This window comes from Rutilus rutilus (genome assembly GCF_951802725.1).
Source record: "Rutilus rutilus genome assembly, chromosome: 22".
Classification (NCBI taxonomy): domain Eukaryota; kingdom Metazoa; phylum Chordata; class Actinopteri; order Cypriniformes; family Leuciscidae; genus Rutilus; species Rutilus rutilus.
This window is the reverse complement of record NC_140227.1, coordinates 7890758-8034936: the sequence shown is the minus strand read 5'-3', so window position 1 is coordinate 8034936 and position 144179 is coordinate 7890758. Positions and strand designations below refer to the sequence as shown.

Here is a 144179-nt window from a genome sequence, read left to right as displayed (position 1 = left end):
ACACCAGGAGCGGTTCACAGCTGAGGAGACCGACGTTCTCGTCCGGGCCGTAAAAGACAGAGAAGTGACATTGTATGGGGATGGGAGAAACACACCCAAATAAGCTTCAGTTAAACAGGCGTATAATAATTTGGGTTAATGTGTAAGCTAGATTTATGCCTATTTTTTCACATCTTCATGGACACCACAATGATTTCCCTCATGTGTAAGATTTGTCCTTGTAATTATATATGGTTTGCAAAAATGTCAACTGCATCTGTGTAGATGAGAGAAGCAAAGTGTATGCGCGTTGTGCACACGCTACATTATGGCCAAGCATGCACCCTTAAAATAGCATCTGAACGCGCCATTGAAAACGCGCCACTGACTTTAGACTAAGTTTTCCTGGTCTGTGGCGGAATTGTTTTCTGGAACTGCAAAATAACACCAGGGAACTTTTGCGCCGGAACACGCCTCCCTTTTCTCGCTGAACCACCCACGGGAGCGCAAGTTCATTCCCTAATTTACCGACGTGCGTCTGCCGAGGGATAAGTCTGCTGTGCGTCGGGTGCAAAATAGAAATGATACATGCGTCGGTGTAAAAAGTCAATTGCGCTGGGTGCAAGATAAAATACATGTGGGGGTCGCCCATGGGGGGAACCATGCACATGGAGGCACCTAGCCAACGCGCATAACTCTGGCGTTGACGTCAACAGCGCTGGAGGAACTCAGGGCTTCTTGGGGAAGCTGGGTGAACTGCAGATTCCCCACAGAGGCAGTGTGTGACACCAGTGCTTAATTTGAGCCGGATCCTACCGGATCCTGTTCCGAAAAATGTCAGATTTTGTATTTTTGTGTTCCGGCATTGGTTTTAAACGATCCGGCATAAACAAATGCATTACATAGTGACGTTGTGTGCACACTGCCGTGAAGCAAGTGTTTTCAGTTCAGTTCTCGTGCGCAAGCGTAAAGCTCAGCTTTCATAGGAATTAATTGAATGGTTAATGGTTAATGCAAATGGATTTGGAGGTTTTGTTTTGCTATCGGCCCTCAGCAAATATATTTTTGATCAGCTTTCTTAAGTTCATAATCACTATCATTGGTTGGTGCTTACTGCTTATTGTTTTGCACGCAGTAAAGTGTAAGTTTGTGAGAGTAGCATCAAGTTTGAAGAGAGTGTTTATACCTGATGAATTATTGTAATATAAATAAGTTCAAATCGCCAAAATGTAAAAAAGACAGTCAAGCATATTTTAATTTTCCATATCCACGAGTAAAGCTGGTAGTGTTTCTGATCAAAATAGATCCCGAAGATGTAACTGCTAGTAATTATCAAGATAGCAGGAGACACGAGCAATGAAATCAATGTAATGGAAAAGACAATGCTGTCGTCCGTAAGAGAATATCACTGATCAACTGAATGATTTTTGGTCTCAAAGTAGCTATATACGTGACAGAATAATACACTAGGCTGTAGTTAGTGCTGTGCAGAAACTTGTGAATGATGCTCTTACAGCTGTGCCATCACTGTTTAGTGACGTCATTGTATGTTCCAGGAAAACTTAAGTTGTATGGTCAGTGTCTGTCAAAGTGCCAAATTTGTATTTACAAACTGAGTGGCACGAGCATGATCAAAAATCACTACGTCATCTGTGAATTAAGTGGAAATCATTACACCAGTTATATCAAATCAAACACACATGATTATCTTTGCTCGAAATGTTATGAACAGCAGCTACGAAAAAAAAAAAATTTGTAGCTTTTTCTGTTTAATCTCGGGATGCCCATCCTGACATAACTAGAGATTACGCCAGCCCCAGATTGGATCCAGCCTCTTATGAAGACTTCTAATGCCCCAACACCTGTCAAGAGATGACTCCAACTCCAGCGACGACTTCAGATGACGCCAACTCTGAATCAACATGCACCACTCCCAAATCTTCTATATGTCGTAATCTTTATGTTTACAACTTGTAATAATTACTTATAACAATAATCAACTCATTGTTTCTTGCTAAAATTAATACATTATGTTAGCTAACTGCATGATTTGTATTATCTTAGAACTATACATGTGCAAGAAACTTCAAAGTTTCTTCCTAAAACAAGACAAGAATGAGGTTTATATTCCAAAGCATTCCAGAATTACATTCATTTAAATATCGAACATTACCTTTGCTGGTCTACACTAAAAAATGGGTGTGATAGCAAACAGTCTACTAAATTTATTTATAGTTAGAAAAATGTCTAAAGTAGATGTCAAGGTATCAGAGGCGAGATGTAAAATGAACATGCAGATTTATTGCGGGTATGATTCACAGACAGAGACACAGATAATAAATGGAAGACTTAACTGAGTGGTAATAGTCTTTTCTTTGCAGATATCAATCAGTGGGTAGAGAGCATGAGACTGTATAGGTTGCTAATGTAACCCCCGTTCCTGCCCATTGCCCCACTTCCAAGTATAGTAGGCAGTGTGCAAATACTCACATTAAGTTCACATTAAGCCAGTTGGTGTGAAAGATTGCACGGAGTTGCACAGAGAATGTCAATCACTGATGTTCCATTTACCCTGTACAGTGAGAATATTGGAAAACACTGTGAAAGCATGTGCATTCCCACTGGAAAATGGACCACATCTTGCCCATTGGGAGGTAACATGTGGAGTTACACATATGGACTGACTGCTAGGGCAGAACTACATATGGATGATCTCTGTGGTAGATCCTGCCTAGCTCAGAGGTCAATACCCTTACAAAGATGGAGGAGTAGACTCTGCCAAGAGAAAGACACCGGCTCGCCAACAGAGAAGCCATACCGTGGACAATACACATATAGGATCACCTGAAAGGGGAATAACAACATATGAGCATCTACTCTAGTACAGGGGCTGACCAACCGGGCATACACACAAGTACTAGACCTGGCGTCAGATGCCTCCGGCGCATCTGACTGCCGAGAATGCTGGAGGAAATCCATCAGGGTTCACCAGTCAGGGAACTCGCCTGAGGAGCATAATAAGCGCTCGTATTCCGTCCTCAAAGGGGAATGGTGCAGCGTGCGAGACACTGGGCCATCCATCCCACATATTACCTGTTTGTAGAGAGCACATGAGAAGACGTCGGCTCCATTCAGAGATTGTAGGTTCTGAAGCTCTGCGCCCGGTCCACGTACAAACGCAAAGTGCGAACAGGACACAGCAACGTGAGGGCTGGGTCTGCCTCCTCCGGGGGGCAGGGCTTGCAAGTTCACCACCTGGTCCCTAAAACGAGTGGTGGGAACTTTGGGCACATATCCAGGCCGGGGTCTCAGGATGACATGAGAGATAACCGGCCCGAACTCCAGGCATGCTTCGTCGACCAAAAATGCCTGCAGGTCCCCAAATCCTCTTAATAGACGTGAGCACAGTCAGGAGTGCTGTCTTAGAAGACAGGATCTTAATCTCCACTGACTGAAAGTGCTCAAAGGTGCTCTCTGTAAGGCCTTCAGGACCAAGGAGAGGTCCCAAGAGGGGATGAGGCATGGACGAAGAGGATTCGACCTCCTGGCGCCTCTCAGGAACCTAATGATCAAGTCGTGTTTCCCCAGAGACTGCCTGCCTCATAGAGGGGGCTCTAGTTGAAGTTATAGTGTCAACTACCACTGGAAGAAGGCCACTTAAGTCCTCTGCGTCCCGTCCAGAGACCATACGTGGAGGTTCCAGAGGTCTGGACACGGGTGCCAGATGGTGCCCCGTCCCTGAGAAAGCAGGTCCTTCCTCAGGGGAATCCACCAGGGAGGGACTGTCGAGAAGAGCATGAGTTCTGTGAACCATGTCCGGGTGGGCCAGTAAGTCGCAATCTAACAAGACCTGCTCCTCATCCGACCACGGGCTGAAAATGACATATGCTCCAGGAGCCTCTGAAATAGTTTCAGTGGAATCGCAGTCCTGCTCTTGAACAAATTCAAGCAGTTCAGCACTGATTGGGCATGTTTGTTCATGAGTCAAACTCTACACAGAGAAAAGATGATCCCTGCACAGGGGAGAGTTTGCTTGTTTCCCAGTTGACCCGAAGGATTTGCCTTTTTCCACAGGGACATAGTGCGAGAGCACTATGTCCCTGTCCACATAACTGATCTCGCAACTGGGCCAGTGTGAGCCAGTAGTTGAGGATGCAAATGCACGCCTCCTTCAACAGGGTGAGAGTGGCCTCCTCTATCTTCGTAAAGATGTGGGGTGATAAGGAAAGGCCGAAGAGGAGGACAATGATAGGGTGCGAAAAAAGTCCTGTGTCAAGGTAGGATCGATAGGCCTCCTTCAGCTTAATAGCTGCAAACCAATCTTGTCTGAGAATGCACATGAGAATTCGTTTCTGCGTCAGAATCTTGAACGGGAGCTTATGAGGGGCCCCTGTTCAAGACGAGCAGGTCCAAGATCGGTCGTATCCCATAGCCTTTCTGTGGCACGATGAAGTATGGGTTGTAAATCCTGCCTTCATGTCGGCTGGAGGGACCGGCTCTATCACGTAATTTGCCAATAGGACTGCAATTTCCACACACAGGACAGTAGCATCCATGTCTGCCACTGAGGTCAACCGGACACTGCTGAACCTGGGAGGATGCCGGACGATTTGAAGCGTATAGCCGAGTCTGATTGTCCGAACGACCCAGCGGGACTGGCTGGTAAGTGCTAGCCAGGCTTCCAGACACCGTGCAAGGGGGACCAGTGGGACAATTGACGTGCTGGAGGTGGGGCAGCGCTGTGGAGCATAGGGGCCCACCTCGGAAGGCACAGCGTCCTGATGTGGGGGCCGTGACTGTGGCTGCACACTTATCTGTCTCCACGATTCCCATGAGGGAGTGGGGCAGTGCATTCACTGTATCCTGAAGAGCAGCTTTCTCCATCTCTGGCCACTTGGAATGTTTGACGGGCGCTGAGACTGGCACCTTCCTACAGTGAGCTCGGCATTGCGGGATGGGTGAAAGCTACTGCTGTGGCCGCGATGGAGCAGATGTGGAGGCCTCAGGGAGATGCCCTCAGTGATGAGCAGGTGGTGGTGGGTTCCACTTGAGCCCGAAACATGTGGCGGCCCGGGAAAGTATGGCTGTCAGGAGAGGAGCGGGGTGGCCACGGGGATTCACCCGGTGGGAGAGCCCCCACTGTGATCCTCAGGTCTCCCTGAGTATTAACCGAAGTGGCCCTCTGCTGTGCAGAAGAAACAGATTGGGAAATAGCAGAGAGGACTCCACCTCTTTTGAGGTATTTTAGTCTCGACCTCAACATCGCGATGGTCATCTTCCCACAGTGGGTGCATGACTTATCAATAAACACCACCTCAGCGTGCTTTCCGCCCAGACATGTGGGGCAGAAATCGTGGCAGTCAGACTGGGCCAGGAAACGACCACATCCAGAAACATATGGGTGGAATGACATCTTTAAAAAGATGCAACATTTACTCTTTTAGGCAAACTGCTCTTTAGATGTTGAAGCGCCCAGGGGAACAGCCGCTGCACTATAGACTGTGCACACTCAGCAACCACGACCTCCGCTGGAACGCGCTATTGCAGCATCACACCAACACATGAACTGGAGCAAGAACCCTCTTGTGCTGCTACACAGGATAGATGATTAAAGATCATCTTGAACTTGACCAACAACGTAATGACGGCAATTGATGCCTCTCGCGGTTCAAACAAACAGGGCTGGGCAACTGCGTTGTACGTTGTGCGTCAAGTTCAAGTGTTACTCTTTTGGCGTAAATCAATGCATATGTCACGGGTGACAGAATGCTTGGAAAAGCGGAACCTTTTTCTATGTTCCCCGAGGGGATTATTTTGGTGTAACACCCGACCTTGCCCGACCTGATTACCGCTGATGCACGGCAGGTGTGAGAGAGAGGGGAGCGGCGCTTGTATAGGCTTTTTGCTTCACAAGAGGAGGATAAAGGAGCCGTTCAGGACAGAAGAGGAGTTGTTTTTGGGTTCAGTCGGTCAAGACGGTTGCTTGTGGTGTAGTTGCTGGTCGGTGTTCCTTGGACTAGTTGTTCGGCTGGGTCTCTGTCGTCGCGTCTGGGGGTAGAAGATCTCCTGTTTGGGCGCTTACATTGAACGCGGTAACCCTGGAAATTCGTGTAAGTGAAGAACTGCCATTGGAGTCTGTTGTTTAGAGCTGTGTGGAGTACTACTGGATTGAACTGCTGCTTGGATCTGTGCTGGAAGAGGAAGAGAGAAAGATAAGTGAATTAATTACATCATTGAATCAAATGTAAAGCTTGAAGAAAAGATTGTGAATGTGAAATTTACTACTGAGGAGAACGTCTGTTTCAGATACACTGGAGAAGAACTGAGAGTTGAATATTCCCAATGAAATGCATGGATGAAGCGAGGCTTTTGATCAGCCCTACTGTGTGAGTGATTTGCAGTTGTTTGCCTTACCTGATGCACGCCAAATTAATGCTGTGGATTTGTAGTGAACACGAGTGCTGTGTGCTATGCTGAGAAAAGTCTCCCAATGCCTGCTTTCCTTCTTGTGAAATGATCTCCTTGTCTCCATCCAAATTCCAGAACAAAACAACTTAACTGGTGAAGTAATGCTTTGTAGTATCTTCTCTTCCATTGAGTACTGTTGTGGAGTATTCCTCATTGAAGGCTCTTGTTAATCCTCTCTTTTCCTCTGAGATTACAAGTCTCGGGAAAAACCGTATGGCTGTGGAGAAGTCCGAACTATTATACTTACCGACTGAGCTCTGAAGAGGTACAACCTCGCTGGTAAAGCCGCCTATTGAGTCTCTCGCGAATGTCTGGTGAAAGTGTTTGATGCTAGGAGAAGAATCCTGAAGACTGCAGCAACGCTGTGAAGTGAGTTTTAAAGTCACAATTTCCCTTTCATGTCCTGATAAGAGGATCTGCTGTTGAGAGAGGAAACATTACCTGTTCCTTACCGTCTGAGTCCTGCAGATGTGCAGCAACGCTGTGAAGTGAGTTTTAAAGTCACAATTTCCCCTTCATGTCATGATAAGAGAATCTGCTGTTGAGAGAAGAAACATTACCTGTTACTTACCGTCTGAGTCCTGCAGATGTGCAGCAACGCTGTGAAGTGAGTTTTAAAGCCACAATTCTCCTTTCATGTCCTGCTAAGAGAATCTGCTTTTGAGAGAGGAAACATTACCTGTTCCTTACCGTCTGAGCCCTGCAGATGTGCAGCAACGCTGTGAAGTGAGTTTTAAAGTCACAATTTCCCTTTCATGTCCTGATAAGAGAATCTGCTGTTGAGAGAGGAAACATTACCTGTTCCTTACCGTCTGAGTCCTGTAGATGTGCAGCAACGCTGTGAAGTGAGTTTTAAAGTCACAATTTCCCTTTCATGTCGTGATACGAGAATCTGCTGTTGAGAGAAGAAACATTACCTGTTACTTACCGTCTGAGTCCTGCAGATGTGCAGCAACGCTGTGAAGTAAGCTTTTAGAGTCACTGTCCCACCATTGTGTCCGACGACGTATCTGATACTGAGAAGAATACATTACCTGTTACTTACCGTCTGAGTCCTGCAGATGTGCAGCAACGCTGTGAAATAAGCTTTTAGAGTCACTGTCCCACCATTGTGCCCGACGACGTATCTGATACTGAGAAGCATACATTACCTGCTACTGACTGTCTGAGTCCTGCAGAGGTGCAGCAACGCTGTGAAGTAAGCTTTTAGAGGCACTATTGCACTATTGTGTCCCGAAGACCGTGAAGAATCGATCCAGCGGCTACCCCGGTCAAATAGCCCTAGAAGAAAAGAGTGCTTATTCCTTTCCCAAGTTGATTGTTATTCAATAAAGATTGTTACTTTGAACTCAATTGTCACGGTGTGACAAATGAGGGTGGAACTAAAGTTCGCCGCAATTGTGTCCCCTCCGGTGCAATAACAAGGAAACACTACCCCCCGCGTAAGTGTATATCTGTTGCCCTGCCAACCGGGATGAGGAAATTGATACCAGGTGTGGGAAATTAATCTAGAGCCATGACGAAGCCATGTGGGCATTGAGAAGGATATAAAAAGCCAGTGAAGAGAGACTGTTGGTGTGGTTCTCTCCCGTGAGAAGTCGTTCTATTTGAGTGTTGCAGAGAAGAATTGTGGTGTGCAAAGGGAAGTGCTGCTGGAGGGGACTCGAGGAGTGTGGAAGAGTTGTGAAAACACACCGTTTGCCTGGAAGGGAGAGAGATAAGTAATCGACCATCGTATCTCGTACCTGCATGTTTCAACACTGAATTTGAGGTGGATTGGAGTGCTTTGATTGTGCTATCTAAACGTCACTGAGTGAATTATACTGATTCATGTTCGATCTCTTACCCTCTTCCCCCGTGTTGGAACGGTGATGTGAATCCGTCTATGTCTGTGGAGGAAAACCCTGAAACATCTTTTTCCCAACATTGGAGCTCGTTGCTTGTGGCACGGAGACCCCTGGGTGAGTGCTGGCCTTATCTGCACTTATTGAAGTGGATTGCAGTGCTTAAATTGACGTTTCCCCCCTCACGTTGCATGTTTGGAGTGAAATTGCCGTGTGTGTGGAAGATTTATTCTCTTTTGCCGTGCACTCCCCACGTGCCATGCTGGTCTACTGTCAGTAACTGGAGCTTAATAATGTCGATCGGCCCCATCTGTTGAAGACTAGAAGAAATAGCATCTGTGAGTGAAACTAACCTCTCTGTTTTGAAGTAGTGATTCTGACTGTCTTAGAAGAAGCTCTGTCCAGCCTGTTGACTTAAGTTCGCTACTTGCCTGTCAACCCACCTGTATGGTGAGAAGGTTTGCCCCCCCTTGCAACACACGTGAGACTGCACACTCTATCTGCAATCTTGATTCTGTTTGTCTTAGCAGGAGCTCCGCTCAGCCTGTTGACTTTGAGTCTGCTGCAGCCCTAAGCCCACCTGCACGGTGTGAAGTTATCTGTCCCCTGCAACACGTGAGAACTGTATACTGTTGTTGAAGTTGATTCTGTCTGTCTTAGAGAAGTTCCGCCCAGCCTGCGACTTTGAGTTGCTACAATCCCAAGCCCATCTGCATGGCGTGAAGTTATCTGTCCCCTGCAACACACGTGAGAATTGTATATTGCTGTTGAAGTTGATTCTGTCTGTCTTAGAGAAGTTCTGCTCAGCCTGCGATTTTGAGTCTGCTACAACCCCAAGCCCATCTGCATGGTGTGAAGTTATCTGTCCCCTGCAACACGTGTGAGAACTGTATATTGCTGTTGAAGTTGATTCTGTTTGTCTTAGAGGAGTTCCGCTCAGCCCGCGACTTGAGCCTGCTACAACCCCAAGTCCATCTGCATGGTGTGAAGTTATCTGTCCCCTGCCACACACGTGAGAACTGTATACTGCTGTTGAAGTTGATTCTGTCTGTCCTAGAGAAGCTCACCTCAGCCTGCGACTTGAGTCTGCTACAACCCCAAGTCCATTCTGCATGGTGTGAAGTCACCTGTCCCCGGCAACACACGTGAGGCCTATATACTGCTGTTGAAGCTGACTCTGTCTGTTCTAACTGTCTGTCCTAGAGAAGCTCCGTTCAGCCTGTTGACTCGAGTCTGCTGTAGCCCTAGAGTCCCAACTGTCTACTCACCTGTGGAAACTTATCTGTCCGTCGTAGGCCTCTGTGAACTTTGCATCAGTGTGGGAAGAGGATTAGCCCTGACTGTATACCCACCTGTGGAAACTCACCTGTCTGTCGTCGGTCCCTGTGAACCCTGCATCAGTGTGGGAAGAGGAAGGGCCCCGACTGTCTACTCACCTGTGGAAACTCACCTGTCTGTCGTCGGTCCCTGTGAACCCTGCATCAGTGTGGGAAGAGGAAGGGCCCCGACTGTCTACTCACCTGTGGAAACTCACCTGTCTGTCGTCGGTCCCCGTGAACCCTGCATCAGCGTGGGAAGAGGAACAGCCCCGACTGTCTACTCACCTGTGGAAACTCACCTGTCCGTCGTAGGTCCCTGCGGACCCTGCATCAGTGTGGGAAGAGGAACAGCCCCGACCGCATACACACCTGTGGAAATCCATCGATCCATCTCAGGCCATTGCGAACCTTGTATCGGCGTGGGAGTGGGCCCCGGAGACTGCTGCATTGCCTCGATTCCGGGGAAGAAGAGGAAAGGAAGATTTTAGCTTAGGTTATTCAAATTACTTTTAACTTTAATAAAAAGAACTGTTATTCCCTTGAATTCTGTTTCTGTCTCGTCTCTGACACGCTCCTCAGGGTGGTCCTGGTTCAGGGGTGGGCGCAGTCCGGCTTGGCCCATCCCGACCTGTGACACAATTACTTGCCGCCTCTTTTGTCCATCTGTTGCGTGCCTGTGGTGTCGGCTCCTCACGGTGGTGCCTGGAGTCAGGGGCGGCTGGTCATCTGAGTCCGCCCCGGCCTGCACCGGTGACACATATACGTCCGTCTGCCGGAAGCTAGTTATTTTAGTCGATAAAGTTTTAAATATAGATATTTTTCTTATACAAACATAAATCTAGCTTCACTTCAGAAGACCTTTCTTATCCCCCGCAGAGCCATGTCGAGCACTTTAATCATGTATAGATGCACTTTAACCCTCTGGGGTCTAAGGTGTTTTTGGGGTCCTTGAGATTTTCTGACATGCCCTGACATTTGTGCTTTTTCAGTTGCTTATAAACATATTAATGGCAAAGGTGTAATTACACTCTATTTAGCACAAACAGGGCTACCATAATATGTGAGCAACATGTATGTACATGTTTGTATTTTTGAGAGAATAATGTTTATGCATGGTTATTGAAAAAACTAAAGTTTCTGAAATAAGGCCACAAAACACATACTAAATATGTGTCAATAAGACTTTTGACTAATGGATGTTGTCGCCTAGAGTTTTTTCTTCAAAATGATGTGAAAATCATCCTCCCTAATCATTCACATAAAACAATACATTGATTTAAATTTTGCAAAACACTTTCTGTTTGGAAAGGCAATATGCGAGTGGGCGTCAACGATCCAACACCATCATGCATATTTAGTGGTTCACACCTGAGGAGACAATGGGGCCCGCATACTTAATGAGCCATTCATTCAGGTGTGTCACTGAGCCACAAGAAAGAATGCAAGAGCAATATATATATATAAATTGGTTCACAGTTGGAAGCATCTCATTTTTTATTTTATTTTATTTTTCACAAATTGTGCTTGCTAATTGTATAATATCCAAGGAAAACATGTCTAATAATTGTGCAGTTAATTCTCATATTTTCAGTTTTGGAATATGTATCCTCTCCCCAAATTTGTCACTAATAAAACACAATATTGACACAATATATAAAATACACAATATAATTATTTAAAGAAAAGGCTTATATTTACCTTTTAATAGTTTGTTTACATCTACCTTGTAAATATATTTTTTTTTATTAAAAAGGTTACAATTACAACAACAATTCAAGTGTAATCTTTCTTTGTAAAAACTAAAGTATACATTTTATCATACATATTTCAAAGTTTTTGATTGATTATTTGATTACTTTATTTTTGACAAAACATACTATATTTAACATATGAGCAAAAATTGGCAAACAAAAGCTTATTTGAGGTGGCAGATATTTTACAGTAATAATGTATAATATATATAAGAAATATAAATGTTAATTTGCAGTTTAATACGTTGCTTATACAAATACATTTTATTTCAACATATTTCAGTCGATTTTTACTCATCTCAGTATAGCAATATAGTTTGCTAAAAGCGGATCATTCATTCACACACAGAAATGCGATTCAAATTTAAACCGTTTTTTTTTTCAGAGTTGTGGTAAACAGCGCGCATCTCTGCCATTCATTCATTCACACACAGAAACGCGATTCACTTGAGAATGAAAAAAACGTACTACAGTATTCTCAGGATCCGTTGCTCCTCGAAATACCAGCACTTCTGAGGTACATTTTCCATTATTATTATTCCTCACAGCGCCGCGAGACGGTGTAAACAAGTACAATGATCTGAATAAACTTGATGTGTTTTCTCGAGCTGATATGGGGGCGTTCACAGTTTGCATGGATGCCTCAGTCATTTGCTTTTGAATATCTCGCGCTCTCCGTGGGCGGGGTCACATTAAAAATAATTAGCTGAGATGCGAACGACTGACATCTCGCTCTTTTCATACAGATTACATAAACTGAGAAGATAAACTTAAAAGAAGAGAATTCAAGCTTCATGCCTGTGTGTCTGTATGCCTGTTTGACTGAGTATTCGCTGAGTTATTGTTCATTTTCGGACGCGTTTCAGAATTGACTTCACTGACAGAGAGAAAGCAAAATGTTTATTTTTCTTTATTTGGTAAAAAGCACAACACTTTGTTTTTATTGTGAGTATACACAAAAATAATACACACTTAACAGGATCGATTGATGTATGAAACTGGTTTGTAAGATCAAAGTCAACAGAGTATTTGGACTCTTGTTTGAACTGATAAGGAAAAACGTGAGCTGGTATCGCCGGCGATACCGCCGACCCCAGGGGGTTAATGGACTTCCAAAGTCAAAAAGCCATTCATTTACATTATCAAGCTTGGAAGAGCCAGGACATTTTTTAATATAACTCCGACTGTATTCGTCTGAAAGAAGAATGTCATATACACCTAGGATGGTTTATCATGGGAGTAAATCATGGGCTAATTTTCATTTTTGGGTGAACTATCCCTTTAAGCTGTATGTGACTGCATTTATTTGTTTAGTGATGTTAAAGGTGAACTAAGTAACTTTTTTACCTTAACTGAACAGCTTCGGAGTCATTGGAATGGTTATAATACTTATTTCGGGTTGAATGGTGGTCGTTTCGCACCCCCCTGGTGCCTGTGAGCGGAAAATACGCACTTGCAACTTTGGGGCGGCGGGCCACCGGCCGCCGCATCAGGAAGTATCGCGTGATATCAGGTCTCGCGATGTAAACAACTGCTTTACGGCCAAAAGAAATCTGCTAAAATGCTGTCATTATTGCGCTCCCTCACGCTGTCCGAACCCGAATGAAGAAGACGTTTTAAAGAATGTCCCATCTGCTTTGATGTCGTTGATCTACTAGCCTCTGGTGTCTGAGAATCACCAACGAGTTTTTACAACAGTGTTGTCAAATATCTATTCCGAAGCTGTGGGGGGAGCTCTAGAGAGAAACCTGCGAGCAAAAAGCGAGAATACAGCGAAGAAATCCTGAAGCTACTGAGTGCTGCTTTAAATGGACCAATGAAATTGGGACTCAACTTTCAAGAGGGCAGCTGAAGCTGGATGCCTCTTGTCAAGAGACAGACCTTCTGCCCAAGGTCGATTGGTGGGGTTTTCAGATCTCTGGATGTCGGCCTGGCTCTTGTTTCTTCTGACTGCCCTCTGCAGTTGTATACGAGCTGAGTCCAACACTCTCTTACTCTCCTTAAACCAGAGGCCCACAGCTGGTATGTCTGATGGTTCCCCTAACAATTGAAACAGGGGACGAGTATGCAATGAAATGGAGTGAGTCCAGAGGAGGGTTGACTGAGTGAATTCTGGGGATACTCGACCCAGGGAATAAAACAACTCCAGCTGTGCAGATGTTCATGGCAGTATTTCCACAGAAAGTGTCTAATATCCCGGATCTTCTGCTTGGTCTACCCATTCCTCTGTGGATAACCAGAAGACAAGCTCACTGACACACCCAGGATGGAGAAAAAGGACCTCTAGATTCTTGATAGGAACTGGGGACCGAGGTTGGATATTATATCTTCCGCTATACCAAAGTTTTGGAAGACATGCTGGAATAGTGGCTGGAATAGGCCATAAAGAAGCCCTTCAACAGCTCCAAATGGCAGGGCTTAGAAAAGCAGTCCACAGCAACCAGGATAAAGGTGAAACTGTCTGATGTCGGTAGGTCTGTGATGAAATCCTAGGTGTAACCAGGGCCGATGGGGAATGGTCTGTGACCTGAGATTACCAGCAGAGAGATGGCATGTAGACATGGCACATTCTTGACATCATTGGATGAATGTTGTGACTTCCTGGGACATACAGGGCCACTAATATCGGTTCTGCAGAAGCGAGAAGGTCTGATGGTTACCAGGATGACCTGAGCTCAGAGAGGAGTGGACAGAATCTATCAGAGTGCGTTGGAGAGGGAATGGTACATAGATGTGTCTGTCCGGGCATACTGTCAGAGCAGATTCAGTTCTGGTGGCCCCTGTATTTTGTTTTCTCAAGGGCCCATTTGATGGGTCTGACAAAGAATGCAGGAGGATGAATCGTTTCAGGACCCGTTTTGGTGTGAACAGTCTGGACAATGCATCAGCCTTGGGTTTTTTCTCACACAGGTGACAAGAGACTAAAAAGTAAAATCTTGCAAAGAACATGGCCAACTGGCCACTAGCGAGGGTTAATGCGAGGTTAAAAAGTGTTATTAAGCAGCACAACAAGCAATGCAAAAGAACTCAATATGGTGCACATGCTGTGCTGCACAAAAAGCCTCTTAGCATGCGATCGCAAATTAATTTATAATTTTGAATACACATGCAATAATTAAAAAAATGGCCATCATGTGGATAATTCCTGTAAACACAGCCGATTATGTCTCAAGTCAAAGCAAACAGTTGGGTGTAAACCGGATGTGTAACAGTACAATGTATCTGTGCCAAACGCAAAGACTAAACGTCTTACAGTGACAGCAGCCTAATCTACCTACCTGCTGCTCTGTTATTAATGCGAATCAAACAAAAGAGAAAATAACTTACTGCTGTTGACTGAATAACTTTTCTAGCTTTAATGAGAATACATTTATATTTAATTCAAACAGTGAAGACTACACAATATTTTAGTTTTACATTTGATTATTACATTTCTGTACTAACTTTACTACTTGTTAAATAAACCTGTTGTACCTGAAAAACTTTAATTCATATTTTTGTTATATTGTAAAAGAAAAGAAAAAATAGATAAAATTACACAAAATAACTATATTGTGATATTTATCATTTTTGTGAAATAAATTTCTCATATCGTGAAATAACAATTTGGTCATATCGCCCACCCCTTCCACCAGCCAGTCGCACCACTCCTCAAGGGTCAGCTTAATGGTTATCAATTAAGTCAGTTGTCAATAGCCCCTTTCACACATATAGGGCCCTATCTTGCACCCAGCGCAATTGACTTTGTACACCGACGCATGTATCATTCCAATTTTGCACCCGCTGCAAACTTTTCCCTCCACAGACGCACGTCGGTAAATTAGGGAATGAACTTGCGCGGTTCAGCGAAAAGAGGAGGCGTGTTCCGGCACAAACATTCCCTGGTGCTATTTTGCGGTTTCAGAAAACACCTCCACCACAGACCAGGAAAAACCTAGTCTAAAGACAGTGGCGCGTTATTCAGATGCTATTTTAAGGGCGCATGCTTGGCCATAATTTAGCGTGTGCACAACACGCATACACTTTGCTTCTCTCATCTACACAGACGCAGGCACGCAGCAGTTCCCATTTTTGCAAGCCATACATAATTACAAGGAAAAATATTACCACACGAAGTAAATCATTGTGGTGTCCATTAAGATGTGAAAAAATAAGCATAAATCTAGCTTACACATTTATCCAAATTATTATACGCCTGTTAAACCGAAGCTAATTTTGGTGTGTTTCTCCAATCCCTATACAATGTTACTTCTCTGTCTTTTATGGCCCTGACGAGAACGTCGGTCTCCTCGGCTGTGAACCACTCCTGGCGTGCGCCTGGCAAATACGCTGTTATAATAGCAATCCACCATGGAACAAGCGCGCCTGCTTTTAAAGGGAATGTGAGATGACGCTCTGATTGGTTTATTGCACATTACGCCCAAACCACACCTATGAGTAATGTAGCTACTTCAGACCAACCCATTTTAGATTTGCGTCGGGCACAAGAGTCATTTATCCCTCCGGTATAATAACAGCGCAACAGCACCCGAGATCCGCCTAAAAAGTAACTTGCACTTAGCGTTTGATACTTGCATTTCAGATCGTTAAAATAGGGCCCATAGTCTTTACTGTTAAATTATTGGTAAGAGATTATGTGTGAACAGGACCTTTTCAAAAATCCCAGTAAATTGGTTCTGGCAATTTACCAGTAAGGGAAGTTGTAACTAGGGGTGGGGGAAAAATTTGATTCTTTGATGCATTGTGATGCGGACGTGGACGATTCTGAATCGATTCACAAAAGTCCAAAATATTTTTTTTTTATCGATATATAAATATATATATATATATATATATATATATATATATATATATATATTAGGGGTGTAACGATTCGTTTTAACAACGATTCGATTCGTATCGCGATTCGTGGTTGTCGATACGATTCAAGGACGATATTGGTTCATTTAGAACGATACGATCCGAAACGATTCAGTGACTTGAAATCGATTCAGTGACTTTTTAGCCAAAAATTCTTGTAAGGGAATCAGGTATTAATTAATTATGGATATAAACAAACAAGTAAACAACAATTAATGTCAAATGCATTCATATTTTATTTGAATTAAGTAGGACTGCACGATTATGACAAAAATCATAATTGTCGATTATTCCCTTGAAATTGTAATTGTGATTATTAATTACAATTATCACAACATTGAATGATGTTTTGAATAGTTTGGCCATGGGACCCACATTTCCCCATGGTCATCAAGCCGTGACCCACCTTTTTAGAAATTCTATAGGCCTATTATAATACATTTGTTTACACAAAAATTGTTGACACACAAGTTCTGTCCCCCTTTACTTAACATACAAATTTTTTTTTAAGAATATGACAAATACTGATAAACAGTAGTCACTGTGAGGTTAAGCTATTAAATAGCAGTCCCAAACTAGTTTTTGTTAATACAATCTTGGTATGAGCCACCACAGTCATATAAAAATATACAAAATGTGGAAACATGGAAACTGCTCCTGATAGCAGTTTCCAATAGCAACACACATGACGTACCAATAACGTAATTTATTGGTATTTTACTTTTATTTCGTAACTTACTAATTTACGACGTTGCATGCTCGTATTTCTTTTGTGCTTTAGTGAAGTGATACAGTGTGCGCCGGCGCATTTGCGCGTGCAATTAATGGGTCTCATTCATGAAACATTCGTAAATATACGAGTAAATATGTGAGTGATTTGCGCGTAAAGAGACATTCCCGAAAATTCTTCTCCTGATTCACAAATACTTCATAAACGTCAGATTTGATAGTGAAATGTGTGTGGGTTAATGAATTCCAATCAGTCGTAAACGTGCACGCTCATTCTCTCAATTACCATAAATCCCGCCCATTAAAACCGACTGACAACTATATATGGGCATCATATTATGACACCAAACGAAGGATTTCAACATGTCTTCTCAAAAGCGAATGAAGAAGAACATTTTATTTTCAAGCGTACATAGTGGCGTATCAGGTCCTAATTTTTTTTATTTTTTAGGTAATAATGCTTTAGGTAAAAATGCTTGGCAGCATATTACAGATGCAGTTAATGGAGTTTCATCTGTTAATCGAACAGTCCCAGAAATAAAAGGAAAATGGTTCGACATGAAACTTGACTGCAACACTTGTGACTTGCGGACTTGTAAAAAAAAAAAAAAAAAAGACTTGCGGACTTGTGTTCCGTTTGCAGATGCTATTACTGGCTATCGTAATAAAAGTAAAATGAAAAACTGTATGTAATTACTATATATAATATTTTTTCAAAATGCTGTGTAAATATGTACCCGATTAAGGTGAATTAAAATGCAGCCTTATTAATGAGCAAAACGTTCGGATGTTAAACGCACTATTTACACGTGGCTGGGAGCAGGTGTAGATTTCTTTCGTACCAACTAACATTTGGACAATACGAACATTTTAATGAATCCGAAAATTTACGCCAGAACCACTTTACACACGATTTACACAAAAATTCGTTCTGCTCGTGTTTCATGAATGAGACCAAAGAGTGCACGCTGCGAGCACAGTATAACGATGACAGGACATGAAATTTCATTTTTCTGAGGTGAGAGACTTTATTTCGTTACAAGTTATGAAAATAATGATAGAATAATGACACGGACATATAGCCTGACAACATCATCCGACCGCAGATACTGAATCTGGACAACACGTTTTTTTTTATTTAATTTTTTTATTTAAAACGTAACGATGTTGCATGCTTGTAGTTTATTTTGTGCTTTATATATAGTGAAGCGATATAGGCCTACAGCGTGCTCCACCGCATTTGCGCGTGCAATTGAAGAGTGCGCGCTACTGTAGTACAGCGGCTGAGAGGACAGGAAAGTCCGTTTTTCTGAGGTGAGAGACTTTGCGCTGCTTGTTGGATTTGCGCTGCTGCTGGCGCGTCACGCATGATAGGCAGACTGAATCGAGTAACGTTTTAACGCCTTTATCATTAAAAGTGCTAAGAAAAAACATCCATATAAAGTCTGATGTGCTTAAATCCAATGCGTTATTTCCTAGTATCGATACAATCGATTCATTACCTTTTAATACGATGTTAAATCGATATATCGTTAGCCTCATAGCATAATTGCCTAAGTCATATAAAAAAAAAAAGACTTAGGCAATTATGCTATGAGGCTAACGATATGTCGTCCGGAAGGCCAACTTGCCGAGCACAGATCGATGTAGTTGGATCATAGGAATATAAATCGATACATCGATGTAGTTGATGAATCGTTACACCCCTAATATATATATATATATATATATATATATATATATATAAATTCTAATAATGTAATATAGCCGGAACGGAAAAGGCGGAACTCTGAAGCGCGGACGTGCAGTTCCTGACAGTCTGTGGCATGCACATAACAGAGACGCATGATGGCTGAGCGTGAAATTCGAACGGCACCCTCTTCGTGGAAAATTGCCAATTTCACTGTGACCTATTTTGTAGAGAGCTGCTTTCTGTATTGTTTTCACATCAATATGCTGTAAACCGATCTGTTATACAGTACATCCATTATACGTAGGTTTACTGTACTGCCCTCCACAGTCACAGTGTGTATCAGTGCAATGCCAGTCACAAAAAGTTACATTTTGACTCTGCAGATGTTCATTTACTTTTTTTGTAAGCTGTTTTTGATTGTGGTATACAGCAAAAATTTCAAGTCATAACTCTTTATTATTTAGTTGTGTATTAGAGCGGCTTTGTATGTTACTAATTATTCAGAATATGCATAAGTCCACAAGCATTATTTTTGTATGAGAGTCGCTCGTACATAATTCTATATTTTTGAACGAAAGCTGTTTATGATTTTGCTACAGCAAAATGTTTTTTTGTTTTTTTGTCTGAAGGATTATATTTCTCACTGCACATAACAGGAGGATGTTGGTTAGAAGTCTATTATTAAATGCTAGAGATTCAGAATATGCTGAAGTTTGTATTAATTTACTACAAGTATGCTGCTAGTACAGGCACACATTTATTTTCCTGTTGGTTCTTTGCAATGTTGGGACATATGCTGGCAAATGTAACATTACAGTTGACTTGCCAAATCACTTCCATTTGTTTTATTAATAATATGTATATAGGAAGTATTGGAAGTTAATTCTTTAAGGGTTATTATAAATACTTTGCTTTAAAAGTACCAAGTAGTCACAAAAAAAAAAGATCCAACGATAATCGGTTTAGCATCGCATCGCAGCCCTCTGAATGGTAATCGAATCGAATCGTGAGGTGCCTAGAGAGTCCCACCCCTAGTTGTAACATTACCAAATTACCAGTAATGTGCTCTGTGTGAACTCGGAATGAAGATTACCGGTATGATCACGTACAAGGTCAGAACGCGCTGACGTAAGATGTCTGCTCCGGGCCAATTAAAGCTCTTATGGAGATGGCGTGATTACTCAGCGTTGTTTACGGTAAGCTTTTTAATAGTTTTTCTATGTAAATATGCGCAAGATGATAATTTTTGACCATTGCGCCATGTCTCGCAGCTTTTTTCAACGTGTCACGCTTGAGACCCAGCCTACTTTTCCATTCATCAGCGTTGCTGCTCTACAGTTGGATACTATTATGCATGTCTCGTGTTTTTAAGAGTGCATCCCATTATGCCTGTCACTCAGAAGTAAAAAAATGCTGTCAAATTGAACAGATATTGAAACTAAAGTGCTTCTCCTCATGCAGGCGGATGAAGACAATGGCAATGACTGACATCACAGCATTTCCCGGTATTTTGGAGCTGATGTGTGAATGGTCTCTTACCGGTAAAAATCCAGAATGCCATTGCTTGTGTTAACAGCATATTTGTGTATTTACCGGAAAAGTAATTCTGGCAATTTTACGGTAATTTCCCGGGTTTGCTGTTTGAAAGGGGCTAATGTCATAGTTCTGCTCCGCCAGGGTAATTTTGTGAGAGATGGCGCATGTATGGAGTTTGGGTGGATTCTCATTGCCGCTAAGAAAGTTATGCCTTAATGCCCGCTGAGGAAGCATCCACTTACTCATTAAAAGGAAGGTTAGGGTCAGGAAGGACAAGTATGGGGGAAGTGGTGAAAAAGTCCTTCAGGTGTTGAAAGGCAGTCAGTGCATCGGTGTTCCAGGACAGAGACTTAGTTTTACCCTTTACAGAGTGGTGAGTGGAGAGGCAATAAGACTGTAGTTGTGGATAAAATGTCTGTAAAAGTTGGCGGAACCAAGGAACCGTTGGAGTTCTTCAACAGTGGTGGGTAGTGGCCAAGAATGAACTGCATCCACTCTATGGTCCATCTGGATACCAGCATTTACCAGGGAGTAAATTAGGATGTCATCTATGTAGATGATCACAAAGCAATAGAGGAACTCCTGGAACACCCCGTTCACAATGCCTTTGGAGATGGAAGGTGTCGGCATAACTTGATAGTGTCCTATAAGAATTCATAGTGGCCTATAAATGTTACGATGGTCTTCCACTTGCCCCCCTTCCATATCTTAAAATGATTGTAGGCACTTTGAAGTTCCAGCTTTGTGAATATCGTTGCCCTTTGCAGCATCTCCAGAGCTGCTGGTACTTGAGGAAGGGGATAACAAAATTTGACAGTCTCTTTGTTGAGAGCTCTATAGTTGATACATAGTCTGAAGTCCCCGTCCTTTTTGGCCATGAAGAAAAAAGAAAAAAGAAAAAAGATTTGGCCATGAAGATTAAGATATTCTACTGGTTATGGCCAGTGCGTTTTGCTGGATTTTCTTCACATAGTAGCACAATAGACTTAAATTACTCCGTCATTTATGGTCATACAGTAAAAAGAAATAGGAAAAAATAATCTGTGAGATGTCTACTTTTGTATGTGTCCACTTACAATCAAAACAAAACATTGTGCTTTTGTAAAATAAAGAAAATAAACACGATGTGCTTTCTGCCTCTCTGTCTCTGTGAACTTTTTTTTCTTGAGCACGTCTATAAACTGAAACAAAACTCAGCGAATACTTGTCACACATTTATGAGCAATATATCTTTATAAACATATAAGTGTGTACTTTTAAATGATCTGATTCAAAACGAAAACAAATATTCTCTGTTGAAGTAATTTGTATAAAACCAACAAGATGTCCAGTTTCTCAAGTGCTTGCTCATTAGTTTTAATGTGACCACACCCACACGCGCAAAAGAGATTGACATGCATATCGTCCACGTGAAGGAACGCGTAATCGGCTTTATCACCTCAAAACAAAGCACCAAACTTCATAATTCCTCTGCTTATCGTCGAGTTTGGAAGACACGCTGTGAGCTTACATTGGATTTACCTCAGAAGAAGAAGAACGCAATTTGAAGACAAGAAAGATTTTAAGGTAAGAAATGTATTCTGAATTATATTAGTTAGAGTGTTATTGTTGCATAAACTTCACATTGTAGTTGAACTGTTGCTAGATTAAAATGTATGAAATAGGCCGCATGCTATAGGCTATTGTTATTATTTTATGCAGCCCTACACGTATTCGCCTACAAGGCACAACAAATCTGGTGTTCATATTATATATATATATACATTATAAACGCAACACTTTTGTTTTTGCTCCCATTTTTCATGAGCTGAACTCTAAGACTTTTTCTTTGAACACAAAAGGCCTATTTCTCTAAAATAGTGTTCACAAATCTATCTAAATCTGTGTAAGTGAGTACTTCTCCTTTGCCGAGATAATCCATCCACCTCACAGGTGTGGCATATCACGATGCTGATTAGACAGCATGATTATTGCACAGGTGTGCCTTAGGCTGGCCACAATAAAAGGCCACTCTAAAATGTGCAGTTTTATCACACAGTACAATGCCACAGATGTCACAAGTTTTGAGGGAGCGTGCAATTGGCATGCTGACTGCAGGAATGTCCACCAGAGCTGTTGCCTGTGAATTGAGTGTTAATTTCTCTACCATGAAAAATGGGGGCAAAAACAAAAGTGTTGTTTTTATAATTTTGTTCAGTGTGTATATATATATATATATATATATATATATATATATATATATAGTCATTTTTAAAGAAAAGAAAAAATCTAAAATGTATTCCCAAAATCATGCAGCCCTATAGGTTCTCTTGATATCAGCATGGTCACAGTTGTTTCAATGTGTATTTTTTTTGTTTGTTTTTTTTTTCACAGGAACCAGATGCCACTTATGAGTCCTGCTGGCTTAAACATTCACATGAGACTCTGTACATGAACTTGGTAAAATGAAAAATCAAACACCATGGAAATGACAGGTATGTACTATGTTTCAGGAATGGCACAAAGTTATGTGACTGTTCTAGTCTCTGTCTTTAGATCAGTGTGTTCAATAATGTGTTTTTTTGTCCTTTGTTGTGTATCTTTGGATTATGTTGTGTTGTAAATAAATCCAAACAATCAAAAAGCCATTATTTTTAAAATCTCTACTCATTCTTTGTTCTGGTTCTCTCACAGTCCCCACCTGATAGGGCTATTATGGAAGGGTCTTTGTCTTTCTCAGGTGTGAAACACATCAATATTAATGATGATTCACGCCTCCTCAAATAAAGCTTTCTTACACAAAACATGTCTTACAAATTTTAAATCAGTATATTGTTTTATCTGAATGCAGGATGATTTTCACATAGTTTTGAAGCAAATATTCTAGGCTACGTGATACAATTTTCAAAAGTCTTGTGAAGAAATAATCAGTATGGGCAAAGTCCTTTTAGGCAAGTCGTGCCACTCGGCCGCCATCTTGGCAACGCCTCCGGGCAGCTATTTCGGACTAACAAGACCAGGCTCCTATCTAAATGAATGGGCAGAGAGTCAGAACTGCACTTTCACTGGTCACCGGGACATAAAAACTGCATGTATAGAAACAGCGGTAAAATATGATAAAAATCGCTGAAAAAGTTTGATGACTTTGCCCCAAAATAAGGTTTAAAACGCCTTTTTCCCCACAGGTTATACTTTTACTATGCATGCGCAAGGGTTCACGACACCAACTTCATTTACGTCTCTATCCAGAATGCCGGTGTTGTGCAATATTCCATGTCAATATTGTTCTCCATTATTTAAATATAAGCAGGTTTGCACTTTATCAGTAATAACAATGTATTGTATAGATCAGTTGTTTTAACTATTCATTAAAATGAATCGGTTCAAAGGAGTCATTAGTTCGCGAATTGGACGTGTCATATGGTTGTGTGATTATCCCATCAGTTAGGACATGGACATCCATGGACAAGGTTAGTGTCAACACAGAAAACATTACATCACTGGATAGGTTTTTTCGTTTATTTAGAGAGTCATTTTATGTCAGCTGAATGTGCGGAACGCATTTCAGAGAAGATAAGGCAACGTATTTTAGCACAATTCACACCCAGCGGTAATTCAGGAAAAAAAAAATCTCCGAATGCTCCACATCAAACTTTGGTCTTCCGACCTTTTACCATCATGTCGTTTTATTTTGATTAATATGCGTGCGGGAGAGAAAGCAAGACAGCGCTTAATTTGGAGACGGTGAAGTCTTGTTTACACTTTCGCCTGGCTCCGAAGAGAGAGAGAGAGAGAGAGAGAGAGAGAATTTTTGAATTTTAACAAAACATTTATTTTACAATTCTTATACATTACAACACAATTCCAATATAAATACAACCACAACAATACATGTCACATTAGTGATACTTATTGTAGCACACAAGAAAAAAATAAAAGATCATCTACAACAAAACAAACTGCATCATTGTAACACCACTGATTTGAAAAAGACGTCAAGTCCTTCATCATTTTATAGAATTTAAAATCAATCCACACTCTTGATCTTATCCTGTTTTTTAAAATAGACACAACTTCACATCCTTCCGACCCTTCAATTTTGTTCTTCCTGCTTAAATATATTGCCATTTTTGCTTCACCTATAATGAAGTTTAAAAGTTGACATTTTATTCTATTTTTTGCTACATACCGGTAACCAAGAATAAAACTCTGAACAGTAAAACATTCATTTAACTTGTTAAACAACAGTTTAAGAAAATCAAAAAAATAACCCAACCTTGAACACTCCATAAAACAATGAAAAATTGTCTCCCTTTTTGTACAAAACGGACACCCATTAGACACATTAGGATTAATAACACTTATAAAAGCATTAACAGCAACTGCCCCGTGTAAAATCCTCCATTGAAGATCCCCCACTCTTTTTCCCAAAGGAGGTTTATACAACACTCTCCACACCGGTTTTATACTCTGATCCAAGCCAAGTTTGTCTCTCCAAACAGTGTCTACTCTTCCATCTAAAACTTTCTTATTTAAAACTTTAACACAGTTTCGATACACTTTCTTACGGTCAGCCTCGTGAATACTTAAATCTTCCAAGTTCTCCAACATCCCCCCATTAGCTCCTTTAAGATCAGGAGTAAAGAAAACTTCAGGAAAAGGATCTTTATTGTTTGGAGAAACTCTCCCTTCCCCATAAATCACAAGTAGAAGCTTTTCTTCCATCGTAAGTGTCTGTTTTAAAACCTCCAACAATTTTCTTGCCAATCTTTCCGATTTTAATTTTAGACCAGATGCTACCCCTTGCGAGTTATTTAACTCAGTACCCCCCTCAGCTATCAGATCACCCAACTTAACCTTTTTTGAAGAACACATTACATTTTCAAATCCACATGCAATTTCATTACATACATCCAACCTAGCTCCAAACACAGTTGGCTCTTCTAATAACCAAAATAAAGATGACTCCGAAACCTCTCTTCTCTTTTTAAAAAGGCTCCACACTCTAAAAAGCCCCTTATAAAAAGGTGTCAGTCCATTCAGTGGAATCTTGTTAGAATCCATTAAAAACAAAGTAAAGTCCAAACCCAGACCTCCAGCTTGTCTTAAAATAGATCCAGCAACGTTTCTCCAAACCAGATCCTCTGGACCTGTTAAAAGTCTTTGAATGAACTGTAAACGAAAGGTTGCTCCTCTGCTGACCAGGTGTATCAGTCCTTGTCCCCCTTCCTCTCTAGGAAGATAGAGTACACTCTGCGGTATCCAGTGAAGTTTAGTCCAGAAAAAGTCCACTATTACAGCCTGCAGTTTTACGAGAAGTCCACCTGGCGGCTCAATACACGCCAAACGATGCCAGAATGTTGAAGCCACCAGATTATTAATAATTGTCACACGTCCTCTAAAGGACATTTTTGGCCACAACCATCTCCATTTTTCCAGACGTCCTTTTGTTTTTTCCAAAACCCCTTCCCAGTTTTTTTGCAACATTGAATCATCTCCGAGATAAACACCCAAATATTTAAAACCACTTTTCTTCCACTCAAGTCCACCAGGTAGTTTAGGAAGGCATCTACCTTCCCATTTTCCGCCTACAATGGCTTCACTCTTACACCAGTTTACTTTAGCTGAAGACAGTTGACCAAACTCATTTAAAATTACCTGTAAAGTGTTTACCTCCTCTTGATTTTTTATCATAACCACAATATCGTCAGCATAAGCTGATAACTTAATCTTACACCCAGATTGCGGTATACTCCACCCATCAATGTTTGCCCTAATCCTTAACAGCAGAGGTTCAATGGCTAAAGCATACAACATGCCAGAAAGTGCACACCCTTGTCTAATACCTCTTGTAATTTTAAAAGGAACACTCAAACCTCCATTTATTTTTAGTATACTCTCAATGTTTGCATACAACACCCCAATCATTTTAATAAAACCCGGGCTGAAACCAAACTCACTCAGAGTCTTCCAGAGGTACTTATGCTCAACCCGGTCAAAGGCTTTTTCCTGGTCTAAGGAAATAAGGCCAAAATCTAAATCCAATGATCCAGAGATGCCCAAAATATCCCTAATTAAATGAATGTTGTCAAAGATCGATCTATTGGGAACACAGTATGTCTGGTCTATATGTATGACCCCACCAATCACTTCTCTCAACCTGACTGCTAAGGCTTTAGATAGGATTTTTATATCAGAGCATAAGAGTGACACAGGTCGCCAGTTCTTTATGTTTCTGAGGTCTCCTTTTTTCGGTAACAGGGTGATCACTGCTCTCCGGCAGCTTGTCGGCAGCGACCCTCTGGTCAAGCTGTCATTAATGACCTCCAGAAGATCATCACCCAAAACTGCCCAGAGTGATTTATAAAACTCAACAGGAATTCCATCGATCCCTGGAGCTTTCCCGCACTCCATACTCTTTAGGGCGTTATACAGCTCACCTTTCGTAAAAGGTTTTTCCAGCTCAGTGTTTGCTTCATCCGGAACTTTAGGCAGACTCACATAAAACTTACTGGCTATATCGTTCACCTCCACGTGACCACTCTTATATAACTCAGAATAAAAACCTACCGCTCTTTTTCTTATTTCCTTAGCCTCTATAATTTCTATGCCTGATTCAGATAACAAGGAATGCATGGTTCTATTTTGGCCATTTTTCTTTTCAAGTCCAAAAAAGAAACTGGTTGGGCCATCCATCTGTGCTACACTCTGAAAACGCGAGCGTACCAGAGCACCCTGTGCTTTAACCCCCAACAAATCATCTAAAATTTTCTTTTTATCCTTTAAAATTTTGACACATTCTCTGTCTCTAACAGATTCCATTAAATTTTGCATTTCAATTATCTCTTTCTCTAGATCTTTCAGGGATCGGGAAATATCTCTCGAAACATTGAACGTATACATACGGCACAGTTGCTGTATCTCTATTTTTGCAATATCCCACCACTGTTGCAAAGAGTCAAAGGATGACTTCTTATTCTTAAACTGTTGCCAAAAATGGCCAAACACCTCACAAAAAAATTTATCTTGCAATAAAGCCGTATTAAAATGCCAATAAGCACTTCTTGGCTTTACATTGGTGATAAAAACACTACAACTGACTAGACCATGATCTGAGAAGCCCACAGGAGAGATTGCACATTGTTTAATAATATTAAAATGATGTTTAAAACAATACCACCTGTCTAGTCTAGCCATTGTCACATAATGTTCCCTCACTTGTGCCCATGTGTACTGCCTCTGAGTTTCATTTAGAACCCTCCAAATGTCATACAATTCACATTCTTTCAGAATTTGTTTTAAAACACACTGCGAAGGCATATGTGGTTCTTTGTGATTTCTATCAATTTTATCATCTTCTGTACAATTAAAATCACCCCCTAGAAATAAAAACTCTTCAGACTTACAACTCTTTACAATATCTCTAACTTTATTTAAAAACATCACTCTTTCACTTCCCAATACTGGAGCATACACATTTATAAATACAACAGAAAAATGTTCAAACTCAAGCCGTAACTTCAGCAACTGTCCCCCGACTACATGCTCTATTTCACATGAGACTGGATTTATATTACTTCTTAGTAAAATTGCTACACCTCCACTAGTGGTAGTCTTGTGACTCACTATCACCTTTCCTTCCCATTCCATCATCCATTCACTTTCATTTTTTATATCACTATGTGTTTCTTGAAGAAACATAACATCAATCTTTTTTTGTCTTATCAACTCATAAAGTATTGCTCTTTTCCTAAAATCCCTTGCACCATTCATGTTCAGGCTGCCCAGTCTTAAATTACTCATAAATAAATGAGAAAAAAAAGAAACTGTGCAAAGCAAAAACAAGAAGTTGACAAAGAAAAAAGAAAAATTAAAACACTTCCTTTTCATCATTTAATCTACTGGATCTCACCTTTTGAACTAGTTTCTTTAACCTATATACTTCCTGTTCTGTGAGACCCCCTAGACCAATTTCCTTCATTGACATTCTTGCAGCCTCTATGAACATTTCAGTATCAGGAAAAAAGTCTTGTACTTGAACTCCCTTCATGCCTTTTGTGTTCTGCAAAAAAGATTTAATTTTTTCAAGGGTGTAAGCACTCCTCCCAGATCTTCTTTGAGAGACTGAGTCAACTGAACTTACAGATTCACACTCACTTCCTGTCACAGAATCATCTGAGTTATTGTGTTCAATGTCAGACATGGTTTCTTGAACCATCTTTTCCTTTGTCTGGTCTTCTTGAACCTGCTCTTTCCTAGCTTTTTTTCCTCTACTTTTTCCACTGGTTTTTCTCTTTAAAGTCGGTGTTTTAAACAGATTGTCATCCTCCGCCATATCAATGTCTCCTGAGACTTCTGCATTCACATAAGGACCAGCAGCATCATCTGCTTTTTCAATTTCCCCTTCTCCTACTTCTTCCTCATTACTCCCATTTACAGTTTCTTCTTGATTAGTTTGTTCACCATTCTCAAGCACTTCCCCTCCTTTTTCCTGATTTCCATTCTCCACATTATCTTTCTGTCCCTCACCTTCAATATTATTCCGTACTGCCTCATGTTCCACATTCTCAGGACACTCACGAGCAAGATGTCCTCCTTGTCCACATTTAAAACACTTCATTGTCTCCGATGTCACGTACACCACATAGTCAAAATCATCAATTCTAAACTTTATTGCGAGATTTAACTCCGCACTCTCATTGTTCAGAATCATATACACCTGCCGCCGGAAAGAAACAACATGCTTCAACTGCGCCGATTTGCAATTTAAGGTGATTTTTTTAAACTGCGAAACAATTTTTCCGTGCCTGACCAGTTCTCTTTGGATCACTTCATCCTTTATAAAAGGTGGAACATTCGACAACAAGATCTTTTTCGCCGGTTGAATCAAAGGCATTACCGGTGTGTGCGAATCATTCAACACAATTCCACTAGCGACTACCTCATTAACCTTGTTCACGTCATCTAGGAACAAAACAAAAGCACTGTTCATCCTAGATGCCGACAAAATACTTCTATATCCCACAACTTGAGCAACTGCTATACTGCAGTCCTCTATAGAGCAGCGCTCCGCGGAGATAACTTTAATGCCATTCCGCCGCGTTAGCTTATCAAACTGCACGCTCTCCGCTGCTGCCATCTCCGACAGCACGCGCTGAGCACTCTCCCTAACTCCAGCAAAACCTCCACAAATACACCAAAAAAAAACTTTGCCAAAGAAAGAAGAAAAGATAGAAAACTCACACAGCCCGCAGGCCAAAGCTCTCGCACTCCACACTCCACACCCGTTCAGCTCAGACGCTCACGCATGCGCACAGAGAGAGAGAGAGAGAGAGAGAGAGAGAGAGAGAGAGAGAGAATATCGGGGCTCTCTCTCTCTCTGCTTGTTCTTTCAGTTAAATATGCGCCCTGTCACAAGCGCAGCAGTTCATCTACATTACTCACCGATCAAATAAGACATATTTTGTGTCTTTTACTTAGAATGTAAGGTAACATATTTGTGGTCGATATAAAATGCTTTAACTACCTTGGTAGTCCGGTGCCTTCGCGTTGTTATAACTCTCTTCCATGTGGATTCCATCTGATCTTGCACACACCACAACTCGCTGTCGCCAAATCGTCTCCGCTGTGCAAAACCTCAACTGTGCGCATGCGTCAGTGGAACCAGACGATAGGCTTAAATGTTTACCGGCTAGACTGTTAAAAGCAGATGATTGGCTTTCCAGCGGGAGGGGCGGGACATGTGCATACAACCGCCATCTTTGTTTATTTATTTTTTACAAACCACGCATAAACGTCATTATCTCAAAACTACAAACTTTTACATACATTCTGCTTACATATTTTTGTAGCAGAGTTTGTGCTGTTATCAGACTTTAGCCATGAAAATGTCACAAGTAACAGAAATAAGCATGAGCATGTCAGAACACCTCCAGGGCCTAGAAAACACCTTAGACCCCAAAGGGTTAACCCCCTGGGGTCGGCGATCAACAAATCCAGCTGAGGATTGTGAATAGTAAGTTCTTTATTCTAAAGTGCTTTGTTCTAATCGCGATATGGAATAGTGTCTGTATACCGCAAAAAGACTGTTTAAATATGAATCGCGCGTCTGTGTGTGAATGACCCAGACAGCTACATAGCGTCAGCCCAGATCTGGCCCACATGTGGTATGCGTTGAATCCAGATGTACCAGATGTGGCCCGGATCTAGGCCGACACTATGTTGCTGTCAGGGGAATGAACTGCACAGATGCGCGCTGTTGTTTACTACAGAACAGCTTGCACCGTGCTGTTGTTTACTATAGAACAGCTTGCATCTGTGCCATTCATTCACACTCGCACTTACATTAGTAAACATGTTATTTTTACATGAACACATCTACTAGTTTAGCTTTTACCAAACTATATTGCTATACTGATGTGACGGCCCGAGTGGTGGCCGCACAAGAGCGGTAATGTGGATGCATACACGCGCACACACATGCACACACACGCCAACATGCATACATTTACACAAAGGATATACATTTAAGAACTCTTTATTTAAACTTATTTTGTTATTCATATTCGTTTGTTTCAGTATAATGATGGATCACAATAACCACACAAAACAAGCAATATTAATTATTTCTTTATTGTTAGGTTTTCATATGTTTACTTTTACAGCACATTTTATATACATTGTTACTGATTTGAAGTGCACACAAATTAGTTACGTTGTATATGTTATTTATATTTGTTTCTATTTTGAGTTTAAGTTTACTGTGATGAACTTCAGACATGGTCCGCTGCAGCCGCATCCTGGCGTGATAAGGATTGGAGTCCGGGCAGGAACAGAGAATTTATGCATTATTGGTTCCGCCCGGACATACCATTTGCTGGAATTGCCCAGGGGAGGAAGAAACGTTAATGTTGTTGTTAATTGATTTATTTAGTTGTACATTTATGATATTTGATTAAATTTAGCTTTCCTTATCTTTATTTACCATATATCTTTGTTTGATTTGATTTTGATGTACTTATGGTTATATGTTGAATTGTTTCCCCTCTTAATTTGTAATGGGCCCATCCTTTCCTTTATAAGCTGTTGCTTTGTTCATTTGAGCAGGTCAGTAGTTTTAGTTTGTTTGTTTGGTTTTTGTCTAATTGTTTTGATCTCATTTTCTGTTTGTTTATTTTTGTTGTAAGAAATTTATGAGTTTGTAAAGTTATTATTTTTTCTTGGGTTCAAATAAAGACCCATTTGTTTTGCAAAGCTTGTGTTCCTTGTGCTTGGCTTCTTGGTCCCTCACATATGGTGGCAGCGGTGGGATAATTCAGTCAGTCAAGGACACAAAGCTGTGTTTTGTTTTTTTTCTGCCCCTCGAGGCTGTTTTTTTTTACCCCTGTATATGAGTCGTACCTTAAAGAAAGGTGGGCCTAAGGCTCCTCCCTTGCAGCAAGAGGAAGAAAGGGGTGAGGAGGACCAGGACATGGTCGAAGGAGGCGAGGCAATGGGAGACAGAGAAGTTTCGGTGACTGAATTGGCAAATCTGCTTCGAGCCCATATGGCCAGGACGGAAGGCCGGGAGACTGTAAGACAGCAGGAGCAGGTGGATCAGGAGCGACGGTTTAAGGCTCTCCAGCACCAGTTTGGTCTTTTGCAAATAGAAGTCCAAGCACGCACCTCTCCGAATCTTCACTTATCTGATGTTGGCCAGGAGTCCCGGGAAAGGCCTAATGAGGATCCTTTAGATTCTGATGGAAGCTCTGTGGCTTCAGCTCATCAGCAGAGTTTTAATCAGGTTGGGAACAATATAGGCCCACCATTATCTCAGATACCTCGATTGGAGAAGCTGAGTGACACTGATGATGTAGAACACTTCCTTGTGACTTTTGAAAGGATTGCTGTTGCTTGTAGGTGGACTAAAACTGATTGGGTTTGGCATTTAATCCCTTTGCTGACGGGTAAAGCAAGAGCAGCTTATGTCAATATGGATGTGAACGAGTCTACTGACTATGACAAAGTGAAGTGTGCTATTCTAAAGAAATATGATGTTAATGCTGAAACTTATCGACAAAAGTTCCGATCCTTGTCAGTAGATCCATCGGAAAGTCCCATAGAGCTTTATAACCGGCTCAAAGAACTCTTTGGAAAGTGGGTCCAGCCTAAGAGGAAACAGGTGGAGGAGGTGAGTGAAATCATCATTCTGGAGCAATATCTTAGAATGCTGTCCCCTGAACTCCAGGTGTGGATTCGAGAGAGAGATCCCAGAACCGCAGCAGAAGCAGCGTCTTTGGTGGATGTGTTTGTTGCAGCCAGAGGAAAGAGTAAGTCATGGGCTTGGAAACCTGTCAATGACCGCCGTTCTCTTGACATGCCTCACTTTCAGCAAAGGAAGGTGGAGGGGTCTGGTAAGCCCTACATGGGGAAACCTACTTCAGCCAAATTACATTTTTCTCCTAAACGACCTCCCATATGTTACCTGTGTGGTCAAGAAGGGCACACTAAACCAAACTGTCCAAAGATCTCAGCTCAGCTTACACAGCTATGTTTTGTACCAAGGAGGGATGTGACCAAATCCCCAAGCTCTTTGAGAACTACAAATGTGGAGATAAATGGTGAGAAATTGACTGCTTTGATTGACACCGGCAGTGATCAGACTCTGGTAAGAAGAAAGTTCATATCACCCTCTTTGATCAGCACAGTCAACAAATTACCTATTTGCTGTGTACATGGAGATGAGAGACTGTTACCTACCGCCAATGTTTATGTCAAAATAGAAGAGCAGACTTACCTGGTGAAGGTGGGGGTGGCTGATAACTTGTCTTTTCCTGTGATTCTGGGCCGAGATATACCAGTGCTGCTGGAGTTGTTGCACCCGACTCGACAGTGTAACGTGGTGGTGACCAGAGCAAAGGCCAACCAGTCAGAGGGGATTGAGCACCAACTAAGTACTTTACCTTTCTTCAATGCAGAGATTGAGACTGGGGTGTCGAAGAGGAGAAAGACTAGAAGAGAAAAAAGACAAGAAAAGGTAAAATATGCTGCTCATACGGTGTCTGAAAATATGGCCTGTGACTTACCTGTGAACTTCCAGGTGCCCACCAACATCGTTCAGATGCAGCAGGAAGATGCTACTCTCACAGAGTGCTTTGTTAGAGCTGCAGAGGTAAGAGAGAAGCCTCTAGATGACAGTACAGCCAGATACGTGATAACGAAGGGAATACTCTATCGAGAGATCGGGGTCCAGAAACAACTTGTGGTTCCACAGTGTGTTCGAGAGATGGTGTTACATCTAAGTCACTCGATTCCTTGGGCTGGCCACCTGGGGAAAAACAAGACTACTGCAAGAATCAAAAAGTGCTTTTTCTGGCCCGGTTTGAAAGTAGATGTGGCCCAATTTTGTAAAAGCTGTCCTGTTTGTCAGAAGGTTTCCCTCAGACGTCCGTCAAGAGCACCACTACAACCACTTCCTATTATTGGTACACCGTTTGAGAGGCTTGGAATGGATGTCGTTGGTCCAGTGGAGAGGAGTCGCTCAGGGAACCGTTTCATGCTGGTAATAACGGATTACTCCACCAGATACCCAGAGGTATTTCCGTTAAGATCTGTGAAGGCGAAACCTGTAGCTACTTCCTTGGTCCAGTTCTTTTCCAGGGTCGGATTTCCAGCAGAAATTCTAACCGACCAGGGCACTAATTTCATGTCTACCTTGTTGAAGCAGGTTTACCAGCTCCTAGGGATTAAGAGTCTGCGTACTACTCCCTATCATCCCCAAACGGATGGGTTGACTGAGCGATTTAACCAGACTTTGAAGCAGATGTTAAGGAAGTTTGTCAGTGAGACTGGTCAAGACTGGGATCAATGGTTGCCCTATCTTCTATTCGCTTATCGGGAAGTCCCTCAAGCTTCCACAGGCTTTTCTCCTTTCGAGCTGTTGTATGGCCGTGATGTCAGGGGCCCATTGGCTCTGCTCCAGGAGATGTGGGAAGGGAGTCCTGAAAAGAAAGAGCCCACCAGTGTTGTCTCCTATGTTCTGCAAATGAGGGAACGGTTGCAGAAGATGACCGTTTTGGCTCAGAATCACTTGGCGGAAGCCAGCGGAAAGCAGAAGACCTGGTATGACCCTCTGGCTCGAGAAAGAGATCTGGAGGTCGGTAAAAAGGTACTTGTCATGTTGCCTAGTCGAGAGAGTAAACTGCTAGCAAAATGGCAGGGTCCTTACGAGATCAAGAAACGCCTGGGTCCTACGACTTATGAAATCAGTATGCCGGGTCAAGATCGATCTAATCGGGTCTTGCACGTCAACCTGTTGAAAGAGTGGGTTCCTCGTCCTGAAAAGTCACAGTCACTGATGGTTCGCTGTATTGAAGAGGAAGAATCCGATGAGCAGTATCTGCCGCAGCCAGTTCCTGGGGACATCGGGTTAGATCATCTAACAGCTTCCCAGCGGTCACAGGTACAAGTTCTCTTCACTTCGAAGGTATTTTCTGAATATCCTGGGTTTACCAACTTGATTGAGCATGGTGTGGTACTGAAACCTGATGCTGTCGTGAAACGCCAGAGCTATAGGATACCTGAAATATTCCAGGTGACCTTGCAGGAAGAGGTAGACCTTATGCTCCGCTTGGGCATTATTGAGCCTTCGAACAGTGAGTGGTGTCACCCCATAGTCCTTGTGCCAAAGAAGGATGGGAGTATAAGGTTCTGCATTGATTTTCGATATCTGAATTCAGTATCACAGTTTGATTCCTACCCTACTCCTCGCATAAGTGACCTAATTGATCGTTTGGGCCAATCCAAATATCTCACAACAATGGACCTTTGCAAAGGCTATTGGCAAATTCCACTGACTCCATCCTCGCGGCCCTTGACTGCATTCAGAACACCAAGGGGCCTTTTCCATTTTAAGGTGTTACCTTTCGGCCTTCATGGGGCCGTGGCGACGTTTCAGAGGTTAATAGATCAAGTATTACGTGGTTTACCTTTTGCTGCTGCATATCTTGACGATATTGTCATTTACAGTAACACCTGGGAGGAACATGTGCAGCATCTCAGAGAAGTCTTGCAGTGTCTTCAGAATGCCGGCCTAACTGTCAACCCCACCAAGTGTGCTATAGCTAAACAAGAGACTGAATACCTGGGCTATATCATTGGCAAGGGTGTTGTGCGACCGCAAGTGAAGAAAGTTCAAGCCTTGGAGAAGTGTGTGGTGCCCCAGACACGTAAGGACTTGCGATCATTTTTGGGTATGGCTGGATTTTACCATCGCTTTGTCTCTAACTTTTCCAGCAGGGCTGCTCCATTAACTGACATGGTGGGGGCACGTTGCCCAAACCAATTACAGTGGACTGAGGAGAGATTGAAAGCCTTCCGGGACATCCAGGGAGCTTTGACAACAAGTGCTGTGCTACACAATCCTGATTTTAGTCGTCCTTTCATTGTACAGACCGATGCCTCTGAGAGGGGAGTAGGAGCCGTCCTATTGCAAGGACCACCAGAGAGCCGACAGCCAGTGGCTTACATCAGTCGTAAACTGTTTCCGAGAGAAGTACGTTATTCCACGGTGGAAAAGGAGTGTTTAGCCATAAAGTGGGCGTTGGATTCCTTACGATACTATCTATTAGGCCGTGAGTTTACCTTGGAGACTGATCATAAAGCATTGCAGTGGTTGGAGAAAATGAAAGATTCTTATGGAAGGATTACAAGATGGTATCTCGCCATGCAGCCCTTCAGATTCAAGATACAACACGTTTCTGGTAAAGTCAACGCTACTGCTGACTATCTCTCCCACTCTACTGGCGAGATTTCTGAAGGGGGGGGAAATGTGACGGCCCGAGTGGTGGCCGCACAAGAGCGGTAATGTGGATGCATACACGCGCACACACATGCACACACACGCCAACATGCATACATTTACACAAAGGATATACATTTAAGAACTCTTTATTTAAACTTATTTTGTTATTCATATTCGTTTGTTTCAGTATAATGATGGATCACAATAACCACACAAAACAAGCAATATTAATTATTTCTTTATTGTTAGGTTTTCATATGTTTACTTTTACAGCACATTTTATATACATTGTTACTGATTTGAAGTGCACACAAATTAGTTACGTTGTATATGTTATTTATATTTATTTCTATTTTGAGTTTAAGTTTACCGTGATGAACTTCAGACAGTGTTCAGAATACGAAGTTCAGGCATTATTCAGAGTAGCATAAGCATGATAGGTGGGATTTTAAGGGAAAGGTTTTTTTTTATTTTTTTTATGAGTTTAGGTGCTCATGGAAGAGATGGGTTTTCAGCTGTTTTTTGAATGTTGTCAGGGATTCAGCATTCCGGATAAGGGTGGGGAGAGTGTTCCACCAGCATGGAACTGTGAATGAGAATGATCTGGAAAGTGATTTTGTGGCTTTCTGTGATGGAACCACGAGACGTCGCTTGTTGATTGATCGTAGGCGTCTGGTGGGGATGTAGGCTCGTAGGAGTGAGTGAAGGTAGGAGGGAGCTGAGCCTGTGATAGATCTGTAAGCAAGCGTCAATGCCTTGAACTTGATGCGAGCAGCGAGAGGTAGCCAGTGCAGAGAGATTAACAGAGGGGTGACGTGGGCCCTCTTGGGCTCGTTGAAGACAAGACGAGCTGCAGCATTCTGGATCATCTGAAGAGGTTTGGTAGCACATGCTGGAAGTCCGGCCAGAAGAGCATTGCAGTAGTCAAGCCTAGAAATGACCAGGGCCTGGACGAGGAGTTGTGTTGCGTGCTCAGTTAGGAAAGGCCTGATCTTCCTGATGTTGTGCAATGCAAACCTGCATGATCGAGCTGTCTTTGAAATGTGATCTGTGAAGGTCAGCTGGTCATCAAACGTTACTCCCAGATTTCTGACCGACCTTGATGGGGTGATTGATGATGAATCAAGCTGGATGGTGAAGTCGTGCTGTAGAGACGGATTGGCAGGGAGGACGAGCAGCTCAGTCTTTGCCAGGTTGAGCTGCAGGTGATGTTCCTTCATCCATGTGGAGATGTCTGCCAGACAGCTCGAGACCCGTGCAGCTACTGTGGGATCATCTGGTCGAAATGAGAGGAAGAGTTGTGTGTCATCAGCATAGCAGTGGTAGGAGAAACCGTGTGCCTGTATGATGTGTCCCAGTGATGTAGTGTAGATGGAGAAGAGGAGGGGACCAAGAACTGAACCCTGGGGAACCCCTGTGGTCAGTTGATGTGCTCTGGATACCTCGCCTCTCCATGCGACTTTGAAGGACCTACCTGTGAGATAGGATTCAAACCAGTCGAGTGAAGTTCCTGTGATGCCCAGTGATGAGAGGCTGGACATAAGGATCTGATGGTTCACGGTGTCGAAGGCAGCAGACAGATCAAGGAGAATGAGGAGTGAAGATTTGGAAGCAGCTTTTGCAATCCGTAGGGCTTCTGTGACCGACAGTAATGCAGTCTCAGTTGAATGCCCTTTCTTGAAGCCAGATTGGTTGACATCCAGCTGGTTGTTTAGAGACAAGAAGGATGTTACTTGGTTGAAAACAGCTCTTTCAAGTGTTTTTGCAATGAATGGTAGGAGAGAGATGGGTCTGTAATTCTCTACAAAAGATGTGTTTAGCGTTGTTTTTTTAAGCAGTGGAGTGACCCGAGCCTGCTTGAATGCTGTAGGGAAGGTGCCAGTATGGAGGGATGAGTTGATGATGTGTGTGAGTGCTGGTAGAAGTGTGGGAGAGATGGCTTGTAGAAGGTAGAAGCTTGTAGAAGATGGCTTGTGAAAACACAATTATCAACTAAGATGTTATTATAGTGTTTGTTCCAATATTCAAACTAATGAATCCTTGACTTTTACACTTGAAATATTGTTAATATTGTAATTGTTGTTGATTTACATGTGAAAACTTTTTAATAAAATAGCAAAACATATATTTACAAGGTAGATGTAAGCAACATCTTAATAGGGCAATATAAGCCTTCTCATTAAATTATTTATTATAGTTTTTTTTTTTTTTATTAGTGACACATTTGGGGAGAGGATACATATTCCAAAACTTTCTGAAAATACAGTATGAGAATTAACTGCATAGTTACTAGAAATGTTTACCTTGGATATTATACAATTTGCATGCATACAAAATATGTCCTCACATTCTTTCTTGTGGTACCCTCTCAGTGACACACCTGAATGAAAGGCTCATTATGCAGCTCATTATGCAGGTCACTGTCTTCTCAGGTGTGAACCACAGCATTATTCATGATCATTCACGCCCCGACGCATATTGCTTCTCCAAACAAAACATGTCTTACACAATTTAAATCAATGTATTGTTTTATGTGACTGATTAGGCAGGATAATTTTCAGATCATTTTCAGATCTAGGCGACAACATCCATTAGTCAAAAGTCTTGTGGACACATATTTAGTATGTGTTTTGTGGCCTTATTTCAACTTTAATTTTTAGTTTTTTTTCAATAACCATGCATAAACATTATTCTCTCAAAAATACAAACATGTACACACATGTTGCTCACATATTATGGTAGCCCTGTTTGTGCTAAATTGAGTGTACTTACACCTTTGCCATTAATATGTTTATAAGCAACTGAAAAAAGCACAAATGCCAGGGCATGTCAAAACATCTCAAGGACCCCAAAAACACCTTAGACCCCAGAGGGTTAAGCAACAAGCATGTTACCGATACACTAGATAAGCTTTAAGAAATTAGCATGTTGCTGACTTAAACACAAGATGTTGGCAATAATAATCAGATAAGCAAAATGAAACGAGCATGTTTCCAATAATGAGATGAGCCTTAAGCAACAAGCATGTTTCAAATAATATACAGATAAGCCTTAAACAACAGCTTTAAGAACAAGCTGTTTGCTGGTACCTGGATAAAATTACCACAGCATGTCGCAATAATAACCAAATAACCCTAAAGCAAAAAGCATGTTTCCAATAACAACTAGTTAGCATGTTCCTGATACCTAATTGTGGCAAGGGGGCATGGTTTAGCAAAGTCTGTGACAGGACCAGGAGACAGGTGCAGCATTAGTGGGTTAAGTGTGAATGACAAACACCTGTGTCTTGTTTCAGTAATTGGCGTGGAGAGACCGGATAAAAGCCGCTGGGAAACTAGACCAAGAGGAGAGAGACGCTGAGATTGTGTGGGTGAACGTGTGGGTCCAGAGAAACGCCAAGAGAGTGTGTACAAAGAGACTGTGCCAAGGAGAAACCTCAGAGAGGGTGCCATAACGAATTGGAGCCGCACTGATTGTACTGGACCGAGTTTTATGCCTCAGCGCCGTGGGCGTGATTGTTTGTTGTTTGTTTTTCTTTGAGTTTCAATAAAACACCCACCGACTCCATAAGCCGACCCTGTCCCCTCCTTCCCTACATCTTGAACTCTGTTACACTGGTGCCGAAACCCGGGAAGGAAGACGGAAGCCGCCGCCAGCATGCAAAACCTGCCAGCTTCGCCACTTGCGGACGTCATCGCATCCCTCGCGGTCCTCCATCAGGAGCATCACCAAGCTCTAATGGAGATGAGGATCGACCAAGAAAAGGCATTTCCAGGTGCTTGTCCACGGCCAGCAAGAGGACTGCGAGAGGTTTCGGAACTGGATGGACCAGGAGGTTCGGACAGAAGCCACGCCTCCACCGGTCGAGCTTCCCCACCTGTCAATGAACAAAATGGGTCCCCAGGACGACCCGGAGGTCTTCCTGGACCTTTTCGAAAAGTCAGCAGAGGCAGGTGGGTGGTCGAAAGAGCAATGGCCGGTGCGCCTCATCCCACTGCTGTCCGGGGAGGCGCAGGCGGCCGCCCAACAACTACCTGTCCAGAACCTCCTGGTCGGCCGGAGTCCAGAGCAACACCGCCAGTGGTTTCGATCGCTGGATGTGGATCTGAACGGCCGGCCCTTTGTGATGACTCAACAGCACCGGGACTCCAGCCGCAAGTGGCTGCTGGCTGAGGGAAGCAGCGTCGAGAAGATCATCGATCTTGTGGTGCTGGAACAATTCATCGCCCATCTGCCGAAGAAGGCGGCGGAGTGGGTCCAGTGCCACCGACCGACGTCGCTGGACTCGGCCATCCAACTAGCGGAGGATCAGCTGGTGGCGTGCTCCATGGTCAGGCGAAACCCTCCCTAATGTCTCTCTCGCTTCCTCTTTTTCTTTTCCCTATTGCTCTGCTTCAACCTTCTCCCATTCGACCTATCCCGCTCCCTAGGTCCCGTCCGCCAGGCCCATTCAGAGGCCGGGGTGGGACAGCGCCGGACCAGTCAGGGGGCCCACGTGTTCAGCCCAGGGGCACAGGGTTCTCCACCGCTAGGGCTGAGGCTACCCCTCCATTTCCCCTGACAGAACAGGGCGTAATCGAGAAACAGGTTCTCTCGGAGCGTGATGATTTTCCCCTGCAGCAGTCTCAGGATGAGTCGTTAAAACATGCGTATCAACGGTCAGTCTCTCCAACCCGACTGTCCGCTCACCTATCCCTATTTTGCAATTATTAAAGACAGGTTGTATTGAGTGACACGACACTCAGACAAAGCAAATTACAACCCATTTGTTAGTACCAAAAAGCCACCGGGAAATGCTTTTCCAGGCGGCTCATTCTAATCCCAAGGCAGGACATTTAGGGCAAATAATGACACTTAATCGTGTCATGGCCCGATTCTTTTGGGCCATGAATCATGTCATGGTCTAAATTCGTTCACAAAGACAGCAAAAATTTGGATAAGTGATTGGAATCCCTTTTGTTTGCTGTGCATGAGGTCCCACAAGCCTCCACGGGTTTTTCCCCCTTCAAGCTCCTTTATGGACGTCAGCCCCGCAGCGTGCTGGACGTTCTAAAGGAAACTTGGGAGGAAGGATTCTGCCCCAAAAGCGCCATTGCGCCCGCTTCCTCTAATGCAGGTCCCCTTCAAAAGAATTGGGATGGACCTCATCGGGCCATTAGAACAATTGGCACGTGGACATCGTTTTGCATTAGTAATAGTGGACTCCACAGCATCTCAGCTAAGAGTGTTGCGGACACCCTGTTTCGCTTAATCTCCAGGGTGGGGGTCCCGAAAGAGATCCTCACTGATCAGGGCACGGCGATTATGTCACGTACATTACGCAAACTTTATGAGTTATTGGGCATTAACCCTCTGAGGTCGACAATCGCGCCGGCGCGATAGGCTCGCTTTTTTTATCAGTTCAAAAGAGATTAATTTTGCTCTGTTGACTTTGATATTACAAACAAGTTTCATACATCAATCGATTCTGTTAAATGTGTATTATTTTTGTGTATACTCACAATAAAAACAAAGTGTTGTGCTTTTTGCCAAATAAAGAAAAATAAACACGAAGCGAGTTCTGCCTTCTCTCTGTCAGTGTAGTCCATTCTGAAACGCGTCCGAAAATGAACAATAACTCAGCGAATACTCAGTCAAACAGACATACAGACACACAGGCATGAAGCTTGAATTCTCTTCTTTTAAATGAAGTAATTTATATAAAAAACAAATATTCTCATCTTGTGAAATCTGTATTAAAAGAGAGCGATTCCAGTCGAGCTCATTAGAGCTCATTCAAATGTAATGTGACCACGCCCCGGAGAGCGCGCGCTATTCAAACGCAAATGACTGAGGCAATCCACGCAAACCTGTGAACGTCCCCATATCAGCTCGAGAAAACACAAGTTTAATCAGACCATTGTAGCCTACTTGTTTACACCGTCTCGCAGCGCTGTGAGGAATAATAATAATGGAAAATGTACCTCAGAAGTGCAGGTATTTCGAGGAGCAAGGATCCGACTGAGCTGAGGAATACTGTAGTAAGTTTTTTTTCCTTCTCAAGTGAATCACGTTCCTGTGTATGAATGAATGAACGGCAGAGATGCGCACTGTTTACCACAGCTCGCAAAAAGACAGTTTAAATTTAAATCGCGTTTCTGTGTGTGAATGAATGATGATGTTTTAGCAAACTGTATTGCTATACTGAGATGAGTAAAAATCGACTGAAATATGTTGAAATAAAATGTAGGCTATTTGTATAAGCAACGTATTAAACTGCAAATTAACATTTATATGCCCTAATATTTCATAAAAACAACGTTACAGTCAGGCGAAATATGAAAGACAACATTTTGTTGACTAGATTTGGGTACAGTTTTTACTGTAGAATATACTGCCATATCAAATAAGCTTTTGTTTTGCAATTTCTGCTCATATGTTATATATATATATATATATATATATATATATATATATATATATATATATATATATATATATACAGTACCAGTCGAAAGTTTGGAAACATTACTATTTTTAATGTTTTTGAAAGAAGTCTCTCATGCTCATCAAGCCTGCAGTTAAAAAAAAAACAACAACAAAAAAAAAAACAGTAAAATTATGAAATATTATTACAATTTAAAATAATGGTTCTCTTTTTTAATATACTTTAAAATGTAATTTATTTTTGTGATGCAAAGCTGAATTTTCATCAGCAAGTACTCCAGTCTTTGGTGTCTTATGATCCTTCAGAAATCATTCTAATATGATGATTTGATACTCAGTTATTATCAATGATGGAAACAGTTGTGCTGTTTAATATATTTTTTTGGAATACTTTTTTCAGGATTCATTGATGAGTAAAACGTTAACAGCATTTATTCATAAAAACAGCATTTATTCAAAATAAAAACATTTCTAACAATATAAATCGTTACCATCACCTTTTATCAATTTAACGCATCCTTGTTGAATTAAAGTACTAATTTCTTAAAAAAATAAATAGTTATTGTTCCCAAATTTTTGAACGGTAGTGTATATTGTTACAAAAGATTTCTATTCTAAATAAATACAGTTCTTTTTTACTTTTTATTCATCAAATAATCCTGAAAAAAGTATCTCAGGTTATAAAAAAAATATTAAGCAGCACAACTGTTTCCAACATTGATCATAAATCATCATATTAGAATGATTTCTGAAGGATCATAAGACACCAAAGACTGGAGTACTTGCTGATGAAAATTCAGCTTTGCATCACAAAAATAAATTACATTTTAAAGTATATTAAAAAAGAGAACCATTATTTTAAATTGTAATAATATTTCATAATATTACTGTTGTTTTTTTTGTTTGTTTTTTTTTTGTTTTTTTTAACTGCAGGCTTGATGAGCATAAGAGACTTCTTTCAAAAACATAAAAAATAGTAATGTTTCCAAACTTTTGACTGGTACTGTATATATATATATATATATATATATATATATATATATATATATATATATATATATATATATATATATATAATACTATTTTTGTCAAAAATAAACTAAGATGTTAGCTGTTCCAATGTTGGCTATATTCAAACTAATGAATAAATATGATAATAGGCCTATAATCACTTTTTTCAAGTACACTTGAAATATTGTTGAAATTGTAATTATTGTTGTAATTGTAACCTTTTTAATAAAATAGCAAAACATATTTACAAGATAGATGTAAGCAAAATCTTAAATGGTCAATATAAGTCTTCTTCTAAATATATCTTTTGTCCTTGCATTCATTCTTGGCTCAGTCAGTGTCACACCTGAATGAATGGCTCATTATGCAGAGTGGGTGGGACATTGTATTCTCAGGTGTAAACTACTCCCCCTTTACACCCCCCTCGCATATTGGCTTTCCAAGCAAAACCTGTCTTACACAATTTAAATCAATGTATTGTTTTATGTGAACGATAAAGCAAGACTATTTTCACATAATTTTGAAGCCAGAGCTCGAAGCGACAACATCCATTAGTCAAAAGTCTTGTGGACACATATTTAGTATGAGTTTTGTGGTCTTATTTCAGCAACTTTCATTTTTATTTTTTTCAATAACCACGCATAAACATTATTCTCTTAAAAATACAAACATCTACATACATGTTGTTCGCATATTATGGTAGCCCTGTTTGTGCTATATAGAGTGAATTTACACCTTTGCCATTATCATGTTTATAAATAACTGAAAAAAGCACAAATGTCAGGGCATGTCAAAACATCCCAAGGGCCCCAAAAACACCTTAGACCCCAGAGGGTTAAATCGATTCGCACCAGCGTCCATCACCCACAAACGAACGGTCTGGTCGAACGATTTAATTGCACATTAAAAACCATGATTCGTAAATTCGTTCACGAAGACGCCACAAATTGTGGTTGGAACCCCTTTTGTTTGCTGTGCGTGAGGTCCCACAAGCCTCCACAGGGTTTTCCCCCTTCGAGCTCCTTTATGGACGTCAGCCCCGCAGCGTGCTGAACGTTTTAAAGGAAACTTGGGAGGAAGGATCTTCGGAGAGTCGTAATGAAATTCAGCACGTCCTGGACCTGAGAACAAAACTCCACACTTTGGGGCGGCTCTCAATGGAGAATTTGTTACAGGCTCAGAACAGACAGACCCAGTTATTCAATAGGGGAACCAGACTGAGAGAATTTTCAGTGGGAGATATGGTCCTTGTATTGCTCCCTACATCGAGTTCCAAATTACTCGTGAAGTGGCAAGGGCCCTTTAAGGTCACACAGCGAAATGGGGATCTGGAGTGAGGCAGAGTCAGTGATGCTGGCGACGGTGATTAGTGCAGAAGAAGATCTCGGGCCAGAGGCGAATATTAAAACTCAATCACTCACGCTGGCCCCGGGAGGAGAGCATCTTTCACCATCCCAGATCACTGACATAGCTAGGTTGCAGGCAGAATTTGCCGACGTGTTCTCGCCCCTACCCGGTACTAAAACTAATCTTATTCAGCACCATGTTGAGACCGAGCCGGGTCACCAAATTGATAAGACCGCAGCCGTTGCAACTTGCCCGAGACCCAAGACCAAAACGGAGGTGAGACAGCCCGCTGACTAATCTCACTAAAAAGGAAGCACCAGATCTGGTCCAGTGGACGGAGCAGTGTCAGCAGGCCTTCACCCATGTAAAGGCTGCTCTATGTGGTGGCCCACTATTGCATTCTCCATCTTGTTACAGACTGACGCATACATTCGGTACATCAGACTGTACCGAATGTACTGGACCGAGTTTTATACCTCAGCGCCGTGGGCGTGATTGTTTGTTTGTTTTTCTTTGAGTTTCAATAAAACACCCACTGACTCTGTAAGCCGACCCTGTCCTCTTCTTTCCCTACATCTTAAACTCTGTTACACTAATCTAAAGCACAGCATGTTGATAATGATAACCAGGTAAGACTATGCAATAAGTAGGATTACAATGACAAACAGACAACCCTGAGCAATAAGAGTTTTACAATATAACCAGAAAAAAAACGTAATTTACTAATACACTATTAGCTTATGGAACAAGCATGAAGCTGATACCCAGATAAGCTTAGTACAGTATGTTGGCAATAATACTAGAAACCCTAAAGTAACAAGTATGGTCCGATAACAATTGCCTTGAGCAACAGGTATGGTACCAATAACAACGTTATTGTTACTGATACCTGGATAGCCTTAAGCAACAAAGCACGTTGCCAATAACCTGATAGCTTTTAAGCAATGAGCATAAAAGGTAACTTGGCTTAGCTATGCGAAGACATTCAGAGATAAATGGATGAGTGAAATATAGCCAGCTGTGATGTGGATGCATGATATCCTTCTTCATGCGTGGAGCGCAAATCTCATCTAAACTTTGTTCTTGAGGCAGTCACATTAGTATAACTTCAGCGAGTCCATGTCAATAATGCATCATTGCCAGAAACAATGCTAACTCGGGTCAGTTCCAAATCAAGCAGCTTATGATCAATGCAGCAAATTTATGTGTTCAAGTTCACATACTTGAAATTGAGGTGAAATCCATGTGGGCAACGAATTCCTCTCGCTAAATTACAGATTGCACAAATTTCTAGTTATATGATGTGGTTTTGCCTGCCAAATTTGTCATTTAATTAGGTCCGGAGCAACGCAAAAGAAAGCTGTTGATAGTACCAAATGGTCCTTATATATAGGGATGCTGTGATAGACGTCTTATTCCTGTAGGTAGACGGGGATCATCTGAGAGTCAGCTGATACAAACTTGACTGACGTGACCTGCCAGAACTAACGCCACGCTTGATTTGTATAATATATATAAAAATAATGCATTAATATTATTGGGAATTTATATCAGTAACTGATAACTCAAAGCAAAGTCAAATAATTAGTCCCTGTTTTACTCGAAGGAACTCTCAACCCCAAATACAGAACAGAGCTTTAAAATTCATCAAAAACAATTCCTTTGCTCTCCAACAATTCGCCTATCTTTTCATCAGAATTTGCTGTCTGTCTCATACGTATGGGCACATTGGCAAGTGGAACACATCCTCTTGTGGGCTCAAAAAGTGTCTTCCTCGCTCCTTGCTTTCAGGTTTAAAATGAGCTACACGTCACAGGAGAGCAAATGATGCATTTGTCCATACTTGCTGCCCATGAGGCATGTGCAAATTCGCAAGAAAAGTGGTTCTCAAAATGGAAATACTGCCCTTAAACTGTAGGGAATATGGATTAGTTCAGTCAACTGTGGTGAATCTCAGGCAAAGACCGGCAAGACAAATATATTTATGAGCTTTTGAGGCAGGAGGGGCAGTGCTTTATAAGGACTGGTCTTTGAGTGCTTACTCATCTTGAAACTTCAGTCCCAGAGAAAATCGCAATATACATTTTAATTTGTTTAGAGTTTCACAACCATCTATTTTATCTTCAAAGATGGGTCCAGACTTCACTACAGCGCCAGCAGACTGTTTCACCGTGATTGTATAATGTAGGCTCAAGTGCCAAAGTTAAAAGTATCTAGATGCAGCTTTATTTGTGAAGGCAAGATAGAAGACAGCCATGAATACTGACTTACCAAACGACACTGCCATAAAGGACAAAACATTGAAATGGTTTGTTTATTTTACTCTTTCTTCTTCTTCTTTTTTTTTATGTTAAACATGTAACAAACATATTTTGTGATGTATTTTCCTATTTTAATATTTGAAGTCCAGTTTTGGGATAAGGGAAAACACTAAAGGCAACATGCAAAAATGACAAATCATTGTTTTGTCAGCTGTGACAGCCTGCCTGAATAAAAATGTCACAAATTGCTCCACCCTCAAAAAGTGTCTTGACAACCAGTTTCTACCTTCAATTCTTGCCTGATTGTATGCCAGCGTGGCCTAATTGTTCACTTGTAACCCAGTTGCAAAAATATGTTTATATATATGGTGATAATTTTAGTTTAAAGGGGAAAACTTGTTTTTGTTTTGAAAAAAGTTTGGACATTTGACTTAACTCAGGGTGTCCATACATACAGTGCAATACCAATAGGCTACATTGATTTGATCAAAATACAGTAAGACTGTAATATTGTGAAATATTATTACAATTTTATAATAATAACAATAATAATAATAATAGTTTTCTACTTTTATTTATATATATATATATATAAATATATATGCCATTGCTGCAGCCTTTAGTGTCACACAATCATTCAGAAATCATTCTGAAATACTGATTTGGATCTCAAGAAATATAGAGTATTATTATCAATGTAGTTGACAAAGTTGTGCTGCTTAATATTTTTGAGGAAACCATTACATATTTGTTTAGGATTTTTGGATGAATAGAAAGAACAGCATTTATTTGTAAAAGTGTTTTATTTATTTATTTATTTATTTATTTATTTATTTATTTTATGAATGTCTATCTTTTGTGAGTATGCCTATAGGTTGTGTCATGTTTTTTGTTTGTTTTTTAAGAAAGAGCAAATTCTTGAACTACAGGTTTTAACCAGTTTTAACAAAGTGTGTTGGCTTATTCATTATTAGCCACAAGAGGGCAGTCAAGATAAATTGCGTGACAACTTATTCAGTGCTTACAGTAAACACCATCCCAGTACAGAGCGGAAGTGTGGGGGCAGAAGGTCCCGTCTTATTGTTTGAAGGCAGAAGGAAAAGCCGCACCCTCTGTTATGCTGTCAAGGGTCACACTAGGATAAAAGTTACAATCAGACTGAGAACACTGTAATGGATCTGTGTTCATGTTACAGTCATCTTTATTTATTCTATCTATCTATTTTAATAAGTGGCAGGCACTTCAAAGAACTCAGCTGTCAGAACTTAAAAATCTGGGACGGGGGGGGGACATCCAGGCCAGTTGGTAAAAAAAAAAAAAAAAAAAAAAAAAAACAAGCCAATTGCTCTAACGTGATGCATATAGTGAGAGAAAATCTTTAGTCATTTGTTTGCAGATGCCGCTTGGTTTGACATTTTGTTATCTAATGCAATAATATTCCGACTGTTTAAGTGTCAACAATACTTTTTGAGACCGCTGACATCTAGTGTCCAATAAATAAAGGGACAGTATTAAGCAATCCTGAAACAAAGGTCAAAGTTTGTCTTCAGCTTCAGCTGGCTAGTGAAGTAATCTAGTGGGTGTTGTGGTTCAGCCAGTCCTCAGTGGTTTTGTTTCTTATCTTCAAACACACATTTCTTGCAGACGTCTACAACAAAGAGGTCTGTGGTTAAAAATATACCTCCACCCAACTCTGATACCTAGACTCTGTTGATAGAAATTTGTATAAAGTGTAAAGTTTTTGGCTGCAAGAAATGTGAGCTATTTTGTAACCAAATCACAAGCAATAGCACTTCAATGACAATCACATAAGCAAATGTGTGACACTGACCACTTTGATAAACTTGCTTTCATTGAAGTACACAGATTAGAACATTCTCAAATCATACTGGGTGACATATGAATCTTCAGGTTTTGTACAAACTCATTGGAGATTATGCCAAAGCATTTTCAAAACATTTAGACTTCAGATATGCTTGAATCATCAGTGAATTGTTTGTATAATTGTGTACAATAGTGTTGTGTGCGTGAGGATGAGCTGTCTTGTCCCTCTATATTTTTGTGAGTTGCCGGACAGGAAGGGTCAGGATTAGAGAAACAGGAAGCTGACATAAGGAAGTATTGTGCGTCACACAGATATTCACTGCTTAAAGACATTCCAGCCTCACCTCTGAAATGAAGTTTTTCCACAGTTCTCCAATGAAACTCTTGCTTTTCGCTGGTAAGTCACTTTGATCAGATCCTATGATCTATTTTTCTAATAATTATACATATATAATATTCGTCAGTAATTCTTTCACTTTTTACTCAAGTTAATACTATTTTTTCAAGATATATTTATTTTTGACAGTAAGTTTCTGTTGCTACATACCTATATACATGCTATAGCTTTCTGTATATAAAAATATACAGTATATTGATCATATGTTGACGCCTGTAGTGGAGCATGACGGCATGTTGCGTAATTTGTCAAAATGGGGACCTGCTGTTTATTGACAAGTTTTAATAAAATGAAATAAAGTACAAACTATACATATTTATGTATTAAATGTATTATAGGGTATTTATTTGCTTTTCAGCTAAATTTAAACAATAAAACAATTATGAACACACACACACAAATGTCAGCATTAATGTGACAACATGCCCAATGTGTTTTTTTTTTTTTTTTTTTGACACTTATGAAATTTACCCTTGTACTGAGAACACAATCGTTCAATCTTTCAATAAAAATATTCATTATACAGGTATTCCTTAAGCTAATGTCAGTGTGATTTTATTGTGTTTATTTGTTGTTCAATTGGTTACACAACAGCTATTGCAGAAACATGGTGGTAAAGATATTTTTGTGATCTAGATGACAGATTTCTTTAAAAAAAAAATTTTTTCTAATTTTCTAATTTAAGAAAGTATCAGACTTGGTGTTTGAAACCAAGGTACAAAACCACAGGTAGGGAAAGCAAGCATTTGTGTAACAGGCCATTTTATGCTAAATTGTATTAACCATGTGACAAATAACATGTCTCAAACATACTCATGAAGGGCTGTAATTCATGTGCATCCATCTTTGAAAATAATTGTATTTCTATTATATATTTCTATTGATATATATCTTTTTTTTTATTTTTATTTTTTTATAGCTTGGTTTACAAGTGTGCTGGATCCATGCAGATTTGATGACATTTGCCAGTCCTGTCACGAGAATGCCACCTGCAAGTCTATTGATTCCAAAAATCAATGCCAGTGCAAACATGGGTTCACTGGTAATGGACGCGACAATTGCCAGGGTTTGCAATTTATTTTATTACATTAAAGCAAACTGATAAACTTATTAGTGTAAGACCAACAAAGCAACAAGTTCAAACAGAAAAGACTGTAGTCAGACTGTACTGTATGAGTAAAACATGTGGGTCCCACTTTATATTAGGTGTCTTTAACGACTATATACTAACATTTAAATTAAGAATTTTTATACAATGCACTTATTGTGTATGTCCATGTTTACATTGTACATTGTACTAAAAAAAAAAATCCTGCATGTAATTACAGCTTAATTTCAGTAATAACATTTATAATTACAGTGTTGACCATTCTCTTGCACTTTTCATTCCATTCTTTTTGCACATTTTCTTGGATAATACTCTGGGCTGGGTTTCCCGATAACGTTGTCTCTTACCGCGCTACGAAGACTCTTAAGGTATAACTTAACTGAAGGTATACCATTTCTAGGCGTGTTCCCCGAACCATACCTTAGGAAGCTGCTTAAGATATACCTTCTTACGTGTGACGTTACCCGGTGCTGTCCATGGCGATGGTGCTGAATTGGTCGATATCGATGGATCGAGAATCAATTATTCTCTCGTGCAGGGGCTGTTTATGTGAGAAAGCGGTGTTCTTTATAAAAGAAGGACTTCAGAAATAGTTGAAATTGCATTTATTAGGACTCATGGGATATTATAAAAAATAATCCAAACTATAATAGCCTATAATAGCCTAGCCTACATATTTTTAAATTGCATCATATATTGCTGCCATAATAACCATTTCAAGTTTTTATGTGCTTTCTTCTCTTTCCCATTTTTGTTCACTGAGGTAGAGCTGCAATGAAATATTGTTCTTGTAAATACTTTCCAGCATTTCAGTAATAAAAGTGTATATCTTACGTACGGTGCTCGGCAGTGATCAAAAAGGATTTAAACAGTGGATTTTTAATCTCTTCTTGTAAACTCAGAGATGTGGATTCAGACGGCAATTAAATTACCACACGACCTGTTTGTCAAAAAGCAGAAGGTACTAATTTGGCCAGGGATTTTTATGCGGGTTGGGTGAGAAAAAAACACTGATATTATGGATTCGGATGGCACTAAAATCACCGACTTACCCCTGTAAATGTGTAAAATACTGGACGAGCCCATGAGAAACAATATTAGCGTCCGAATAGGACTTAACTGACAGTAGCCTATGCTTTCACTGGCCTTTAAAAGCGCTCTTTAATTAAATTAATAATAATTGTAGGCTAATATAATTAAAAATCTAACAACAATCAGTGTAATGACAATTTTATTCTTTGCATGAAAACACTTGAATTAGCCTAATTGAACACTGCCTGGGTGTATCAAAACTTCAGAATTATATTCGTATATACCTGCAACAGTGATAAGGTAAAGCTAAGAGTGGTCCAGACCAACCTTCCGAACGTTTCGGGAAACACGTATTGACGATAAGGTACAGCTTAAGGTGTAACTTAAAGGGTTACTTCAGGATTTAGCATTAAGCTTTGTATTAGTAGAAAACCTGTAGTATTTTCGAATTACCGTGCTTTCCACCCTCATATCCCCCTGAGACAAGAGATTTATGTATTTTTTGTCTGGAAAAAATCCTCCGATGACGCAAAAATCGTCATTTTGCGTCATCGGAGGATTTTCTGTCCTGAGGCTAAAGACTACAGCCAGTAGATGGCATTGTTCCGCATGTTTTTAGCCCGCCCATACAGGGTGGGATCTCACTCACAGAATGTACACACAGTCAGCCGTCTTTCTGTGGAAGCTAAGCTAGCAGGCTCTTGTTCTGTGGAGAAAGCTGAATAGTAGGAGAAAGCTGAGTAAGTAACCATCCTCCTTTTCCCGGACTTGTCCGGCGGGCGAGATCGTTCAAAATGTCCGGGATTCAGTAAGCATTTTAAAATCTTTGCAGTAATTGAGAGAGAGAGACAATAGTTAATGATTGCTTAAAAGATCCAGTTGATGTCACCCCTTAAGTGTCACCGGCCCACCGGGCCCACAGGCATTACATATTTAAACAACTATCCTATACTAAACCTAACTAATATTGACAAACTATATATCATTTGAAAGCTTACAATCTCTAGTTTTCATATTTGGTGACTGATTTTAAATAAATTACATTACAGAGAAATAAATTACAGAGGAGCTATAATTTATCAGTTTGCAACAAGAGTATTTTCATACTCCTAAGGTGTGTTCAGACCTTTATTTTGAAATAGTAATGAGCATGAAAAATCATGAAAGAATGGTAGAAACCTCAGTTTGTTTTCATGCCAAGAGTTCAAAAGATAGCACCCATTATTTTTTTTTATTTTTTTTTAACCCTCTGATGGTCCGCGGGGTCTTTTTGACCCGCAAATGACTTTTGCTCAAATAAAAAAAAATGTTCCCTTTGTCCAAATGGTATGAAACCTTCTACAGCTCTTAACACTTTCTAGATCTACAAAAAAAAAAATAAAGTGGAATGATATCTGTTTTTATGTTAGCGTGACAAAAATTGTGACACTCGAGAGACCCCGCAATCAAAATAGACCAAATTCATCATCAAAATCAGAAACAACGCAGAACACATCGACAGAAATGGCACAAATAAAGTGGCACACTTCCACCAATTCAAAAAGCATCCACAATGCTGAATTATTTTGCTCACAACAAGCGCACACACACACACACACACACACACACATATAGAGGAATACATTTTTGAGACTATAAAAACTGTTCTCTTATCATTTGTAAAATAAAATCATCCAAAATGCAGTACCACCACAAAAATAAATTGGTGACACTGACACATTGAAAAATGTGCACACACACACACACACACACACACACGAACATTTGTAATGCTATAATTTGTCAAATAAAATCATCCAAAATGCAGTACCACCACAAAACTAAATTGGTGACACTGACACATTGAAAAATGTGCACACACACACACACAGACACACACACACACAGACACACACAGACACACACACACACACATTTGTAAGGCTATAATTTGTCACATAAAATCATCCAAAATGCAGTACCACCACAAAAATAAATTGGTGATACTGACACATTGAAAATGTAAACACACACACACACACACACACACACACACACACACACACACACACACACACACACACACACACACACACACACAGGAACATTTGTAAGGCTATAATTTGTCAAATAAAATCATCCAAAATGCAGTACCACCACAAAACTAAATTGGTGACACTGACACATTGAAAAATGTGCACACACACACACACACACACACACACACACACACACACACACACACACACACACACACACACACACACACTCAGACACACACACGCACACACACACACACACACACACACACACACACACACACACACACACACACACAAACATTTGTAAGGCTATAATTTGTCAAATAAAATCATCCAAAATGCAGTACCACCACAAAAATAAATTGGTGATACTGACACATTGAAAATGTAAACACACACACACACACACACACACACACACACACACACACACACACGCATACACACACAGGAACATTTGTAAGGCTATAATATATATATATATATATATATATATATATATATATATATATATATATATATATATATATATATATATATATATAATATAAAGTGGTGTGGTGACACTGGCACATCGACAATGTGTACTCACACACTCTCTCTCTCTTTATCTCTCAGACACACACACACACACACACACACACAATTGTGTGTGTCTAGAATCTAGAATTAGATTAAAAATAAATGATTGAAATAAATGATAAAATCTTAAGACTCCAACATTTCTCTTTGTAACATTTTGTTCAGGTTTGATTCTAATCATAATGTAACATTATTGAAAAACTGGGGGGTTTTTTGGTACAAAAAATGCTAAACTTTGACAAAAATATTTTATTTTTGTTATAATTGTTATTTTATAATATTTAGATATGAATCCAACTGAATCCAACTTGTGAAAAGATATCTTTCAGGTAGTCTAATAGCAAATAGCATATACTGGAGTTCTATAGCCATATAGTGGTTAAAATTATTATTTTTTATTTTAAAACTGCATTTTCCAAAAAATGGGCATAAATGTTACATTAAACCATTTAAAATCATCCATGTTATCCCCATGAATGAAAGTTAGAAATCTGGGTCTTTTATAAAGTGAATTTTACATCAAATGCTGTTTTTTTGTAAAAAGGCTATTTAAATATTTATTTATTTATAGAAATTTAAAAAATATCATAAATTCTCCAAAAACTGCACAAATGTTGAGTAAAAACATTAACAAACAGAATAAAATTACATTTGTAAAAAAAAAAACTATTATCTTGTTACAAAATTAAATGTTATTGTCTGGGGTCTCTAGAGACCCCAAAGGACTCGAGTGTAGACATAAATAAAGACCATCAGAGGGTTAAAAAGGTCTAAAAATGTTTTAAATATAAAGAAAAAAAAATAACAGATTCACCATTTGTGATGTGGCAGCGAGCTATAACGCACACACGTGTTCTTTTTTATGTGTTTCTTAGAGGTTGAATTCATATCAGAATCTGCCCATCTTCCAATACTACTTCTGAATAGGATGTCTACTTCATAAATTGTATGAAAATTTTGGAAATAATTGTTCAGATCACTCAAACCACATATGGAAATAGAGGTGCCCTTATATGGGCAGTAATGGAGTCTGGTTGTCACCTAGTGAAAAAGTTTGGTACTGCGCCCAAACAAAATCTTACTGAAAGCTCATTTTCTGAGATATAAACCTAAAATCTGAAACACAACTTGTACACTTAATTAATGGGTTGTTTAAGACACTTTGAATCACAGGATTCATAAAAACATTTAAATAAATAGTAAATTGACTTCTTTACGACAGAAGCATCTTAAAATAAATTACCAATTGAAACTAATTATTTGGACATTAACACATGTAAGTTACAGTTTGATGTGAAATGTAATGAATTTAACTAACCTTTAGTAGTAAATGACAGAGAGAGACAAGAGTTAGTAGCTGCTTAAAATATTCTTCTTTCTTTGTCTGAGGATGTGCCAGTCATCACGGTAACTCTACTCTCTACTGCCACCCAGAATTCGGAAAATGCAGCTGAACAGGGGTGCGTTTCCCAAAAGCATCGTTAGCCAACTATGGTCGCAAGTTCCGCCATTATCAGCATAGTTCAAGGAGTCTGTTTCCCGAAAACATCGTTCTAACGAACATTCGCAAACAGCATCGCAAACTTGAGTGGTTGGAACGACAGCTCTTGACCTGTGGTTGGAAGCATAGTTTCTTGTTTGCATGACATGTGGACTCAATAAATATTTATCCTGAGCCAATTAAGAAAGCATACATTCAATAAAATCTGTATCTTTTATTTAGAATACATACAAATATCATTTAAGTCTTTTAATTTGTCAAGAGATTTAAAGCGTCGTTTTTGAGCGTCATTTTTGAAGAGTACGCATGTGCGAACGTAAGATCGAGCCTATGATTGAATCTGGAAATAGAGCAAAATAACTGAGAAAAATTATAAATAGTCCTCAGATGCCATGTCTGTAATTTATAGCAAAACATCTAGTATTAATTCGATATCAAAGAGATTCATTAAAAGAAGTTATTACTCCAACAGGTGCGTGACATCATTAACCAACGTGGTTGAACGACCAATTTGCGACAATATGGTTTCGGGAAACAGTCGTGACTAGCTAGTTGATTTCTTCAACGATACATCGTACTAGTAGTGAAGCAGTGAGTTACGTCGTTGTACGGGAAACGCACTCCTATTTGGTGCAAACTCACCCAAACACACCAAAGTAATCTAAACAAAACCCATATACATGTAAACAGACAATATGAATTGAAAATAGCTGCTTACTGGCATGGCTGGTGTCCCATAAAACCCTACAGTGTTGACTGCTGTGTGTGTCTGAGCAAGAACAGGCAATATGGTGTCTAAAATGTAAGCCACTTAATATTAACTTCTTGTTTATTAAACTTTTATATGTTTAACATGATAAACACATTTGCTATCATGCTGATATCTGGAGAAAAAAAAAATCACTCTTCTTGTGATATTTATTAACTATATTAAATGATATAAATATAGAGTAAATCACGCAGGTAAAGCCTGCACTCTAAATGTCCACCCACACTAGTCTAATCTACAAGACTACATCACGTAGTGAATGCATGCACTCTCTGGATGTGTGTGAGGGTTATACCCGATAATGTCAAATAAATGTCATCATTAAAACTACAATTACGATATTATCGCAGACGATATATATCGCACACCCCTAATCTGTTTGTTTTTGCAGCTAAGTATTCTTCATCCTTTTGTTTTTCTGTAGGTTGCTCTTTTTGTTTGCTTTGTTTCTTTCCTCTTATATGTTCTCAGAGACTGAGAAGTTTAAGTTCTTCTGTAGATTGTCTGTGATTTGGATCTCTCTCCTTTGAACATGTAGGTTGTAGATTGTAGATCTCGTTTCACTGTACTCTCTAGTATCCTTACCCAGTAATTTGTATTTTTTTCATCATTTTTCAATCATCATGAAGATGCTTCAGAACCTTCTTCTTAACCCTCTGGGTTTTTTTGTGCTTTTTTGTGCATTTGTGCTTATTTCTGTTACTTGTAACATTTTCATGGCTAAAGTCTGATTACACTGTATTCCGCAAAAACTCTGCTACAATAATATGTGAGCAGCATGTATGTAAAAGTTTGTAGTTTTTTAAGAAACTGACTTTTATGCATGTGAACTATGTATTATGTATTGTATACTTTCACAAAACTATGTGAAAATCATCCTTCCCACTCATTCAGATAAAACAATATATTGCTTTGAAAATTTTGTAAGACATGATTTGTGTAAGAAAGCTGTATGCAAGAAGGGTGTGAATCATCATGAATATTAATGTGTTTCACACCTAGGAAGACAAAGACCCTCCTCTAATGGCCCTATCTGATGGGACTGTGAGGTAACTTGCACAAAGAATGCAACTTTACAGAAAACACATTTTTGGGGGGAAGAAATGCAGGCGGCCTATAACTTTAAATCATTAGAAAGGAACACTACACTAGAGAAAAATATATGGATCATCATATGTTACTTCAAATGTTTTCAGACTTTATGAAATGAGATTGGAGTAAAAATGTGTAGCCTAATGTTTGGCGCATTTTGCTTTTCAAATGCGAGTGACCCAAACTCACAGCGCGTGAAGAGACCATTAACTGAAGCGATCGAGCTGCTCCTCAATATGAAACATTATTCTTACCACATTATAAACATCTACGTTTTAACAGATCCACAAACATAGTATTTAACAGTAAACACGGGTCTAAACATTATAATATTCATCATGTTAGTGTAAACACTCATACTAGCCTACATTTATACCATGCTGTGTTTTATAGGGCATAAAAACATCCTTATGTCATACATGTATATTTATTTAGCATTTAAAGGTAGCTTACCTGTCTATATTTCATATTTCAACGTTTCATCGATTTCATATATTTTAGTCTAGCAACAGTTCAACTAGTACAATGTGAAGTTTATGCAACAATATCATGCTAAAGTGAGGATACATTTCTTACCTTAAAATCTTTATTTTCTTCACATCCCGTTCTTCTTCTGAGGTAAATCCAAGGTAAACTTACAGCGTGTCTGCCAAACTCGATGAAAAGTAGAGGAATGATGCAGTTTGATTCTTTGTTTTGAGGTGATGGGAGGCGTTTACAGGTTCGCGCTCCTTCACGTGGACGATTAGCATTTGAATTGTTATGTACGGGTGGGTGTGGTCACATTAGAAATAATGAGTACGCGCTTGAGAAACTGGACCTCTTGTTGGTACAGAGAATATTTGTTTTCGTTTTGAATTAGATAATATAAAAGTAGACACTTAAAGGTTTATAAAGTTTCATATTTCTTCCATCTGTATGATCACTGGTTGTTCCTCTGCAGTGGTCGATCAGCATCGATCCCCACCGTGGTCCCTCTTCACCGCATATAAAACAATGGCTGCAAGTGGTCAAATTTTTATCTGTACATTCGTGGCATCGTGACTGTCGTTGTCTTTGAATAGGACATCTCCTTTAAGAGAATTGTGGTTGGGGTCTTAACCTGTATTGATGTTGTGGTTGAGACTGTGTCTGAGACTGCACCTGTGTGTCCGGCTTATATAGTGGGATGGCAGATGATGGAAACAATCTCGGATGTTGAAAGTCAAATGTGGGCTGTTGGGGTGGTTGCTGTAATTGCTGATGTCTTTGAAGTTGTGGCTCACTGTACTCATGTCATGAATTAGGAGGTTTTGGCATTCCAGACTGTTTCAAGGAATCCACTGCAGTAGTTAAAGCTTCGATTTGTACTGCTGAATGGTCTTATGTTTTGTCGTCTGCAGCTGAATTGTTCAGTGCAAAATCACCAAAACACACCAAAGTAAACAAAACAAAACCCATACACGTGTAAACAGAAATAGATATATGTAGGTTAAAAATAAATAAATAACAAAAAAAAAATATATATATATATATATATATATACATTTTTCACTCTTTGTTATATTGCAGCCATTTGCTAAAATCATTTAAGTTCTTTTTTTTTCTCATTATTGTACACACAGCACCCCACATTGACAGAAAAACACAGAATTGTTGACATTTTTGCACATTTATTAAAAAAGAAAAACTGAAATATCACATGGTCCTAAGTATTCAGACCCTTTGCTGTGACACTCATATATTTAACTCAGGTGCTGTCCATTTCTTCTGATCATCCTTGAGATGGTTCTACACCTTCATTTGAGTCCAGCTGTGTTTGATTATACTGATTGGACTTGATTAGGAAAGCCACACACCTGTCTATATAAGACCTTACAGCTCACAGTGCATGTCAGAGCAAATGAGAATCATGAGGTCAAAGGAACTGCCTGAAGAGCTCAGAGACAGAATTGTGGCAAGGCACAGATCTGGCCAAGGTTACAAAAAAATGTCTGCTGCACTTAAGGTTCCTAAGAGCACAGTGGCCTCCATAATCCTTAAATGGAAGACGTTTGGGACGACCAGAACTCTTCCTAGAGCTGGCCGTCCGGCCAAACTGAGCTATCGGGGGAGAAGAGCCTTGGTGAGAGAGGTAAAGAAGAACCCAAAGATCACTGTGGCTGAGCTCCAGAGATGCAGTAGGGAGATGGGAGAAAGTTGTAGTAAGTCAACCATCACTGCAGCCATCCACCAGTCGGGGCTTTATGGCAGAGTGGCCCTACGGAAGCCTCTCCTCAGTGCAAGACACATGAAAGCACACCTGAAGGACTCCAAGGCCCCGTTTACACTGCCAGTGAAATGTGACCCAATTCCGATTTTTTGCTCACATGTGACACAGATCGGATGTGTTCTATGACAGTGTAAACAGGAAAAAAACGCATGCATTCGGATATTTCCAGATCGGTTTCAGGCCTCATTCATATGTGGAAATAAATCGGATATGTGCCAATGCGACTGTCATGTAAACAGGCAGATCGGATTTTCTGAGGCATTAGGCAACGTCTCCGCGGTTTAATGACGAGAGAAACCCCGACGCACATCTACAAAGGAACGGATGGCCCGACGAAACGTTGTGTCATTGTAGGAGAGGAATGTGGAGAGGGGCACGGGAAGTGTTTTCACATGATTGTAAATTTAACGAAAATTTTTGTTCATTTACATTTAGCCTATTCATTTTAAGCAATTAATAATTTATTTGTAATAAACACTTTAAGTGGGCTATTTAAATTTAAAAAGTGCTAGGACTATTTACATGTTCAATTATATTTTTAAAACATGCGCGCAGATTGTGATGTAATATTGTGTGTGCATAGAAAGAATTTGTCCGCAGCCGCTCAAAAAAGAAAAAGAAAATTGTCCATAGCTGCTCTACTCCTGAGCGCAACTCCACTGTCAGTGTTGTGTAAGTAAAGGCTCTAGACAGTTTTTTTGTGTTAATTTCTATTTCTTGTCGCTGTGCAGGCTCTTTATTGTATAACAGTGAACAGCCCTTAATTTATGTGCCGTAGATCGGTCCGTTGCATTACGAATGAAAGCAGTATCAGTAATCTCAAATATGTGATGTGCAGTCAAGTTCGGGTGTGTGTATGTTGTTTTAACGAGTGTTCTCACCGATACGCTTGTGATTCGTGGATAACGAGTTTTATAGACATTGTTTCTTATTCAAAAGTGGTGTTTGGCAACTTTGCATATCGCAGAGCATGAAACATATTTTGTGTTCGTCCATTTGTGCAAGAGAATTTAACCCTTTAAGCATGCGCGATATGTTTCAGATAGTAGGCTACTAGCCATGGCAAGTGTAAACATATGAATCGGATATGGGTCACAATTTAAAGAACGTGTAAACAGACAGTCAAAAAAATCGGATTTAGGCAACAAATCAGAATTGGGCATCAAGACCTGCAGTGTAAACGAGGCCCAAGATGGTGATAAATAAGATTCTCTGGTCTGATGAGACCAAGATAGAACTTTTTGGCCTTAATTCTAAGCGGTATGTGTGGAGAAAACCAGGCACTGCTCATCACCTGTCCAATACAGTCTCAACAGTGAAGCATGGTGGTGGCAGCATCATGCTGTGGGGGTGTTTTTCAGCTGCAGGGACAGGACGACTGGTTGTAATCGAGGGAAAGATGAATGTGGCCAAGTACAGGGATATCCTGGACGAAAACCTTCTCCAGAGTGCTCTGGACCTCAGACTGGGCCGAAGGTTCACCATCCAACAAGACAATGACCCTAAGCACACAGCTAAAATAACGAAGGAGTGGCTTCACAACAACTCCGTGACTGTTCTTCTCGCTAAGCGCTATGCTTAGTCATGCTCTCCTGGATACCCCGTCTCTGAGATCCGGGCCGAGTGGTTTACTGTCAACTTCGCAGTCCCTCGGGTTGGGTGCCTTATCTAAAGGTAAGTGTCCAGAGGATCATTCTTCGGACAGACAGGAATTTGTCCAGACTGAAATGTCCTATGTATATGATGCCAGGTCTTCCTGGTGGCATTTCAGGTGAGTATGTTCCCCTGAATAGTGATTGGCTGGGGCTCCTTCAGGTTCCCTAGCCACATTCCCTTGAAGGGACCCATTCTAAATTTGAAGCTGTGGTCCTAGGCCCTTGAGTAGGCTCAGGTAGGCCTTTCATTAAACAATGTTTATGGAGGTTTTCCTGTGGAATGTACAGCTTGGGCAATGACTGTAGGGAATGCTGTCACTGACAGCCCAGTGTAACCTGAGGGTGAGTGGTTCTGGCATTTCATTTGAATTTTGCTGGATCTGACACTTGTCACTGTCAATTGGCATGCACTCCCCTTAGCATGGCGGCGTGAGTATATCATTCCCCAAATGTATTGTTTGCTGTGCATCTCAGGTTACAGTCTGAGAACAGGGAACGAGACACTGCGTCTTTTCGCCATGCCTCAGGGCCTGCCTACCAAACAGTGCCTTCAGACGAAAAGGGGATTATCATGTTTGCAAGGCACCCGTATATACTTCCAGGTCACACGTTAATGATTAACGGGCTGTCACCAGTCAATAGGATTGCGATTTCAGACACCTGTCACGCCAGAGGCGTTCCCCAAAGCATCAAACGACGCAGTGTCTAATTCCTTGTTCTCTTACGAGAGTCCTCTCGTACTGCGTTTTTGTAAAAACGCTACGGGAAAAACTCTTTTTCACGAAATACTGAAGCAAAAAATTATCCTTAATTTTCATACATGTAAAGCGCGTTGCAGCAGTACTCAGCTATGGCGAGACGGCTTGCTCGCTCATTGGCTGCTCTGCAGCAACTGCATAAGCCTATCGAGCGAGGCCTGAGGTGACGTCAGGCCAATGAGGGCGCTTCGCGCCCTCCTAGCCATTTCCCGCCGAGACGGGTGTGGCTAACCTCTATATAAGGAGCTCGAAAAGGCTGATTCACTTGATTTTCATCTCTTCAGCGAAGCTCACACATCGCTGGATCACGAGGAAGCAAGCGTCGTCTGAGGCAAGCACTTCAGCGGGACGAGCCCTCGAAGCCGCTGGCCAACGCCGCCTTCTACAGCCGTACCTGCTGCGCTTTCCGACGCCATATCATTTCTATTATTCTACTGTTCTTGTGTGTGTGTGTGTGTGTTCGCCCCGCGACACTCACCCCCTAAAAGAGCTGCGTCTTTTTAAAGATGCCTTCATGCGGCTCGTGCCGAGCCCCACTCACCGAGGGAGACTGCCATGTCATCTGCGTCTCCTGTTTGGGTGAGGACCATGCAGCGCTTGCGCTCACTGCGAGCTTTTGCCTATGGTGACTCTGCGGACTCGCCTGGCATCCTTCTCAGAGCCTGCATTCCCCGCCGCGCTGCCGCGCCGTAAGAAGCGCCGCTCGCAGCGGGTCCCGGAACCCGCTCCAGCCCGACCAAGCTCGCCGGTTCGCCCGCCTGCTTCACCGGCTTCTCCTGAATCACTTCCTGATGCTCAGCGCCCGCAGTCTGCCGCCGCTTCCGGAGAGCGCGTGCTATTCAAACGCAAATTCTGAGAACGCCCACATCAGCTGTAAACAAAGCGCGTTGCAATCGAGTGAGGCATAATATAGCCTACCTTATGGAGAAAAGTTTCCTCAGAACAGTGCTGATATGAGGAGCAATATCTCCTGATATGAGGAGCAGATCCCGCTGAGGAGTGAGGTAGGCTGTTTTCTTTTCTCAAGTGTTGATGTGGAATAACGTTATGGAATAACGTTAGTGTAGGCCTATGCAAACCGCAAAAAGATGAATCGCATTTCTATAATATGACTCGCCTTTCTGTGAGATGAATGAAGGGTACATATTTGTAAAGACTGTTTAGCCTAAATATGAATCGCGCGTCTGTGTGTGAAAGAATAAACTGCTTTGCTATAGCCTACTGAGATGAGTAAAAATCGACTGGAATATGTTGAAATAAAATGTATTTGTATAAGCAACGTATTAAACTGCAAATTAGCATTTATATGCCCTAATATTTCATAAAAACAACGTTACAGTCAGTCACTTGTTGGCTAGATTTGGGTACAGTTTTTAGGCTACTGTAGAATATACTGCCACATCAAATAGCCTAAGCTTTTGTTTAGCAATTTCTGCTCATATCTAACGTTATATATATATATATATATATATATATATATATATATATATATATATATATATATATATAAAACTATATTATTTATATATATTATATATATATATTTGCTATATTCAAAATAATGAATACATATGATAAAATGTAGGCCTATAATCTTTTTTCTTTTTCTTTTTTACAAAGAAAGAGTACACTTGAAATATTGTTGAAATTGTAATTATTGTTGTAATTGTAACATTTTTAATAAAATAGCAAAACATATTTACAAGATAGATGTAAGCGAAATCTTAAATGGTCAATATAAGTCTTCTTCTAAATACATCTTTTGTCTTTGCATTGTGGCTCAGTCAGTGTCACACCTGAATGAATGGCTAATTATGCAGAGTCATTATGCAGAGTGGGTGGGACATTGTAATCTAAGGTGTAAACTACTCCTCCCCCTCGCATATTGGCTTTCCAAGCAAAACCTGTTTTACACCATTTAAATCAATGTATTTTTTTTTTGTGAACGATAAAGCAAGACTATTTTCACATAATTTTGAAGCTAGAACTCAAAGGGACAACATCCATTAGTCAAAAGTCTTGTGGACACATATTTAATATGTGTTTTGTGGTCTTAATTCAGCAACTTTCATTTAAATTTTTTCCAATAACCACGCATAAACATTATTCTCTTAAAAATACAAACATCTACATACACGTTGCTCGCATATTATGGTAGCCCTGTCTGTGCTATATAGAGTGAATTTACACCTTTGCCATTAACATGTTTATAAATAACTGAAAAAAGCACAAATGTCAGAGCATGTCAGAACATCTCAAGGACCCCAAAAACAGCTTGGTCCCCAGAGGGTTAAGGTCCCCCTCCCTTATTCCCAGACTCTTTGTGAGTCTATCTGGTGATTATGCACTGTACACCTGGTTTAGCTTCCAGTGATCGGTGTCTTTATCGAGGACTCTCGTAAGAGAACATACTCGGTTACTAACGTAACCTCGGTTCTCTCTAGAAGAGGGAACGAGTACTGCGTTCTCTGCCGTGCGTACGGTTCACTCTGGTTCGCTTCGGCGATGAAAATCAAGTGAATCAGCCTTTTCGAGCTCCTTATATAGAGGTTAGCCACACCCGTCTCGGCGGGAAATGGCTAGGAGGGCGCGATCTTATGCAGTTGCTACAGAGCAGCCAATGAGCGAGCAAGCCGTCTCGCCATAGCTGAGTACTGCTGCAACGCGCTTTACATGTATGAAAATTAAGGATAATTTTTTGCTTCAGTATTTCGTGAAAAATAGTTTTTCCCGTAGCGTTTTTACAAAAACGCAGTACTCGTTCCCTCTTCTAGAGAGAACCGAGGTTACGTTAGTAACCGAGTATGTTCTCAGGGAACAGAGGTTACAGTCGTAACCTGAGACGGTTTCACTATTGAGTGGCAACAAGTCTTGTTTTATGTTATAAATCAGTCATTGAATTATTCACTTTAACTGAATCATTCAAAAACATGATGCATTCAGGTACGAAACAGCACTACTGTGTGTTCTTAAGACACATTGACCATTTGGACTATTTTTGTTGGCTGCAAATTTAACTTCTTGTTTATTGAGCAGCTGTAAACAAGCAATATCACTCTCAGAAATCAAGGTTTTTTTTTGTTTGCTTGTTTTTATTGCTAACCTGTCTTCCAATACAAAATCTAGCTGCTGCCTTGCAAACTTCATATTCTCAAGTATTCAAATTACATAAGACACTTTCAGAAAAAGCTTTGTGAAGTTAACATTTAAAATGTCCTATCGTTATTCCTAATATATTGGAATTTTTAATTCTTTAACTTACTCTCTTTTGAATATTCTAATAGTCTTGCTGAAACACTCAGGTAAAACACTTGGTTTATCAGATGCATATAACTGCTGCTTCTTGGTTTAATTAATCTGTTTATATGACCCCTCACAGATGACAATGAGTGTGTGAATGTAACTGGAATATGTGGCCCACATGCCAACTGCACCAACACTATTGGAAATTACTACTGTAAATGCTTGTCTGGATTTAAATCAAACGGAAAGCAGGAATTTCAAACTAATGATGGGACCAACTGCACAGGTATAATGGCTCCAAAATATATTTGGACACTACATAAAAATGTATGAATGGCGAGAAGAGTACACAATTTACTTTATAATGAATATGAGCAAGGATCTTCTTTGAATTGTAGATATTGATGAGTGTGAGGATGATGCTGATAGATGTGGACCCTCTTCTAAATGCCACAACATAAATGGCTCATTCATCTGCTCATGTCTGAGAGGTTATACGTCCCCAGCCGGGCCCTGGTTCAAGCCTAAAAGCGGGATAGACTGCACAGGTGAGAAAAGTTACACTCTGCTCTCAGTATAAAATGGATAATCATTTTATGTTCTCCCACATTTTGACATATTTAAAAACATTTAACTCTGAATAAAATGTAAAAGGTACAACTTTGAATAATATAAATTTTTCATATATATGCATTTCTGTGTTTCTGTGTTTGTGTCAGAAAACCCAGAGAAGCACTGCCATCAGGACCACAAATGTATTAAAGAGGCTGTTAACAACACACTGCAAAAAGTGAGTGACATTTTTACATTAAGTATTGGTTTCACAAAATAATCCCATATTATAAACGTTATTATTATTATTATGATTATGATTATGATTATTATTATTATTATTATTATTATTATTATTATATCGCAATTCACTAGGGAAACAATAAATGTCAGCTACTTGACTAGCTTTTTGCAATAATAGATAAATAATATAAAAAATTGGTTCCCATTTTTCTACTAAATATTAACATTGAAATTAATTATTTGCACGTATTGTGTATATACTCTACCAAGCAAAAGTTTAAGATCAGTAAGATTTTTTTTTTAAATGTTTTTAAAAGAAGTCTCATCTGCTCACTAAGGCTGCATTTATTTGATCCAAAATACAACAAAAACATTGTTATTTTGAAATATTACTTCTATGAGTAATTTTTACCAACTGGCATGAAGGTATTTTGTGATTTTTAAATGTGACATCAGTGTCCAAATATTTTCAAGGTAATGTAACTGGTTACAAAAATGTATAGAAAATATAAAATGGGAACATTAAGAAAACATTTTATTCATTATGTACATTGGCTTCATAGAAAGTGTTTAATATAACAATGTGCAGAATGTGACGGCGCTGCTTTCTGTCTTCATTTTTAAAGTTGTATGTGTGTAATAGCTCAGTGCTTGTACTCTCAGTGATATCTGGAAATCTTGTGACTAGAATTCAGTCACATCTCTCTCAGATTTATCCTCTCACCTTGCTGAGAACAGCTCTAGCTCAGGAAACAGCTGTTCTGGAGGTTTTGTCATGATATTTTTGTCATATAACAATCAGGATGGACAGAGTATTCTAGGAAATGTCATCAATATTTCAGGAGTGGTGTGAGACAGGAACATTCAGAGATTCATTTTCTTTTCTTTTCTTTTAGTAAAAAACGGCAAATAAATGTATACATTGTGCTTCACATTCAAGAAATGAATGGAAATATTAAAACTAACAACTATAATGCTCTAAGACATTATAATACTAACAATATTTTTGTAATATATTAGCTTAGATCCCTTTCAATATGGTTCACTAGCATTGTGTCGGTAACTGACGCTTATATGGAAAACTCAGTTTTTCTCTGAATCCTGAAGCCTAATTGGTTCACGTACAACTGCAAATGGCAAACCAGCCCGGCCAAAACAGACGGGGCCGACTGCCTATTTAAGCTGTGCTGATTGCCATTTTTGTTAGAATTTTTCTCCTTCAAGCGTGAAGATCATATCAAGAAGAAGATAGAAGATCAAGAAGATGATAGAAGCCTTTCTGCTCTCCATTGAAACAAGCCTCATCCAGCGGATTAACAGCACTTTAGTGACTGCAGCTGACTCAGCGCTTCTCCCCTGTAGCTATCCAGTGACTCGCTAAGAGCAAATTCCACTTAAAAGAGCAAATTTTAAGCAAAGTTTGTTGCAAAATGTCACGCCATTAGTGTGGCTCATGCAGGGCTACAGAATTCAGTTTGGATGTTGTCCACCCAGGTTCAGCAGGGTGTTACCTACGGAAGTGGGCCCCGAGCAGACTCGGGTGATGGAACAGGAAGTTCAGTCTCTTTTGGCGAAGAAAGCCATATAATGTATTCCTCCTTTAGAGAGAAATGCCGGGTTCTACAGCCGGTATTTCATTGTACAGAAAATAAGATGATGGGTTGCGTCCCATTATAAATCTCTCTGAGGAGATTGCAGTTCAAGATGCTGACGATTCCTCTTATCGTGACTCAAATCAAGTCCGAGGACAGGTATGTCATGATCGATCTAAAAGACGATCTACTTCCATATTTCCATCCTTCCACAACACAGGAAGTTCATGAGGTTCGCTTTTGGGGACGGACCGCACCAATATCGGGTTCTTCCATTCGGCCTGTTATCCCCTAACACTTTCACAAAATGTATGGATTCAGCTCAGGCTCCTCTGAGACTCCAAGGCATCCTTATTCTTAATTACATAGATAACTTGTTAATATTAGCCCAGTCACAGGAAATGGTGGCTCGGCATCGAGATGCAGCAGTAACCAGAATCAAGCTAGGCCAGCTCATCACTGTGAAAACGTTTCAGAGACTGTTAGGGCTCATGGCAGCTGCATCCAACATCATACATTTTGGCCTGCTGTGTACATGAGACCCTTGCAGTGGTGGCTCAGGACAAGGGGGTTTTCCCCGAGTGGCAACCTGTTTTGCACGATCAAGGTTATGTGTAGATGCCTTTGTTCCTTGGTCTTGTGGAATACATTTTGGAAGAAACCTTTTCCAAATTCTAGTGTTGGGAACATCCTGTCATCGCAAGACTGTGTTGAAAGATGCATCTCGCACAGGGTGGGGAGCGGTCATGGAAGGCTGCTTGACCCAGGATACAAACTGCCTAGAGATGTTAGCTGTATTGCTAGCCCTAAGGCATTTCCTCCTAGACCTCAGAGGCCACCATTTTCTAGTTCGAACAGAAAATATGTTGGTGGTCTTGTATATAAATCATCAGGGTGGTCTGAAGTTGCTGTGATTCCAGGGCAAACTGCCTTCCACATGCCATTAAGTGGGGGACCATTAGGAAAGCACCTCTTGGTAACTCATTTCCTTCATGGCACCTTGAGGATGAGGCCCGCAGCTCAGGTTAGAGTCCAGGCTTGGGACTTAGCAGTAACATTAGAAGGGTTGTCCCTGGCACCCTTCAAGCCCTTGGACTCAGCATCAGATAAATGCATCGCTTTAAAGATGGCATTTCTGCAGCCGATCACATCACTAAAGAGAATAAGACTTATCAATGGAGGAAAACTAATCAACTGCTTGTATGCTTCAGGCCCACCAAAAAAGGCTGCCCGGCCACCGAACAGACAATCAGCAGATGGATTGTGGAAGTGATTTCTTTGGCTAATGAGGCACACGTTGTGTCTTTGCCTCTTCTAATCAAAGCACATTCCACACAAAGTATGGCATCCTCCAAAGCGTTACTGTCGGGGGTATCCCTTCAGGAAGTTTATGATGTGGCGGGGTGGTCCTCCCCACACACATTTATAAAGTTTTATAGCCTGGACCTGCTGGCCACACCGGGATCTCAAGTGATTTCATCTGGAGTTGTGCCTGGACTGCTTCACACCAGGACAGGCAATTTTCAGTATAGTGAAGTGGGTATTTCATTCCCCAAAGTGTCATTGGACGCAGTGCGAGTTCCCTCGAAGGGGAACGTCTCAGGTTATGCATATAACCATTATCCCTGAAAGGGGATTGAGATGCTGGAACGCTGTGTTGCCGGCTTCACTTAGTAGCTTCCGCATTACGCACCTATCAGGATTGAACTAGTGGCACACGTGCTTCAGACACAGTCATGGCGTTCCCCAAAGTATCGTCATTGGACACTGCATCTTGATTCCCCTCTCAGGGAACCATGGTTACATGCGTAGCCTGAGACATTCTTCTGCTGCTTCTAGTCGCCCTAAGTCATCGTAGACTCAGCAGCACACCAAGCCAGCTTCCGCGCCTGCTCTGCCCCAGCCCGAGGTGGAACACATGGTGAAGCATTGCTTCCACCCAGGTAAGCACTTCCCGTTTCCCAGGTGCCAGGGACCCCACTGTAACGCAGATAGATGTTGTGGGAAGAAGGAGGCGGGAACCGGCGAACATTTAAAAACTTTAATGACGAAAAATAAATAAACTACAAAATGAAAGTAAAGACGGCAGCCCCTCACGGTCAACTACCGCCACACATAATAAAACAAAACAGCAAATAAAATAGTCCTGGTCCTCTCTCGTCCTTCACGATCGACGCTCCTCTTTTTATGCTTCCGCTCCTCCGTGAGAGATACGAGACCAGTGCGTCACGCAGGTGTCGCTTATCAGCAATCACTGCATCGGCCTTGCGCCATTCTCCCACGGCCCTCGTCCTGCTTGCCACATACTCCCATCGCCCCTCGCATGCCAGGGGGTACACCCGAGACTGCACTCCTTCGCTCTCTCACGGACAGCAGCCACCCCTCCAGACCCCAGGCGGCCAACAGCAAGTTCGACCGTCCCCCCGGCAACTCACTCAATCTTGGGGGGTGGACTCATTTAAATTAATGCAATTGTCTGGTTTTAGCCAGGTTTCTGTCAAACAACCCAAGCTTTATCATTTGTTCATCTGTATTATATCTGTTTTTTATTTGTTGAACATCAATTAAATGTTTATCCTTGAATGGGTTTGGGAGTTTTTTGTATTTCCTAATACAATTAGGAATTCAGTGAACAGACACAGTCACAATATGATGATATCTTGGTGAAAGAGTCTCTATGTGATGGGATTTATCTGACCTCAATGACGTGAGACAGCTAGCAGACGGCCGGTTTAGCCAGTCTGTCTGCTTCCTGACCTGAGCCCGAATTCATGTTTGAGCTCTAAGAATATGTGTCAAATTACTAGAGAGAAGAGCAGCACCATCCCAGGAGGGATGAATACCATCTCTTTTCAACAGGTCAGGTCTGCCCCAAAAACGTTTCCAATTGTCTATGAATTCTATATTATTCTGCGGACACCCCTTAGACAGCCAGCCATTGAGTGAGGACAGTCTACAAACTATCTCATCACACTGGCGAACAGGAAGGGGGCCAGAGCAAATTACAGTGCCTGACATGGTACTTGTGAGTTCACACACCTCTTTAACGTTAATTCTAGTGATCTCCGACTGACGAAGTTGAACATCATTAGTGCCAACGTGAATTATATACTTAGAGAATTTACGATTAGCATTAGCCAGCACTTTTAAATTTGCTTTGATGTCAGGCGTTCTGGCTCCTGGAAAACATGTGACTATGGTGGCTGGTGTCTCTATTTTCACGTTACGTGTAATAGAATCGCCAGTAATTAGGTCACTTTCAACAGGATTCACAGTGGGTGTTTCACTGAGTGGGGAGAATCTGTTTGCTATTGTTATTGTAATCGGAACGGAAGAGTGGTGTTTTGTTCCGCAACTACAGCGTCTCATGGTCACCCAGATGAGTACAGAGTGAACTACAGAGTTCACTAAGCTAGTTGCATCCAAAGCAGTATCCAAAGCCCTTGCACTCTTACTATCCTTGATTAAAGTTTGGATGCGTGTCTCTAGTTCTGAAATCTCCTTGCATTTATCACATGTAAATCCTTCAACGCTGACAGAGAATGCTATACTATACATGTGCCACGAAGTCCAAGTGACAATAACAGGAGAAGACATTACTCACCGTGTTTGTTGACTGATCCAACTCACCACAGCTGTCTGATAGACTTGTAAAAGGCGCGAAAAGAAAGCGGCAAGCACGGATGGCAGGTTAACAGGCTAGCGATATACTAGCGTGGTGTGCTAGCGATAACGATTTCGTTAAAAGCTAGCGATGTCAGATTAATGTGATAGGCTTTATTAGACAAAATCTAATATATGTTGATGAGTAAGTTCAATTTTTAATGCGAGCTGCCACCTGCGACTTTTCAACCCCTCGCCTCCACGGAGCCAAGCTTAGAAAGCCATTCCCAGCATGTCAGATTGGGTTTGGGAAATAATTAAATGAGGCTACTCGCTCCAGTTCACTTGCAGGCCCCTCCGCTTCAGGGGTGTGATTCACAATTCATTCTCTGACGACGACACATACGTCTTCTGAGATGAATTACAAGCGCTGCTAGCAAAGGCCGCTGTGAGGAAAGTTCCCATGGCCCACAGCAAGTCAGGCTCGTTACGTCCTCGTTCCGAAAAAGTAATGGCGGCCTGGAAATTCTGGCAGTATTTCTGGCTTTGAAGGAGTTCCAGTCAGAATTCAGAGGGCGCCACAACCTAGTCCGTTGGGAGAGTATGACAGTGGTAGCATATATAAATCACCAAGAGGGACTCTGGTCTCATGTGCTAAACAAGCTGGCATACCGCCTCCTTCTGTGGGCACAGCACAATCTTCGCTCAGTGAGAGTGGTGCACCTGCTGGGCTCCATGAATACAGAAGCAGATATGCTGTCCTGAAATGGACCGTCTCATAAAAAATAGCTTGTCATGCTACTAAGCTTACACATGAGTCGACGCTCCTGCTCCTCAGTGGAAAAATTCTGACAAAATAAGCAATCAGCGCAACTTAAATAGGCAGTCAGCCATTGTCTGTGCTGATGCAGGAGTTTTCCCCATAAGAGTCAATTACTGATGCAGTGCTCGTTCCCGTTATCTCAGGCAACCAAGGCTACGTTAATAACTGAAACATTTTATATCTTAGTATTTTTCTTGTTAGTTTTAATATTTTAATACATTTCCTGAATGTGAAATGTGAAGCATGATGTTTACTAAAACAAAATAAAAATAATAATCTCTTAATGTTCCTGTGTGGCCTCTCACACCACTCATGAAGTATTGATTGAACATTTCCTAAAATACTCCATGTCCATCCTGATTGCTATATGACTAAAATCTCATGACAAAACACAGCTGCTGTTTAGGTCCTTGCAGAATTCAGTCTATAATCACAATGTAAGTGTGAGAAAATGGCGTCCTCTGCTGGCAAATTTGCAAATCTGTCCCAAGAAAATTATAATTTAATTTCAACACCCTTTAAACTGATTCCATTTGCTTATTATCTAGTTGGTACTAGCCTTGTTAGAAGTTTTTTTTTTTTTTTTTTTTTTTACTTTATAAAATACTAAAGACTAATCATGCCATAAACAAATTTGTCTGAGGAAGTTTATACATGAAATGTTTGTACGGAAATGTTTGAATATGCTTGAAGGCCTCTGATATAAGCATGTTAGAACACCTGTGTGTTGTCTGATTTTTCCCTGTAATTTATGATCTTTCAAATAATGTGATCTTTAATAACATTGTATATTTGAGTGAATATTAATTCTCTTTTCTTCTCTCTGGGTTGTAGATGATTAATCTGTCAACTGCAGAGCGTCTGAAAGAGATAAGACATCAAACATCAGCTGAACTCTCCCCTATTCTCCTCATATCATACATCGAGGCCATGGCCAGCTATAAACTAGGCGCTGGAGACAAGTCTGAACATCCTGAGGAACACATCAATGAAACCATCATGGTAATTTGTGTACCATTCCACATACAGGACATGATGTAAGACAGAAACACACCAGTCAGTTTTAATAAGCCTGAATGGTTTACACCAAAGTTTAAAATAGAAAACTTAACCCCCAAAAACCTACAAGAAACTATAAATGAGGCCTATAGAGAGAAATGTAACTTTCATACGGGTCACATACGCAGAGAGTATTTCTTGCTTTGAATTGGTTCATTTCAAAGTATACATTTCAAGCTTTATATAGATATAGGCAAGTAGCCTATAAGCTTAGTTTCGATTATTTTTTAGATGTGCTCCAATTCACAGAGACCGAGATGGCAGAAAGCGTGTCCTCTTTGTTTTCTTTATTTTACAAAAAGCACAAAATTTTCTTGCAGTTGTGTTTAACTAGACCCTTTACAGTTTCTTATGATGTCTATTAATGATACTCTTTTCTGTATGACCAAAAATGACAGAGTATTTTAAGTTGTTTCTGCTGTTGTCAGGAAAAAATGCAAGGGATTGCGCCGGCGCTATACTTTAGCATCCACACTCCACACACTTGAATATCGCCTAATAATAGGTTAATGTTAAAGCGAGCAGCCATGTAAAGTTGCTACTTACATGTTTTAAATGACAAGCCATTTTTTAGGTCGATGGATGATCGGAAAACTTTTGGTTTGGCCCCTGAAGGGGGTCAAACCTTAAACTATGGTGTCTCAGCTGAGGTTGTTGAAACCATCCTGAACTCCCTTCACAAGGAAACTTTACACCTTAAATTGGGGAGTCCTATAACCTTTATTCAACCAGGAAAAAACTCTTGAGATTTAAAACCTCTTTTACAAGAGGGTCCTGGCCAAGACTTAAACATGAAAACAAATACATTAATTACATATAGATTTTTTTATATATATATATATACAATATCAGTTAAAACAATAACAAGTAGGTAAAGCCGTAACCAAATCATTTAAAATACTCTTAAATTAATTTAGAGAGACCAACTCTTTAAAGCATAATTTATCTTGTAACTGATTCCAATCAGACAGAGCAGCATAACTAAACACCCTTTTACCCATATTTGGACTATTGGGATGTTTAAAAGATAATATTCTTGTGAACGAAGACCATACATTTTTACACCTTTTTGAATGGTATACTGCTGTAAACAGGAGGGAAACAAACCCAGGAAAGTTTTATATAAAGATGTACCATTGCTTGAGTCTATAGATTGACAGTGCGGGCCATCCAACCCAAGAGTACAGTAAACAATGATGGGTAAGGGCTTTTGAATTGGTAATAAATCTTAAAGCTCCATGAACTGAATCCAATGCCTTTAAACAATGCTTGGATGCCTGCAGATAGATAATATCAAAATAATCCAACACTGAGAAGAAAGTAGCAGCTACCAATCTCCTCCTTCACTTGTCTTCACTTTATGGTGCAGAGAACATTAGTTGGACTTTGCCATGTAAGACTTCCAGCCTGGGATTTGGCAGTGGTTCTGGAAGGTTTGTCTCTGGCCCTTCAAGCCCCTGGACTCAATTTCAGAGAAGTTACTAACATTAAAGATGGCTTTTATGTTGGCTATTGAGTCCCTTAAGAGGATAGGAGACTCGCAGGCCCTGTCATTTGCTCCTTCTGCCTGTTACAGTCGTAAACCTGAGACGTTCTGTGTTTCCTGTATTTTTCTCATAGAATTTGGTTTTTAGTGTGAATAACTTAGTCGAGAAGGATGAGAAGGTGGAATGGGACAGGATAAATGAGGATTTGAGGAAGTATTACATCACCACACTCCTTCACACAGCAGAGATGGAAATACTGGCCCTGTCTGCTGGATACACACACACTATGCAGATGCAGGTGGATGCCGGTGAAGTAGGTGAGATTTTTGTGGGCTAAAATATAAACAAACACTCTCTAAGAAGAATCTGTAAAAATATTAGGGAATTTTCCATTTTGATTTTCCGCAGGTATTTAACCATTTAAATTATGCCTTTCATTGTGTTGTATTTAACACACTTTAACACCTCATTCCCCAATAGTTTTGTTGTTGTTGTTGTTTGTTTGTTTGTTTGTTTTTTGCAGCACTGCAATATAAGAACTATGTTGGGTCTCCCAAAGAAACTTTCCACTATAAAGAACCTTTTGTTAAATAGAAAGGTTCCATTGATGGTTAAAGGCTCTCATTGAACCATAGACAGCAATAACCTTTATTTGTACGAGTGTAGGGTTTAAAATAAATGTCTAAAACCTTAATGGATAATGCACTGGCATAAAATTACCAGTACATTCTCCATTTTCCATACATATTTATTTCTTACAGTGCATTATTCATTTTTATATACTGTAAATCTTAAACTTTCTGACAGAACAATTATAGGATACACTATTAAAAAATTAACAGAAAATATTAAAACATCATAATTAGTTAACCTAAATAGTTAGCGTTTAGAAATAAAAAGTATGAAAATCTTTGGAAATTACAGATGTATATTAATCTGATATATTAATTATTAATATAAATATAAAATAAATATTAATAAAATATTACATATATGTATACAGATGTAATTAATGTTATTGAGTCATTTTATAGAAGTCCCTGCATGAGTAATAACATTTGATTGGTTTGTTTGTTTTTTAATACCTTTTGTATTTTGTTCCATAATACCTGAAAAAATTTCACCATATTTTTACAGTTTTTTTTTTTTTTTTTTTTTTTTTTACCTGCTTTTGATGAAGGTGCTAATCATTGTGTTGAATGATTTCTAGAAATGAAACTATACACATTTGAACCCCACCAAGCACATAAGCATCCAGTTTCAGCCAACATCCAAGGAAACTCCATTTCACTGATCCCTAAGAATGCAAAAAACATAAGCAATAATGGTTTGTAATAATGTTCTTTCTTAACTTCATAGCAAATTGAATACAAATTCACCAACTGATTCAAATGCATGTCTTCTATCTGTCTCTGCTGTAGGAAGCACCTCCATTGTATTTCTAATCTATAACAGTATTGGGGATATTTTAAAGCCAACTGATGACCCTGGTGTGGCCGATTACTCTCGCTATGCAGCAGCGGGTGAAATTACAGTTAATTCGCCAGTAATAGCAGCAGCTATCAGCAATCCAAAGACATTTGCACTGAACAACGTGACCTTCACTCTCAAACACACACAGGTGCAGTGTGACTGATTGATTAATTAACTTGAAATAGTTGTTGCTTTGAATGTCATTTTAATATGCATTGAAGTTTTGCTTTTTTCATAAAGGAGATAGACCCTGCCCATGATGAGACTAAGTGTTCATTCTGGAAGTATTCCCAGAGCATGATGGGACACTGGAGTTTGGATGGCTGTACACGCACTCATGTGAATTCCACTCATACTTCGTGTTCATGTGATCACCTGACACACTTTGCTATTCTCATGTCCTCTGCTCATGCCAATGTAAGTGAACTACTGCTGTCCCCTGCTGGTCTCCTCACAAAATACGGTGGCCCAACCAACATTTCTTGTTATTTCTACCTGAACTGTTTAAACAATTTTACATTACCATTCAAAGGTTTGGGGTCAGTACAATATATATTTTTTTAATAAAAAAATAATAATAAAAAATAAAAAAATTCAGCGAATATGCAATAAATTGATTAAAAGTGACAGTAAAAATGCCACAAAACTGTTTTCGACATTGAAAATATTAAGAAATGTTTCTTGAGCACTAAGTCAGAATATTAGAATGATTTTTGAATCTGTGACACTGAAGACTGAAAATTCAACTTTGCCATCACAGAAATAAATTACATTTTAAAATATATTAAAATCAAAAACTGTTATTTTAAATAGTAATAATATTTCATAATGTTACTGTTTTACTCTATTTTAATCAAATAAATGCAGCCTAGGTGAAAACACTGCGAGATATTTATTTCAAAAACATTAAAAACTCTTACCGACCCCAAATTTACGGTATACACTGTTTATGATTGATTAAGTCATATTCAATATTAATAAACCTGACATATTTTTTTTTTACTGTGTAAGACTTTATATTTCTTCTAAATTCATAGAAAAAAAAATTTCTTAGACTGATGTTATCTTTAAAGTACACTTTTAAAGTTACAGTGAAGTTACCTTAATCATTAGAAATACAGAATATAGTTGATCCGTTTGTTCAGTCCAGTATATCTCATTAGTGGTGATTGCTGTCATAAACCTCACTATTTTGCTCCCTCATACTTGTTAGGAATTTGAACAAACTCCTAACCCTAAATATTAAACATCAGCATGTAATGCATCACATATTGTTTGTGCTACAATGATTTATGAAACATTTAAAGGGATACTCCACTTTAAAATGAAAATTCTGTCATCATATACTCACCCTCATGTTGTTTCAATCCTTTATGAATTTCTTTCTTCTGCTGAACAGAAAGGAAGATATTTAGAAGAATATCAGTAACCAGACAGTTTCTGGTCTCATTGACTTCCATAGTATATATTTTTCCTACTATGGAAGTCAATGAGACCAGAAACTGTCTGGTTACTGACATTCTTCTAAATATCTTCCTTTCTGTTCTGTTTCGTAACAATGTGTGGTAACATTTTATTTTACAGTGTCCTTGTTACATATGTTACATGTACTCTGCCCTACAAAGGCAAAATACCTTAAGTCGCTAGAGTGTGGAACTGAGAAAAATTACTTTAAAGATTTTTTGTTGTCCCGCCAAATTAATTATAGGTAGGACACTGGAAATCTGGCAAATAGATGTTTTAGTAATGAAAATTATATACATAAAAAAATCTTGAGCTCAAACTTGACTTTTGACCACTATTTTAAAGTTACTGTACTCTGCCTTTGTATTGTCAGCAAAAAGTGAGAAGTCATGCCAAGGCAAAAGGCAGTAACTTCCACATTATCAATATTTGGTTGCTGATCACCATTAACAAAATCATTATAGTAACACCTGTATAAAATCTAGTGATCATGGCATTTATTTTGTATGATTTACAATTATTTATAGCCATCTACTTATTGCTATCCTGTGCTTTGGTTGCATTCTGATGGCATTATTAATACATTTGACATGACAAAATACCTCCATAGATATATTAGTCCAGCATTGGCTTGACCGTGTTTAGGGCGGGGCTGCATGAGTGTTTCAACCAGGTCTGGTACCCGAACTGGGTGAGGCAGGACTTTAGTTCTTGGTTGTATTCATCTGCTACGGCAATGTGTAACATTTTTCTGTCAACTCTGCACAATCCTTCGCGATCGATATCGCACGTTTGTCGATGGAGCGGGTTCAGACCATACTAAATGTTCTGACCGCAATTGTGCAGGACAAAGCTCTGAGGACATCAGAAGTTAGAGGGACTGATGGCAGCTGGACAAAGTACACAGGCTACACCGTAATTTTAATTTTAATGGACATTAAAACAAAGGCAGATAACCGTACAATCTGGTAGGTAGCATTATTTGATAGAACACCGGCACGGTAACTTCATATTGACGCGCGGCTAAACAAAGGCAGAGCACCATAACTCAATTTGAGCGTTCCAAAACAAAGCCAAAGAGCGGTAACTGATGTTACGGTGTTCTGCCGGTTTCTCATGGGCTTTTGGAAATTACTGTTAAGACAACTCATTATTTTCTCGAAAAAACAACGGAATTGATTCAAGATACTCATCCACATGATAAAGGAGGTCTTGAATGTGGCAAAAATATAAATAACTAATTTTCGACCAAAAACGAAGTTACGGTCTTTTGCCTTTGCACAGCAGTACTTACCATAGTAATAACAGTAAATTATGCATAATTACATGCAACTAACCCTCAACCAAATCCTAATCCTACCCTAACCCTATAGTAAGTACATGTAGTTGTTTAATATTACTCAGTACTTAAATATATACAGCAATTACACTGTAACTATGACACCTTAAAATAAAGTGTAACCCAATGTGCTATAAAACCACCCAGAACACCTTAGCAACATGGCATAGGTGAGTGTCACTCACCTTTTCTTCAATGTATGCAATGTACCTTTACCCTAACCCTAACCCTATTATTACTTTGTGAAAACAACTGACTCAGTTTGTAATTATGGTACAATTAGAGCAGAATTCACAATTTGCTTGTAAACAATCCTAAATGCCTTTTCCTGCTCTTTTTTATGTAGTTGCTTGCACATTATAATGTTCTGACGAGGATAACGCAGCTGGGAATGGTGATCTCCATAATATGCCTGTCCCTGTGTATCTTCACATTCTGGTTCTTCCGAGACATTCAGAACACCAGAACCACGATCCACAAGAACCTGTGCTGCAGCCTTTTCATGGCCCAGTTCATCTTCCTCATCGGGATTAACAAGATTGCACACAAGGTTCTCTCCTCAGGCTTTTTTAATGTGTCATATGGCAACATAAACCCTTTACAAAAGTAGTTTTTAAGTAATGTAGTGCAATGTAATGTTGATTCATGTTTGTTCACTTTGTGTTTCAGTGGTTCTGTTCTCTTATCGCTGGCCTGCTGCACTATTTCTTCTTGTCTGCATTTGCCTGGATGTGTATAGAGGGGATCCATTTGTATCTCATTGTTGTTGGTGTCATCTATAACAAAGGTTTCCTCCACCGGAACTTCTACATATTTGGTTATGGGAGCCCAGCAGTGGTCGTCACAATTTCTGCAACACTTGGATATAAATATTATGGCACCAGTACTGTGTAAGTTATTAGAATTTAAATTTAGTGGTATTTGTTAAAGAAAGTATGACTATTACTATGAGCAATCCACCTTATTTTGATCCACCAATATTATTTTGAATGTGCAAGGCTTCCGTTGTCTTCAGTTATTTTAGCTGTACGAATATTGTATTTTATGCTGCTTGATATTAAAAACTGGTGCATTCATATTATATTATTTACTATCATAATCATAAACACAGGTTTGTAGCTCAAATAGTTACCATTTATTTAACTTTATTCTTCTAGTTATTTAACGTATAGCGGCTGACAAATCGTAATTCTCATACATTCACACACACACAAATAAAATGGCAAATAAAACGTCTACAGTACGTTGCAAAATAAGGTGGATTGCACCACTCACATTTTCTTCAAACAATGTAAATTCAGTTTTACAATCATTTTAATTATTATTTCATGTTATTAATTTTATTAAGGTGTTGGCTGAGCACTGAAAATAACTTCATCTGGAGTTTCATAGGACCAGCTTGTCTGATTATTCTGGTGAGCATCTCTTCTTGTGTTAGTGTAACATCCAGTAACAACACTGTAATATAGACTGTCTGTAACCCATGAACAGTACTCTGGGCTCATGTACACTCAGCAACAAATCTCAGATACACTAATACAACCCTTTTCATTAGAGCTATGCTGTATTTTTAATCAATCTAAATAAATTGTAAATCTAAATAAAATAATATCCAAAATGTAATTTCATTAGAGCTGTCAATAAATGTAAAAAAGAAAAAGAAAAAAAAACGTATTTAATTGATAACATGATATGCTGTTTAATTAATCAAATGAATTGCTGCTTGTAGTTCATACTGTACTTTCTTGTTGGATAAATATTAAATCGAAGCCATTTATTCCCTCCCAGGTTAATCTGCTGGCATTTGCTGTGATCATCTTTAAGGTTTATCGTCACACTGCAGTAAAGATACCTGAAATCAGTCACTATGAAAATATCAGGTAAAGAAATTGTTCATAATTTAAATTGTCACATCTTCTATTCTGTAATGTTATGACTCTTTGTGTTTGCAAGTAACTTGGACTCCATCCTTTATATCCCACTCTTAGTAAAAGTAAAATGTTATTTTATTCATGTCAGGGTAGCAAAATACTAAAGTTACTAATCAAACAGCTGACTTAAAAATATTACAAACATATTTTTAACTTTTGCTATTCAATAATTATTCCGCAGGTCTTGTGCAAGAGGAGCTATTGCTCTTCTATTTGTTCTGGGAGTTACCTGGACTTTTGGTGTCATGCACATCTTATATGAGACCACCCTGACAGCATATCTCTTTACCTTCGCCAATGTGTTCCAAGGGATGTTCATTTTCATTTTCCTTTGCGTGCTATCCAGAAGGGTAAGGTGCACACTATTCTACAATTCCCTTTAGATGGAACTCAGCACTGCGTCATGACTTTGATGCTATGGGAATGCCCCTGAATGAGCAAGTGTTTGAAGCATGTGTGGAAGTGTCAGTTTTATTGACCAAAGGTGAGGTTAGCTGACATAGTGTAAGCGTGTCATAAAGACCATAAATAGTCACCTGAAATAAAGATCATCAGCTTCTTTGCTTTAGGAAGCCAGGGTTGTGTTTGAGAGACCCTCTGTGTTATGGCACATAAATTGTCTGGAGATGAGGGCTGTATTTCTAGCATGGAAATACTGAGGGGCTAACATGTGTTAGTCCAGATGGACAACAGATCAGCAGTCTCCTATGTAATCTCAAGGGCGGGCTGCGTTTGGGGCCTTGTTCATGTTGATGCAGAAGATCCTGCTCTGGGCTGAGAACAAACTATTCTCACTGGGGGCAGTTTATATTCCAGGGCATTCAACTTGGGAGAAGACATCCTGTCCACACAGGTGTTGAGGCCCAGGGAATGGAGACATCACCCGGAGGTGGTGAAGTTAATTTGGCAGAAGAACGACACAGTGGAAGTGAACTTGTCTAGCTCAGCAGAGTCAACCCACTGTCCCCTATGGTTTGCCCTCATACCTCCAGCTCCGGTACGGCTGGATGCCATGGGTGCAGACATGGCCAAGGCTTCGCCAGGGTTCGCCAGAATGGAGTTCGCCTGTTGCTAGTGGCTCTGTTCTGGCCACCCCAAGTCTAGTGTTTGGACCTAATGTCTCTCCGGAAGGCTCCCCACTGGAGATTCCGACCAGGAGGGATCTTTAGTCTTAGGCTCAGGATTCTCCACCCCTGACCCAAGATTTGGAAGCTGTGGTTTGGCCCCAAAGGGTGTCAACTCGCAGATTCCAGTCTCTCAATTGAGAATGTGATGCAGTTTATTTGGCCTATGACGTGCATGGAATGGCTTTACCTCTAGGCATCAAGGCCCACTCAACTTGGAGTCTGGGCTCTTCTAAAACATTATCTAAGGGTGCGCCTTTACAGTATGTTTGTGCTGTGGTAGGCTGGTCCTCTCAGCACACATTCATAAGGTTTTACAGTTTGGATTCATGGCTCTCAAGTCCTTTAGGGTTAATCCTCTCAGTGGACCACAGGGTTTGTGTGTAGCGTAGTTCACAAACTTGCTAGCCAGGCATTTTTCAGTATGGCAATGTGGGTATTAACATTCCCATAGCATCAACATCAGCGTTGAATTCCCTCGAAAGTGAACATCTCTGGTTATGTAACCCAGTTCCATGAGAAGGGAACGAGACCCTGAGTCACTTTGCCATACTTTATGCATGCCTGAGTGTCTTCCTTCAGATAATTAGAATTTGATGAATTTTATTTCAAGTCCCTATTCATAGTCTTGATGATGCGATTACACTGTCACCTGACCTCGCTTTGGCCAATGAAATTGCTGTTTCCACACATGCTTTAGTCATCATAATGCAGTGTCTTATCTCCCTTATCAGGGAACTGGGTTACCTAATAAGAGATGTAATTTTTTTTTTTTCTTATTCAGTATTGATGTTTACCATTTTACACCTTAAATTGCAAATGTTTTCACTTTTATCATCAGATTCAAGAGGAGTACTACAGATTATTCAAGAACATTCCATGTTGTTTTGAGTGTCTGCGATAAACTTTATCAAGAGAGATTAACTTCAGCACCAGTTTACAAATGCTTTTAAATCTAAGCACTAAAAGATGTACTTATGAAAATATGTGCGAAAGTTCCAATATATTTATTTTTTGAGAGAAAAGTATTAAAATGTTATAAAACTAAAATGTTACTGAATGCTATGATGTATAATTTTTTTAACCAATTGCAGTCAGCAGCTATAAGTTTTACAGTCAATAGCAAAAAAAAAATCGTTCTTTCTGACAACTGATTGTCTAAGATGATTTTCTATGTACTGTATTATGGACTAATAAAAACATTTATCTCCTTTGATGTGTTCATGTCGCCCTAAGTGCAGAGTTAATAAATCTGAAACTATAATTAATACACAGTAATGTCAAACAAAGCCGGAACAAGTAGGCAGGCCCTTCTGGGTATAGAACTGGGGCAAATCACAGAACAGGACTAGAAAAACACTTAAAAAGAGCAACACAAGAACTAGAGCAAAGGGCACAATCCACTCCTGGCGTATTGCACAAAACAATCCTATGGATAGGAGGAAACACAATAAATAGAGAGGGAAAACCATGAGAAACAGGTGTTGGCAATTAACAGAACGTGAACTAGACAAGGGTTAAATGAGGGTGCGTGGCAAAAGGAAACATGGGGTCGGAACAAGGGGAGCACATGTCAGACACAAAAAAGTCTGCATTCGAAAGCTTAGGCAGCTGTTTTTTTTATGTATTTATTTTTTTTGGCCTCACTGCCCTATCAGGCAATGACTGTTTGTGCAACAGTTTGTGCATGACACTGATTTTGGACAGACTTCTGAAGAAGCATAATGGCTTAAACATCTACAAGAAAATAGAGGGAGGATTGATGATAACTTAGTGGATATTTAATTACTAAAGTATTAATTGTTTTGCTAGACATTAAAAGTGGAAAAAGTTGGTCAAAATTTACATTTACACAAAAAAACGTCTCGGTTACGTATGTAACCCTCGTTCCCTGAGTAGGGAACGGAGACGTTACGTCGGATGACGACGAATGGGGTTTCGCTTAGAAATCCTATCATCTTCGAGTATATAAAACGAGCCAATGGCAAAGAAATGCCATGGATCTGCGGAATTTGCATAGCGTAACTCCGCCCCACCCTGGGAGTAAGGAAGTACGCTGGCAACATGCAGATATGTCTTCGCTGAGGAGCCGAGACTGAACTCAGGCGTTTCCAGCGGTACAGCGGAAGTGGCAGGGAGACGTAACGTCTCCGTTCCCTACTCAGGGAATGAGGGTTACATACGTAACCGAGACGTTCCCTTTCGTTGTCACTCCGAGTTACGTCGGATGACGACGAATGGGGTTCCCAGTGTAATCACGCCACCTCTCGACTGTCTTCCAGTGCCCTGCGTAAGTCTGAGCTCCCTGTCGTGAGACTAGCACGGACGAAGAAGTCCTACTTAACACAGGAATACCAAGGTACACTGGGAAGCATATCTCAGTGGAAATATGCAATCATGCCCAACCCGAAGGGGGGGACTTGGAATACACATATGACCCCGAAGGGCTGCATACGGAATAACACTGGGGTGTCCAGCCGCAGGTGGAATATTTCAACCCCAGGGGTGGCAAGGTGGCTTGCCAAGGGAAAGACACATGCTCAAAGAGGCTTACAGTGGAATACACATGTGGGGGTCACCCGGAGGGGGAACCATGCACATGGAGGCACCTGGCCAAGCGCGAAAGCTGCCGGTGGCATAACTCTGGCATTGACGTCGTCAGTGCTGGAGGAGACTCAGGGCTTATTAGGCTCACCTGAGGAGAATATCGCACGTATCCCGTCCGTGGAGAGGAATGGCGAGCAAGCGAAGACACCTGAGCAGAATCTATTACCGGCTAGTTGAAGCGAGTACATGAGAAGAAACTGGCTCCACTCGGAGATTGTAGAATCTCGCGAATGTGTTAGGTGTCGCCCAGCCTGCAGCTCTGCAGATGTCTGTTAGCGAGGCGCCATGCGCTAGAGCCCAAGAGGATGCCACACTCCGAGTGGAGTGGGCCGTCACACCAAGGGGGCACGGTCGATCTTGTTGCTGGTATGCCAAAGCAATGGCGTCCACTATCCAGTGAGACAACCTTTGCTTGGAGAGAGCCTTCCCCTTCAGCTTCCCACCATGACAGACAAAGAGCTGGTCTGAGGTCCTGAAACACTGCGTTCTGTCGACGTAGGCACGGAGTGCGCGTACTGGACAGAGCAGTGCCAAGGCTGGGTCTGCCTCCTCCGAGGGCAGCGCTTGCAGGTTCACCACCTGGTCTCGAAAGGGAGTGGTGGGAACCTTGGGCACATATCCAGGCCGGGGTCTCAGGATCACGTGAGAGTTAGCCGGCCCGAATTCCAGGCACGCTTCGTCAACCGAAAATGCCTGCAGGTCCCCTACCCTCTTGATGGAGGCCAATGCAACCAGGAGCACTGTCTTCATTGACAGGAACTTAAGCTCCACTGATTGCAGAGGCTCAAAGGGAGCACTCTGCAGGGCAGTTAAAACCACTGAGAGGTCCCAAGAGGGTACGAGGGGAGGACGAGGAGGATTCAGTCTCCTGGCTCCCCTCAGGAACCTGACGATCAGGTCGTGCTTTCCCAAGGACTTACCATCAACTGCGTCGTGATGTGTGGCAATGGCGGCAACATACACTTTCAGGGTGGAGGGAGACAGCCTTCGCTCCAACCCTTCTTGCAGGAAGGAAAGCACGACACTGATGGGGCATTTCGTGAGTTCTAGATTTTTAGAACACCAGTTGACGAAGAGGTTCCACTTCAACGCATAGGCATGTCTCGTGGACGATGCTCTAGCGGAAGTGATGGTAGCCACCACCGCTGGTGGTAGGGTACTCAAACCTGCCTCTTCCCGTCCAGTAGCCACACGTGGAGGTTCCAAAGATCGGGATGAGGGTGCCATAAGGTGCCACGTCCCTGAGAAAGCAGGTCCTTCCTGCTTGGCCAGGGAGGAGCTGTAGCGAGGAGTACTAGTTCTGAGAATCAGTTGCGGTTGGGCCAATACGGGGCAACCAAAATTACCTGCTCCTCGTCCTCCCTGATCTTGCGCAAAGTCTGCGCAAGAAGGCTCACTGGGGGAAACGCATATTTGCGGAGGCCCCGCGGCCAGCTGTGCGCCAGTGCATCCGTGCCGAGCGTGCCCTCGGTCAGGGAATAAAACAGGCCGCAGTGGGACGAGTCGTGGGAGGCAAACAGGTCTACCTGTGCGTCCCCGAACTGATCCCAAATCAGCTGAACCGCCTGGGGATGGAGTCGCCAATCTCCAGTGAGAGGCCGAAGCCGAGACAGCTCGTCGGCCGCCTGGTTCAGGTCTCCCGGGATATAAATGGCTTGAAGCGGCCTCAGATGCTTCTGACTCCATATAAGGAGGTGGCGGGCGAGTTGTGACATACGGCGGGAGCGCAGACCACCTTGACGGTTGATGTACGCTACAGTCGCGGTATTGTCCGATCGGACTAGTACGTGTTGACCCCTGAGCAACGCATGGAAGCGGTGCAGGGCAAGGCGTACAGCCAACAACTCGAGGCAATTGACTTGCCAAAGGCGCTGGGGTCCTGTCCAGGAGCCCGCGGCAGCATGTCCATTGCACATGGCGCCCCAGCCCGTGGTGGAGGCATCTGTTGATACAACAACATGCCTGGAAACTCGTTCCAAGGGCACTCCGGCCCGAAGAAAACTGAGGTTCGACCACAGGGTGAAGGTCTGACGGCAGGTTGGAGTCACTGGGACTCGGAACGTGCCGTGATGCCATGCCCACCTCGGGACTCGATCGCGAAGCCAAAGCTGAAGTGGTCTCATATGAAGCAACCCGAGCGGCGTGACTGCGGCTGCGGATGCCATATGCCCCAGGAGCCTCTGAAATAGTTTCAGTGGAACCACACTCTTGCCCTCGAACTGACGAAGGACAGCTCTATAGTCCTTCGCCACAAGGGTGGAAGAGAACCTACAGGCTTTGGAGGGGTGCTTTGGGTCGCCGCGGGAAGAAGCACTCTGAGGACACAGTTGCATCGCAACAGAGCGTTCAACCTGGGGAACCCCAGTGTACCCTTTGGCGGCCGCCTGATCGAGAGGAGGCAGGGCGGAGGAGGTCGCCGAGCGATCACAAGAAGACAATGGTGCCTTCCAGGACCTCGTGACCTCCTCATGCACATCCGGGAAGAAAGGCATTGGGGACGTGCGCTGACGAGGATCAGTGGCGGCACCCAAAAACCAATCATCCAGCCGCGAGCGCACCGGACCAGGTGGCGGGGACCACTCAAGCCCAATGGCCGCGGCTGCCCGGGAAAGCATGGCCGTCATCTTTGGATCAGACTCGGGCAATGCTGGCACACCCGAAGGTGGCAGCACAGCCGAATCCTCACTTCCCAAGGACTCTTGCCCACCCTGTGATGCAGCGATCGACATCGAATCTTCCTCTGGAGCGCCAAATGAGACCCGCGGCAAGTCAGAGGACTGTACAGCGGGCTCATTTGAAACACTCGCGGGTTGCACAGCGCTAGAGGACGGTGTGGAGCGTGGAATAGTCGGCGCTTTGTCCCACACCGTAATCCTCAGGTCACCCTGGCCGCCAGCCGAAGTACTAGCTCTCGCGGAGCCCGTAGATCGGGGTGCGGATGAGGGGACTCTCACATGAAGATCATTGAGTCTAGACCGCAACCGTGCGATGGGCATGTTCCCGCAATGGGAACATGACTCATCCACAAACGCTGCCTTAGCGCGCTCAATACCCAGACACACAAGACAGCGATTGTGCCCATCAGAGTCAGAAATGAGAAGACCGCAACCAGAAGTGCACGGGCGAGGCATCTTTAAAAAGACGTGCCGCGTGCAAGCTCTTTTAGAAAGGAGATTTCTCCACAAATGCTGAAGCGACCAGGGAGAGAACACACAAACACTGGCAAATCACTGCACAGATAAGCAGGGAATGTGCACTCGCTGGAACTCGCTGTCACACCAACACTCGTCTAGAGTGTGGCTCGTCTAGAGAGAAATGAAGAGGCTCGTCTCGAAGAGAAATGAAGAGATGAATCTCAGGATTGGCTGTGGAGTGAAGTACATCAACTTGGCTCCGAAGCGAAAACATATCTGCATGTTGCCAGCGTACTTCCTTATATACTCCCAGGGTGGGGCGGAGTTACGCTATGCAAATTCCGCAGACCCATGGCATTTCTTTGCCATTGGCTCGTTTTATATACTCGAAGATGATAGGATTTCTAAGCGAAACCCCATTCGTCGTCATCCGACGTAACTCGGAGTGACAACGAAAGGGAACAGATGTTATTTTTTTAGTCACAGAATCGAAGGCACAGGAAAGTGGGATATCATAGGCAGTGGAGCGAAGGATATATATATATATATATATATATATATATATATATATATATATATATATATATATATATATATATGCTGCCCTCAAAAATCGATCATATGAAGGTATCTCAGTAGACAGGATGTGCCTTTTTACCTTTCTACTTCCATACTTAAATTTTTCAGCTTTCATACACAGCCAAAGACAGAGCCATGTGCACAAAATGAACACAGAAACAAGAAAAAGACAATAAGTAGAGAGCAGCCAGATAATCCTTAAAGGATCCAAGGAATTGCATTCTTTTATTAATTAAGAATGCTACATATTTAAATTGACCTCAGAGATTTAGAAAATTATGTCATATTTTGTTTTCTATCATGGACATTAAATTAATATATATATATATATATATATATATATATATATATATTAAATATTATTACAATTTAAAACAGCTGTTTTCTATAGTTAAGTGTAATTTATTCCTGTGATCAAAGCTGAATTTTGAGCATCATTACTCCAGTCTTCAGTGTCACATGATCCTTCAGAAATCATTCTAATATGATGATTTGATGCTCAAGAAAAATGTATGATTATTATTAATGTTGAAAACAGTTATTTACATTTTTATTTCATGATGCTATGATGAATAGAAAGTTCAAAAGAACAGCATTTATCTGAAATGGAAAGCTTTTGTAACATGAAGCACTACCCTTCAAAAGTTTGGGGTCAGTAAGAATTTTAATTTTATTTTTTGGGGAAAAAAATAAAATAAATCAATACTTTTTTTCATCAAGTTACAGTAAAGTAAAGACATTTATAATGTTAGAAAATATTCTATTTTAAATAAATGCTGTTCTTTTGAACTTTCTATTCATCAAAGAATTTTGATAAAAAATTGTACACAGCTGTTTTCAACATTGAAAATAATAATGAATGTTTTTTGAGCATAAAATCATCATACTAGAATGATTTCTGAAGGATAATGTGACACTGAAGACTGGAGTAATGATGTTGAAAATTCAGCTTTCATCTGAGGAATAAATTACATTTTAAAATATATTAAAATAGAAAACAGTCATTTTAAATTGTCATAATATTTCACAATAATACTGTTTTTTTATTATTGTTTTTTATCAAATAAATGCAGCCTTGGTGAGCAGAAGATACGTCTTTTAAAAACATAAAAAATCTTACTGATCTAAAACATTTGACCAGTAGTATATATATATATATATATATATATATATATATATATATATATTATAAATCTTACGATAATTGCATTTATGTGTGTTTAAATATTAAAAAAAATATATTTAGAGTGGCAGCTCATCAAGGGAGGCACAATTTTGAGGTGAAAATCAGATGTTTATTTAATGTTAATACAATTCCCAGTTATTAAGTTCATGTCTCAGAATCTGTGTTTCTTGTTTGTAATTTTACCACTGTAAGTTTAACCACCGAGCTCTTCCCCGAATGTGCCGCACCTGCTGATGTTATTCCAAATGTTAGGAAAACCGTGCTAAGGTAAGTCAGAGGGGATAGAGAAGGGGAGGGGGAGGCAAATCCATAGCTGGAGACTTGTGCCTCCGTTGGTAAAAAAAAAAAAATAAAAAAAAAAAAATAATTAGTCAATTACCATTGAGTATTTCACTTTCAGCTATTAGGAGAGTTGAGAAAAGAAACATGGCAGAGGAGCCTATTATAACTAGTCCTCTTCGACCCATTCCGAGCAGGATTCGAACTGAGGTCTCCGGCATGGGAGGACTCCCCTGATTTACACAAACAGCTCTTACTGGCCATTACACTCACCTACCCCCCTAAACCTTACACCCATCTGGGTCAATGTCACCAAATGTAACTGATCCTACTCAACCTGCTCTGTGCAGGATTCGAACCGGAGTCTCTGGGATGGTAGGCGGATGTGCTAACAAAGGCGCTAAAGACCGCTAAGGTCAGTCGCTTGCCCGCCTCTTGAGGTCAGGCGAGTGAGGTTTACAGGCATAGCTCTTACTGGTCTACGTCTGTTACACTAGCCTCCCTTGGTATATCAACCAATCAACGAAGAGATGTAAATTATGTTATATTAGTTTGAACTGCTACCGCTTATATACCAACTACATATGGAGGAGATTTTGAATATTTGATTGCAAACAAATTTACCATACTGATGTAATGTCTCAAGCAAGACAAAGGAGCTCTTTCTTGAAAGCTTTAATGCAGAACGCAAACAACCATAACAACAGGCATAGCAGCCTACGCAGCAATTATATTTTCTCATACAGCACTTCCTTATCTCTCTGCATTAACCCCATAAATGCTGGTGCTATAGAAAACAGCAAGTCACAACTATTACAAACAGACTGCTGTGCTACACTACCATTCAAACAACCAAAAAAAAAAAAAAACTAAATGGCCAAACATGCTCTTTTAACACGGACATTTACAGGACAGAATGATGGATTTTTGCTTCAAGTGATATGCTAGGTGAGAGAAATTATATTTAAATTGTCAGTTTTTTATTAGTCGTTTTCTTAAAATTGCCTGTCAAAAAAGCCATTTTAAAGCAGTCAGTCAGTCAGTCAGGCAAAAAAAAAAAACCTTGGGAGGGGATCCAACTACTAAGATTTTGTAGTGTGATCTTGTTATTTGTTTAGCAGGTCACATGCTCTCCTAATAGGTTGTGATGACACTGTCTGTGATCACACTGACCTGTCGCACACCTTTGTCCCCTAGTTCTGTTTACTCAAACTATTTCTACAACACAAACCGTGTGTTTCATTCTCATAGACAAGCGTTTACAGAATAATTTTCCATTACATAACATTTTCCATTAAATTACATAAATAGGTTATGTACCTATGTACTTAACATACATATGTGCATACTGCCAATTTGATGAACAATTTCTAATTTTCATGTAGCAAAATATTCTTGCAATACTCATACAATTAAACAACTTACTCATGCAATTACACAAAATCCTTGGTGACCAGGCATAAGACGTAACATATATACTTTATATTGTATATTTGTAAACATTTATTTATTTATTTTTTATATAAATAAGCAATCAAAAAGTATATTTATATATGTTGCACCAGAACAAATGTGGTGCCACAAGTCAAATCAAGTCACCTTCATTTATAGCCCTTTTTACAATACAGATTGTTTCAAATCAGCTTTACATTGATAATAGGAAATTAATACAACAAAAATAGTTTTGGCTGTACAACAGCTCTAGAAGAAAGTCATTGTCTAGCTTAAGTAAGTTTTTGATTGATTAATTTCAGTTGTAAATCATTAGTTATCAACTTAGGGGCCGCTTATACTATACCATTTTCAACGGAAAACAGAAAACTTTGAGTGTGTTCTGGCCGTTCATTTACACAACAACAGCATTTTGGTGGCCTGAGAACGCAAACTTTAAAATAAAGTTTTGAAAATAAGTTTTGAAAGCGATACCGTTATCATCTCCATGTAAACTTCAAAATTGTTAATCTGTGTAAACGGTGACAGCATGCATATGCGTATTACGTGTTTAGTCTATAGGGATGCACGTTTGAATGCTTATGTGCGCGGGCGTGAGGTCTTTCTTTACAAAGTGAGATTGCCAATTACTTGTTTGGCATGCATAATACAGCGTTTTTAGTCATTTAGTTATTTTGATAATGTTTTCATCTGTACAGAGGTTGACACGGTCTTTGTTGACACTTCAGGGCAGAGTTGTGGTCGTGTCTAGGCGCAGGTCTTTCATCAGATCTGGAAACGGCCCGGATCCAGCTGACTACAGTAAACCTCTGGATAAACAGAGAGACTATTATGCGGCGTAGATGCCATTCTTCTTATGATGTAACAAGTACATCAGGTGTTATGGAAAGTGTTCCCGGTTGCAGCTGACCTAATTTATGCAGCCTAATGATTATTTTACATGATTTGAATAGAAATTGATAATGTTCTATGAGTATGCCAGGTTAAAGAGATGTGTTTTGGTCTAGATTTAAACTGACAGAGTGTGTCTGCTTCCCAAACAATTCTAGGAAGACTGTTTCAGAGTTTAGTTGCTAAATAGGAAAAGGATCTACTGCCAGCAGATGATTACGATATCCTAGGTATTATCAATACCACAGTGACAGGGTCACTTTACCTCACTAACTGCATCAGATAAGGGAGTAGGAGGGAGCTCCCTGTTATAAAAGATGATGTCCAAGTGACTGATACTACATCTGGACTTAGACATGTGGCGGTTGTATCTCTGTCTCCTGGTAGCCCTGGCTGGTGAGTAAAAAAAAAAAAAAAAACACAGAAAACAGTTAAGCAAGATTCAACTGCACGCAGAGTGTGGTAATGATCATTTCTGTTTAAATATTATTTAGAAATGAATATTTTCCCATTAAACTTGTACTTTAATGCTTAAAGGCGAATAGTAATGTTTTTCTTTCTCCTCCATTAGCCAGCGAGACTGACAATTATGGTATGTAAACAAAATAATGTACAAAAACCTACAGAGATTTATTCTAAGATACAGTATTTATTCTAAGATATACTATAATATTATGTTTTACTATTATACATGATGTATATGTCTATAAATAATTTATAAATAATAAATATATTAAAAACAAGTTATTTAGGACTCTGATACATACTGTTTCATTATTTCTCAATGGCCAACATTTTAGAGCCTTTCTTGAACTCTAAAAAAACTTACGAGTATAAATATGAGGGATTGGTACGAGTGGGACAGGATATGCCAGACCTGGTTGAGTCAGCACTGAAGCTGAGGTGCACTTTTAAAATCATTGGTGAAACGCCACAAACCTTTGTCCTTCAGGTACTAACACTTTTGCTCCAATTCCATCACATTTTAATATTTTTAAATCTATTCTAAACTAAGATGTATGATATATTTATTCTTGACTCAGCGGATATTAAGAATAATTATATAATGTCTAATCATACTATAAAAATGTGCTTTTCCTTTGAAGATTTCAAATGTAGACTTTGAAGACTTTAATGGCATCCTTGGAAAAAGTGTATTTAGCCCTTCCGAAAAGCTCACTAAGCGTCTATCTGCCGAGTTCAGCCAGCCAATCGTTTTTGAATTCTCCAAGGGACAAATTACTGACATTCGGACAGCACCTGGGGTCTCAAACACAGTTGTAAATATTGTGAGAGGGATCCTTGGATTTCTACAAGTCACAGTCAAAACCACACAAAGTTTTTACGAACTGGTGGAGGTACAGTATTAAATCTACATGTTAATAGAACAAAACAGCCATAAATAAGAGAATGACCTCATGGAAAATACAAAGTGTATTTTTGTATGTCTTTAGTTGGGAATTCATGGTGTATGTCAGAGCACTTACACTGTTGAAGAAGACTCCAATGCCAAAGAGTTGATAGTGACCCAAATGGTTGATATCAAAAACTGTCAACAGCCAGCTGCTTTGTACAGCGGTATGGCTCACGCCCCTGAAGACAAATTTAGCAAGCAGGTGTGTGTTTCATTTAATTTCAGTTAAAAATCTGAAAGTTCAAACTTGAACTGATCTGAATGCTGTTTGAACTTACAGAGGGGCGAGAGTGTTGTTTCCACAGTGAAACACACCTACACAGTGAAGTCCACGGCAGATGGCGGTCTGATCACTAAAGCATCCACTCAGGAGCGCCAATTTTTCTCTCCGTTCAATGTAAAGGGAGGAAACTCTCGAATGTTGGCATTGTAAGTGCTTTATATAGTTATCAGCTAACAAATTGTTGCAAGACTGCTGATTGTGCATGACATTTGTTGTGTTCCCTTCTGCAGACGGGACATTGAGCTTCTCAAAGTTTCAGACACAGCTGACAAAATAGTGACTGTACAAGTGCAAAGCAGAGGCAACCTAATGTACAAGACAGAGGACCTTAAACCAATTCCTGTTGTGATGATCAACCTGAACAACCCTGCGCCAAAGGCAAACCTCCAAGATTATACACATAAATATTCAACCATAGACGTGTAGATTAACTCATGAAGATTTTTAATTGTTCTGTACTCCACAGATTTTAGATTTAATTAAGCGCTTAGCTCAGGCTAACATATATCAAGTAGACAGCGCTAGCAGCACGGATATTCTGGATCTAATCCAGTTGCTACGTGTGGCAACACTTGAAAATCTAGAGCAGTTATGGAAGCAGGTCTCAGGAAATGATGAGCACAGGTATTTTCTTTACACTTGTCTAAATACTATACAATCCAAGAACTTCTTCCACTGACTCTTCTTTTTTGGTCTTCAGGAGGTGGTTCCTGGACTTGGTTGTGGAGGTAACAGATGAGAGGATCCTCAAATTCCTTGAGACCAGATTCAAAGTAGGAGACATTACAGCGAATGAGGCAGGACAGGCACTTGTAGTGGCATTTAACCACTTGTCTGCTGAGCCTGTGTTAGTGGCATTAGCTCAGGTGAGTCAGTGACCTAGTGAAATATTTGTTACAATCATTAATAGCATTTTACTGGCCTTCTGATAATGTGTTCTGCCTTGCAGGAGTTCTTGACAATTCCTTTCAGTAAATCCCCAACTCTCCTGTGGAACACTGTGGTTTTGGCATATGGATCTCTTTTATACAGATACTGCGTGTATACTGATCCATGCCCCATCACTGTGGTGCAGGTATATTTGGTCTCCCACTTCTATATGCCGTATATGATTCGTACCAATATCATATTTTATAATCTGCTAGTATTATGTATAATGTCTCGGTTACATATGGTAACCCTCGTTCCCTGAGGGAGGGAATGGAGATGTATGTCGTGACCGACTGATAGGAATCTCGCTAGAGAGGCCAATCTACTTCGAGTGAAACTGAAACGAGCCAATACACATTGGCATGCAGTCATTTGCATCAGCTGTTCAGCCTCGCAGTGTGGGTATATAATGGGCAGAAGGTGCGATTGCATTTAGGTTTTTTGCTGAAGAGCCAAGCTTGGTAAACTGGCCACCCCGGTGGGCAGCAGCAGATGTGGCGACGGGACGTACGTCTCCGTTCCATCCCTCAGGGAACGAGGGTTACCATATGTAACCGAGACGTTCCTTTATTGGTCGGTCACTCTCGACGTATGTAGTGACCGACTGATAGGAATCCCTACCAAAGCGCCACAGCTGCTGCACCCCATCCAGTGCCCGGTGTAAGCCTGTACCCCTTCTTGCCTGGAAGGACAATAGGAGAGGGCTAACACAGAGTGTATCTGTCACTGTTGTTCCGTGATAACCCATACAGTGAGATTATTGGATAACACTGGGAAAGCATGCCCTTTCTATGGAAGGGGAACACTGCGGAAGACACATTCTTTGAGGGAGTTATGTGGAAAAATACATATGGACTACTATTTGATGAGACTACTTCTACCACTCGAAGTTGATTGGCCTCTCTAGCGAGATTCCTATCAGTCGGTCACGACGTACGCCGAGAGTGACCGACCGATAAGGGAACTTATTTATCTGATATTTACCTTTTTTCTTGTCCTTTGTTGTCCAGCCATTACTGGATATGGCTGCAAGTAGCCTTAGTAAAAACTCAGAGGAGGACATGGTCCTTGCACTAAAGGCCTTGGCAAATGCAGCTCATCCCTCCAGCATCAAGACTCTACTAAAGTTCCTTCCAGGCTACTCAGCTGCAGCTGAAAAACTTCCAACCAGAGTACAGGGTGCTGCAGTCCAGGCATTCAGACTGCTTGCATACAGGGACCCCCACAGTGTAAGTACTCAAGTCAAGTCACCTTTATTTATATAGCGCTTTTAGATTGTTTCACATCAGCTTTACAGGTATAAACAGGGAAATGATTCAATGATGCAAACAAAGTTCGATTCTGCCTTAAGCAGCTCTAAAAAGAAAATAGTGTCAGTTCAGTTGCGGTCAATTCAGTGTTGATTCAGTTTAGTTCAACTGTTCATTAAATATTAAATTAGTTCAGTTCTTATTCCAATATTCTCTGTACAGTCAAATAAATAATATTAAGTGTCTCCAACTAAGCAAACCAAAAGGAGACAGTGGCAAGGGAAGTGGCACAGATAAATGTATTTAACAGAAAAAAAACTGAAATATCACATTGATATCAGTATTCAGACACATGAAATTTAGCTCAGGTGCATCACATTTACCTGGACCATTTCTACACTTTGATTGGAGTATAAGCATAAGATATAGGTATAAGATAAGCAGCAAGGAAGTTCACATTAATAAAACTCTAATAAGAAATTCAATGTAGCCAACTACGCCACCTAGGGGCTTTCACCCAAGGATATGTAATACTCAGACAACAGAGGTTTGTTCTTCCCAAAGAGTACTGAGACGGTTCTGACAATTAAAAGCAATTTATTATTACATAAAATCTTTCCACATTGAGAAAAACACCACATTCACTAGTAAATACCTTCCAGACATTTACCTCTTAATTACCCACAGATGGTAATACAAAAAGAAGGTATTTTAAATAAATAAAACAAAGAAAAACAAAATGAAAATAGATAAAGACTGGGGGTTAACTGAAGACACTAACAGGAAAAAGAATCCCTGACCCACATAAGTAATCACTCACTACACCCACATGCTAGTGTCCCACACTACAAAGGCAATGAAACAAATCCACACTCAAGTGTGTTTAACACTACACCCCAAAAGTGGGTGGACCAAATACCCTTTTACAGATGTCCCAGAGAGAAACCACAGCACTTAAATTACAGGTTACATAAAAATAATAATACTAACAAAACACAGCAAATTTATAAGGGATAAGGAAGACAAAACAGCAACGTATTTATAAGGAAGACAAAACAGCAACATTTATTAGGAAGACAAAACAGCAGCATATGGCGCTTTTCCACTGCATGGTACGGTATGGCTCGGTTCGGTACGGCACGCTTTGGCGCTTTTCCACTGCATGGTATGGTACGGCTCGGTTTGATACGGCTCACTTATGGCGCATTTCCACTGCATAGTACGGTACGGTACGGCTCGCTTCGGCTCGCTTCGGCTCGCTTTAAATGGTACCACCTCTGTTGAGGTTCCAAGCGTACCGTACCGATACTAAAATGTGACGTGAAAACACTGCAGATCACTGATTGGTCAGAAAGAAACATCACTACCAGCGTCATTGTATTTACGACACGAGACACTAAACCCGCTAGATTTAAATAGCCAGTAGACAACAGCCAACGCTGTAGCACTTGTTTTAAAAGTACTTGTTTTACTTGTTTTAAAAGAGTATAAACTTCAAAAAAAGAAATGGCTGAATCGTGGTCAGTGGACGAGGTGCGTACTTTCCTCTCGTTGGTTGCCGAGGAGTGGATGGGGAAACACGGAATGAAAAATTCGCATTTAATATGATGATGTCTTTGCAGTAAAGACGGCAACTATAACGATCAGTCCCACCCACTTTGAAGCGGTACTAACTGCAGTGGAAAAGCAACCGAGCTAAAGCGAGCCGAACCGTGCCGTACTGAGTCGAGTCGTACCACGCAGTGGAAAAGCGAAGCGAGCCGTACCGTTCCACGCCGAGTCGAACCGTACCGAGCCGAACCGAGCCGTACCATGCAGTGGAAAAGTGCCAATAGTCTGGGTCCGTATATCCTGCTGATTACAGATGCGCTTACACGGCTCCGAGCTGGAAGCACGCCGTTAGGCATGCCCCCCAACTACGTCAGAACAACGTATATAAAACGACTGCATGCTGCAACATGCTCTCACTGCACTGTAGCGACTGAGATTGGACAAATAAGTGACCCAAACTACATGACTCCATCAGGAAAAGGCAAAAAAGGGAAAGCAAGGGGGTAAACAGAAACGGCTAAATGCAAGCTCAGCTACTTGTGCGCCTTGCTTTTATTATAAGTGCAATCATGATAATCTATGGGGAAAATTATTCCAGTTCTCCAGTAATGGAGGGAAATCCCCAATGTGCTACACATATCAGAGCAAAAATTAAGCCATGAAGCTCAGAGACAGGATTGTGTCAAGGCACTGATCTGGAAAAGGCTACAAAAAATTCTGGCCAACAAAGGTTCCCAAGAGCACAGATCATAATTCTTAAATCCAGGCTAACACACCCGGGACTCTTCCCAAAGATGGCCGTCTGGCCAAACTGACAATCGGGGTAGAAGGGTTAGGTAAGAGAGGTGACCAAGAACCGAGTAGTCACTCTAGTTGAGCTCCAGAGATCATGTTCAGAGATGGAAGAAACTTGTAGAAAGACAACCATCCCTTAACACCATAACACATTTTTCCACATGGTTTCGGGAGATTGGATATATATATTTGCAAAGTTTAGCTCGGTTTTTGGCTTGCGTCTTGCCACCCTGCTCCATAGCCCAGACAGATGGAGAATGTGGGAGACAGTTGTCACATGTAGTTGATCATAATTGCCAGAAAGAGCTGCTTCTCGTTTCAGTAATTATTTATTTATATAATCTCCTTTAAGTCCCTATACATTCCAGTTGCTTAATATTACTGTATGGCCCAATTTATTGAAATGTCTAGCCACTGGAGAAGTTATGTCTTGACTAATACTTGATTTATGTTCATTAATCTGTGATTTAAATTGTTGTGATTATTTTCCAATATATATCTTTTGGCAAAGACACCAGCAAATAGATCACATTGTGAGTAGTACAGGTGATATAAGTATTAATTTTAAAGCTTTTTTTTTTTTTTTTTTTTTTTGTCATTGGACATATAGATTTATTAAATTTTATAAAATTCTGGCATGCGGCATAACTTCTGCACGGGAAACAGCCTTGTATAAAAGCAGACTTTTTTTTCTAACATCTGAATTTGTCAACATATCTGATAGATTACATGATCTCTTAAAGGTAGATAATAAGCTATATTGAAATGTATAATTTAATTATTCATAAAATGATAGTATATGCCAATGTTATATGTTAATGTGCAATTTAAAGACTTTTTATATTCACTTTAACTAGTAATTGTCCTTAAGCTGCCCAGCCACTGCGCAGACCAGAACCCAGTCAAACATCTCTGGAGATACCTGAAAATGGCTGCCCACTCATAGTCCCCATTCAACCTCACATAGCTTAACTCTTTCCCTGCCATTGACAAGATTTTCTGTCATTTATGATTAAATGCTTTCCAGCCATTGATGACTTTTTTCCGGCAATCCATGTTTTGACTATTATATGGTAGATACATATTTAGCATACGTAGCTATTACATATCTTCTAAATTAGTACAAACTGACAAACATTACCAAGAAAAAATTTCGATCCCACAAAGAGGCATACGACTCTGCAAGCTTTGAGGGTGTTGATGGACTCAATCTATTTGCATTACGCGCAATGTACGCGGACCCTCATGTATGCGTAAAATCACAAGCACAAAGGTCTCCACTAGCAAGGACCCTTTTCAGCAGATGCAGACCATCTCTCTACTTCTTGTATGTTTGCAGGTACAGGATATTGTCTTGAACCTATTTGTGCAAAAGACTCTTCCTGCTGAAATCCGCATGCTGGCCTGCATGGTCCTTCTAGAGACCAAGCCATCCATAGCTCTGATCTCAGTAATAACTGAGGTCCTCTTGGAAGAGACTGACCTGCAGGTTGCCAGCTTCTCCTATTCTCTGCTCAAAGGCATTGCCAAGTCCCGCACCCCTGATAATCAAAATCTGTAAGCATGCTAAATTGTCTACTGTGTTATCCTCATCTCATTTCAGATCATCTGAATTGTCCTCATTCCTCTTTGCTTCTTCTAAACAGATCTACTGCCTGTAACATTGCCATGAAGATTCTTACCCGCAAACTTGGCCACCTGAGTTATCGCTACAGCAAGAGCATGCATTTTGACTGGTTCCATGGTGGGTTTACATCTCTTCCCCCAAGGTTTCACAGACAAAGCTTAACCCTAGAGTAATATGTTAGTGCCATTGTTTTGTCTCAAGATGCACACTAGTAATGTTTTTTTTTTTTTTTTTTTCTAAGGCACGTTTATAAAAGCTACTTAAATGTCCTAATTTAATTAAGGCCTAAACCTGGCTTAATCTAAGCCCTGGCTGTGAAACCAGGCCTTTAATTGATAGCTTTGTAGTACAGCCTTTTGTGGTGCTGGGGATGGTCTAATGCTGTTTCTTGTCTCCTCAGATGACTTTTTATTTGGGACATCCACTGATGTTTATATGCTGAAAAATGAAAGTCTCATACCCTCAAAGCTTATGCTAAAGGGGAAAATTCATTTCATTGGGAGAATATTGCAACTTCTTGAGGTAATCAAACCAAATCTATAATATTCAGTGTAATTTGATTTATACCATGTTTTTATATGTAATATTTAATATGTTTTCAGCTTGGTGTCCATGCAGATGGAATCAAAGAGCTGCTTGCAGGAAAAATCCCTCAACTCACAGATTTTGCCTCTATAATGAAAATCGTGAGCATCTTCGGTCTCAGGATTTATTAAATGTACAACTTATGCCAAGCATTAAGTTAATAGTTATGCTCTGATCATTTAAAGCTCACTGACTGGCAGAACCTACCGAAAGACAGACCTCTACTGACGGCATATGTACGCTTGTTTGGACAAGAGGCCTTTTTAATGGATGTAAGCGGAGAATCCATTCAGAGCATCATAAAGGTATTGCAACATCTGCATTTTTTAACAGAAGATAGAGACTTATTTTTCTTGTTGATTCTTAATTTTTGTAAATGTAATCGAAACATGAAGCATTATTTTCTGCTCCTCAGTCATTTAGTCCTTCTGCAGGGAAGGAGAGTAAAGTTTGGGAAAAGATTGAGGATGTTCAAAAAGGGACTTCCTGGCACTGGACCAAGCCTCACCTTGTGTATGAAGCTCGATTCATACAGCCAACTTGTCTGGGTCTCCCAGTTGAAATCAGCAAATATTATTCCATACTAAATGCTTTTACAATGAAAGGTGATAGGTTTTCTTTTTTTTCTTTCTTTCTTTCTTTTTTTCTTTACCATTTATTGTCAGTTTCCCATTAGACTTCTGTTAATACTGGAAAATATGGGGCTAAATACAAAATATTAACATATTCTATGTCTACAGCTAAAGCTGAAATTAATCCTCCTCCCAAGGAACATCTGGGTGAGCTGCTAAGCTCAGACATTTCCCTGCAGACAGATGGCTTTGCTGGGTAATGATAAAATGTTTTCAGCTGTGATTCTTTAAAGGTACATTCAGTAGTTTTGGGTTTATGTTAGGCAGGCTGATGTGACAGTCATCTTAAACTTGGACACTGACACCCAGTGGTGTGGATGTAGCAACATCAATCAATAGCTCCCTTTTGATGGAACTCAACGCTGTGTCATTTGTTGATGCTATGGAGACGAGTCCTCATGGAACCTGGTGTAACTTTACGCCAATACCTTTGGTCGACACAGTGCGATGACATCACAAGCAGCACCCGAGTGTATAAATAGGGTTCCTGCAAACACATAATCAACTTAATTGTCTTCAGGAAGCCACTTGTATTAGTGCTGTGGAAAACAAAGAGCAATGTGTGTGTGGAAAAAAAAGAAATGGCAAGACAAAAACAGTTAATTAAAAATGTATGTTTTATAACGCCTGGTGATGGACACAGTATGTGTGTTGTTTGTCTTTGAGCGGAGCATGCACGTTCAGTACTCGAGGGTGCTGGATGTGTTCAATGTGACCAGTTTCCGGTAAGAAAGCTTCGCTTCCATTTTTGCTGTCTTTGCGAGAGATGGCAGTCAAGTCTCTGTACATCATGGTTCCGGTCCCACGTCTGCTGAGGCTGTGATCATGGGAATCACAGATGTAGCTATCGAAGGAGCTTGAAGGGGTTTCCCTCTTGCTCCATGGCTCTAATGGTTGATCTGGAATCCCGCTCTGTGGCTTCTTCCGGGATGGTTGAGAGCATGCTCGACTCTAGTTCAGAGAAACTAGATATGGAGGCAGATATTTTATCTACATCTGCTCTCCATCTACATCTTATCTACATCTCCTCCTATCGTAGCCCCGCATATGATGAGCTTGTGGAGTTTATGACTTGAGCCACCACCTGATTAAGGCTAGACTGGTCAGGTCTGAAACAGAAAATTACTTGTGGTCATCTAGATGAGCGTTTCCTGTCAGGTCAGCTCTGGTGAGCCTTCCGTTTCTCCCGGATCTCCACACTGAGGTGTCAGATTCATGGAATGTGTCACATACACATTTCCATGTCTCAGACACCGGGTTCCGTGAGGACGTGTCCCCATAGCACCAGAAACTGACGCAGCATCTTGTTCCCTTATCAGGGACCCTTGGGTTATTCGTAACCCTAAGACATTTTCAGATACCCATGCCATTGTAAAATGTTGTAATTTGCAGTCGGCCTTGATTTTGTTCCACGGTTACTGAGATAAAGTGAGTATTATTCAGAGGTCATGTGATCAACATGGCAGACTTCGTGAGACACCACACTCAATGTAAAATTAAATTGCATTTATTAGGCTACTGATATAACTACAGTTCCCTTTCGTTGTCACTTCGAGTTACGTCAGATGACGACGAATGGGGTTTCGCTTAGAAATCCTATCATCTTCGAGTATATAAAACGAGCCAATGGCAAAGAAATGCCATGGGTCTGCGGAATTTGCATAGCGTAACTCCGCCCCACCCTGGGGGTATATAAGGAAGTGCGCTGGCAACATGCAGATATGTTTTCGCTTCGGAGCCAAGTTGATGTACTTCACTCCACAGCCAATCCTGAGATTCATCTCTTCATTTCTCTTCGAGACGAGCCTCTCTCCAAGTGTTGGTGTGACAGCGAGTTCCAGCGAGTGCACATTCCCTGCTTATCTGTGCAGTGATTTGCCAGTGTTTGTGTGTTCTCTCCCTGGTCGCTTCAACATGTGTGGAGAAATCTCCTTTCTAAAAGAGCTTGCACGCGGCACGTCTTTTTAAAGATGCCTCGCCCGTGCACTTCTGGTTGCGGTCTTCTCATTTCTGACTCTGATGGGCACAATCGCTGTCTTGTGTGTCTGGGTATTGAGCACGCTAAGGCAGCGTTTGTGGATGAGTCATGTTCCCATTGCGGGTGCACTGTTGCGGTCTAGACTCAATGATCTTCATGTGAGAGTCCCCTCATCCGCACCCCGATCTACGGGCTCCGCGAGAGCTAGTACTTCGGCTGGCGGCCAGGGTGACCTGAGGATTACGGTGTGGGACAAAGCGCCGACTATTCCACGCTCCACACCGTCCTCTAGCGCCGTGCAACCCGCGAGTGTTTCAAATGAGCCCGCGGTACAGTCCTCTGACTTGCCGCGGGTCTCATTTTGCGCTCCAGAGGAAGATTCGATGTCAATCGCTGCATCACAGGGTGGGCAAGAGTCCTTGGGAAGTGAGGATTCGGCTGTGCTGCCACCTTCGGGTGTGCCAGCATTGCCCGAGTCTGATCCCGAGATGACTGCCATGCTTTCCCGGGCAGCCGCGGCCATCGGGCTTGAGTGGTCCCCGCCACCTGGTCCGGTGCGCTCGCGGCTGGATGATTGGTTTTTGGGTGCCGCCACTGACCCTCGTCAGCGCGCGTCCCCAATGCCTTTCTTCCCGGATGTGCATGAGGAGGTCACGAGGTCTTGGAAGGCACCATTGTCTTCTCGTGATCGCTCGGCGACCTCCTCCGCCCTGCCTCCTCTCGATCAGGCGGCCGCCAAAGGGTACACTGGGGTTCCCCAGGTTGAACGCTCTGTTGCGATGCAACTGTGTCCTCAGAGTGCTTCTTCCCGTGGCGACCCTAAGCACCCCTCCAAAGCCTGTAGGTTCTCTTCCACCCTTGTGGCGAAGGCCTATAGAGCTGCGGGGCTGGCGGCCTCCTCACTGCATGCCATGGCGACACTCCAGGTCTACCAGGCCCAGATGTTGCGTGACATGCACAAGGGGAGGACTGACCCAGCGCTCTTTGATGAGCTGCGTGTCGCCACCGACCTTGCTCTCCGAGCGACGAAGGTGACCGCACGCTCCCTGGGTCAGGTGATGTCCACTTGCGTGGTCCAGGAGAGACATCTGTGGCTCAACCTGGCTGATATGCGTGAGGCCGAGCGGACCCGGTTCCTCGACACTCCCATATCCCAGGCTGGCCTCTTCGGCGGGGCGGTTGAGGACTTTGCCCAGCAGTTCTCAACCGCCCAGAAGCAGACTGAGGCTCTCAAACACGTCCTGCCCCGACGGCCAGCTGCTGCCTCCACCCAGCCGTCGGCACAGGTGCCTCAGTCTGCTCGCCGCCGAGGGCGCCCTTCTACGGCTCCCGCCCCTTCCGCACGGCCCCAGCAGCAGCCTCCATCCGGGTCGCGTCATGGAGGACGCCGTAGGAAGGCGCCACAGCCCTCTCCCGCCCCATGCCCCGCTAAACGCCAGGCCAAGCGGCGCTCCTGAGACGGACTGCTCAGAGATGGCGTTGAGTTCTTCCCAGGAGACGGTAGCAGGGCCGCTCCTTCCCCCGGTGGAGGGCCGGGGGAGAATCCTTGGTTTTCCCCACCCCGCTGCTCGTCCCACTACGGGCAGCACCCTAATGTGGTTAAAGAAAGAACTCACTTCCCCATCTCTGAGCACACAGAGTGTCCGGATGACAGTGCGCGCCGCTCACGAGCCTCGCCACTCTCGTCCCCCTCTGTCGCCAGTTCCCTGCCGGAGCACGCCTCAGTGGGACGCTGGTCCTCCCCTGGCCTCCTCTGGCAGGACGCGGCTAATGACCGTGCCCCCGCACCGGGCCGCTATGCCACCCACGCCTGGGCCGGTCATTCCGCCTCGCTGCACCACAGAGGGTACGTCTGTGGTCCGCATGACCCCGCTGGTACAGTTCCTGGAAGCCTGGTTAGAGCTTCCCAGGCTGTCCCGCTGGGTCGCGAGGACCATCAGGCTCGGCTACGCGATTCAGTTCGCGCGGTCTCCTCCCCGCTTCAGGGGAGTCCGCTTCACTTTGGTCGGTGGCAATGCCCCGGTTATGAGAGCGGAGGTCGCTACCTTACTGGCGAAGGGTGCGATCGAGACTGTCCCTCCAGCCGAAATGAGGTCCGGCTTTTACAGCCCCTACTTCATTGTACCGAAGAAATCCGGTGGGTTACGACCAATCCTCGACTTGCGCGTCTTGAACCGCTCCCTTCACAGGATGCCGTTCAAGATGCTCACGGCCAAACGCATTTTCGAGTGCATACGGCCGCAGGATTGGTTTGCAGCGATCGACCTGAAGGACGCCTACTTCCATGTCTCCATTCTTCCTCGACACAGACCGTTTCTACGGTTTGCTTTCGAGGGGCAGGCATACCAGTACGCGGTTCTCCTTTTCGGGCTAGCCCTGTCTCCTCGCGTCTTCACAAAGGTCGTCGAGGCAGCCCTTGTTCCCCTCCGGGAACACGGGGTTCGCATCCTGAACTATCTCGACGACTGGCTGATTCTAGCTCACTCTCGAGATCAGGTTTGCGAACACAGGGACCTAGTGCTCCGGCACCTAGCTCGTCTGGGCCTTCGGGTCAACTGGGAGAAGAGCAAACTCTGCCCAGTGCAGAGGATCTCTTTTCTCGGTATGGAGATCGACTCGGTCGCCATGTGCGCGCAGCTTACGAGCGAGCGCGCGCAGTCACTGCTGACTTGCCTTCGTCAGTTCGAGGGCAAGAGTGTGGTTTCACTGAAACTATTTCAGAGGCTCCTGGGGCATATGGCATCCGCAGCCGCAGTCACGCCGCTCGGCTTGCTTCATATGAGACCACTTCAGCTTTGGCTTCGCGATCGAGTCCCGAGGTGGGCATGGCATCACGGCACGCTCCGAGTCCCAGTGACTCCGACCTGCCGTCAGACCTTCACCCCGTGGTCGAACCTCAGTTTTCTTCGGGCCGGAGTGCCCTTGGAACGAGTGTCCAGGCATGTTGTTGTATCAACAGATGCCTCCACCACGGGCTGGGGCGCCATGTGCAATGGACATGCTGCGGCGGGCTCCTGGACAGGACCCCAGCGCCTTTGGCATGTCAATTGCCTCGAGTTGTTGGCTGTACGCCTTGCCCTGCACCGCTTCCATGCGTTGCTCAGGGGTCAACACGTACTAGTCCGATCGGACAATACCGCGACTGTAGCGTACATCAACCGTCAAGGTGGTCTGCGCTCCCGCCGTATGTCACAACTCGCCCGCCACCTCCTTATATGGAGTCAGAAGCATCTGAGGTCGCTTCGAGCCATTTATATCCCGGGAGACCTGAACCAGGCGGCCGACGAGCTGTCTCGGCTTTGGCCTCTTGCTGGAGATTGGCGACTCCATCCCCAGACGGTTCAGCTGATTTGGGATCAGTTCGGGGACGCACAGGTGGACCTGTTTGCCTCCCACGACTCGTCCCACTGCCGCCTGTTTTATTCCCTGACCGAGGGCACGCTCGGCACGGATGCACTGGCGCACAGCTGGCCGCGGGGCCTCCGCAAATATGCGTTTCCCCCAGTGAGCCTTCTTGCGCAGACTTTGCGCAAGATCAGGGAGGACGAGGAGCAGGTAATTTTGGTTGCCCCGTACTGGCCCAACCACACCTGGTTCTCAGAACTAGTACTCCTCGCGACAGCACCTCCCTGGCCAATTCCTCTGAGGAAGGACCTGCTTTCTCAGGGACGGGGCACCTTATGGCACCCTCGTCCCGATCTTTGGAACCTCCACCTGTGGCTCCTGGATGGGACGAGGCAGGTTTGAGTACCCTACCACCAGCGGTGGTGGCTACCATCACTTCCGCTAGAGCATCGTCCACGAGACATGCCTATGCGTTGAAGTGGAACCTCTTCGTCAACTGGTGTTCTTCTAAAAATCTAGAACCCACGAAATGCCCCATCAGTGTCGTGCTTTCCTTCCTGCAAGAAGGGTTGGAGCGAAGGCTGTCTCCCTCCACCCTGAAAGTGTATGTTGCCGCCATTGCCGCACATCACGACGCAGTTGATGGTAAGTCCTTGGGAAAGCACGACCTGATCGTCAGGTTCCTGAGGGGAGCCAGGAGACTGAATCCTCCTCGTCCTCCCCTCGTACCCTCTTGGGACCTCTCAGTTTTAACTGCCCTGCAGAGTGCTCCCTTTGAGCCTCTGCAATCAGTGGAGCTTAAGTTCCTGTCAATGAAGACAGCGCTCCTGGTTGCATTGGCCTCCATCAAGAGGGTAGGGGACCTGCAGGCATTTTCGGTTGACGAAGCGTGCCTGGAATTCGGGCCGGCTAACTCTCACGTGATCCTGAGACCCCGGCCTGGATATGTGCCCAAGGTTCCCACCACTCCCTTTCGAGACCAGGTGGTGAACCTGCAAGCGCTGCCCTCGGAGGAGGCAGACCCAGCCTTGGCACTGCTCTGTCCAGTACGCGCACTCCGTGCCTACGTCGACAGAACGCAGTGTTTCAGGACCTCAGACCAGCTCTTTGTCTGTCATGGTGGGAAGCTGAAGGGAAAGGCTCTCTCCAAGCAAAGGTTGTCTCACTGGATAGTGGACGCCATTGCTTTGGCATACCAGCAGCAAGGTCGACCGTGCCCCCTTGGTGTGACGGCCCACTCCACTCGGAGTGTGGCATCCTCTTGGGCTCTAGCGCATGGCGCCTCGCTAACAGACATCTGCAGAGCTGCAGGCTGGGCGACACCTAACACATTCGCGAGATTCTACAATCTCCGAGTGGAGCCAGTTTCTTCTCATGTACTCGCTTCAACTAGCCGGTAATAGATTCTGCTCAGGTGTCTTCGCTTGCTCGCCATTCCTCTCCACGGACGGGATACGTGCGATATTCCCTTCGGGTCAACTGGGAGAAGAGCAAACTCTGCCCAGTGCAGAGGATCTCTTTTCTCGGTATGGAGATCGACTCGGTCGCCATGTGCGCGCAGCTTACGAGCGAGCGCGCGCAGTCACTGCTGACTTGCCTTCGTCAGTTCGAGGGCAAGAGTGTGGTTTCACTGAAACTATTTCAGAGGCTCCTGGGGCATATGGCATCCGCAGCCATATGAGCGTGCCGTGATGCCATGCCCACCTCGGGACTCGATCGCGAAGCCAAAGCTGAAGTGGTCTCATATGAAGCCAGGAGACTGAATCCTCCTCGTCCTCCCCTCGTACCCTCTTGGGACCTCTCAGTTTTAACTGCCCTGCAGAGTGCTCCCTTTGAGCCTCTGCAATCAGTGGAGCTTAAGTTCCTGTCAATGAAGACAGCGCTCCTGGTTGCATTGGCCTCCATCAAGAGGGTAGGGGACCTGCAGGCATTTTCGGTTGACGAAGCGTGCCTGGAATTCAGGCCGGCTAACTCTCACGTGATCCTGAGACCCCGGCCTGGATATGTGCCCAAGGTTCCCACCACTCCCTTTCGAGACCAGGTGGTGAACCTGCAAGCGCTGCCCTCGGAGGAGGCAGACCCAGCCTTGGCACTGCTCTGTCCAGTACGCGCACTCCGTGCCTACGTCGACAGAACGCAGTGTTTCAGGACCTCAGACCAGCTCTTTGTCTGTCATGGTGGGAAGCTGAAGGGAAAGGCTCTCTCCAAGCAAAGGTTGTCTCACTGGATAGTGGACGCCATTGCTTTGGCATACCAGCAGCAAGGTCGACCGTGCCCCCTTGGTGTGACGGCCCACTCCACTCGGAGTGTGGCATCCTCTTGGGCTCTAGCGCATGGCGCCTCGCTAACAGACATCTGCAGAGCTGCAGGCTGGGCGACACCTAACACATTCGCGAGATTCTACAATCTCCGAGTGGAGCCAGTTTCTTCTCATGTACTCGCTTCAACTAGCCGGTAATAGATTCTGCTCAGGTGTCTTCGCTTGCTCGCCATTCCTCTCCACGGACGGGATACGTGCGATATTCTCCTCAGGTGAGCCTAATAAGCCCTGAGTCTCCTCCAGCACTGACGACGTCAACGCCAGAGTTATGCCACCGGCAGCTTTCGCGCTTGGCCAGGTGCCTCCATGTGCATGGTTCCCCCTCCGGGTGACCCCCACATGTGTATTCCACTGTAAGCCTCTTTGAGCATGTGTCTTTCCCTTGGCAAGCCACCTTGCCACCCCTGGGGTTGAAATATTCCACCTGCGGCTGGACACCCCAGTGTTATTCCGTATGCAGCCCTTCGGGGTCATATGTGTATTCCAAGTCCCCCCTTCGGGTTGGGCATGATTGCATATTTCCACTGAGATATGCTTCCCAGTGTACCTTGGTATTCCTGTGTTAAGTAGGACTCCTTCGTCCGTGCTAGTCTCACAACAGGGAGCTCAGACTTACGCAGGGCACTGGAAGACAGTCGAGAGGTGGCGTGATTACACTGGGAACCCCATTCGTCGTCATCCGACGTAACTCGGAGTGACAACGAAAGGGAACGTCTCGGTTACGTATGTAACCCTCGTTCCCTGAGTAGGGAACGGAGACGTTACGTCTCCCTGCCACTTCCGCTGTACCACTGGAAACGCCTGAGTTCAGTCTCGGCTCCTCAGCGAAGACATATCTGCATGTTGCCAGCGCACTTCCTTATATACCCCCAGGGTGGGGCGGAGTTACGCAATGCCAATTCCGCAGACCCATGGCATTTCTTTGCCATTGGCTCGTTTTATATACTCGAAGATGATAGGATTTCTAAGCGAAACCCCATTCGTCGTCATCCGACGTAACGTCTCCGTTCCCTACTCAGGGAACGAGGGTTACATACGTAACCGAGACGTTTCTGTGTCGGTGTGCATGATTTTAAACATTCCCAAAATGCTCTTCATTTCTTTGAGTAAAAATGTTTTAATGAAGGTTAGGGTTAGACTGCACCTTTATGTGTGTGCTCACCTGGATGACATAGCATGTTAAAGAAACAGTTAATCTAAATGGAATGACTTTCTTTCGGTAACGCTTTATATTACAGCCCGGAAAGTACTGCGCAATTTTACAGTGTAACTTTCGGTAATTATAGTGTACCTATAAAGTACTTACATAAGTATAAGGGAACATTATTTAAAGTTTGGGGAATAAAGGGGTAACAACCAGGAGAATAAAAAAATATTTATACTTTAAGTATTATAGAACTAAGGGGTACTTATTCTACTATGATACAACAATCTTACATTTGGGAGCAATTTAGCAAGAACATACACTGCGTACCTTTTTGTAATAATGGTGTACCAATACTATATAGGCTTTTTAAAAATTACAGGGTACATATCAATGCATTTATACAGTAATCTTTTTTAACAAAAGTGCACTGAAAACTAAAACTATTGCAACTTTTGCTTAAATATTGGGGAAAGATACTCTTGTTTCATGTAGTGATGCTTGTTACCCTCTTGTTCCATGTAGTTACAAGGTAAGTACAATAAAAATACATACACACAATCTTATATCACTGACTCGAAAACCTTTATCCGAAAAACAACTTAATTCAAAACAGATTTACAACACTTCTTTTTCGTTTAAAACTGCTTTTTTAAATCAACAATTCATTTCAAATGCTTAAGTCTTGACAGAAAGTAGCACGAATTACAATATGTTAAACTTTTTAAACTGTAGACTATCGCTTCAGACCAGCTGTAATAAGCTTTTTTTCATATAAAGGTTTCCGAGTCAGTGATATTAGATTGTGTGTATGTATTTTTATTGTACTAACCCTGTAACTTCATGGAACAAGAGGGTAACAAGCACCACTTTAATTTACAGCCCGCAATGTCCCACTTACCCTTTAACTACATGGAACAAGAGGGTAACAAGAACCACATACCCTGTAACTACATGGAACAAGAGTATATTTCCCAGTATTTAAAAAAAAAATTGCTGTATAAACTGTATAACTGTATAAATGCATAGATATGTACACTGTAATTTTTAAAAAGCCTATACAGTATGTATTGGTACACAATTATTACATAAATCACAATAAATATTTGTTTTATTCTCCTGGTTGTTACCCCTTTATTCCCCAAACTTTACATATTGTTCCCTTATGCGTACATGCAAGTACTTTATAGGTACACTATAATTACCGAAAGTAACACTGTAAAATCGCTTTAATTACACAGTACTTTCCGGGATGTAATCTAAAGCGTTACCTTTCTTTCTTTTGTAAAAGAATATTCTAGCCACTTTGTGAAGAATTTCCTTGCCCCTCTTTTATGTTGTTAAATTCACATGAGGGTAACTTAATAATGACATCATTTTTATTTTGGGGTGAATTATTTATTTATTCTTCATTGTCTCTCTGCTTAAAGTTGACTTTACTCCTGTCTACAGAGTGACAAAGGATCATTTTGTCTTCCATGGAATCAACACAGATCTTTTCCAGTGTGGTGTTGAGCTGAAGAGTAAGATAATAACTAACCTGCCATGGGCATTTGACTTGAAAATAAACGTGAAAGAGCAAAAGTATGAAATGAACTTGACTCCGAAGAAAACAGTCACTGAGTTATTTTCAGTCAAGTACGTTTTCCAACATTTCTACTGCACCATTGTAATATGCAATAAAGTGCCACCAAATATCCTAATGATTTCTTACTCTTCATCAAACAGTTCTAATGTGTTTGCTGTTTTGAGAAACATCGAGGATCCATCCTTGTCCAAAATTACTCCCATGATGCCTGAGACAGAGAACTCCCGGCAGGGTTTGCCACTGGCCAGAAGAATTTTACCCACTTCAAGGGATGAACAGGTATAGCAGCCCTCAAACACTAGAACAAAATGGAGATGTTTAGCAAATCCTGCAGTCTAAACAACTGTCTTTTTCTATGGTAGACTGAAGACTCTGAGATGAAATTCAAGCAATGTGCTGAGGCCAAGATTTATGGAACTGCGATCTGTATTGAGGCAGAAGCCAAACGATCGCATTACCTTCATGAATATCCTTTGTATTACTTCCTGGGACATACCCGCTTTTCATATCAACTAGAACCAGGTACCAGAACCTTGATTTAATTATTGATATAATGCAAAAATAATATTTAAGGACTCCTATAAATAGCTTGTTGCTTTTTCCAAAGCAAAGGGTGAAAAACCCATTGAAAAGATTCAGATTCAGGTCACTGCGGGCAGAAAACACCCTCCAGGAGTCAGTGAAATGATTGATCTCAGCCACAGAGTATTCGAGGTATGATGACTCAGGCATAACTCTTTATCAGTTATAGTGGCTGAATCATTCCCAGTAGTGAACTGAGAATAAATGTGCAGCCATTTTGTTTTACATGCTCCCTCTATGTAGAACACAAGAGATGAGAACACCTCCTGTGGAGAACACAGTCTATCCAGTTCCTTCCCTGCATATCAGGTGCAATAGAAACATCTGAAATCATTGATTCAAATGAAGATATTTATAAAGGGAGGACTTAATCCTCCTTAATCCTTTAACATTTCAATTATGTATTATGTTGTGTATACTTGGACAGACAGATGAAGACTAGCTTACAACTGTACACACTGTAAATGTGCTGCATGATATACAGTGTGTGGGAAAGTTTTCATTCAGTCCATCCAGAAATGTATATTGTAAAACTGCTGGTAAATTAATTTAAATTTGAGTGATTCCAAAGAATCCAGATGTACTCCTAATTTGTAGTAAAAAAATAAAAAAGAGTAGCAGTGATATTGTGCAAAGGTAATGTAACATGACTGTAAGAACATGATGAATGTTAACACTTTCTTTTTCTAACTAGACAGTAACTATCTAGGGTTTGCTTAGTCAACTTATTTAAGATCTGCCATTTTCTTCATGCTGTAGGTTCTTGATTCCACTCCAGTGCCTGTAGTTGCAGTAAAAGCACTTGGTCTAAGTCCGCCAGCAAAACCGCTGGGCTATGAAGGTGTAGCCTTTTATCTGCCAACAGCCCAAAGAGACGACATTGAAATGATAGTCTCTGAAGTTGGTGAACAAGCAAACTGGAAAATATGTGCCAATGCAAACATAGATAAGAGTCATTCATCAGCAAAGGTAAAGTACTTTTTTCTAGTGCAACTTATTCTCATTGGTTTCCACATTGCCTCACTGAATTTTGTCCTGTGTTTTTAGGCCCATCTCAAATGGGGTGCAGAGTGTCAGACATATGATGTATCTATGAGGGTGTCCTCAGCATGCCAGCCAGAGTCTAAACCTTCCATATACACCAAGATTAACTGGGGAGCTCTGCCCTCAGTGTTCACAATGATTGGTCAAAGGTAAAGTTCCTGAAATACCAATGCACAGCTTGAGATTACTATTTATTATAAGATTTCAAATCTCATGCCTTATTTTATTTTTCTATTTTCACATGAATTTCCTTCAGAATTCAAGAGTATGTGCCTGGCATATCTTATATTATGGGTTTCTACCAGAAATATGAGAAAAATCCAGAACGCCAGGCAGCTGTCAGTGTTGTAGCACTCTCACCAGAGACCTTTGACATGAGAGTGAAAATTCCAGAGGTTGTTGTCATATGAACACATTCCATATGTTCGCATATGTCTTTTCAATTTAAAATATGTCTTATTGCCTTTCCGCTTCTGTAGGCTGAAAAAATATTATTTTGTCCTCTCTAGCGAACTATCTACAAAAAGGCAATTCCCTCACCAATCGAACTTGTGGGGTTTGAAGCTGTGAACCTCACCATGTCAACCTAACAGGTTAATTTATAAACTACAGATCAGAAAATCTGTTCTTGTGTATTTGTGTAAATTCAGCATCTTAATCTTTTTTCACTTAACAGGTTGATGTCGAAGAGCACTTCTAGAATACCAAAATCACAACATGGAAAATGGACATTTGATTACCGGCTGGTTTGGATATTCAAATATATATGTTAAAATCAATACTTTTGAATAATGCAACAATAAATACAGCATGCATTAAGAGTTCATCTGTGACATTAATTTGTTATCTTCTGAATCATCATTATATTCTAGCCTAGAGTGGGTTATATTTACCTGTAGAGCATCATCCTCCCAGGTTCCAGGGACATCTTGGCTAAAGGATGAAGAGTACAGCTTGTGATTAGGTCAAGGATGGGATTCAAAACCTATAAAACTTTATGTGCTGTATGTTGCTTAAAGTCCCTGTAAAGTCAAAATTAAGTATGTGTTCTGAGTTTGTCACACCACAGAAAAATTTGTTATTAGCCACCCAGTCAAATTTGAATGATAAAAAAATCTGCCAAGTAAATAAAATAAGCTATCAAAATCTTGAAAAAATGAGTAGTATTCTCTGCTCTCAAACGCTGGGGGTGTGTCGCTGGCTGCGCTGATACTGCGCTGAAATCTGCCGCCGCCTCTCAACTGTCACCGCTACAGCCGGAATGGATGCTCAAGGGTGGATGAAGGCCGAGGCGGGAGATAGTCAGTTCGGCCCCATTCACCAGTAACAGCTGATTATCATTGAATCCCAGTTGTCTCTGACGAAAGTTTATAATCTTGTGTAAAATGATCACTACAGAGGCGGGTGTTGGTGGTGATCCTCAGCTCTCCATCAAGGTGGCTCTTCACAAAATGAATCCACCTCTTCTTGATATGATCGTTTTTCGGAAATTTAAATAAGGACACCGGTCTGTTTTGTAAGTGATCGCATCCAGGTAATACGCATTTCCGTGACAAAGGCATAGCTAGCTAGCAAACTGTAGGCTGTAGTAACTAACAGTACTGACAGTAACTCGCGATTGAGCGGTGAACTGATGCGAATGTGCTCTAGTTATATTGTTAGGGGAGAGGGGCCAGCCTCAGTGGCTCCAGTGCGTCATCGACATTAGGGGCGGGGCCAGGAGCTCAGTGGCTCCAGTGTGTCATCGAGCCACTGTTTTAGCCCCACCCAAAAAATCCTGAACACAGCAATGGTGAAAAACTGTTTAACAGTCTAACTCCACAATTCAGTACTTCACAGTTCACAGTCTTTATAATGTGTTTTAGCAATACATTTCTAACATTTATAATGTGTTTAGAATTTTTTTTTTAGAATTGCCTTTACAGGGACTTTAACTGTGTACATGCAGTTGTATAATGGCAGTCTCTTTGCTAGTTACATTTACACATGCAAGAGTGCTATTGCTGTTTAGCAGGCAACTGTTGATATTGATGATGATATTAATGCAAACAAACTGTATTAGTTAGCTTAGTCAATATTTCAATTAAAGTGCAATTAAAGGTGCTGTATGTAGTTTTCAGCGACCTCTAGCGGTGATGTTTCAGATTGCAACCAATAAGTTTACAAGCGCGTGCTCGAATTTATGAGCGAGCACTGTGGGTACCGAGACGCAACACACCGGAGAAAGCATCACACAAAATGCCTGGAAACTAAGGTAAACTCCCACTGCAACGTTACAATAATAGGCTACTTTTATCAGCTTGACGTTGAACTAATGCTCCATGCTCGTACCATGATAAGTATGGAACCCTATCAGCCGTGCCGAATTTTGCCACTGCAAGCACCACTTAACATTTTCTTCAGGAAATGTACATTCTAGGTTTGTAGATAAGGTTTTTCCATGATTCAAATGCCCTGCCAATGTTGAGCCGTGTTTTTTTCACCCGAAGTTCATGCGATTCACGTGTTTTTTTTTTTTTTTAATATGTGGAGTTTGTGTTGGAGTCTGTGTTGTGCTGGGAGCAGGTCGTTTCTTAGTGTTATCAGACATGTCATAAGTTGCATAAGTCATAAGTCCATGTCATAAGTTGCAGTGTCGTCGCTGTTGAGTGCAGTCAGTAGGCTAGATGAGGCGAGAGGCTCGGGAGCGCGCGTGCAGGTCACGTCACTGGATTTCGCGGTAAATCCGACCCGGCACCTTCACATAAAAATAAGAATACTTGCTTTCTGAGATAATAGCAAAACCCGCAAAGTGGATCGTTTTAATGTGAGATTACAACCCCTTCACACACAGGCATTAAAAAAAGGATTCATTTTAGTAGAAAAGTTACATACAGCACCTTTAACATGCTTGTGAAAATTCAAAATTTTACATTTTACTTAATCTTTTAAGATTTAAGTTTGTGTCAGCTTAAGTTCTACCTAACTCTTCTCTGATATGCACCAATTAGCCACAACATTAAAACCACTGACAGGTGAAGTGAATAATATTGATTAGATCATTACAATGGTCCGTCAATGGGTAGGATATATTAGGGCAGTGGTTCTCAACTTTAGTCCTGGGGATCACCGCTCTGCATATTTTTGTCTCCCTTAGGGCAAGCTCAAACTATGGGACTGTAACACTGAATTGCTGTGGTGCTCACACTACACAACAAGGTTTTCTTGCCATCTGTCATTGTCTTGTGATAGCATACTACACAACACAACGCTGACGAGGTGCACAAACCAAATCATTTGGTCAAGAGCCAGTCCCAACCAACAGCGAAAAAAACATTTTCTCACATAAATTCACACGAGAAATTCACGCAAGTGATTACAAGATTTTTACATTTATTCCATTTGCACTAGGGCTGAACGATTAATCGCAATAAAACCGCACGCGATTTGGCAAAGGCGGCGATTATTTTATGCGCAGCTTGTCAGTGGAGTGCGGATGATTGGTAGTAAATACTGCCCCATTTGAACGCCAGAGGGTGCTCTCATGCAAACACGTTAAATATGCCTTGCCACAGAAGTACAAAAATACGCATCATTCCAGGAAATCCCTATCGCTGTAGCTGAATAAACAGAAGATTGAAACGCTTTGATTAAACATGACTTATAAATACACAACTGCCTTCTTCTGTGTAAGAAGGCACATCATCTCACAGAAGGATGCTCAGCTGTCGTTAGGAAGTGAGTTTGGAGTAAATGCATGTTATTAAATGTTGTCTGTTGTTGGACAAGAGGTTCATAATTGCTTCTCATGTTTTGGAAAGATGTTTGACGAGTGTTGTTTTTTCAAATGCACGATATAAGTGACTCAAACTCACAGTGCTTTCAGATGGAGCAGCGTTTACAGAGCCGTACATCAATGAACATCAACGTACAGCGCATAAAAAATAATCGCAGCCTTTGCGATTTTAAAATCGTGATGAGCCATCTCGATTTAAGTGCGATTACAAGTAAAGTGCAATTAATCGTTCAGCCCTAATCTGCACTGTGATTGGCTGGATTAGTTCCACCTTGTCGTTGCACTACAATATTAGGTGGCAATACAGGTTTGAAAGTATCATATCATCTGTGACTGCTCCAGACAGTCTCAGATCACATTGCTGACCTGCTCATACTTAACAAGCATTGACGACTGCAACGAGCACCGATTTGACTGCGAACCGGGGGTTTTGTCACAGACCTTGGAAATCTGTCTGCGACATCAAATTCAAGCCAAATGTTGTGTGGCAAGCCCTTTATCTGAAACCCTCTGTTCAGTTCATGGAGTTCTTTTGTGATGACCTGATGATCTGAATCAGGTGTGTTAAATAAAGAAGACATACAAAATGTGCAGAGCTGGGTGTCCCCAGGGCCATAGTAGGGAACCACTGTATGGGGGCAGCAAGTGAACAGTTTTGGAACCAGAAAAAATTGGCAAGCAAAAAGATCTGAGTGACTTTGACAAGAGCCAAATAGTGATGGCTAGACCAGTCCTTCTCAAACCTGTCCTGGGGAACCACTGCACATTTTTGATGTCTCCCTCAACTAGCACACCAAATTCAACTCACCAGGTCATTAGTTGAGACTACAAGACTTGAACTTGAATGTACGGTGCACGATGAGTGAGACATATACGAAATGTGCAGTGGGTTTTAGAAGCATTGGGCTAGACGAGTGGGTCAAGGCTTCTCCAAAAGGCCAAGTCTTTGGGGTGGTCATGGTGGGACGTGTTTAGTACCTACCAAAAGTGGTGCAAGTAAGGACAACCGGTAAACCAGTGTCAGGGTCATGGGTGCCCAAAGCTCACTGATGCATGTGGGGAGCGAAGGTTAGCCCATCTAGCTCACATTTCTGAGAAACTTAAAAGGTTCACCAAATGCAAAATTCACTTTAAGTGTGTGGACACAACCACCATGCAATGAAAAATATCCATTCACTCCTTTTTTTTAAATCCTCAAACAGCCTAAACACTCTAAATAATCATTTGGATTTTCTGAGCAATATGATGTCATATTGCGTCAGCGCTGATCCACAAGTTACTAAAGTTATTCACTTTTGGACATGCCTGACACAGCCCCTCCGACTCGAAATAAACAATATCCCGGAGTATATGTTACTCCAGTAACAGCTGATACTGAGCATTCGCGCACTACCGAACGTTCAGGTACAGCGGTTTTCGGATCACCAGTACAGAACCGAGAACTGTTTCTTTCGGACACGTTCGACATACTGAGAACTGATGAGCTGAGCATGCGTGCAATTTTTTCAGAGGGACGAAATGCATGTTTCTTTGTTGAACATCAATAAGTGTAACAAAATAAAACATGTTGGAAACATGTTTATCACATAATTACTGTCTTATCACTGTATTATTTTAAAGTGTGGAAACAATGAATGGATTGTAAAACTAAACTGTGATAAGGTTCAGTTCAGTAATAATAAGGAAGGAAGAAGACAGGGGTCGGCTTGAGCTGGGAGTCACGTTTTATTCACTCTTTTTCGTATAAACAAAAAGGTGCGCACAAAGCGAGTTTACCGTGCATGAACACAGCAATAAACAAACAATAACTCAGAATTCTCTTTAGACGTTTCTCTCGATCTCCGACAGCACACACGAGGTCCCAGCTCGTCTCTCTCTCTCTCTCTCTGCCGCGCTCCGGCTTATATGCGGTCTCTCCACGCCAATTACTGAAATCAGACACAGGTGTTCATCATCTGCACTTGACCTACTTACGCTCCGCTCTGCTCCGTCCTCTCTCTCCCGCTACAGACTCCGCAAAACCACGCCCCCCCTCGCCACATACCCCCACCGCCCGACTCAGGCCGGGGAGCCATCCGGTCTGCAGCCTCCCCCCCCCCTCCTCCTGGAGAGAAAGTCAGCCACAGCCATCTGTACACCTGGCCTGTGGATCACCTGGAACTTAAAAGGCTGTAAAGCTAGATACCAACGAGTGATCCGCGCGTTGGTATCCTTCATGCGGTGGAGCCACTGCAGGGGAGCGTGGTCCGAACAGAGGGTGAACTCCCGCCCCAGGAGGTAATAGCGAAGGGTGAGAACGGCCCACCTGATGGCCAAACACTCCTTCTCTATGGTGCTGTACATCGTCTCTCTCTTAGAGAGCTTTCGACTGATATACAGCACCGGCCGCTCTTCACCCTCCACCTCCTGGGACAGGACAGCGCCCAACCCCCTGTCCGACGCGTCTGTCTGTAGGATAAAGGGGAGAGAAAAGTCAGGAGCATTTAAGAGCGGACCGCCACACAGAGCAGCCTTTATCTGGGTGAAAGCCTGCTGACACTGCTCCGTCCACTGGACCCTATCTGGTGCCTCCTTTTTAGTTAAATCAGTCAGCGGGCTGGCAGTGTCCGAAAAATTAGGTACAAACCTTCTATAATAACCTGCCAGCCCCAGGAACTGTCTAACCTCCTTTTTGGTCTTGGGTCTCGGACAGGTCGCAACCGCTGCCGTCTTGTCAATTTGTGGACGCACCTGTCCATGACCCAAGTGGAAACCCAGATATCTTACTTCCACCCACCCAATTGCACACTTCTTCGGATTGGCCGTGAGCCCAGCCCTTCTCAGCGTCTTCAGGACAGCTCGCAAATGCTGCATATGTCGCTGCCAATCCCCACTATAAATTATAATATCATCTAGGTATGCAGCGGCATATGCAGCATGCGGCCGGATAATTCTGTCCATCAGACGCTGAAAGGTGGCCGGAGCCCCGAACAACCCGAACGGAAGTGTAACAAATTGGTGTAATCCGAACGGCGTTGTGAAAGCTGTTTTTTCTTTGGTCATGGGAGACAAGGGGATCTGCCAATAACCCTTAGTTAAGTCCAGTGTCGAATAAAATCGAGCAGTGCCTAGTCGATCAAGCAATTCGTCAACCCTAGGCATTGGATATGCGTCGAATTTCGACACAGCATTCACCTTCCTGTAATCCACACAGAACCGTACTGAGCTGTCCGTTTTAGGAACTAAAACTATCGGGCTCGCCCAGTCACTGTTGGATTCTTCTATTACTCCCATTTCTAGCATCGCTTCTAATTCACTTTGAACCACTTTTTTTTTGTGTTCTGGTAATCTATACGGCCGGCTGCGAACAACCACGCCCGGCTCAGTCTCAACATGGTGCTGAATGAGATTCGTTCGACCAGGCAGGGGTGAAAACACATCAGCAAAATCTGCTTGTATTGATTTGATATCAGTGAGCTGCGAGGGTGAGAGGTGGTCTCCTCCAGGGGCCAGAGCGAGTGATTGGGACTTTGAATTCACTTCTGGACCGAGATCCTCCTCCCCACTCACTACCGTCGCCAGCATCACTGATTCCGCCTCAGACCATTTTTTAAGCAGGTTGAGGTGATATATTTGATGTGCTCCGCCTCTATCTGTTCGAACTACCTCATAGTTGAGATCACCAACTCGCCGTGTAACCTCAAAGGGCCCTTGCCACTTCGCGAGTAACTTTGAACTAGAAGTAGGGAGTAATACAAGCACTTTATCTCCCGGTGCGAATTGACGTAGTCTAGCCCCCCTGTTGTACAACCGACTCTGCTTGTCTTGTGCCTGTAACAAATTCTCCATTGATAGCCGCCCCAAAGTGTGGAGTTTTGTTCTCAGGTCCATAACATATTGAATTTCATTTTTGCTATTAGAAGGTCCGTCCTCCCAAGTCTCTCTAAGGACATCCAGCACTCCACGTGGCTGACGTCCATAGAGAAGCTCGAAGGGGGAAAACCCCGTGGAGGCTTGCGGGACCTCCCGTACAGCGAACAAGAGGGGTTCTAACCACTTATCCCAATTTTTGGCGTCCTCATGTACGAACTTACGACTCATGGATTTTAACGTGCGGTTAAACCGTTCGACCAGCCCGTCTGTCTGTGGGTGATAGACACTTGTTCGAATCGATTTAATGCCCAGTAATTCGTAAAGCTCGCGAATAGTACGTGACATAAACGCCGTGCCCTGATCGGTGAGGATTTCTTTTGGAATCCCCACCCGGGAGATTAATTGAAACAGTGCACTCGCCACACTCTTAGCAGAAATAGTGCGGAGAGGTACTGCTTCAGGATACCGCGTTGCATAATCCACCAGAACTAATGCAAAGCGGTGTCCTCGCGCTGACCGTTCTAATGGCCCGATGAGGTCCATACCAATTCGTTCGAAGGGGACCTGCATTAATGGAAGGGGGCACAATGGTGCTTTTGGGGTGGCCGGTGGATTCACCAACTGGCATTCACGACAAGACGCGCACCACCTGCGCACGTTCTCGTGAATGCCCGGCCAAAAGAACCGGGCCATGAGACGGTTTAGTGTAGCCGTTTGTCCTAAATGCCCAGCCATTGGATTACAATGAGCCGCCTGGAAAAGCATTTCCCGACGGCTTCTAGGTATCAGTAACTGGGTTGTATCTTGCTTGGTCTGGGCGTCTTGGGTCACCCGATACAACTTATCTTTTAAAATTGAAAAATAAGGATAGGAGAGCGGTTGTTCAGGATGAAGAAGCTGACCGTCGATAGAACGAACCTGATCAAAGGCGTTTTTCAGCGTTTCATCCCGTGACTGTTCCAGGGGAAAATCATCACGCTCAGGGAGGATGTTTTGCTCCAGAGCACTCTGTTCCCCTGAAACAGGCTCCGGAGGTTCCGGTTCAGCCTCTCCCAACTGTGCAACCGCTATTCTACTCTTCTCTCTTTTTCCCCAAGAGGCATCCGAACACAAATATCCCAATAATTTGTTGAATGAGGGCCAATTAGTACCCAAAATTATCGGATGCCGGAGGTGCGGATTAACTGCCACCTCTATTCTATGCTTTTCTCCCCTGAATTGAACATCCACAGGCAAAATAGGATAACTCACCACTTCCCCGTGCACACACCGAACCTTAACCACGCGGCTATTATCCAATGCCCTAGGTTGAATCAGACTTTGATGTATAGAGGATTGGTTACATCCTGAATCCACCAGAGCCTGATATGTACCCCCCTTGATACTCACTGGTATTTGGTATAGGCCAGCTTGATCGAGGGCAGCCTGTGGCGCGTCGGGGACCCGGATCAATGTCCCCACCTCCATCACTGGACACCTGTCAATAAAATGTCCTGGGTCCCCACAGCGCCAACAGGCCGGCCCAGACTTTACCGCCGCCCTGGCGGCAGGAAGCGGGTCAAGCGATTGGCGTGGAGAGAGCGGTGATGGAGTGGGCGGGGTGAAGAATCCCATGGTCGAACTTCCCCCCCTTGGAGGAACCCTGGGTGCAGCTGTTGGCTCCGCCGAATACCCCGTTCTCCACCGTGGCGCTGGTTTCGGTGGGAGCCCTCCCCGGGACCTGGGAAGGGGAACAGGTTTGGAGAGAGAAAGGGGAGGGGAAGAGAGAGAGAGAGAGAGAGAGAGATGCAGATGGTAAAGGATCGCCGACCCCTGGGCACGCCACCATCTGGTCCTCCGCCAGCTGGATGGACTGGTTCAGCGACGTCGGGCGGTGGCACTGGACCCACTGCGCAGTCTTCCTAGGCAGCCGGGCCACGAACTGCTCCAGTACCACACGATCGATTATATCCTCGACGTCGCTCCTGTCGGCCATCAACCATTTGCGGCAGGAGTCCCGGAGCTGTTGTGCCATCACGAAGGGTCGGCCGGACTCTTCCAGGGTAAGGGTCCTGAACCGCTGGCGATGTTGCTCCGGCGTCCGGCCGACCCGCTGGAGGATGGCACGCTTGAGGTCCTGGTAGACCAGGAGGTTTTGGACTGGCAGTTGGTGTGCGGCTATCTGCGCTTCTCCTGACAGCAGGGGGATCAGCCGCATTGGCCAGTCTCCTCTGGGCCATCCCCGATCCTCTGCCGACTTCTCAAATAAATCCAAGAAGGCCTCTGGATCGTCATGAGGCCCCATTTTGTTGAGCGGCAGAGGAGATGTGCTGTCCTTAGATGAGGGGATGGCCCGAGCCTCCCGGTCTACCCAGCTCCGGAACAGCTCGCGGTCTTCATGCTGGGATCGGAGGAGCGCCTCGAAGCATTTATCCTGCTCCTCCTTGATCGCCAGCAGATGTTGGTGTTGCTCTTGGTGAAGACCGGCGAGCGACTGGATGATGTCCGCAAATGGTGTACCTGGCGGGGACTGCATGGCGGCGGCGATCTTCTTCCTTCCCGGGTTTCGGCACCAGTGTGATAAGGTTCAGTTCAGTAATAATAAGGAAGGAAGAAGACAGGGGTCGGCTTGAGCTGGGACTCACGTTTTATTCACTCTTTTTCGTATAAACAAAAAGGTGCGCACAAAGCGCGTTCACCGTGCATGAACACAGCAATAAACAAACAATAACTCAGAATTCTCTTTAGACGTTTCTCTCGATCTCCGACAGCACACACGAGGTCCCAGCTCGTCTCTCTCTCTCTCTCTCTGCCGCGCTCCGGCTTATATGCGGTCTCTCCACGCCAATTACTGAAATCAGACACAGGTGTTCATCATCTGCACTTGACCTACTTACGCTCCGCTCTGCTCCGTCCTCTCTCTCCCGCTACAGACTCCGCAAAACCACGCCCCCCCTCGCCACATAAACATTTATTATTATACTATTATACTAAAAAATAATTATACTATTATACAAAAAATAATATATTTAGTAACAATATATACAGAGTAACAATATGTCATAACGACGCTATGGGGAACGCCTCAGGCGTGACAGGTGTCTGAAATCAAATATCAACTCACAGCAATCATGTTGACCGGCGACAGCCCGTGCATCATCAGCTTGAATGATGAGCGCACGACCTGGATGTATAAAAAGGGCGCCTTGAAACCATGACAACATCTTTTCGTCTTCAGGGACTGTTTGTCTGTTTGGAGAATATCGCTGAAACGCGCAGAGAAGAAGGAGAATTTTCGCAAGTGTGCAGACCCATGCCCAAGATATTTGACATCAAGTGAAACACACACGATCTGTGCGTTTTTTGCTTGGGAGAAGAGCACGCACGAGAGGCTCTCGAGAGAGCCTCTTGTGCAAACTGTGAGTGTTTTTCATTTGAAGACGCTCCGCTCTCGTCGGACCCTTTTCTCGAGGGAGGAGGGTTCAGTATCTGAGCCCCGTGGTTCCACGCGACCTGTGAAATAATACTGTTTGGGTGCGAGGCATTCACAGTCAGCTCCTGAGGGTGCTGGCAGTGTTCATTGAGAAATATCTCGGCGCGCGTGCATCCGTGCGCTGTCGGATGTTTCAACCTCGCACCTGTTGACTTTCTTCTTGAGGGATGAAAGCCAAATATATTTTAAACGGCTCGAATCTCGCGTTTGCCGAGGCAGTGTGTAGATTACGAGAACGTATAGATAAATATCAAAACAGTATTGTCTGGTGATTATGGCTGCATTTAATTCTATGGAATTAAAATGATGGAATATTATCTGACTTTAAGAAGTTAGATATTTTAATTCAGCCTACCATCCAGACCGTGTTTCACTTATCCAGTGTTTAAAAAAAAAAAAAAAAAGAAAGACAAAGACTGCATTTAATTCGGAGGAATTAAAATAAAAAAAAATAAAAAAAATAAAAAAAATAAAAAAAACATATTTGGCGTTGTGAAGCCTTAAAAAACATAAGGCTTCACCAGGCCTTCCTGAATATGAGCTCCCATATACTGTGGCTTATCAGGTCAGAGGCCTCGCCAGGCCTTCCTGATTATGAGCTCCCACATACTGTGGTTATCAGGTCATAGGCCTCACTAGGCCTTCCTGAATATGAGCTCCCACATACTGTGGTTGAATATGAGCTCCCACTTACTGTGGTTATCAGGTTATAGGCCTCACCAGGCCTTCCTGAATATGAGCTCCCACATACTGTGGTTATGAGGTCAGAGGCCTCACTAGGCCTTTCTGAAGGTGAGCTCCCACATATTGTGGCTTATTACCAGGTGATAGGCCTTACCAGGCCTTCCTGAATATGAGTTCCCACATACTGTGGTTATCAAGTCATAGGCCTCACTAGGCCTTCCTGAATATGAGCTCCCACATACAGTGGTGGAATATGAGCTCCCACATACTGTGGATATCAGGTCATAGGCCTCACTAGGCCTTCCTGAGTATGAGCTCCCACATACGGTGGTTGAGTATGAGCTCCCACATACTGTGGTTGAATATGAGCTCCCACATACTGTGGTCGCCAGGTTATAGGCCTCACCAGGCCTTCCTGGTTATGAGCCTGCACATGTCAGGTTACAGGCCTCACCGGCCTTCCTTAATGTGAGCTCCCACATACTGTGGTCATCAGGTTACAGGCCTCATCCGGCCTTCCTGGTTATGAGCTCCCACATATTGTGGTCGCCAGGTTACAGGCCTCACCCGGCCTTCCTGAGTATGAGCTCCCACACACCATGGTCGCAGGTCTCCCTAGTTATGAGCTTCCTCATGTCAGGTTACAGGCCTCATCCGGCCTTCCTGAATGTGAGTTCCCACATACTGTGGTCACCAGGTTTCAGGCCTCATAGGCCTTCCTGAGTATGAGCTCCCACATACTGTGGTCACCAGGTTTCAGGCCTCATAGGCCTCCCTGAGTATGAGCTCCCACATGCTGTGGTCGCCAGGTTTCAGGCCTCTCCGCCTTCCTGAGTGTTAAGCTCCCACATTCAGTGGTCACCAGGCTTCAGGCCTCCTAGGCCTTCCTGGTTATGAGTTTTCACATGTCAGGTTACAGGCCTCACCAGGCCTTCCTGAATGTGAACTCCCACTCACTGTGGTCGCTAGGGTATAGGCCTCACTGGTTGTGAGCTTCCACATGTCAGGATGCAGGCCTCATCAGGCCTTCCTGAATGTGAGCTCCCACGCATTGTGACTATCAGGTTACAGGCCTTGTCTGGCCTTCCTGATCATGGGTTCCCACATGCTGTGGTTGCCAGGTTACAGGCCTCACCGGCCTTCCTGGATATGAGCTCCCACATTCTGTGGTCGTCAGGTCACAGGCCTCAGCGGCCTTCCTGAGGATGAGCTCCCACTTACTGTGGTCGTCAGGTTATAGTCCTCACTAGGCCTTCCTGAATATAGAGTGATGAAGTACATGCACCTTTACTTCATCTATTTTTCTTTTTGGTACGTACGCTCCGTACCTTCTTAAACCCATACTTATGGTAAGTCACACGACTGAACGTCTTGTGTACTTTCTCAAATCCATATTTTATGATAAGGGTCATGCGCTGTACGCTTCGGTCCCTTCCTATGTGGCTCAGACCCCGGTCTTTCACCTCGGTCCCACTTTAGATGCGTCCTGTCGTCGAAGTATGCTACGACAGACGCCTTTCTCTAGCTAACTTCCACATTCTGATGGGCTCCCACACACTGTGGTCACCAGGTTACAGGCCTCACTGGCCTTCCCGAGTATGAGTTCCCACATGCTGTGGTCGCCAGGTTAGAGGCCTCACCAGGCCTTCCTGGATTCGGAATGGCTAAGTACACGCACTTTCGTTTCGTGTACTTTCTAAAATCCATATTTATGGCCTTTTTGAAAGTAGCCCCCACATGGTGTGGTTGTCAGGTTACAGGCTTTATCAGGCCTTCCTGAAAGTAAGCTCCCACAGGTTGTGGTCACCAGGTTTCAGGCCTCACCAGCCTTCCTGAGTATGAGCTCCCACCTACTGTGGTCGCCAGGTTACAGGCCTCATAGGCCTTCCTGAGTATGAGCTCCCACATGCTGTGGTCATCAGGTTACAGGCCTTATAGGCCTTCCTGATATTAGCCCCCACCTACTGTGGTAGCCAGGTAAAGGCCTCACCAGGCCTTCCTGGATTCGGAATGGCTAAGCACACGCACTTTCAGTCGTGTACTTTCTAAAATTCATATTTATGGTAAGGGTTATGCGCTGTCTGCTTCATTCCCTTTTTTACGTGGCTCAGACTCCGGTTCTTCACCTTGGGTCCCACTCCAGATGTGTCTTCTGTCGCAATGTTTTACGACAGGCGCTTCCCTTTCAAGCTATCTCCCACATTCTGTGGTTACAGGCCTCATTAGGCCTTTCTGAAGGTAGCCCCACATTGTGTGGCTGTCAGGTTACAGGCCTCTCCGGCCTTCCTGAATACGAGCTCCCACTTACTGTGGTCGCCAGGTTTCAGGCCTCACAGGCCTTCCTGAGTATGAGCTCCCACATACTGTGGTCGCCAGGTTACAGGCCTCACCCGGCCTTCCTGATATGAGCTCCCACATTCTGTGGTCGCCAGGTTAGAAGCCTCACCAGGCCTTCCTGGATTCGGAATGGCTAAGTACTAGCGTATTCGTTTCGTGTACTTTCTAAAATCCATATTTATGGTGAAAGGTTATGCGCTGTCCACTTCATTCCCTTTTTTACGTGGCTCAGACTCCGGTTCTTCACCTTGGGTCCCACTCTAGATGCGTCTTCTGTCGCAATGTTTTACGACAGGCACCTCCCTTTCAAGCTATCTCCCACATTTTGTGGTTACAGGCCTCATTAGGCCTTTCTGAAGGTAGCCCCACATTGTGTGGCTGTCAGGTTACAGGCCTCACAGTCCTTCCTGAATGTGAGCTCCCACATACTGTGGCCGCCAGGTTACAGGCCTCACCGGCCTTCCTGATATGAGCCCTCATGTACTGGAGCTCCCCACATGAGGAGGTCATCAGGTCTTAGGTCTCAGTAGACCTTCCTGGTTTTGAACCCTCTCTTACTTCCCCAGTGTTCGGAGCGAGCACTGGGTAGACCCGTGGATTGAGTGGACGACTTCCGTCGTTTCTTGAGGTTGAGTCACACTCTCCGGGAGATCCCGTCTCTGTGATCCGGAACTGAATGGTTTCTGCCAGCTTTGCAGGCCTCCGGTTTCTGGATGCCTTATCCAAGGCAACTTCCAGAGGCTCTGTCTCTGACAGACAGGCAATGGCCAGACTGTGTGTCTTAGTATAGATCACCAGGCCAGCCTGGTGGTATTTCAGGAGGCATGCTCCCCTGAATAGTGACTGGCTGGGAGTCCCTTGGGTCCCCTAGCCACACTCCCTAGAAGGGACCCCTTCGTTTGGAAGTTGTGGTCCTAAGCCTTTGAGCTGGCCCAGATATACCCTCCATTAATTATGTTCTGGCGGTTTCTTGGTTCATTAGCTTGGGCTATGACCGGTAGGGAGTGCTGTCACTGACAGCCCGGTGTGACCTAAGAGTGAGTGGTTCCAGTATTTTCTGAATTCTGGTTCTGACAGTTGTCACTGCCTTCTGGCATGCACTCCCCTCAGCATGGCGGAGTGGGTATTTCGTTCCCCATTGTGTCGTTATGACGTATTGTTGAGTTCCCTTCAAAAGGGAACGTCTCAGGTTACGAATGTATCCTATGTTCCCTGAGAACAGGGAACGAGACAATACGTCTCCCTGCCATGCCTCGGGGCCTGCCTGCAACAGTCCCTTCAGACGATAGGATGTTGTCATGGTTTCAAGGCGCCCTTTTTATACATCCAGGTCGCGCACTCATCATTCAAGCTGATGATGCACGGGCTGTCGCCGGTCAACATGATTGCTGTGAGTTGATATTTGATTTCAGACACCTGTCACGCCTGAGGCGTTCCCCATAGCGTCGTTATGACGTATTGTCTCGTTCCCTGTTCTCAGGGAACATAGGTTACATTCGTAATCTGAGATGTTTTCCTCCTCTTTTTCTTCCGTTTTAACTGTTCAGCTATCTTCATTCAACTCACTCTCACTTCCAAGTTTCATCTAACTCCGAGATTCTTAATTCACGACTATCCTGTGCCCATTATCCCGGGTTTCGGCACCAAAAACTATAGTTAAAGTTTGTGAAAAACTGAGGCTTACACGGATGTCAATTTTCTAGCTCGTTTACTTCAGAAAAAAAGAACCTTGAGTACTTGACAAGGCTGAATAAAAAAAATGTAAAAAAGATATCAGCATACTTAGTATGTACTTAAAGTATATCAGGTTGGAGTGCACATCATTGCAATCTTTCCAAATAAACACAAACCACAAAGTAATAGTGTTTTCTCATCATTTACACTTAGCAACACGTGTCTATTCAGAAAAAAATTGTATTCAACAACAAAAGTTACAACATCGTATTATACTATTTTTTTGTGTATTCATTGATATTAATATAAAAAAAAGCAGAACGAGATGCTGCGCTGCTCAGCCCATTGGGAACGTCTTTAAACGTGACCAGCTGTGAATATAGTGTGTAAACACGTCAATAGAATTGACCCGGAGGTATACCTTTGACATGAGGCTATAAATAGATGAGCTCCAGCTGCATCGTCAGGTATTTTGTTTGAAGAGCAGTCCTGGGACATCTTCTGCACGGCAAGGCAGCGCAGCATCTCGTTCTGCTTTTTCAGGGAACAAGGGTTACAGTTAAGTAACCCCGAGCATTCCCTTTCAAAAGCTACAATCGATGCTGCGCTGCTCAGCGCATTGGGAACGAAAATGCCAACGCCGCCGTGCTTGGAGATATCTGGACCCCTTACAGTTGTGTAGATGTACTCACAAGAACGCAAGAAGGCCTCAGACATTAGCTTGTGATGTCGACTCAAGGACGTGAGAGCCCGGAGTGGCATGAGCATCCAAACTATTAAAAAAAATTGACGTGTCCGGAGAGGACCAACCTGCCGCATCACAAACAAGTTGTAAGGGGGCACCCCTTGCCAAAGAAGTAGTGGAGGCGACCCCCCCGGTGGAGTGAGCCCTTAAACCCATTGGCGAAACTTCACCGCGCGCCTCATAGGCAAGAGCAATAGCATCCCTGTCCCAATGTGACATTGTCTGCTTAGTGGCAGCAGCCCCTCGGTTGCGGCCCCCATAATAGATGAACAGTTGCTCTGACTTACGCCACTGGTTAGTGTGGTGGCCGTAGGCCTGAAGAGCATGGAGTGGACACAGTCTGCGAGATCTCTCCTGTTCCGGCGTTGTGAACGGCGGAGGGCAGAATGTCTCAAGAGTGACAGGATGTACAGTCGAAAAAGGTACCTTAGGCAGGTAGTCAGGATGAGGATGCAAAATCACTTTCACCATTCCTGGGGCAAAGTCTAAGCAGGATGGCGAGATGGTAAGAATGGTGACTCAGGATGAAGACTCAGAGAGAAGTAGAGGGGACATTGCACCGTAAAATCTGGTCCAGATCTGTTTCACTACTTCTGGGTGGAGTTTCCATTCCCCCATCAATAGTTTCTGTCTGGACAGTAAATCTGCTCCCACATTCAGATGCCCTGGAATTTATATTGCTCTGAGTGACAGGAACTTGTCCTGGGCCCAGAGAAGAATCTGTCTCGCTATTCTGTTCAGATTGCGTGAGCGCAGACCTCCCTGGTGATTTATGTAAGAGACTGTCGCTGTGTTGTCCACCCACACTAGGACATGACAGCCCCTCAATTGAGGGAGAAAGTATTTCAGGACCAGAAATACAGCCGTCAGCTCGAGGTAGTTGATGTGCCAATCGAGCTGATGACCCTCCCATTCCCTTTGAGCTGGATGACCACTTAAGACCACTCCCCAACCCGTCAGGGAGGTGTCTGTTGTTGGTTACCACATAGTTAGTGTATGAAGCCTGCAGTGCGTCACTTATTAGCCTTTGAGGATTGGCCCTTGGATGAAATCCTCTGGCTCTGATCGGTCTCATGTGCAACAACCCCAAAGGGATCACATGGCTGCTGATGCCATGAAACCTAACACTCTTTGATACTGACTAACAGTGAGATGTTGGCTTTGCCCAGGGTATGCTGAATGGTATCGATTCGACAGATGTGCCCGCATCGTGATCGAATCCCAAACGATCCCAAGATAAGTTGTTCTCTGAGCAGGAGAAAGAATGCTTTTCTACGAGGGGGAGCATGACTCGCCACACTCTGCTTCTTGATCTCCCAAGGTCTTGAAGGAGGAGAGGTTGGGTGGCCGATGGCCCCTCCCCTTGAGTGCGGCGAGGAAGAAACTGGACAAATGCTTCCTCGTGTTTTTTCACTTCTCTAAATCTGGTGGCTAGCATCACCAAATAAACCAGAGGGGGAGATCGGGGCATCAAGTTAAAAGATTCTCTCTTTGTCTTTGATGCCAGACAGATTGAGCCACAGATGCCTCTCCGTGCTCACCAAAGCAGACATTGAACGGCCGATGGCGCGGGCCGTTTGCTTGGTGGCACAAAGAGACAGGTCTGTGCCTCTACGAAGCTCAGAGAAAGCTTCCTCATCAATCGCAGAGTGCCAACCACCGTTCATGCACTTAAATGCCATTGCAACTGTTGTTTGCAACTACTGTTTTTTTTTTCGGTTTTCGTTTTTTTTTTTTTTTTTGCCTGATTTTGTTCTAAATGATTTCACACCAGTCAGTTTTCGCTTGATGTATATCTGGGCCTTTCCACTGCTACATCATGTGTATAGACTTTCTTCGGGGCTCTCAGGGGGAAATCTCTACTTATCCCGCACCCTTTGTGTTTTGGGAGGTGGAGGCGCCCAACAGGCCATTCATAAGTGAACGGGTTCCTGCCAATTCAAACGGTTCCTGCCAGTTCTTCCTTCAGGGCCTCGAACAGACCGAAACTATAGAAAACATGATCCCTCTGTCAGGCTTTTTGGCAGTGTGGCATTTTCAGCCCAACATCTCTGCACTCTTCGGACGTATATGTTTAAGATGCTTACTCACAAACTCATAGTGTCACAAATCCAATCTGAAGATTGGATTTTGATGATAGATCTAATGGAAGGCTACGTTCACGTCGAGATTCAGGAAGGCACAGCAGATTCTGTTTTGGGCAGAAGCAAAGTTCCTTTCCTTAAAAGCAGTTTACATTAAGTGGCAAGCAAATATGGGGCTGACATCCTGTCAAGGCAAGGGCTGAGGCCGAGGGAATGGTGACACTCGCAAGTAGTAGAGTCCATATGGCAGAGGCACGACAGAGCGGAGGTGGAGATGTTTGCCTCCGAGGAGACAACCCACACCTCCAGCACTATAGGGACTGGATGCCATGGTGCAGTCATGGCCAAGGCTTACCTGCACCTGTTCGCTTTTCCTCCGATAGCTCTGCTCCCAGCAATTCTAGCAAGGGTCTCAAGTCTAGTTTATTTATAGAGCCCTTTACAACTAATCTGTAGACCAATAGAATGTACAGTCAGTAAAAATGCAGATAGATAAAACAACATAAAACATCAAAGAAAAAATGCAAAGGATAACAATAAGATAAAATAAAATACAGCTTCCAAATATATACAATTAAAAGCCATAGAAAACAAATAATAATATAAATGATAATAAATAATAATTTTTCAAGCTAGATTTTAACGGAAGATACAGATCTAATGTCAGATGGAAGGGCAGTCCACAACCTCGGGCCAACAGCAGAAAAAGCCTGATCCCCTTCAGTTTTCAGGCAGGTTTTGGGGATCAACAAAAAAACACAGTTTACTGCTCTCTGAGTTCTACTTGAATTCATGTGAATTATTTCATAATATAACCTGGGGGCATTACATGGTCAGCTTTATAAACATATAGCAACACCTTATACTGAATCCAACATTTAACCGGGAGCCAAAACCGGTGTAATATGCTCCATTTTCTTTGTACCAGTAAGGAGTCTCGTAACCGCATTCTGGACCAATCTTGATAAGAGTCTGGCTTACTCCTGAATAAAGTGCATTACAGTAACCCAGGCAGGAGGAAATAAATGCATAAAGAACTGTCTTAAGATCAGCATCTGACATAAAAAAAAAATATTTTTGCAATAATCCTTAACTGGAAAAAGCAGCTTTTCACCACATACTTGATCTGAGCATCAAATGTAAGTGCTGAATCAAAAATTACATCCATATTTCTTATCTGAGACTACACATTCGGTAAGGATGGACCTAGTTCATCTTTTAAATCACTATCAGCCCCAATTGGCCCAAAAATGATAACTTCAGATTTATTCCCTTACCCCACCTTTACAGGATGTTTGTGCTGCAACAGGCTGATCCTATCCACTGCGTCACAGTTATTTTTTTATTGCAATATTTACAAAGGCACATCACTGATCTCAGTTCTGAGCCCTCTTTGATCACTGAGCAGCTTCTCGTTGCTGATCTGAGGTCAGTGAGTACTGTCTTTTCAGCTGCAGCTGCTCACAGATAATTGGAGGTTATTTTGATGGGAGGAGAGTGCAAACAAGCTCTCATACCACTCAAAGAAAGCTCAGTGACTCTCTAAATACCCACAAAATGAACACTCGGATGCTTTGTGTATTCCATTTCATATTCCTCAGTGTTTATGAAATCCAGAGTAAATCTCACCCAAAGCCTTCATGTGGATACCCTCCATCCCAATGGTGCAGGTCTCTGGAGATCGCCATAGAATGTGGGGTAAGTCTGTTGAAAAGGTTGATTTAAGTCTTGAAACCTTTTTTTTTTTTTTTTTACTTTAAATGATACAGACATTTCTGCAGCCCAATATCATTTGTGGCTTGTTAATTACTCAAATTCTACAGAACATAATGTTGATGCATCTCAAGGCATGGTAATCTTTTTACTTAAAAATGTTTAAAGTGACAAAAATACAAAAATACAAAATTATTCATCTATTTTAACTTGCAATATAATTGCTGGTATTTATATGCAGTTTGATGACTTGTTTAGAATATTGACTTTTTTATGCAATATTGTACAGAATAAACTGGTCTTATAAAGAACATGTGCTCGGCATCACTTTCAAAGACTTCTTTGTGCCTGTAAATTACTGTCATGCTTTTGAACAAACAGCTTCCAATTAAATGGGCCACAAGGTTTCCTGTTTTGCATCATTTGATGAACCTCCTTATGTCTTCAACTGTATCTTCCTACTCAGTGTACAGTGTCAGAAGTTCATCCTGTAAATAATTAGTCTAAAAGGTGGGCTTTACAGAATACAAACAGGTGTGTGACAGACTATGATCATAATTAATGACTTTCAAGCAGTGACATTGGTCATGTGACATTTTAGATGTGACCCATATGCGTAAAACACTCTACTCTTTTCCACCTTTGCAAGTAACACTAAATATTGTATAATTCCTAAATCAATTTAGGATTCATGCAAAGAGTAAATCAAGTGTGCATTTATGACAAGTGTTTTTTTTATCTGACAGCACGTTGTGAAAACAAATTCTTAATGTTGTCCAACAGGGAACACTTTAGTGACATATTCCAAATTAAAATACACACATACACAGGTAAAAGTAAGGTGCACAGTCACTGCTTTCCTGGTGCTCGTGTTTCTGAAATCGCTACTCACGTTCCCGAGATTCTGAACGGTGACGAGCGCGTCGGAACTGTTGTCCTCCACGCGGGAGTGAACGACATCAGGATGCGCCAGACAGAGATTCTGAAGAAAGACTTCAGGAATCTGATCGATACGGTACGCAGCACATCGCCTGAAACAACGATCATAGTGTCAGGACCGCTTCCCACGTACCGACTAGGACATGAAAAGTTTAGCAGATTATTTGCGCTAAATGAATGGTTAATGTCATGGTGCAATGAGCAGAAACTGCTCTTTGTAAATAATTGGAATCTGTTTTGGGAGCGTCCTAGGCTTTTCCGTGCCGATGGCTTACACCCAAGCAGATTCGGAGCAGATCTTCTGTCGGATAACATCTCCAAAATGTTAAATACCTTTTGACTAGTAACCAAAAGTCCAAATCATAGTCTCTGCTGCACCAATTTAACTGATATAAATACTAGTGTAGAATATTGCATAGAAACCGTGTCTATTCCTCGTTTAGTGAGATCAAATAATATATCTACTGCAGGATCTAGGAAAAATCTAATTGTTATTAAAACAGAAAATGTTGCTATTAGTAAACAAAAACAATTTCTAAAGCTAGGTCTTCTAAACATTAGATCACTCACACCTAAGGCAGTTATTGTAAATGAAATAGTCACAGATAATAGCTTCGATGTACTTTGCCTAACTGAAACCTGGCTTAAACCAAATGATTATTTCGGTCTAAATGAGTCTGCTCCTCCTGGATACTCCTATAAGCATGAGCCCCGTCTAATTGGTCGTGGCGGTGGTGTTGCGACAATTTATAGAGATATTCTCAATGTTACTCAGAAAGCGGGTTATAAGTTTATTTCGTTTGAAGTACTTGTACTAAATGTTACGCTCTTAGATGTTAGAAAAACATCCCTATTATCTCTAGCCTTGGCTACCGTATATAGACCGCCTGGGCCTTACGCTGATTTCCTAAAAGAGTTTGCAGATTTTCTCTCAGACCTATTAGTCAATGTCGATAAAGCATTAATTGTTGGAGATTTTAACATACACGTAGATAATCCAAATGATGCGTTAGGGGCTGCGTTTACAGATTTATTAAATTCATTTGGGGTCAAGCAAAACGTCACCGGACCAACTCATCGTCTTAATCATACACTCGATTTAATTATATCACATGGAACCGATCCAACCGATATAGATATTATACCGCAAAGTGATGAAGTCACTGACCATTACATGGTAACTTGCATATTACGTACTGCTGTAATATGTCATGCAGCGCCGCGTTATCAACCAGGCAGAACAATCCTTCCATCCACCATAGATAATTTCTCAAATTGCTTATCCGATCTGTCTCAGCTGCTGCCTGAACCCAAACAAACAGATGAACTAGAAGAACTAACTAGCACTATGAGCACTATTCTCTCTAGAACATTGGATGTTGTTGCACCTATTAGATTAAAAAAGGTCAGAGAGAAAATTAAAGCACCGTGGTACAACAATACCACGCATGTTCTAAAGAGAGAAACCCGTATTTTAGAGCGTAAATGGAAACAAACTAATTTAGAGGTCTTTAGAATCGCGTGGAAAGACAGTATGTCACGTTATAAAAAGGCCCTAAAAGCAGCCAGGGCTGAGCACCTCCGCAAACTAATAGAAAATAACCAAAATAATCCAAGGTTTTTATTTAACACCGTGGCTAGACTAACAAATAAACAGACATCACCCGAACAAAATATCCCATTACAGTTTAGTAGTAATGATTTTATGAAGTTCTTCACTGAGAAAATAGAAAACATCAGAACCACAATTGTAAACGTTCAATCTTCAGTTGCGCCTTATAATTCAGCCTTAATTATCACCCCGCAAGAACAATTACAGTGCTTTACAACTATAGAACAAATAGAGTTAAATAAACTTATCACTTCCTCTAAAACAACAACATGTTTATTAGATCCGATACCAACTAAACTACTGAAAGAAGTGTTACCTGTAGTGGAAGAGCCTCTCCTTAATATTATTAACTCGTCTTTATCTTTAGGTCATGTTCCAAGAACATTTAAACTGGCAGTTATAAAACCTCTCATTAAGAAACCACAATTAGATCATAATAACCTAGCAAATTATAGACCCATTTCAAATCTTCCATTTATGTCTAAAATATTAGAAAAAGTGGTGTCCGCTCAATTGTGTTCTTTCTTGCAAGAAAATGATATCTATGAGAAGTTTCAGTCTGGTTTCAGGCCGCACCATAGCACTGAAACTGCGCTCGTTAAAATCACAAATGATTTACTTTTAGCTTCTGACCAAGGCTGTATCTCAATACTAGTTTTACTTGATCTTAGTGCTGCGTTCGATACTATAGATCACACAATACTCTTAGATCGACTACAAAATTATACTGGTGTTCAAGGACAAGCATTAAGCTGGTTTAGATCATACTTATCTGACCGCTACCATTTTGTCTATTTAAATGGAGAAAAATCGATCATAACTCCAGTAAACTATGGAGTGCCGCAGGGATCTGTGTTAGGCCCTCTATTATTCTCAGTATATATGATGCCACTTGGAAATATTATAAGGAAACATGGAATTAGTTTCCATTGTTATGCTGATGACACTCAAATATATATTTCATCACGGCCAGATGAAAACGATAAATTATCCAAATTGACAGAGTGTGTTAAAGATATAAAAGATTGGATGACGCGTAATTTTCTTTTATTAAATCCAGACAAAACAGAGGTACTACTTATCGGTTCAAAAAACCGCTCACAAAACCTCTCGCAATACAACTTTAATATAGTAGGATGTCCTGTTACTTTATCCTCTACAGTAAAAGACCTGGGTGTTATACTCGATTGCAACCTGTCTTTCAAAAATCATATTTCATATGTTACAAAAACCGCCTTTTTCCACCTTAGAAACATTGCTAAGCTACGTAATATGCTATCAGTTTCTGATGCAGAAAAGTTAGTTCATGCATTCATGACCTCGAGACTAGATTACTGTAATGCTTTATTAGCCGGTTGTCCTGCATCCTCAATTAACAAGCTACAGTTAGTCCAAAATGCCGCCGCTAGAGTTCTTACTAGATCAAGAAAATATGATCATATAACACCGATTTTATCATCACTGCATTGGTTACCTATAAAGTTCCGTATTAATTACAAGGTATTGCTACTGACTTATAAAGCCCTAAACGGCTTAGCTCCAGTCTATTTAACGGATCTTCTATCGCCCTATAATCCATCGCGCTCTTTAAGATCACTAAATTCAAGGCTTTTGGTCATACCTAGGATATCCAGAACCACCAAAGGAGGGAGAGCATTTTCACATTTAGCTCCAAAACTCTGGAATAGCCTTCCTGATACTGTTCGTTGCTCAGACTCGCTCTCCCAGTTTAAAACTAGATTAAAGTCGCATCTCTTCAGCCAGGCATTCATATAATATTTTTAATCTTACAGTCCAAATTACAATCCGGCCTCTAGTTAATAAACGCCAGAGGAGAACTGGCCCCCGACTGAGCCTGGGTTCTCCCAAGGTTTTTTTTTTTCTCCATTGGGTCACCTGATGGAGTTTTAGGACACTATTAGGTCACTTGATGGAGTTTTTCGGTTCCTTGCCACTGTTGCCTTTGGCTTGCTCAGTTGGGGATATTCTGGATATCTAATTTGATTTTATCAATAAATTCCACTAGAAACAAACCTTGTTGTATTATTTTAATTTAATACTGTGAAGCTGCTTTGATACAATCTGTATTGTGAAAAGCGCTATACAAATATACTTGACTTGACTTGACTTGACATTTGCATGTTTACGGTTCTGTGATTGTGGTTAATGGCTACTTGAAATGCAGATAAACAAATAATTTATTTTATCACTTGTTTTTGGAAATTTGTTGGAAATGTTTTTATTGTATTATTATTATTTTGTAAATCATTTAATTAATTAGCTTTTTATCAACTCAAGAAGCCCTGGGAGAAATCCCAGTTTGGGAAACCATGAAACTGACTGATGTGAATCTGGGTGACAATTGTGTGCTTTAACTGACAAAATTCATGTAGTTTTGTGACTTAATTTTTCACACTAAAGTCACATTGCATGAGTGTAGCCTTGCCAGACTGTGACAATGTGAAGATTTTTTCTCTTTAACGTTGCTACACCATGTTTCTTTTCCATGATTTGCAATGTATTGTTTGTGGTAGGTGCAGAAACAATGTATGGAACTGAACGCGACCCGGCCAGACCCATTGGTTCCTCCCGTAGAGATCTCTCTCTACTATGAGAGCCTGTGTCCAGGCTGCAGAGCGTTCCTAACAGAACATCTCTTCCCAACTTGGATTTTACTGAAAGATATAATGAATGTCAACCTGGTGCCTTTCGGCAATGCTAAGGTAAAAATGTTGATCTTTCATAAGAGTGTGTGTGTGTTATAATAAAGAAGATGTTACCTGAATTTGATTATGATTGTTAACTTGACATTTTAGGCGCTTCCTGAAGAGAATTCATTCTCATGTCAACATGGAGAACCAGAGTGCTACGCTAATATGGTTGAGGTGAGTTTGTGAGATAATACAGATGTCCCAAAACCTAGTGAGCTGCAAAAAGCTTAGTAAAATGTTTGTTCAAGCTGGCAGAAATGCAAAAGAATTTTGAGTATACAGTAGAAATAGGGTTCCAGTGGCACTTTAAATTCAGTCTTAAATTCAGTTTAATCAATGCTAAAGTGGTGTTAAATTTGGGGATGGAAAGCAGGAATTGCAATAAGGTCTTAAACTTAAATGCACTGTAAAGAAGTTGAGCTAACATTTAAAAAATAAATAAAGCAACCTATCACACTCAGTTAACTCAACTAATTCGCTCCAATTAATTAGTCAACTTAAATACGTTTGTTCATCCGGTAGTCTTTTTAACTTAAAAGATCTTGTCAAGGCAACTAAAAAAAACTAATGCATTCATATTAATGTAATAATATTTACTGTGCTACTTTATCTGTATCTGATTTAGAATGAGCAGAAATTTGTGAGAAATATAATGACACAAAGACAAAAGAGCTGCTAAAAAAATTGTCTTATGGGCTGTGCACAAGGTAACCCGCGTTCGAGTCTCAGCTCAAGGTTCAGGCATAGGGGTTGTTAACACAACACCGTTTTCAACAAAAAATTTACAACCTTTAAAGCGTTTTGGCCATTCACTTAGACGACAACAGCGTTTTGGGTGCCTGAAAACGCAAACTTTTGAAAATATGTTTCTAAGTGCAAGTTTTTGAAAACGGTCTCCTTGTAAACAACAAAAACGCGAATCTCTGAAAACGATGAGGTCATGCACATGCATATTACATGTTCAATCTATAGTGTTTCATCGCCATCTAATGGCCTGGCAGTGAATACAGCGTTTTTAGTCGTTTTCGTTGATCCGTGGAATGGGGATCATTTTGACAATGGTGTCATTTGTATGTGTTATCTTAAGCATATTGTCGTCATGTAAATGTACCCTTAGGCTATTTGTTCATTAATGACGTCATCAGCAACTAGTCGACGTCGACTCAACTTTCATCACATAAATGTCGACTTGCGTTGCATGTTCAAAGTCAAAACGCTGTTGCAAGCCTGTAGAATGTGCAGTTTCAAAGCAGTTTGCAATCAATGAATACTGCACATTTATGCCAGGTGATTGCTTATGATGGTTTATGAATTATGAAAGTGTTTACATGATGGTGTTTGTATTGTAATTTGTTGTTTGTGGTTGTCGAAATGCATATTTTATTTTAACTTTTTGATTGAGCAGCTAGATGTTATAAAGTAAAGACATTTAATAATAGTCCTGGTGTATTTCGGTCTTTTCAATAATTAAAAGTCCTGCATTATGCATAACTTTTTTTCTAGTTATTAAGCGGTATTTTGGATCCATAATAATCTGTATCAGGCATATAATTCAACATAAAATCTTGTAGCTTTTCTCTAGCACCAGACGTGTGTGTGTGTGTGTGTGCGCGCACAGGTCTTAAGTCTTAAATTTGAAGCTCTGCAGATATCTTGTATTTCACTATTAATACCACGTATTTCACTGATTAAAATAGTTTGGTCTAATAAAAATGAATTTTGAATAAAAATGAATAAAACTATTTTACCCAAATTTGTGTATTTTGTGTATTATGCTTGGCATTATTGTGTTGTTAGCTTAGCAACATGCTAACATCAATAATACTCCCTGTGAAGGCAGCAGAGACAGCAAGGCTAGGTTTTGTTGGTGAATAAATAAATATTTCAAGTTACACAATACACCTTGTTTATATTTCTTCTCTTTTTCATAGGCATGTGTTTTATATTCAGCCAGTCATGCAGCATTTCCTGTCATTTACTGCATGGAGTCGTCAGCAGATGTACTCAAATCTGCTAAGCCTGTAAGAATCTCAGAGCCAACATTACTGTCCCTCATTACAGCATTCTCTTTGAACAACGGAGAGCCATTTTAAAATGGTCTCTCCCTCTCTCTCTCTCTCTCTCTCTCTCTCTCTCTCTCTCTCTCTCTATATATATATATATATATATATATATATATGTGTGTGTGTGTGTGTAAAATATTATTATTATTTTTATTTTTTTTTATTTTTTATTTTTTTTGCCAGTGTTTGCAGCTCTATGCACCATTTGTTAAATGGGGGACCATAGAGTCCTGTACCAGAGGAGAACTTGGACACAGTCTGATGCATCAGAATGGAGTGAAGACGCAAGCGCTTAAACCTGCACATACCCATGTGCCCTGGATCACCTTCAATGGGGTGAGGCCCTCTAGAGCAGAGCATTTGCACTAATCTTTGTAATAAAAGACACTAATGTGAGGAGTTGAGTTTTTGATATCTAATTGTTTTCTTCCTCAGGAATATACTAGTGAATGGGAAGATAAGGCTATGTCCACTCTCTTCAACCTTGTATGCAGATTGTACAAAGTATGCTAATGTGTCTTTTTACATTTACCATTTCTGATTGCTGAAGTACTTCACATGCTCACCAACAAGGCTTAATTAGAAACCTTGTGTACTTCTCTTACAGGGAATCATGCCACCAGTCTGCACTGGAGCTCTGAAAAAACTGGACCGAAGCTTTTGCTAGTGGAAGGGAGGAGTGTTACACAATTCAGATTTATACAGTATATGATGCTCTTTGCTGTTTGTGGTAAAATAAAAAATAAAAATACAATATTGACAGTCTTAACCATATCTAAAGTCACACCTTTTTTCATATTTTTGTAGAATATGATCTAAATCACATCATGTCTAAATATATCTTCAAAGGCATGTAGACATTTATTAACCCTTGTGTGGTGTTCGGGTAGGACCCGTTTTCATTGTTTATCAAAAGAAAAATTAATTATTTTTTCAAACTCATACTCATTGGCCTTGACTCATTTTCTGTGAAGAATATATCTCAGAACACATTTTCAATGACCACACACAATGACACATCTGTGTCCTCATAAACCAAATGGCTAAACATACTAAATGGTGTTTTTTGACATTCAAAAAATGGCAAAAGTTTTCTGTGATTGGTAGGTTTAGGGGTAGGGTTAGTGTAGGGGGATAGATTATACAGTTTGTATACAGTGAGTGTGTGTGTTGTGTTTATTTTAACATAAAATTGTTTGATTGTGTTGAATTAAAAAACCCAAAATACAGCGGGTCCACCAGACACGAACAATGGCTGAATAACAAAAATATGAACACCACACAAGGGTTAACTCTGAGGCTCAGCTCAGCACCATTTCTAGTGGGCCATTCTTTTCCAATATTTTCAATTACTGCAACATACCTCTTTTCACCAGCAGAGGACAGTGTCAGATAATTTTTTCCTCAACAAAAAAAAGGCCTTCAAAAGCCTGTGTCCAAAGAAAAATGAAATGGAAGGCTTAACCTTTCATTTCTGTGACAAAAATAATACAATTAATATTGGTTAACAGACATTAGTTAAGTACTTTTAGGCAGCAGCAACTTATTCATTAAAAAAAATATATATATAATTATTTATTTTTTTATCATGATGAAGACCTTATGCATAAAAATACTGACATATCTGGGGGTCTTGATTCATCAAATTGTACCCTTCCTTCAACAAAATAAAGCTTTAACTGTCTAAAAAAATATGTTAGGCTACTTTTATTGGACATGGTACTTGAGGTAGGCTACCTACTTAAAGTTGGTACTGGTAACAATAAACATTTACATATATTTGTAAATAGTGTTTACTGTATTTGCAGATTATTTTGAGTGTCTGCTAAGAAAAAAAATAGTGTACTATATTATATATTTTTAAATATTATAAAATATATTATTACCAATCAAATGTTGATTCAGAGTTTGCGCTATCTGAAGTCCTCGCAGTAGTTGGGGGCATCTCTTCACAGGTGTTGGGTCATCTGAAGTTTTCAGATTGGCTGGATCCAAACTGGAGCTGACATAGGCCTACTCTCTAGTTACCTCAGGATGGGCATCCCGAGATAAAACAGAGAAGCAAATAATTAATTAAGAAAATAATTAGCGTAGCTGCTGTTCATAACATTAAGCAAGGATAATCACGTGCATTTGATCTGATCTAACTGGAGTATAAGGTTATGAGATGCATTATATGAATGCTTGGCTAAAGAGATGTGTCTTTAATCTAGATTTAAAGGTCCCATGGCATGAAAATTTCACTTTGTGAGTTTTTTTAACATTAATATGAGTTCCCCTAGCCTGCCTATGGTCCCCCAGTGGTTAGAAATGGCGATAGGTGTAACCAAGCCCTAGGTATCCTGCTCCGCCTTTGAGAAAATGAAAGCTCAGATGGGCCAAACTAGAATCTTCCCTATATGTCGTCATACGGGGAAAGGTTACCTCCCCTTTCTCTGCTTTTCCCGCAAAGAGAATTTGGCCTGCCCATGAGAAAATGAGCTACCGTGCTAGCACGATTTTGTTTTTTCCTCGAGAGACATCATGGCTTGCAAAGGAGCGAAGCATGGCAGTTGATCAGTGTTTGGATGTACAAATGAACACAAAAGTCTTTTTTTAGTTCCTTATATACAGTGGGTACGGAAAGTATCCAGACCCCCTTTTTCTCATTATTGTACACACAGCACCCCACATTGACAGAAAAACACAGAATTGTTGACATTTTTGCATATTTATTAAAAAAGAAAAACTGAAATATCACATGGTCCTAAGTATTCAGACCCTTTGCTGTGACACTCATATATTTAACTCAGGTGCTGTGATCATCCTTGAGATGGTTCTACACCTTCATTTGAGTCCAGCTGTGTTTGATTATACTGACTGGACTTGATTAGGAAAGCCACACACCTGTCTATATAAGACCTTACAGCTCACAGTGCATGTCAGAGCAAATGAGAATCATGAGGTCAAAGGAACTGCCTGAAGAGCTCAGAGACAGAATTGTGGCAAGGCACAGATCTGGCCAAGGTTACAAAAAAAATTCTGCTGCACTTAAGGTTCCTAAGAGCACAGTGGCCTCCATAATCCTTAAATGGAAGACGTTTGGGACGACCAGAACCCTTCCTAGAGCTGGCCGTCCGGCCAAACTGAGCTATCGGGGGAGAAGAGCCTTGGTGAGAGAGGTAAAGAAGAACCCAAAGATCACTGTGGCTGAGCTCCAGAGATGCAGTCGGGAGATGGGAGAAAGTTGTAGTAAGTCAACCATCACTGCAGCCATCCACCAGTCGGGGCTTTATGGCAGAGTGCCCCGACAGAAGCCTCTCCTCAGTGCAAGACACATGAAAGCACACCTGAAGGACTCCAAGATGGTGATAAATAAGATTCTCTGGTCTGATGAGACCAAGATAGAACTTTCTGGCCTTAATTCTAAGCGGTA

The 144179-nt window shown here is 41.9% G+C and overlaps 3 protein-coding genes across 3 annotated transcripts; all 3 read left to right on the top strand.

Annotated features, from left to right (window-relative positions):
* Positions 1-49069: 49069 nt before the first annotated feature.
* adgrl4 (adhesion G protein-coupled receptor L4) lies at positions 49070-83121 on the top strand. Its single transcript, XM_084395577.1, has 16 exons — positions 49070-49205; positions 50125-50271; positions 65354-65503; positions 65616-65765; positions 65937-66007; positions 72865-73032; positions 74710-74893; positions 75787-75903; positions 75998-76197; positions 76290-76466; positions 79199-79402; positions 79522-79742; positions 80201-80267; positions 80641-80732; positions 80965-81133; positions 82749-83121. The coding sequence occupies exons 1-16, from the start codon at positions 49160-49162 to the stop codon at positions 82809-82811; spliced, it is 2226 nt and encodes a 741-aa protein (XP_084251703.1). The 5' UTR covers positions 49070-49159; the 3' UTR covers positions 82812-83121.
* Positions 83122-92297: 9176 nt separating this feature from the next.
* vtg3 (vitellogenin 3, phosvitinless) lies at positions 92298-113927 on the top strand. Its single transcript, XM_084394406.1, has 28 exons — positions 92298-92431; positions 92607-92627; positions 92836-92987; positions 93142-93393; positions 93490-93651; positions 93730-93878; positions 93963-94110; positions 94199-94356; positions 94433-94598; positions 94682-94807; positions 95673-95891; positions 99598-99815; positions 99905-100002; positions 100286-100407; positions 100488-100571; positions 100656-100775; positions 100886-101075; positions 101211-101298; positions 111342-111527; positions 111618-111756; positions 111840-111999; positions 112085-112191; positions 112303-112368; positions 112819-113028; positions 113107-113252; positions 113360-113498; positions 113613-113696; positions 113780-113927. Exons 1-27 carry the CDS (start codon positions 92392-92394, stop codon positions 113691-113693), a joined length of 3747 nt encoding a protein of 1248 aa, XP_084250532.1. The 5' UTR covers positions 92298-92391; the 3' UTR covers positions 113694-113696; positions 113780-113927.
* A 19300-nt stretch (positions 113928-133227) lies between these two features.
* Positions 133228-141535, top strand: ifi30b (IFI30 lysosomal thiol reductase b). Its single transcript, XM_084395868.1, has 7 exons — positions 133228-133424; positions 138525-138713; positions 138807-138875; positions 140633-140722; positions 140948-141100; positions 141200-141268; positions 141372-141535. The coding sequence occupies exons 1-7, from the start codon at positions 133284-133286 to the stop codon at positions 141429-141431; spliced, it is 771 nt and encodes a 256-aa protein (XP_084251994.1). The 5' UTR covers positions 133228-133283; the 3' UTR covers positions 141432-141535.
* The last annotated feature ends 2644 nt before the right edge of the window (positions 141536-144179 follow it).

Coding starts and splice junctions, on each gene's coding strand:
- ifi30b (XM_084395868.1), top strand. CDS start 133,284: ATGAACACTCGGATGCTTTGTGTATTCCATTTCATATTCCTCAGTGTT. Junction 133,425..138,524: donor AGATCGCCATAGAATGTGGG/GTAAGTCTGTTG, acceptor TGTTTGTGGTAG/GTGCAGAAACAATGTATGGA. Junction 138,714..138,806: donor TGCCTTTCGGCAATGCTAAG/GTAAAAATGTTG, acceptor TTGACATTTTAG/GCGCTTCCTGAAGAGAATTC.
- adgrl4 (XM_084395577.1), top strand. CDS start 49,160: ATGAAGTTTTTCCACAGTTCTCCAATGAAACTCTTGCTTTTCGCTG. Junction 73,033..74,709: donor ACATCAATGAAACCATCATG/GTAATTTGTGTA, acceptor TTTTTCTCATAG/AATTTGGTTTTTAGTGTGAA. Junction 81,134..82,748: donor TTTGCGTGCTATCCAGAAGG/GTAAGGTGCACA, acceptor TTTTATCATCAG/ATTCAAGAGGAGTACTACAG.
- vtg3 (XM_084394406.1), top strand. CDS start 92,392: ATGTGGCGGTTGTATCTCTGTCTCCTGGTAGCCCTGGCTG. Junction 94,808..95,672: donor GCCCCATCACTGTGGTGCAG/GTATATTTGGTC, acceptor TTTGTTGTCCAG/CCATTACTGGATATGGCTGC. Junction 112,192..112,302: donor TCAGCCACAGAGTATTCGAG/GTATGATGACTC, acceptor CCCTCTATGTAG/AACACAAGAGATGAGAACAC.